This window comes from Chiloscyllium plagiosum, unplaced genomic scaffold (genome assembly GCF_037043375.1).
Source record: "Chiloscyllium plagiosum isolate Xiang-an unplaced genomic scaffold, Cpla_swu_hap1 HiC_scaffold_20, whole genome shotgun sequence".
Taxonomy (NCBI): domain Eukaryota; kingdom Metazoa; phylum Chordata; class Chondrichthyes; order Orectolobiformes; family Hemiscylliidae; genus Chiloscyllium; species Chiloscyllium plagiosum.
In genome coordinates, this window is record NW_028270158.1 from 58,783,978 (window position 1) to 58,928,156 (window position 144,179).

At 41.3% G+C, this 144,179-nt stretch overlaps 3 protein-coding genes across 11 annotated transcripts; 1 reads left to right on the forward strand and 2 right to left on the reverse strand.

Moving 5' to 3' along the window:
- Window positions 1-4,473: 4,473 nt before the first annotated feature.
- On the reverse strand, window positions 4,474-12,068 carry LOC122560500 (cytochrome c oxidase subunit 6B1). Of its 2 annotated transcripts, none has more exons than XM_043711161.2 (4): window positions 11,914-12,068; window positions 7,568-7,678; window positions 5,064-5,164; window positions 4,474-4,627 (listed from the first exon to the last, which is right to left on the reverse strand). In XM_043711161.2, the coding sequence occupies exons 2-4, from the start codon at window positions 7,671-7,673 to the stop codon at window positions 4,574-4,576; spliced, it is 261 nt and encodes an 86-aa protein (XP_043567096.1). In that variant the 5' UTR covers window positions 7,674-7,678; window positions 11,914-12,068; the 3' UTR covers window positions 4,474-4,573. The 2 variants fall into 2 exon arrangements, with proteins under 2 accessions (XP_043567096.1, XP_043567097.1); XM_043711162.2 differs by lacking the exon at window positions 11,914-12,068 and adding an exon at window positions 11,697-11,857.
- Window positions 12,069-27,006: 14,938 nt separating this feature from the next.
- Window positions 27,007-70,270, reverse strand: fam234a (family with sequence similarity 234 member A). Of its 4 annotated transcripts, XM_043711159.2 has the most exons (13): window positions 70,164-70,270; window positions 67,783-68,135; window positions 67,317-67,430; window positions 66,249-66,434; window positions 59,987-60,114; window positions 54,021-54,180; window positions 45,586-45,736; window positions 44,841-44,987; window positions 42,493-42,574; window positions 40,536-40,685; window positions 38,481-38,592; window positions 34,023-34,233; window positions 27,007-27,921 (listed from the first exon to the last, which is right to left on the reverse strand). In XM_043711159.2, the coding sequence occupies exons 2-12, from the start codon at window positions 68,051-68,053 to the stop codon at window positions 34,025-34,027; spliced, it is 1,710 nt and encodes a 569-aa protein (XP_043567094.2). In that variant the 5' UTR covers window positions 68,054-68,135; window positions 70,164-70,270; the 3' UTR covers window positions 27,007-27,921; window positions 34,023-34,024. The 4 variants fall into 4 exon arrangements, with proteins under 4 accessions (XP_043567094.2, XP_087854126.1, XP_087854127.1 ...); XM_087998000.1 differs by having other exon boundaries at window positions 27,007-34,233; XM_087998001.1 differs by having other exon boundaries at window positions 27,007-34,233; window positions 70,240-70,268.
- Window positions 70,271-70,719: 449 nt separating this feature from the next.
- Window positions 70,720-95,015, forward strand: luc7l (LUC7-like (S. cerevisiae)). Of its 5 annotated transcripts, none has more exons than XM_043711156.2 (11): window positions 70,762-70,916; window positions 72,921-73,698; window positions 73,796-73,890; window positions 77,098-77,196; window positions 79,979-80,089; window positions 81,759-81,902; window positions 85,591-85,767; window positions 86,037-86,125; window positions 86,387-86,416; window positions 89,075-89,257; window positions 91,473-95,015. In XM_043711156.2, exons 4-11 carry the CDS (start codon window positions 77,101-77,103, stop codon window positions 91,618-91,620), a joined length of 978 nt encoding a protein of 325 aa, XP_043567091.1. In that variant the 5' UTR covers window positions 70,762-70,916; window positions 72,921-73,698; window positions 73,796-73,890; window positions 77,098-77,100; the 3' UTR covers window positions 91,621-95,015. The 5 variants fall into 5 exon arrangements, with proteins under 5 accessions (XP_043567090.1, XP_043567091.1, XP_043567092.1 ...); XM_043711157.2 differs by having other exon boundaries at window positions 72,921-72,991; window positions 73,562-73,890; XM_087997999.1 differs by having other exon boundaries at window positions 72,921-72,991.
- Window positions 95,016-144,179: the final 49,164 nt, after the last annotated feature.

Genomic DNA, 144,179 nt, shown 5'->3' on the forward strand with positions numbered 1-144,179 from the left:
TTAATGAAATATTTCTATATTTAAAGTATCTCTTAGTCTACTCATTGCCTCTCCTCCTTCTCAATCATGTACTTCGCTGTTTCGGCACACTAGTGCAAAAATAGTCCTTCCAAAAAACCTGCTTGTAATTTTAATAGCTTTTCTTAAAACATAGCTGTACAATAAGGCCCTTGATGATAGCAAAAATATACCATATGCAACATTTATTGTTTCAAATTAAAAAATCTGGTGAATTCAGTTCTCATCCTGACAGGTTGGAGATGTGTGTGGATTTCAGTCGGTGATAACTATGTAAGTATTTCTTACATTACAAAAGGTTTATAATTAGTTTGTCGTAAAAACCTTTTCAGGTGCACTGAGGTCATGAAAGGTACTGGATAAATTCCAATAAAACTGTCAGTGTGATTCTTCCAGAAGTCGGTTTGCTACTGTTTTCTCAACAGCTTTATGTTGTTTTTAGCTTGAGAAGAGCTGAAGTGAATGAAAAGTTTTACAAAGATAATTTAAGGGAGGAAAGTATCACACGTTTTAAACTTTGAGTAGATTGTCTACCCTGGATAGCAGCCGCACATGATATCACCCTCCCTGTGTTATAAGACTGTGTTACGAAACTGTTAAGAAGAAAACAGATATTATGAGTTGTATTGTGTTCCACAAACACTATTCAAACAGTTCCTCTGCAAAACATTCTTTCTGAGTCAGGGAACTGAAGTGAAGTTCTGGAATCACTAGCTCTGATCTGAGCTGGGAGGCGAGTTGGAGGGAGTCTAGTATCACATGAAAAACCTTAAGTCTATTCGGCGTATCTGTAAGTGTTTGTTTTTGTTTTTAACTTTAAGTTCAGGTCAATAACAATGGGTGCAATGCATCTGCACCTCCAGAATAGGATTAGCCAAACTCCAGGATTGACCTGGAATTCCTTGAACACTACGTGTGTGACACTGGAGAAAACCCATTGCAGTGTTTTAGAAGTATATTTTGCCCTAGTGTTTGCACATGTCTGAGAGAACTTCACTGAGAGGCAAAGAATGACAGATGTCCTTCCAGCCAGTTCAAAACACTCAACTGCAGAGGAGATGGTGTTTAAGATCAGTGGAGTTTTGGCTTGAACATGAACTCAGATATTTACAGTATTTTTTCCAAGATTTTGAAATCTTTTACCAGACTCTTCCAACCCAATGAGTAGGGCAAAGTTGAACTATCTCATCCGAAAAACAGCACTTCCAAGAGGACAACATTCTGTCAGGACAGCACTGTAATGTCATGAGAAATATGTGTTAAGTGTCTGCACTCAGGTTTAAGCTCATTCATGACCTTCTATATCACAGACAACAGGTAACAAGAGCCCGTTTGTGAAGGGGATTGACAGGGCAGACACAGAGGAGTTGTTCCACCTGACTGGGAAATCTAGAACATGGGGCACAGTCTCCGATAGGGATACATTTCTTTAGTTAAAGGTTGTGAATCTTTGGAATTCTCTACCTCAGAAAGCTGTGGATGCCCCATCGTGGAATCTATTTAAAGCTGAGAGTTTCTTTTGTCTCAGGGAGTCAAAATATATTAGGGTTTGGCAGAAGAATTGAGTTGAAGCTAATGAACAGCCATTCAATGGAGGACCGTGCATGAGGTGTTCTATAGTCTACTCGTTCCTAATCCATATAAACCCAAGTTATAAGGCTGAGCTTACCTCTGTATTCATGAAATTGATAGCACTCCTATTAAGGTTTGCCATCACTGCCCCCTCTGACCTATCACCTTCTCCCTCACCTTCATCCACCTATCACTTTCCCAGCTACCTTCCCCTAACCCCAACCCCCTCCCATTTATCTCAACCCTAACCCACAAGCCTCATTCCTGATGAAAGGCTTTTGCCCGAAACGTCGATTCTCCTGCTCCTTGGATGCTGCCTGACTTGCTATGCTTTCCCAGCACTACACTCTAGATTTAATATATTCTTTGACAAGATGTGGGTATTGCTGATTGTTCATTTCTAATGCTCCTCGTGAAGGTGGTGGTGAGCTGCCATGAACTGCCACAGTCCATGGGGTATAGGAGCATCCACAATGCTCTTAGGTAAAGAGTTTAGATTAGATTAGATTACTTTCCCGTGTGGAAACAGGCCCTTCGGCCCAACAAGTCCACACCGACCCGCCGAAGCGTAGCCCACCCCTACCCCTCCATTTACCCCTTACCTAACACTACGGACAATTTAGCATGGCCAATTCACCTGACCTGCACATCTTTGGACTGTGGGAGGAAACCGGAGCACCCGGAGGAAACCCACGCAGACACGGGGAGAACGTGCAAACTCCACACAGTCAGTCGCCTGAGGCGGGAATTGAACCCGGGTCTCTGGCGCTGCGAGGCAGCAGTGCTAACCACTGGGCCACCGTGCCGCCCAGTTCTAGGATTCTGATCCAGCCACACTGAAGGAACAGATATATTTCCAAGTCAGGATGGTGAGAGCCTTGACAGGGAACTTGTAGGTCATGGTGTTCCCATGTATTTGCTACCCCTGTCTTTCTAGGTGATACAGGTCATAGGTTTGAAAGGTAGTATTCTTGGTGAGCTGTTGCAATGTTGCTTGTAGATTGCACTGTGTTGCCACCGAGAGTTAGTGATAAAGGGAGTGAATGTTGAAAGTGGTGATTGGAGTGCCAGTCAAGCAGAGAAATTCCCTTGTATCTTGAGCTGTGCCTCTTGGATAATGGACAGACTTTGGGAATCACAATTCCTAGTACGTGACCTGTTTTGTAACCACAGTATTTTATATGGCTGGTCCAATTCAGTTTCTGATCAATGATGACTACCAGGATATTGTTAGTGGGACATGCAGTGATGGTAACGCATTGGAAAAATGTTTACTTTCTCTCATTGAGTTGGTCGTTGCCTGACCCTTGTGTGCAAATATGCATTACCAATTAACATGCCAAAACCTGTATATTGTCCAGATCTTGCTCCATTTGAACTTGGACTGCTTCAGTATTAGAGTCACAGATGGTGCTGAATGTTGTACAATCATCAGCAAATTTCTGACCTTGTGATGGAGGGAAAAGGGATTGAGGAAGCAGTTGAAGATGGTTGGGCCTCGGACACTACCCAGAGAAATTCCTGCAGAGATGATTTATTTCCCAATACCCACTGACAGTATTTTATCAATGGGCCTGAGTAAAATTGCAATGTTCCAACCACTCGATCAGTGAGAGGTTCTCACAACTGCAACCCCACCATTTACTTTCCTTGCTTTCAATGTACTCATTTAGCAAGATCACTATACGGAAACTGCAGATGTGCTATGTATCTCTGTAGGACCATAAGCAAAACTAGTATGGAGTTTAATTCCTCCACGGAAGCATGTGGATCCACAGCTGTTGGTAAGAATGGTTGTAGACAGCCTTATTGGCCTGAAGTCATAGTCCTACAGCATGGAAACAGATTCTTTGGCCCAACCAGAATCCCAAACTAGTCTCACCTGCTGCTCCTGGCCCACATCCCTCCAAACCTCTCCTGTTCACATATCAACCCAAAATGTCTTTTAAACATTGTAAGTGTACCCACGTCCACCACTTTCTCAGGAAGTTCATTCCACGGGCAAACCACACTCTCTGTAAAACAAACACTACTCCTAGTGTCTTTTTTTTAAAAATATAGTCTTTCTCCTCTCAACTTAAAAACATACTCCCCAGTCCTGAAATCCCCCATCCTGGGGGAGGAGACAACCACCATTAAGTCTCTTTATACCTCATTATTTTATAAACTTTTATCAGATTGCCTTTCAACCTTCTACTTTAATGATAACTGTTAAATGGTTACCTTTAAAAGGCTTCATCCCACTTGCTCTGATATCCTACAAGTGACAGGGTACACATATACCATATTTGCATCCCCCACCACCACCACCACCTCAAGAAGCTAAGTGCCTAGAATTGGGGTCAGGAGGTCACCCTCAAGAGAACCTCTTCCCACCAATAAGATATTATGCAAGAGATACCTGCCTCTGCTCTAGCTTCTGCAGCCTCTGCCTTCCCTCAGTCATCCTGCTGGTATGATCAAGCAGCTAATCCTTTGTTTGGCCAGCATTCCTGAATCGATGGGAGCTCTGGTAAGATTCAGCAGAAACGGTGACAATGGGACTGCCCTGGGATTTCTGGCCAGTCAGTGCAGTTAGGAAAGATGATGAAATTTGTCTAGAGGTTTGCAAACTAATACAGAGCAATTCTTTCATGATTATTTCCATTCATGTGAAACCTCCCCCAGCCCCAGAATGTGGAATTATTGCATCCTATGTTATTAGAATCACACAACATAGGATCCCTACAGTGTGGAAACAGGCCTTTTTGACCCAAGTCCACACCAACCCTCCAAAGAGTAACACCATGCCATGCCACAGCTCCCCCCCCCCCACAGACCCTTCCCCTCCCCATTACTCTACATGTACCCCTGACTTACACAAAATAAGAAGGACAAAAAAGGTAAGAAAGTAACCAGTTTAATATTCAGTATTTATTTTGGTGAAGGCTGGAAGCTTTGGAAACATTGTAAGTGTTTCAATCAATCAGGTTGCATTCACACCTTAGATTTTTCCAGGGAACGTGCCTTCAGCCAACTGGTCATTCCATTTGTTTATCTAAAAGATGGAAAATAAATATATAGTTATACGATGATACAATCAGCAGAATTTCAGGTTTTGAACTACCTGAATGATTATTGCAGTTCATTTGCTTATATAACAAAATATAAAATGCAAGAGCTGAAAAACGTGTTGCTGAAGAAGGGCTTATGCCCGAAACGTCGATTCTCCTGCTCCTTGGATGCTGCCTGACCTGCTGCGCTTTTCCAGCAACACATTTTTCAGCTCTGATCTCCAGCATCTGCAGTCCTCACTTTCTCCTAATATAAAATGCAATGCAACATTGTTTTCCTTTTGTTACATTAACTACAATACAAAACCAATGTTAGTTCAGACTTCCAAAATAAATAGCTTAGATGATCAACATTTGACTTTAAGAAGCACGACCTATTGTTAAAAACACTTTAGTATTATACATTGTGCCATTACATACCCAGGAGATTGGGCAGAGTGATTTCGCGACCCTGTTATACCACTCACATAGAGAAGTATCAGCTCCTTTTGCAGTCAGTGCTTTAGTACAACGATGGTAGTCTGTAAGACAATCACAAGGAGGACAGTATTATAATACCATCCACAAATATACTGCACTCAAACAAAAGAGAAAATCACTGCAGTATAAAGCTGATGATTCATTATTAGCACAATTGGGGGTTAACCGATTTCAGGCCCATCTCTAGGATGTACAGGAGTGCAATAGCAATGAACAATTTAGATGATTAAATATTCAGGAGAGTGCTCATTGATTCGAAGCCACACTGTCATATCAATGAATTACTGGCACCTTTACTGGGCTGCAGTTGTTCTACTTGACTCCACCTAAACTAGGCTTAGACCAGTCCTCTGGCAAATTTTATATATTCACTCACTGATGTGGACCTCTGGCTAGGCCAGCATTTATTGCCCAACCCTAATTACCCAGAGAGTCAACCACATTACTGTGGCTCTGGAGTAAGGATGGCAGTTTCTTTCTCTAAAAGACATTAATGAACCAGATGGGTTTTTCCAACAATTGGTAATGGATTTCATTAGACTCCATTCCAGATTTTACTGAATTCAAATCCCACCATCTGCCATGAATTTGAATCCAGATCCCCAGAACATTGAGTTTTTGGACTGATAGTTTAGCAAAAATATCACTAAGCCATTGCTTCTTCCCCGAATAACTAGAACTATTGATGAGGTATTGGTGCAGCTCAGTTCCTTATCAATCTTAGTGCATGCCCCATATTCCACTTTCATAAACTTCAGCTCACCCAAAACCCTGCCTCCCATATCCTGACCTCAACAAAGTCCTATTCACCTATTGCTCCTGTGACCTATTCTGGCTCAGTTAAGCAATGCTCCAAATTGAAAGTTCTGGTCCTTTTCTTAATTCCCATCCCTCCCTATCACTAATCTCCAGCACACAACCCTCAGAAATAATTCCTTCACTTCTAGCCATGTATCGCTCTGTTTTAGTTGCTCACTCCACCAGTGACAACTGTGCTGTGGAATGCCTTCCCTAAATTTCATCACCTCATTTTCTTCAATCTCCACCTCTCTGATCAATCTTTTAATCACCAGCCAAAAGTCCAATAGTGGGACAATTTCAAATTTTGTTTTTTTTTCAAAGTCCTTTGAAGCACCTTGTGATATTTTATGGCATTAATTGCTGTGGGTGCCCTTGCTGAAAAAAGAAAAAGAACTGTAATTCAAGACTGAGATAGACCCGAGCCAGCAGCCAGACCTTCTTGAGGAAACACTTTACAACCAAGGTTTGACATCATAATGGATGCAGCAAACTGAAACGCCTTCTTAAAGTCATTTAGAAAACCTCACTGTTCGGCACTAACTGACCAGGACGGAGGCGCAGTGGTTAGCACTATTGCCTCATAGCACCAGGTACATTGGTTCGATTCTAGCCTCGGGCATCAGTCTTTGTGGAGCTTGTACATTCTCCTCGTGTCTGCGAGACTTAGGTGGGTTGGCCATGCTAGATTGCCCGTAGTGTCCAGGCTAGGTGGATCATTCATGGAATGCAGGGTTATGGAGAATAGAGTGGGTCTGCATTGGATGCTCTTCAGAGGGTCACTGTGGACTCTATGGGCCTAATGCCCTGCTTCCATGGTGGAGGGATTCAATGATTTATGAACTTGCATTTTATTCCAAGTCAGCGCTGACTCCAGAAATTGATTTACATCCAGGCCATTACAAATGCACCACAAGGGCGGTCATTTCTGATACAGGAGAAAATAGTTCCATTCTCCAACACCAGTCAAATGAAACCAAAACCTACTGATCACAGTTAAACAAAAATTAGCTCGATATTCTGTTACAATGCTTGGTATAAATTACTGTTGAGTGTGTGGTGCTGGGAAAGCATAGGTGGTCATGCAGCATCCGAGGAGCAGGAGAATCAACGTTTTGGGCATTCCTGATGAAGGGCTCCTACCCAAAACGTCGATTCTCCTGCTCCTCAGATGCTGCCTGACTTGCTGTGCTTTTCCAGCACCACACACTCTCGACTCTGATCTCCACCATCTGCAGTCCTCACTTTTTCCATGGTATAAATTACTGTCAATTCTGCCTGAAAAAAAGAGTGTTGGAAGCTGCTTGTTTAATCATCATAAAAGCCAAGTAGGATTACCACTTTCGCAACTGCATTTTAATTAGATTCTGTACATTTCAGTATCTTGTCGGCATTGGAATTAAGCTTCATTTATCTGTTTGAAACCTTCTGTGAACAGGTTAAATCCCATTTACTTCCAGCAAAAAGTGGCAAATTTGAGAAAACTAAAATAATCACAGAAATGTTGCCATTCCTTGAAAGGAAAATACCAATTTTTAAAGTATTGTAGGGGGTTTAACACTGTACAAACCAATTCCAGGCTAAATTACGAGCCATGTTTTCTGCTTCTGGCCAAAAGGAGAATTCTTCTCACAATAATTCCTCACCTAGGTAATTTTGAAAGCAGTTCCTGGTTTGATTTTGGTTGGGAAACCTGGCATCAAAAGGTGCCGTCTTGTAATTCTTCAACTTGGTCTGGATATCCTCTGCCATCGTGTCTGAGGAACAAGCACAAATATAAAAACAATGTCTTTTAGAGAATGAGACACAAATTGAACTTCCAGGGCTTTTTCTAACAGTGTGCAACAGCTTGGATCATGAAACCCCTGGCATCCTGCTCTTCAGCCACTTGCTCAGCCAAAAGTCCGTTTGTTTGGAAAATGCTTTTCAAAATGCTTTTGGAAAAGGCTTTGTTACTGGGTTTCGTTATGCTCAAGATTTTAACCGTAACCATCACAGCATCGGTTGTTACCCCAGGCATCCATCCATCAAGGTGGAAAATCGCCCATGATTACTCCTACCCATTAAAAAAATCTAAATAAATCCACTGTGTAGTGCTCAGTCAACTGGTCAATCATCAGTAAAACAATGGAATTAATTGAGTGCTATCAGGCAACACTTACTCAGCAATAACCTGCTCGGTTCATGTTCCACTCAGCTCCTGACCTTAATACAGCTTTGGTCCAAACATGAACAAAAGAACTGAATTCCAGAGATGAGACAAGAGAGACTGGAATTCAGGTCAACACTGGACTGACTGGAGCAACAAGGAACCCTAGCAAAGCTGGAGCTCAGGCGAAATGCCTCTACCATTTGAATGCATACCTGACAAAGGTTAGGGTCACTTTGGGGTCAGTCATCTCAGTCTAAGGACAATACTACAAGATCTCCTCAGGACATTATCCAAGGTACAAAATCATCACCTAAACCATCAATGACTGCCCTCCGTCATAAGATCTGCACTGGGGACATTCACCAATGATTGAACAACATTCAGCAGCATTGGTGGCTCTTCAGATATTGCAGTAGTCCATGCCGCTATGCAGCCAGTGCTGCACAATCCCCAGGTATCGGCTGACCAACTAACATTCCTGCCATACAGATGCCAACAATGACCATCTCCAACAGAATCTCACCACAACTTTCAATAATCATCACTGAATCCCACACTATCAACATCCTATGTGTTTCCACTGACCGGAAACTGATGTGGACTCACTATGTACAATACCGAGGCAACAACAGCATGGAATTCTGCTACAAGGCAAAAATCAGGAATAAGATGGAATACTCTTCACCTGCCTGGGTGGGTGCAGCTCCAAATATGGGCAAGAAGCTTGACACCAACCAGGATAGTGCAGCCCGCTTGACTGGCACCGCATTCACCCTTCACCGATGACATAGCAGTAGCTGTGTATACCATCTACAAGATGTACCTGCAGTAACTCAGTAGCCCCTTCTAAACCCACAATATATTCAGCTAGAAGAACAAAGACAGCAGGCAAAGGGAACAGTTTCTCCTCCAAGTTACACAGTATTCTCTCTTGGAACTATATCACTGTCCCTTCAGTGTTACTGATACAAATTCCTGGAACATCCTTCCTAACAATAGTGTAACTATAGTCCAAGGTCTGCAATGATTCGAGAAGGTGGTTCATTACCACCTTTTCCAGTGCAATTAGAGATACAAAATAAATGCTGACCTAGCCAGCAATGTCCACTTCCCACAAATAAATAAAAAAGCACATACAGATTCTTTTTTTTATTTTAAACTTAATTTCACTGTCACTGGTATAATATCTGAACCCTGCAATTAAAAAAGGGTATTAAACACACTTTGAATCTAATTACACTTAAACTCCTGCTTTTGAGTAACATTGCATTGTAGTAACACAAAAGGAAAATATTGCAGATGCTGGAAATCTGAAATATAAAATGCAGTGCTGGAGAAATTCAGCAGGTCTGGCAGCATCTGTGGAGAGAGAAACAGAGTTAATGTTTCAAATCTGTCTCATTCCTTTTGAACTCAAAGAGAGACAAAAAAAGGTGATGGATTTTATCTTAGGAGAAGAAGTTTGAGAGCAAGTGGACGAAACAGGTAAGTCATGAGAGGGGGAAAGGGGAAGGTTAGAGGACAAGGGAGATTAGAGTTCACAGGTGTCATAGAACAAAAGGCAATTGATATGGTATTGGTTGTAGAGAAGAGAGTGAGGTGCTGGGTGAGTGTTAATGGTAGAATATAGCCCAGTTTTGCCAAAAACAGAAAACCAGTTGTTTGGGAGGTGGGAGCGATCAAAATGGAGGGGGGAAACATGTTCAGCATGTGAAGTTGTTATACTCAACGGTGAATCCAGAGGCTATAAAATAGCCAAAAGGGAAAAGGAGGTGCTGTTCCTCCAGCTTGTTTCATGTTTCACTGGAACTGCAGCACAACTAAATAGAAAGCAGGAGAGTGAAGAGCTGTATTAAAATGAGCAGTGGCCAGAGGTTCATGCCATGCTTATTAACTGAACAGTCACCCAGTCTGCATTGGGTATCACTGTCCCAGTAACATCAAAACTTGAGAAAGTTCAACCCTATTTAAATGTGGATACTATTAAACACTTTATTTGATTTAACTGATTAAAATTGTGGCTCAATGTGATCAGGCTCAACACTGTATGCTGAGGAACCCCAACAGCTCAGACTTAAACACTAAATGGAAGTCCAGGCCTACATCCACCTCCAAATCTTTCACTCAGTATTCCTGCTACAAGTACATGGATACCTTATTTACAAGCTTTCATTATTTTTAAATAGAATAATTTAAATTAAAAAATGCTGCTCTGCACTTAAAGATGATAAGTCACCAGGACCAGATGAGATGCACTGAAGAGGGAGGTAATATTGCAGCTATACAGGACATTGATTAGGCCACTTTTGGAATACTGTATGCAATTCTGGTCTCCCTCCTGAAGGGAGGATGTTATGAAACTTGAAAGGGTTCAAACGACATTTACAAGGATGTTGCCAGGGTTGGTAGGAGAGGCCGAATAGGCTGGAGCTGATTTCCTTGGAGCGTCAGAGGCTGAAGGGTGACCTTATAGAGGTTTATAAAATCATGAGGGACATGGATAGGGTGAATAGACAAGGTCTTTCCCAGGGGTGGGGAGTCCAGAACTAAAGGTTTAGGTGTGGAGGTGCCAGTGTTGGACTGGGGTAGACGAAGTTAAAACTCAACACCAGAGTATGACCTAATGTTGTGTGATTTTTAAACTTAGAGGTTTAGGGTGAGAGGGGAAAGATTTAAAGGGGACCTACAGAGCAACTTTTTCAGAGAGTGGTGAGTGTATAGAATAAGCTGCCAGAGGAAGTGGAGGAGGCTAGTACAATTTCAACATTTAAAAGGCATCTGGATGGGTATATGAATAGGAAATGTTTAGAGGGATATGGGCCAAATGCTGGCAAATGAGATTAGATTAATCTAGGATATCTGATTGGTATGGAAGAGTTGGACCGAGGGGCTCCAGAGATGGGAAAGATCTCTGGGCAGGCTAGCTGAAAATAAGCACAGGAGCCAAGGCCTAACCAGACAGATATCCTAATCCATTCTGATCCAGCAAAGGGCAAGTTCCCTCTGCACACAGCTGGTTAAGCAAGGCCATTCAGCACTGTTTTAGTTAAAAACAATTAAAAAAACACTCAACAGGAACTGTGCTGTGAAGAAATAGCAGAAATGAAGCAGGGTAGATGCTCATATTTAAATTCCCATTCTGGTTTACACTGGATTGGAGTCACAGTCTCTGTTTCAATCTTAACTCCCCATCCCTCAGTGCCTACAGCTCCCCTAGTTCACCTCGGACACCATCCTCTCCCCTCACAAGGTCAATCCTACCCAGGCCTGCAGTGACATTGAGAAGGGCAAGCCTGGGTCCACACTAAAGTGATGCAAATTCCTTCTATAATTTACTAACGAGTCTCGAATGAGCTCCAGGCGCTGAGCTGTAATGGTGGTTCTGTCTGAAATTTCACTGCGAGCGAGTTCGGAGTCTGAAACAACATAAACCCCGCTCAATGCAGGGAACCGCCTCGCCTCGGCGCTAATTAAAACCTCAAACCGAAAGCAGTCTCCCTCGACCACTCAGAAACAATGCAACCTCGAAAGACAAGGAGCCTTTCCAAATTGGCTGCCAATGTCTCACATCGCCGCTTCGCTGAGACTGACTGCTCCATTATAGCGGAGAAGCCATATCTTACCTACAGTCCAAAGCGATAGTGAAATGTACAAGAAAACAGCTCAGCTCCGCTCCACTCCACTTCCGTGTCAGTTACACTGTGACTAAGACACTATAAGGTCCGTGTCTACTCACGAATGGCGCATTACAGCAGAAATTCAACACCCCCTCCCTCCACCACCAGTCCCACTCCTACATAACTCAATGATTAATAAGCCGTTTCTGATCGGGACGCTTACCGACGTGATAGCAGGCTGAAACAAACCTACAGCTGTACGTTTTAAACACGTTTAATTTAACGTTAAGGAAGTGCGTTTACCCGGAACAGGAACTTAGAGAGAGGAGGGGAAGCAGCAAGTTAATTAATGTAAGGGAACTTTGCAAGCAAGATTGCAACATACAGGAGAATGTAAAGCAGATTTGTGAACGCAGGATTTCAACTATTCACTGAAGAGTGTGAGCGCTAGTTCAAGAAAAAGATTAATGATTAACCACATTTAATTGTTTATATAATTCTTGGCACTTGCCTGGTTAGAGATGACCTTATGCATGCAGATTGACACCATATTAATACAAAATTAACAAGCTTCAAACGAGAGATCATTTTGTCAATTCAGAGACCCACTGTTCAAACTAAAGAAAACCCGAAAGATGCTGTAACATAGAAACCTTGATGATAGGAGCAGGAGGAGGCCATTCATCACCATCATGGCTGATCATCCAACTCAGTAGTCTAATTCTGCTTTCCCCCCAGTGCTATATCTAGCCGTCCCTTCAATACATTAGATGTTTTGGCATCAGCTACCTCCTGTGGTAATGAGTTCCACAGGTCCATCCCTCTTTGGGTGAAGAAATGTCTCCTCATCTCCATCCTAAATGCTCCATCCCGAATCATCAGACAGTGATCCCTGGTTCCCACCACCGGGAACATCCTCCTTGCATCTACCCTGTGTCATCCAGTTAGAATTTTTAAAGTCTCTATGAGATCCTCCCTCATTCCTCTGAACTCCAGCGAAAACAATCCTGACCCAGTCAGTCAATCTCTCCTCCTCCGTCAGTCCCACCATCCCTGGAATCCTTCACTGCACTCCCTCGAGAGCAAGAGTATCCTTCCTCAGGAAAAGGAGATTTAAACTGCGCACAATATTCGAGGTGTGGCCTCACCAGGGGTCTGTATAATGTAATAACACATCCCTACTCATGTACTCGAAACCTCTCGCAATGAAGGTCCCATACCAGTTCCACCACAGAACATACCAGATGGCCTCCTTCTTTAAAGACTGCAATTTCCCTTCCCAAGTGGTTGATGATGCCTTTGAACACTTCCCGTATCTCCACCCTCGAATCCCACCCCTTCAACCGCAACAAGGACAGTACCCACTCCCCCCACCCCCAGTCCTCACCTTCCACCCCACCAACCTCCGTATATATCACATCATCCTCCACCATTTCCACCACCTACAAACTGACTCCTCCACCAGAGATATATATTTCCCTCCCCACATCTACCTGCTTTCTGTAAAGACTATTCTCTCCACGACTTCCATATCAGGTCCACACACATCCCCCCTCCCCCCCCCACCAACCCATCCTCCCATCCTGGCACCTTCCCCTGCCATTGCAGGAAGTGCAAAACATGCGCCCACACCTCCATCCAAGGTCCCAAAGGAGCCTTCCACATCCATCAAAGTTTCACCTGCACTTCCACACATGTCATTTACTGTATCTGTTGCTCCTGATACGGTGTCCTCTACATTGGGGAGATAGGACGCCTATTCACAGAGCGCTTCAGACAACATCTCCAGGACACCTGCACCAACCAACCCCACCACCCCGTGGCTGAACAATTAACTCCCCCTCCCACTCTGCTGAGGACATGCAGGTCCTGGGCCTCCTCCATCGTCACTCCTTTACCACCCAAACCTGGAGGAAGAACGTCTCATCTTCCACCTCAGGACCCTCCAAACTCATAGCAACAATGTGGATTTCACCAGTTTCCTCATTTCCCCTCCTCCCACCTTATCCCAGTTCCAACCTTCCAGCTCAACACTGCCCTCTTGACCTATCTTATCTGTCTATCTTCCTTCCCACCTATCTGCTCCACCGTCCCTTCCGACCTATCACCTTTAGCCCCACCTCCATCCACCAATTGCACTCTCATCTACCCTCCCCCACAGCCCCACCCCTCTCCCATTTATCTCTCCAGCCTCTAGGCTCCCAACCTCCTTCCTGATGAAGGGTTTTTGTCAGAAATGTCAATTCTCCTGCTCATTGGATGCTGCCTGACCGGCTGTGCTTTTCTAGCACCACACTGTCAATTCTAATTTCCTGCTGCATCTGCAGTCCTCACTTCCTCCTATACCATTTGCCTTCCTTACCACCTGCTGCACCTGGATACCAACCTTCAGCGAGTGGTGCGCAAGGACACCAGGTCCCATTGCACACTCCCCTCTCCCATTTTACAGCCAATCTGCCTTCTTGTTTTTGCTTCCAAAGTGAATAACCTCACATTTATCCAAATCAGAACTAAAAACAGAAGTTGCTGGAAAAGCTCAGCAGGTCTGGCAGCATCTGTGGAGAGAAAGCAGAGTTAACGTTTCAGGTTCCTGTTTTGAGGAACAGTCACTGGACCTGAAACGTTAACTCTGATTTCTCTCCACTGGTGCATCCTGACCTGCTGAGCTTTTCCAGCAACTTCTGTTTTTGGTTCAAACGAAGGAAATAGTTTGCATTTTTTTCTTCAATTCCCCAGGAGTTTGAGGAATCTGTAGTTTCACCTTAGTTTCCATCTTGGCATCACCTCAACTAATGAGGGTTGACTTTCCAAACTTGAAATGTTAACTCTGCTTTCTCTCCACAGACGCTGCCAGGCCTGCTGAGTTACCCCAGCAAGTTCTGTTCTTGTTTCTGATTTCCAGCATCCACAATTCTTTGTTTTCTTTTTGTCCACTTTTCTTTCCACAGTCTAAATTATTGTGATTGTTTGAAATGTGGTATTCTTGTGTTTTGTCCTGATGATGAGGAAAAGCTTCAACATGTCTCTTTTTGAACAATAATAAAGATTTTCCTGTGTCATCTGTGGTTCTTTTGCCAATCAGCTTAAATCAGTGTCTTCTGCTTCTCACCTCTTCTGGAATCACAGAATCCCTACGTTGTGGAAAAAGGCCACTTGGTCCATCGAGTCCACACTAACCCTTCAAAAAATATTCCACTCAGATCCAGCCCCACCCTCTCTCTCTATAAACCTACATTAATCATGGTCAATCTACATAACCTACACATCCCTGGACACTACAGGGCAATTTTGCATGGCCAGTCCACCTAACCTGCACATCTCTGGACACTATAGGGCAATTGAGCACAGCTAATCCATCTAACCTGTGCATCCTCTGCCAATGGAAACAGTTTCTGCTTACCTGTCTAGACCCCTCATGGTTTTGAACATAACCATTAAATCTCCCCTCAATATTCTCTTCTCAAATGAAAACAGCCCCAACTTTGTAATGCTTTGCAAAGTATTTCTTCCCAAAAACCATTCTCATAAATCCTTTTTCTGCACCTCTCCAGCAATGACTTCACATCCTTCCTAAAGGAGATGACACAATAACTTGTTCAAGGCCAAAACTGTATTTTGTTAAGATTCATCATAGTTTCCATCCTTTTATAATCTACACCCCCAGTTATAAAACCCAGGATCCTGCATGTCTTCATTAACCAGTTTCTCAAGATACTTTGCTGCCTTTAAATGTCTGTACACATGTACATCTAGGCTCCTTTGTCCCCACCCCCTTTGGTATTATATTTAAGACTGCCTTTTCTTGTTCCTCTTACCATAATGATGAGTTGAGTCCTCTCTGCGTTAAATTTCATTGGCTACATACCCATTACCTTTGCCGACATCTTATGGAAGGTTATGGCTATTCTTTTCACATATCGTAATACTTCCAAATTTTATTTCATCTGGGTTATAGAAATTATACCTTGCACCTCACAAATCTAAGCTGTAAAATAGATCAGGAAAAGCAGTGGACCCGATACAGACCATAGGGAACCTTACTAGTCATTCCCACCCCATTCAGAAGAACAAACATTCACAACCATTCCCTGAGATGGCCACGCTGTCACTGTCCTTTTTATTTCATAAGCTTTTGCTTTTATGGGAGAAGCCTGTTAAGTGGCACTTTATTAAATGGCTTTAGATCCCACATACACCACTTGCATCACATGGTAGAGCCATAGAGGTCTACAGAACAGAAAAAATAGGCCCCTCAGCCCATTGATTCCCCAGTGGTCAAAAGGAACTACCTAACTATTTTAATTCCATTTTCCAGCACTTGGCCCATAGTCTCGGCATCCCAAGTGCACATCTAAATACGCCTTAAATGTTATGAGGGTTTCAGCTTTTACCACACTTACAGGCAGTAAGTTCCACATTCCCACTACCCTACAGGTGAAAGCGTTTTTGCTCACGTCTCTGCTAAACGTTTCACTTCTTATCTTAAGTTTATGCCTTGGTCATTGTTCCCTCCATTAAGGGGAAACAGTTTTCTTACCTACTCTCAGTATGCCTCCCAAAATTTTAAACATCTCAATCATGTCTCCTCTCAATCTCCTCAGCTACAAGGTTGACAGCCCCAATCTGTCCTTCATCAACCATCTGTTACTTTATTGAAAACTCAAATTAGTTAAACATGATATGTCCTTAACAAGACTATACTAGCTTTCTTGAACTTGGTTATGTCCTGTCAATTTTCTCTAAGATGATCATTTTTGAAAGCTTTCCCATCACCAAAGTCCATCATGTTGTTGCTGGGTGTATTTTTGAGTATTTTAGTTTGAACAAGTGTGTAATTTTTGCCATTCTCCAGTGATCTACATCACCCCCTGGAATGCAGGAGGAGTGCAGCCCAGTACTTTACTAATTTGCATCACCCAGTCTCTTCAGTGCATCTCATCTGGTCCTGGTGACTTATCATCTTTAAGGTGCAGAGCAGCATGTTTTTATTTAAATTATTCTATTTAAAAATAATGAAAGCTTGGAAGTAAAGTTAAATTACCCGTTTTAATGCTGTTTATTGTAGGACAAATAGTGGACAAAGAGACTGGACAAAAGAAAGAACATGGAGATTTCAATATCAAGGGTTACATATTTTTGGTAAAGAAGAAAACAATCACAGAGTGTTTGATTTTTTTTTCTCTGGCTGTGGGTGTAATTAAAAAATCACATTTGTTCACCAAAACATGTTAGCTCCTTGAGCCTTTCCTCTGACTTTAGTCTCCAAGACATGAAATGGTCACCATCCTTTCTCATCATTTGCATCTTTTTTTTGAGATTGACCATGCTATATTCTAAAAGTGCTATTCCAATGTATGCAGAACTCAGTATGACTGGGTGCCCACCTACCAGATTCTACTAGAGTGTATTAATAATAATTGCTAAATTGTTTTCATTTATTAACCAGTCAGCTCATTGCTTCCTGGGTGACTCAGTAGAATAGCTCTCCAGTTCAAATCTTAACATATTCATGATTCATTTATTTAATAAAACCCTTCCCTGCTTATTGTCACTCTTTTGTTTAGATGTTTCACTTTGTGCTTCAGCATCTGTGAATTATTTCAGTCTTTCTTTACCTTCCAATCCTAGAGTTCCATGCCATCAAAAGTTTAATGACATTAGTGTACATCTCTTGTTCCATCTGATCTGATCACTCAACTTTATTAATCTCACTTCAGAACCTTTATCAAACACTTTGTAAGTCCATATGAAATGCAACTTAATTACCTTTGCAGAGAATTACAAACTGTCAATAAACTAGATGTTCTTCCCCCTAATCAACCTGGGAAATATAATTACACACCTCTAGAGGAGGTGGGACTTGAACACAGGTCAGCTGCCTCAAAGGTCAGGACACTGCCAGAGCACCAAAGAAGCCCCTGGGGTTATAAGACATGTTTGTGGGGTGTTAGTTTCTGCTGTTGGAATCATAGAATCTCTACAGTGTAGAAGCACGCCATTCAGTCCATCAAGTTCATACCGAACCTCTGAAGGGCGTCCCGCCCAGACCCACCCCACCTCTACCCTATCTCTGTAACCCTACATTTCCCATGGCTAATTCACCCAGCCTGCACATCACTATGGGTAATTTAGCATGACCAAGCCACCTAACTTGCACATCTTTGGTCTGTGGGGGAAAATCAGAGCAGCTAGGGGAAACACTCGCAAATACAGGGAGAATGTGCAAACTCCACCCAGACGGTCACCCGAGGCTGGATTCAAACACAGGTCCCTGGCGCTGTGAGGCAGCAGTGCTAACCACTGAGAGGAATTTGCAGATCCAATGTGAAATTCTAAGCATTGACAATTAAAACTAAAACCATGTATATTTATATTTCACGCAATCTTTCAGGGTTCAATTTGGTTGAATTGTCTCTCATGCATTAATTTGGTGGCAGCCTCAGGAGAAAATTGTGATATTCTGCCAACTACACTGCTTTGAGATATGATTTTTAATAGTTTTTAGATACATAGAAACTCACAGGCAGGTTCTAATAGTGTGTTCAAATCTAAAAAGATTGAATTTATGAAGTATCTGACCAGTTAACACCACTGGAATTAAATATCCAGAGCAGTGTCTAAGTGGCTGGTCTCAGGCTTATTTTACATCAGTGCTTGAGATGAACTTCTACCCTAATGGTTACAATTATTCATCATGACGACAATAATTAAATGTGCACTTAAAATTTGGCGGCACTGCAACCTGACCAATGCTAATTTGAGCACTATTTTCTGCTTATGTTTAAAGTGGACCCTGTAAAGCTGGCTAGTGCACTTGTTTAAATGATCAAAATGTGATGTGGAATGATACCGATGAGGAGGGTTCAATCCTCAAACTTGATATGGTAGTTGAGGGAGACCTGCCTAGCCCACAATTGGTGCAAAATGCTAAATCATTACTTGCCCATCCTAATAGAGGGACAACTTTGATCCATTATGGTTATAACAGTGGCTAGTTATCACCATTCCTAGAACTAATGGTTCTAAAACCTTCTTCTGTCAAACAACTTGGCTCAATATGAATGTTATTCAACAGGATATATGTAAATGTTATTGCCAGTGTGTTAAATAACCAGCTCTCAATTCCTTTTCTCTCCATTCTGGAACAGTACAACTATCGTCCAGTCCTCAAGTATTATACTGCATGCGTCCTTAATTCGGAAACCTTGTGAATACTTAGTTCCCCAACACTTAAAGGAAAACAAGATATTTTGCAATCTTTTATTTGTATTATAAGCCCTCCTCGCCCACAGAACAGGAATTTATGTATTTATTTTTTTAAAACAATTTCCATAAAGTTATGTAGAGAACTGTGGGGAAAAAAAAACATATAGTACACAGGAAGGTCATTGCGTCTGTGCAAATTCTTTGAAACAATTATCAAACACCCTCAGTCCCCTGTTCTTTCCTTGTAGCTTTACATATATTGTATTTTCTAAATCAATCAAGGATCATGGCGTGAGAAACAAAAGCTCACTCACTTTAATAATTTCAGTCCGAGACCAAATATCTGAATCAGAGTCGTTTATTTGTACACTTGCAAGTGGGTGCCTTGTCTAATTGCCAGGTAAGGCAATGACAAATGCACAGTAAACCCCAACAAACTCTCGCAATTTATACAGTTTTTTCCCATATGTTTTCCTTATTCCATTGTTTGTTCCCTGCTTCGCTTACGTCATTCATTTCCTTAAGACTGATCCCACAACTTCTGTTTATCCGGCCTTGTCAGTGACAAATATCTATCTCTGCTCCCATAAGGGTGTTTGACGTCATCCCATCCTTTGCTTACCATTATCTGCTCCCTCCATCTGCGCTGCCCCTCACAGCATCTTATCACTAAGCCCTTTTAATTGGGGTTTGTTCCTGTGTCTCTGTACAAGTGGGGAAACAGATGTTTTTCCTGTTTGCCCATACATCCACCATTGTTCTGTAATCACGTCTCATGCTAACATACCATTTTCTTTAACGGATTATATGTTTCCTCATTTTTGCTAAGTCAGCTCTCGTCCGAAACAATCCCAAACTAATGTGAATTCATTTCCTCTGTATCAGAACTTATAATTGCAGAAATAACATTAATTCACCTATATCCCACAATTTCCCCTTTTTCTTTTGATTACCAGTTGTTATCTTCTGCATTTTTGTCTCTTTTTTTTAAACATCGTTCCTAAAATTCGCAAGCATCATTTCAGAGATTTCATCTATCTTGGTTTCACTCATCTCCTCATTATTTAGCCGATAAAGTTCCTCTGTCTGATTCCCTCTTAGGGGCATCTGTTTCATCAAGGCTGTTTCAATCAGTCTTCGGTTGAGCCCTCATATACAGGGTATGACACAACAGCCAATGGCCACCAATACCCCGACTACTACTATCAGGGAAGTAAGGATAGAAACCACCACCCCCTTTTTCTGCTAAAATCATATCAAGGGCTATTCTGTTTTCCCATGCCATCCTACTTGTCGCATCAAGCTGTTCTGATATTCCTTTAACCACATCTCTTGTATAATTTATAAATCACTGTTGATTATAGAAAATGTAATTTGTCCAATCTACATTTTTATTAATTGTTGCCCACCAAAAGAGAGCTGACTCAAAGCCTGCTGCAATCTGGTTATGAGCTTTGAATTCAGGTATTCCCCTAGGGACTCCTACCGAATCAAGATAAATCCTGTCATCAAAAGAAGTATCTAACAGTAATCTCTTACCCCTTCCCTTTTTCCCTACTATCTTTTCTTTCTCAAATGCCAGGGTAAATGGAATTGCCAATTGTACAATTGCACATATCCCTCTCCAATCCGGAGGTAGGGGAGGTCTCAATATTTTTCCTCCACAGGACCACCACAGATCTGCTCGGGGAACCTTTAGTGCTGAGTAGTTCCCTCCCTTCTCCGTTTCGGTAACATTCTTAATCTCTGTACATAATTTCAGCTCCCCCAAATCTCTCGACCGACTTGTACCTCGCCTGTGCACACACGACGTGTGATTTCCAACTGCGGCGGAAAATGTGGGGACAACTTTTACATCTTTCTTCTCCAAGGGAGGGAACATCAGAGATAGGGAGGTACAATTCCTATCATTCCATACAGTCTCATCCTGGTACAGGGCTATCATACATTTCATGCCCTTCCTGTCTCGCTTCCACCCGAGCAGAAAGGGAACCACCTGGGCCACTGGCCTACTGGATGCACATGCATAGCAATGCTTTTGTTCAGACTTTTTACAGTATACTTTACCCATTCAACCCAGGCATTTGCATCCCCGTACCCAGTCTCTATCTCGATGGTCTGTTGCAAATCCTTTACCTCTATAATTTTTACTACTTTAGGATCATCAGGAGGGGTGAAAGGTTGTATCTCATTACCCAGTAATTCTACCCGTTTTCCCTGTCCTACACTAATTCGAAAACAACTCCTTCCCATTTGTTTTCATTTCAATCCCAAATGTTTCATTTAATTGTATCTCATAAGTGCCCCCCCCCCAAAACTGCTTCGTGCCATGTGGTTTTCCTTATCGTTAGGTATATGGGGTTACACTTCTTATCGAGACAATCGCGAGCTGGTCGGAAGGGGGCCCGGTGTACTGTGACGAGACCATAATACCAAGTACCATCCCCGAGGCCAACCCCTTAGGACTTAAGATGTATCTCTGAGCTGCGGTACTGTCTCTGATTAGCTACATTCCCACAATTTACTAAGCTGCATGCATCAGTGTCTATTACTTGTGGATTATCAGACTCAGGAACCATCAATAATACATATGAAAATGATATTTGACAAAATCCTAATACTAAGAGGGCTAGCATCATAACTCTGAACATTCCCAGCATTCTAATCATTATGCTAAAACACAAAAAGACTTAACATACAATCTTACAGAAATAATCCCGCGCTCGCGTCGCCACTGTATAGTCAGTTACTCAAAGTCTCTTTAGTCTGAGTTTCAGCGGGTCTTGCGTTGATTTGGCTGTCCAGACTTCTTCCTCAACTGGAGGGTCCACAGGCCCTTTGATCCGAGTGTAATGAGTCCAGCCTTTTCCCTCCGTCCTTATTGCCGTTTCGGTAGTCAAAAGAGCCTGGTACGGCCCTTCCCAGTCCGGCTGCAATTTAGTCTCTGTCCATGATTTTACTAAGACCCAATCTCCTGGCCGGATGGGGTGAACAGCAAATTCAAGGGGCGGAGTCTGTGCCAATAGGCCCTGTTCCCTGAGGAAAGACAAAGAGGAGGAGAAGCCCAGTATATACTTCTTTAAAAACAAATCTTTAGTCTCGGGAATTGGCAATTCTCCATTCGTTCCCAGATAAGGTAATCCAAATAAAATTTCATAGGAGGATAGTCCCAAATCTTTCCTCCGCCAAGGGACAAGCCCAAAAGGCATCCTTTAAATCTATCACACTAAACCATTTGTGATCATGAGGGATCTTACTTAATAACGTGTAGGGGTTTGGCACCACTGGGTGCCTGATCTGTACTATTCGATTTAATGTTCTCAAATCCTGCACTAATCGATAAGTTCTATCAGATTTCCGCACTGGTAGAATTGGGGTATTATAAGGAGACATTCATGGCTCCAACAGTCCATCTCTAATCAGTCCTGTAATTACTGGCTGCAGTCCTCGTTTACCTTCTATGGAAATAGGATATTGTCGTTCACAGACAACGTCCCCTTTCCGTTTTAAATTTATTAAAAGGGGAGGGATCTGTAGTTTTCCACAATTCCCTTCTCTAGCCCATACAATAGGTTCTATCTTTCTCTCTGCATCCTCTGTCAACATCGCCAGTTGTACAACTAATTCTTTTTCCTGAATTTCAATCTCCAGTCCTAAAAGGATAATTAAGTCTCTCCCTAGTAGGTTACTGCCTATATCAGGGATATACAGTAGTTCCCCTGTGACCCTATCCTTAGGACCTTCTATCATCATAGGTTTAAATACTGGAACAGTAAATCCTTCCCCTTTTACCCCTGAAACAGTAATTGACCTTGTCGACATTTCTACCTTCTTTGTTTTAAAATTCAGCGATGACTGTGCTGTCCCCGTATCTACTAGGAAAACTGCCTCTTCCCTACAGGGTCCCACCTTCAAGTTTATCAAGGGTTCCTGGTGGGCCCCCGATGGCAGGAACCCCTGACATCCCTATTCTTCATCAAAATTCATAAGCGGAATTGCCCTTTCTTCCCTTTGTAGATCAGGACACTCCCGCTTAAAATGCCCTATCTTTCCACAATAATAGCATCCTGCCTGTGGAGACTTCCATCTCTGCCCCTGTCACCCAAACCCTCTATCAAATGCTCCCCCTTGTCCTCTCCCTCTCCCTCTCTGTCCTACATGCTGCCACCCGCCACTCCAGTTGCTCACTATTGGTTCCATTCTCCCCTTAATTACCTCATCCACTGTAGCTACCATCATTTTCGCCTTCTGTTTTCGTCTCTCATCCTCCCTCTTTACAAACACTTTCTGTGCCTCTCTCAACAATTCATCTAATGGTTTTTCGCTCCCTCCTTCTATCTTCTGTATCTTTCTCTGTATGTCTGGCCATGCTCTTGTCACAAAATGTACTTTCAACAGACCCTGTGCCACTGGGTCCTCAGGGTTCATTCCAGAATATTTCCGCATTGAGTCCCTTAATCTTTGCAAGAAAGCTGAGGGAGTCTCATCTTTCTCCTGTCTAACTTCAAAGGCTTTAGTCAAATTCTGTGACTTCGGAACTGCCTCTCTTATTCCTTTTAGAATCAGGTCTTTCAATTCCCTCATTTCTTCTCTATGCTTCAGATTTTGGTTTTCCCACAGGGGTCTTTGAGGGGAAACTTCACCTCTCCCTGTCCAGCATCCCCATCTCCAATCGGGTGTTCCCTGTCCCATATTTTAATAGCAGCTCCCCGTATAAGTCCCCTTTACTCCCCAGTAAATAGTATATTCAAAATAGACATTAACTCAGCCCAGGTGTACAGACTGGGCCCCAGAAATTGATCAATGTGTTCAGACAACCCCACCGGATCCTCAACCAGGACCTTCATTTCCTTTTTAAATGTTCTGAACTCCCCACTAGTGAGGGGGGCACTTACAAACCCAATCTCTTTGTCCCCTATGGGTACCTCCCGAAGGGGATAAGTCGTTATGTTCTTCCCCTTTTTCTTTTTTTTTAAAGAAATATTGCAATATTTCTAGCTCCCCATAACTTCAAACCCCTATTCATGCTTGACTAACCTTTAAAGCCTGTTCCTAACTTATAAATATATTTATATATTTATGTTCATTTCTTCAGTATTTAATAGTTAAAATGCAAAATGCATACAGTTCCCAATTTTGCAATTCACTGTAATTACCCAGTTTTAGTCCTTTAATTTAGATCCAAAATTAGTTTTCTTAAATAGTCCTGACCGATCATTGCTCAATTACAATACTATAGGTCGTAAAATAATCAGAGCTGCCTTAAAAGAATTTATCTACTCAAGTTTAAAAAAAAAACTTCTAATGCATGAACAATGGCTGAATCCAAGGTCACAGATATTAACCATAGAATTTTGCTTTTACTACAATCTAATGTTGAACTGAAACTTCAACTGTCCTCCATAAATCGCTTTTATGTAAAGATAAAAGAGATTAGTTAGAAACTGATAGTAAGGCAGTCATGATCTGTAAAAAGAACAGGAGTTATCATTCTTTTTTTTTCATAATCTCGATAGAATCCCTAACCTTAAAAGAAATCATGTTAAGTTTCCATAATAAAAATCAGATTCAAAACAGTCCTGGAACTCAAGCTCCAGGGAATAAAACACAAACATTCAATCACCAACAAACAAATGTTCACTCAAACCAAATCACAAAGGGTTAAACTTCCTACCAGCTGTACAGCTCTTTACATTCTCTCTCTCTCTCTCTCTCTCTCTCTCGCACATGGACATATAAACTCAGATATTCACAAACCCAGTCTTCGTCCGATCTGTACTTTGGCCAGAAGACAGCGGGACGAAGAATGGATTCCTTAGTCCATACAAAGCAACAATATTTAATCATCTTTCTCCCTTGTACAAGTATTATTTTGCCAATTTCCACAACATCCTGCCCAAAGGACTTTCCGGAGGAATGTTGTAAGGGACCCCGCCTCCATTTCCATTGCCTTTTCCTTACTTTGTTTCCCCGGAGGCTTTTTCCTTCCCCACAGCGCAATCCATATTGAGTTCCTTCGTTAGTCCCTTATTAACTACTAAAACTCAATCCCGGCCACCAAGGCAATACTTAAAAGTCAATTTTCTTACCTTGGGCTGTGCACAGAGTTGCCTGGCCCCTTTCTGCTGTATTGTCTATCAACCTCCTATCACTGTCTGATTCAGATGTCTCTCTTGTAGGATTCACACCAGTCACCCAAGGGAGCAGACCAAACCGGGACACGAGACCGCTCCTCAATGGGGAACGGGACGCGTCTTCCCAGTGTCCAAGGCCAGCCACTCCCCCGGTGATGGAAGAAAATCCACGACGAGCCCCCAATTGTGAGAAACAAAAGCTCACTCACTTTAATAATTTCAGTCCGAGACCAAATATCTGAATCAGAGTCGTTTATTTGTACACTTGCAAGTGGGTGCCATGTCTAATTGCCAGGTAAGGCAATGACAAATGCACAGTAAACCCCAACAAACTCTCGCAATTTATACAGTTTTTTCCCATCTGTTTTCCTTATTCCATTGTTTGTTCCCTGCTTCGCTTACGTCATTCATTTCCTTAAGACTGATCCCACAACTTCTGTTTATCCGGCCTTGTCAGTGACAAATGTCTATCTCTGCTCCCATAAGGGTGTTTGACGTCATCCCATCCTTTGCTTACTATTATCTGCTCTGCCCCTCACAGCATCTTATCACTAAGCCCTTTTAATTGGGGTTTGTTCCTGTGTCTCTGTACAAGTGAGGAAACAGATGTTGTTCCTGTTTGCCCATACATCCACCATTGTTCTGTAATCACGTCTCATGCTAACATACCATTTTCTTTAACGGATTATATGTTTCCTCATTTTTGCTAAGTCAGCTCTCGTCCGAAACAATCCCAAACTAATGGGAATTCATTTACTCTGTATCAGAACTTATAATTGCAGAAATAACATTAATTCACCTATATCCCACAATGGCATCACTGGCTTGGCCAAAACGTATTGCAAGGTGGCAGTGTGCTGCCTTCTCAAACCATTACTGTCATTGGCGTGGAGTTCCAAGATTTTGACCATTGTAAGCGAAAGGACTGTGATACCGCATATACTCAAGTAATAGTCTAATTTTTTTGACTAATTTTTAAGGTTAAATTTATGGGATTGACTACAACATGAATGCTACCTTTGAATGGCTGAAAGTCATGCCCGTCAAAGTTCATACCATATCATTAACAGAAGCCCAACTGATGTCTAAATGAATAAAGGAAAAGAAAATTATGGTAATTCTGGAAACCCGGAGCGGAACACAACAGCCAGTGGACTGGAAGACAGGAATGGAACAACTGTCAGACTGGAGAGGAACATGACAGCTGGCACACTGATTCAAATGTTAATCTGTGAAGAACTAGGGTCGACTTTTACACGAGATATATGGAAAATTCCAGATTATTTGGCCAAAAATAACTGTTACTCGAGTATATTAGGTATATACTGGCGGCGTGGTGGCACAGTCGTTAGCACTGCTGCCTCACAGTGCCAGAGAACCAGGTTCAATTTCCGCTTCAGGCAACTGTCTGTGTGGAGTTTGCACATTCTCCCCGTGTCTGTGTGGGTTTCCTCCGGGTGCTCCAGTTTCCTCCCACAGTCCAAAGGTGTGCAGGTCAGGTGAATTGGCCATGCTAAATTTGCCCATAGTGTTAGGTGTAGGGGAATGGGTCTGGGTGGATTGCGTTTCAGAAGGTCGGCATGGACCTGTTGGGCGGAAGGGCCTGTTTCCACACCAAGTAATCTAAAAAAAATGTCAAGGTCAAGATGCTATGTGGTCTGGTGGGAAACCTGCAGTCATGTCATTCCAGGCATCAGCTGCCCTAGTCTTTCTAGGTGGTAGAGGTCATGCAGTTGGAAGGTATTGTCAAAGTACCAAAGCTATTCTACTTCATATTTCCACAGCTTCCTGCTTTTGTCATTACTCTGTAATTAAACTTTGGATAATAAAACATAAATATGCATGCTTTCATTAACCTGTGTTTGCTTACATGGTATACATGTGTAGTCACAATTGATGATCGGTTTCTCTGTACTCGAACCATACAAGTCTACTTATTTACATACAGGTTGAACTCAAACACAAAATCCACACAATCACAACACAAAGCAAGTTTAATCTCTTCATGGTTACATCAGCAAACAACAGATTATTGCACGATGGAACAGAAGTATTTGTTATAAGTCATATGACAACCACATGCAAAGCACTTCCTACTGCATTCAACTTTTGAACAAAGCTTCTTTGGAAATGTTGGAAAAACAATGTACAGTATAAGAAAAAGGACAAACTACTTATACAAATAAACACATGATCTTATAAATGCAAGGCACCCTAAAGAGTCAGCACATCATTAAACTATTAAATTGATTGTGAAATGTACTGACAACAAATGGAATATTTCACTTTAGAATCAGGCCGATATTTTCACATATATACATTGAAGCAAACATGAAACCAAGAATTTAATATAGTTACACAGCGAAAACAATTGATACTGTGTTTACATATAAAATCCCCTACAAAGAATACAATAGGAAATTATTTTTGGCAGTTCATTAATGTTAATTATATTACAATTTCAAATTGGTTTGCTATTTTTATATATTAATATTCCTCTGCTCCACAATAAGGTTTAATTCAGTTATTCACTTGATTTTTGGCAAGCTTTATTTAGTGAGGCAAATAGAAAGCTGAAGTCTTGAGAATTCCTAAATTTAGCAATTTCTATCAATCTTGTAAAGATAAATACTGTTTATCAAAATGTAATTTTTAATAAGTTGTGTAAAGCTCAGTATCCAACTACATTAAGAGAAGTTTAAGAAATATATGAACACTCTTGTCCTTGGTTTCTGTTTGAAGACAAATAAAATTCTAAGTTTAGATAAAATAAAATTTATTGACATGAAATCATTGCCATAAAGTTCAAGCAGTCAGAAACAATTCACTCTTCAGTGACCTCAAAAGCAATCTTTCCATTCTTCCCACATAAATTTCAATTCCGTTCCCTCCTAAAAAAAACAAGAAATACTTACATTTCTTTAGCACCTTTTGTGATTTCAGAACAGCCTAAAGTGCTTTATAGCCAATAAGTACTTTAGAAATGTGATTACTGCTGTAGTCAAGGACGTACAAAAGTTACATTTTCATGCAGCAACTTCCCTCAAACGGCTCACAAACAGATCACCATGGGATCTTAAGCCATCCCAACAAAAACACTGCAAAAGCCAGAGATCCGAAATAAAAACAGAACACCAAAATGCTCACTACCTCTGGCATCTGTGGAAAATGAAAGAGAGTTAATATTTTAGGTCAATGAACTTTCACCAGAATCAGAATCTGAAGAAAGGTTATCGACCTAAAACATTAACTTAGTTTCCCTTTGTATAGTTGCTGCCTGGCTTGCTGAGTATGCATAGCATTTTCAACTTCTGTTGGTTGAAAGATTAATATTAATTAGTCTACTGGGAAGAGCTACTCAGCTCTTCTTTGAGGAGTGCTATAGAATTTTGAAATATTGCATGAGAGAACAGATAGGGTTTTGGTTTAACTTGTCATCCAAAAGCTAGTTTAGTCATGCAAGATTCCTGTGACACTGCACCGAATGAATGAAATTGCTCCCATCTCTGCAATAGGATTTGAACCTACTATGTGCAGACTCAGAGGCAAAAGCATAACCGAGTCTAAGCTGACAACTTACTGCACACTGCTTCTGAAAGTTTAGTTAGTTCTGTTCACTATAAATAAGTTACTTTAATTAAAATTAATTAATTTAATTAAGCTAATCAGTAATTTATTAAGTTAGTTAAGTAGTTTCTTATTTAATCCAGTTTGCCCAATATACAGTGCAGTTATGTACTATAGGTTACCATTCTATTATCTTAGAACGGTTTGAAACCAGTGACCAAATTTCTGAAGGTTGTTCAGCACATTTTTTGGTAAGAGAACCTCAACTGTTGAGCTGAGGCTGCCATAATCAAAAAAGGTAGAAAAACCTCAGGAATCTGAACTCCTTCTGAGCTACTTTAGTCTTCCCTTCTGTATAACAGTGCAAGCCTTAGTTTCATCTACCCATTATTATCTACTTTAGTTCACCATCTCTTGAACACTTTGCAGACTTGGTAATGCACTTAATTCTTCAGCCATTTCTCCTAAGAAATTTAACAGCAATACAGTACTGAATTATTGCATTTTATGTTGTAGGAAGTTTAATTTTAATCAGTGCACTAAATACATTATTAGATTCAGAATAAGGTGCACATTCCCCATCAACAGTAATCACAATGTTTTGAATAAAGTTAATTGAGTGAATACTTGAGAAGATTAACTCTTACTATAAACAAACATTAATTATTTTGAGAGAAAACTCACTATTGAAAAAATGCAAAAACAATAAAGAATGTTGAAAGTATTTACATTAACTTGCATTTCAATTATTTTTCAAGTTTGGGATGATCAAATTTAATTGTTTTAAGAAATCAGGGTCAATTACATTGTAAAGTTTTGGTTAATTCAAACTGACCATAAATATTTATCATACAAGTACAAGATAAATTGCAACATTTTATCTAACAGCACGTTTTCCTGAACTATTGAGTAGAATTCTGGTTAACGGATCAAAATTGGCACATGGCAAATATTCTGGCACAGCTTCATAAAACAAGGCCTTTAGTTAAAGTATTCGTGCAATGTGAGCTCTCTCCAGTGCAGCGTACACACACAAAAAAAAGATATTGTAGTTTCATTTATTTTACATTCATTCTTATATACTGCAAAACCACATTGTAATGTGGTAACAAACATTTAAAGACACTCTAATTAGCACAAAATCTTTATGTTTCAATTCCAACAGCCAAAGGGAAAAAGTATAGTTTTTTTAAAAAATGCCTTTATATACCAGCTAACATCTTGACTGAGGGCAATATTAAAAATGAGAAGTTGCAAGATGTGATTTCAACCTGCTGCTTCTACAACTGTCAGTTCTGAGCAGTTTTAGAGAGTTGAGAACTCTAATACTTACATCAGGGTTGCACTACAAATTTGGATTAATTTAGTAAAGGCTTTGCTGATCAAGGTTCCTGGAGTTAAAAAAAAAACCCACAGCTAACTGAAGATCAAAATAGCTGGTGCTACAGTTCAGTGTTTTGTTGAACACTGCTTATGAGTCAAGAGAGATCCACCTTTCAATTAGTTTTTCCTTGCTGCTGTGATGTGTTGGACTCCACTGACCTGTAACCCATTGGCCTCAATTTAAGGGCCCCTCTCCTGCATTGTTAGATCCATAATCCCTTCTTCTCTCCATCCAGACTGTTGGTCTAATTCTCACCTCCCTTTCCAACTCTCAATCTTTTCTTACTGTCACGCGGCTCCAGTGGTCCACAGCTGAATTCTGCCACTTGTCACGCAAGAAATAGAATTAAGCTAAACTCAATGGCACTTCCACTTCCCTGGAATTTTGGCTTCCCCCTCCAGCCTGCTAATTTACACTCAATCAATTCATTTTTTGAACAGTCTAGCAGTGGGAATACATGGAAGCAATGAAGAAAATAAGCCTACCCTAATCCGTCTTTGTAATAGCCATCACTAAATTATGCCAGCATATTTGTTTAATCAGTTATGCCTGGTATAATTCACATATGGAGATTAAATGATATATGCTTTCCCACCAGCATAGCAGCAGAAACTGCAGTATTGAAGGGAGGACCAATTTAAACCATTTGTACGACAGCTATGGAAGACTTAAATACAGTAGAGCCTCGACATACGAACGACCCCGTTCACGAACAAATCTGTTTACATACAGGATTGTACATAAACTTTTGCTTCAACATACGTATGAAATTCAAGGTACGAACGCAAAAAGCCTGTGTGCGACCATGTGGTTTCATTGTTCTGCTTTGCTACGCGCGCTTTGAACGCAAAAGCTCTCGGGCTCCGCGTGATCTCATTCAGTTCGTCTTTGGTGCGCGCACTGTGAACATCGTTCGTTGCTACGTCCAAGCATTCTTATGTTTTTTTGTTTTTTTGCATTAAATTAGCCCTCATTTATGGCTCCCAGAAAGTGAAAAGTGGTAGTGATAGTGATGTTAAGAAGCCTAAACGTATTACAGTGGAAACGAAGAAGGAAATAATAGCTAAACACGAGAATGGTGCTCGCGTTTCTGATCCCGCTCAGCAGTACGACATGGCGAAACGGATCAATTGGAATTACATTAATTCAAATGGGAAAAATTGATTTGGTTCGCGAACCGGGTCCTGGAACGGATTAAGTTCGTAAGTCGAGGCGCTACTGTAGTTGCTGCAACAGACTTCACAATTTCTACCAATGCCCATTCTGGATTTCCCAAAGAAACATACAAGGTATTCCCATGTTAACAAAAAGCTACATTTGTAAACTTTGCAACTCTTTCGGAATAAATTTTTGGCTCCCAGCATTTGGCAGTCAGGATTGTGAAAGACAAACAATTGATCGAATTCCCATCAAGCAAAAAACCAAAGAAACGCTGAAAATCTGAAATAGAGATCAGTAAATGCTAGAAATACTTGGTAGGTCCAGAAGCATTTGTGGACACAGAAACAGAGTTAATGTTTTGAGGTGAATAGGAGCGTCCTTTCGAACTGACAGCAAGTAGAAGTGTGATGGGATTTATGCCGTTGAAAGGAGCGAAGGTGGTGGAAGATCAAAAGGGAAGGACTAGCATAGAGTCAAGGCTGGGAAAGATTAAATACCAAAGATGCGGTGGAGCAAAAGGCATAGGAAATGACATGAAGGCAACAAAAAACTGTTGTCCAAAGTGAATTTAAATGCCAGAATAATGGATAGTTCTGTTTGTAAACAATAACATGAAAAGATTCACACTGACAAGGATGTTGCCACGGTTGGAGGGTTTGAGCTATAGGGAGAGGCTGTATATAGGCTGGTGCTGTTTTCCCTGGAGCATTGGAAGCTGAGGGGTGACCTTATAGAGGTTTATAAAATCATGAGCGGTATGGATAGGGTAAATAGTTAAGGTCTTTTCCCTGGGGTGGGGAAGTCCAGAACTAGAGGACATAGGTTTAGGGTGAGAAGGGAAAGATATTAAAAGGACCTAAGGGGCAACTTTTCACATAGAAGGTGGTGCGTGTATGGAACGAGCTGCCAGAGGAAGTGGTGGAGGCTGGGACAATACAACAGTTAAAAGGCATCTGGATGGGTATATGGATAGGAAGGGTTTACAGGGATTTGGGCCAAGTGCTGGCTAATGGAACTAGATTAGAGGATATCTGGTCGGCATGGAGGAGTTGGACTGAACGGTCTATTTCAGTGCTGTGCATCTCTTTGGCTCTATGACACGTAGCAGAAGAATAGAATCAAAGATAACAGTCTGAAATCACAGAACTCAATGTTGTGTGCAGAAGTTCCTAAGTGGAGAATGAGGTGCTATCCCTCAAGGTTCTACCAAGTTTCACTGCATCACTGAAGCAGGCCAAGGACAAATTTGTGTGGAGCGAGTGGTGAAATAAATAGTCAGCATCCATCATGGAAGTTCAGAATCACGTTTAAGGAACAAGTGCTCTGCAATATGATCAGTCCAGTTGGAGATTACTCCTGCCATTGTGAACTGCACTGTGAGAAGCAAATGCAGTTGTCCGAACTGAGTGAAGCTGTTGCTTCCCCTGGAAGGAGGGCTTGGGGCGTTAGACAGAGTAAGAGAAGATGTGAACAAAAGGCTTCGTACTGCCTGTGACTACATGACCAAATGCCATGATTGTGGATCATTGTGCTGGAGATAGCAGAAACAACAGAGGCTGGGATTTTTTTTGATGCAAAAGCTGATATAATTGAAAATGAGGACAAGAGGAATGCTGTCTTTGTTGGAAGGAGAGGAAGAGCTGCGAACAGAAAGGCAAGAAATGGGAAACGGACACAATTGAGGAACTTGCCAAAAGCCTGCTGAGCACAGTGATGATGCATGTACTGGAATGGATGCATGTAATTTGGCAGCCCATTAATATGTAACTTATTCATTCTTAGGAGAGGAGTAATCAGGCTTTCTTCAATGTGTCGTTCCTGTGACAAAAACATTTTAGACTGATTTTAAGGTACCATTCATGGATCCCACTATAGACAAAGAATGCCCAGACTCTTGCTGATGCACTAATTAAAGTATTGCACTCAGGTTCCAATATCATAATTAGTACCTGCATTTTTAAATAGACCTGAGAATATACAAAAAAAAACAGTAGTCAGCCTTTTAAAGTTGCACTATTGTAGGATGTGGTCATTTTTTTCCCTATATTTATGCAAATCAGTACACTAACATTTTTAGCAATAATTGATTCTCAGAAAAAAACCTCTCTATTCATCCAAGGGACATGGGGGTCATGGGCTAAGCCTAGGTTTACTGCCCATCCCTAACTGTTCATAGGGAATTTAAGAGTCAACCATATTGCTATGGGTCTGGAGTCAGACGTATGCAAGCGCAGCAGATGTCCACCCCTAAAGGGCAATATCATATGACATGGATTTTAATAACAATTGACAGTGGTTACATGGCCACTATTAGGCTAGCTTTTTATTCCAGATTTTTATTGAATTGAAATTTCATTTTCTGGAGGGATTTGGACCCATGTCATCAGAACATTAATCTGAAGTGACTGCTCCAGTAACATTACTGCCATACCACTGCATCTGCCTAATGGCCTTTCTTTTGGTGACATCAGACCGACCGCAATGTAGCTGGCACTTTCCTGCCCTTTTATATGGCCTAGCAAGCCATTCAGTTAGAGGATACTTAAGGAAGGCCTTGTCGTAACATGCACATCCCCCCAAAGAATTTTCTTTAAAAAGTAAGCTGATGAAACACATCACTGAGTACCGGCATTACAGTTACCCTAATTGCTTATGAATATCAACCTTGTTTTAGGATTTAATTTTGACTTTCACCTTTTGAAAGCGAAATATCAGATGAAACTCTGAAACCAGAAGGCTTCATTATGAATGGATCTTAAAAGTACATAATATTTTGCAGGCAAATTTTTATTTGCCAGCAAGAAGAACAAAACAAAGTACATAAATATATCTAGCAACGAGACAGCAGGGCATTTCTTCATTGATTTGTTTTTCATTTACCATTAGTTCCTGTATCTTATTCTATAGTAGTATTCCTTGATTTCAGCATCACTGAAGACATCGTGCCCCTTGTTTAGGCGTCTGACCGTGCTGAAAGAGATGCTTTCTTTGAGTTTTTGTTTGATGATCGTCAATGGTCCTTGTTTGCTTCCTACAGGCTGCCCTAACAGCAGGACATTGCAAGCATGTCTACTTGATTCAAATAAGGCCGCTGAAATAAAACAGATCATATGGCTTTATTTTTATATCAGGAACATTAATAATAATTCGGTGCCATCAAAATAACACTGAAGTAACAGTTGTCAACGGCAGACATGTGATAATTACATTTACTTCAAATTCACACATTTCTCCACCCTTTTGTCCCATTTTAGAATGCTGAGATTCACTCAATTTATCATTCTATTTTTAAAGACTTTTCTCTGATCTATTATCAGCAGAATGCAGCTGACAGAAGGCTTGAGGGTTATTTTAATCTCACCTGGCTTCAGAAGAAGTGCAGATTTCCGTTTTACAATACTTCCCTCTAGGTGTTTCAAGGTTGGAACTACCCTCTACATTTCTGCAGACCAGGAGTAACCCTCGCTCTTCGTAATGGTTATTTTAACAGTCTTAAGGGTTTGGGCTGTGTAACAATGACACCTCACAACTGAGAGAGGAGTGGTGAGAGAAATGAAGTTGGGGAAGGATGGTAAAATAAAGGAGGATTGTTTCGGGGGAAGGGGTGTTGGCTGAGGGAGGCAGACTGAAAAGGTGTGTACAAGACTGTTCCACTTTCTGACTTGTATCATTGTAACTAGACATTTGATATACATCATATTTGGAACTTTATCAAGAAGGAATGGAAGACTTTGTTTCTATTGTGACTATTAGAGCAAAATGCACTCTTAAATGTCCTTCTTCAATTTAAACTTTTAAATATCCTAAAGGGCAGTTCAAGAATTCCCATAAACTCACATTCAAGGACATTGGATGGCAGACAATTCACAGCCCTACTGGACATACATGTCACATCCACTAACAAGGGAAGAACTGAACAATATTCATGGGTTAATAATCAAATTTATTGTTGGCCCAGCCCTCACAATGGCAAATCTCATGAATGATAGGTGAATGCAATATAATCAATGTTAGTCAGAAAATTCAATCGGGGCCTTCTATTATACGAGAAGGTTTCTACACTGTTCCTATACATGTTGTCAATTTCGTCAGTAAGGAGAGTTTCACAATTGGCAGATGCAAGTCAATAATCAAATATCAAGTCTCACAGTAAAAAGAAAACACATCAAACAGGTTTCAATTGAGCTAACATTAGATCAACTGCAATGGAAACAGTAAGATGGCTGAGCTCTGCAACAGCTGGTGAAGATACAATTCATGGAGGATGTCGAAAAAACTGAATTGTCAAAAAGCAAGAAGTGATTTGTTGAAACATGTATGATTAACAAGGAAAACAGGTTCTTGGGTTGCACTGATCATTAAATAAACACAAAAGGTGATATTGAACCTGAACAGAGCAACAATTATTTGTAGACTTGTTTGCATTCATGGACAGTATAGTAAGAAGGGTATTAAAACAGATACAGAAATTGGCAAACTGACATTCACTGCCACACATCTGGCCGACAAAAAGATAGGTAGAAGCAGGTTGTTCATAACTGTGAAGAGAATTCTGACAAGCAAACTCACTGATGTATAAAAGTTATTTTAAGTCAATTTATAAATTGAACAAGACAAACTGTTGTCATGATAGGGTATCAGGATGTTGAAATATTTGCAGACATATTGCACTTGCATATTAAAAGAAAAATGACTCTTACAACCAAATGACGACTTTGGATATAAATTCAGTGACCATCTGACAGAGTCCTGAGTGGACCCATGGATTGTCATGCCCACCGTTCCCGCTAATTTTTTTTTTGCTTCTGAATCGACCTCCATTCAGCAACAACTTCCGGAATCGGAAGTCACAGTTGCATTATGCAGAACTTCAGAGCGGTTACACCCACACACACACACGACTTAGAGTGAATGTTGTCACACTTGTATAGAGTTAGGAAACTCCAAACAGAAAAACCCAAAAAAGGAAGTATAAATGAGGGGCTAACCACCTATTCCCCATCTTAGCAGGAAGCCATTTCATGTAGGCAGGTTTGTTTCTATCCTTCCAGGGATTTATAAAACATGGGTTTAAAAATTTGACTGAAATCCAGGTCCATGTGTGTTAATGGCCTGACTAATGTGCTGTCAAGGTCACAGTTTGAGAGCAGCCATTTAACACCGGTACATTGCAGGAAAGAAAATGGAAAAGTGACTATCTCATGCCATCAGCCAGCCACTGTCAAAATAACTTTCAATCAACCTACAAAACCAAGAACCTTGGAATGGACTGCTCAACAACTAATGTCCTCACAACCATAACCAAGCCAATGGCCACAATATTGTACTGTTAAGACTGTCCAGGACTGAAGCAGCATAAAATGGCTGAAAGTAGTTCTCAGTTGACTTAAGATGACTGAGGAAGATTTTTAGCTTGCACAGTCTGCTATTTCAACTATAAGCTAGAGCTAGATGCCTTCATTAAGGAAGTAAATCCAAGGTACCGAGACAAAGACAACACACAATGGACTGTTACCCAATAACAGATTTAGATTCTTGTTTCGAGAACCATAGTGGAGCCACCATATTGTGAGACATTTCCATAAAATACAATACATGGCTAAGTAATATTTTAAAAGTGCAGCTACCTACCAAACATCAAAATACCGTTTTAAATACACAGCCATATAGGATACAACTGTATTCCTGTGAAAGTTCAGACTAAGGTGGATTGAAGAGACTCCCTCTTAACAGCTAGCGAGCTATAGCCTGCAATGTGGTTGAATGTTTTTTTATTTCTTCCTGTATTTAGTAACTAAAAACTCACTCAATTGTTACCTCAAGAAAACCTGGTAAAAACAATTCAGAGTGATATCGCATAGAAACAGATCCTTTGGTCCAACCAGTTCATGTCGAACATAATCCCAAACTAAACTGGTCCTACCTGCCTGCACCGGGCCCATATTCCTCCAAACCTTTCCTGGTCATGTCTTTATTTAAATGCCTTTTAAACATTGGAATAGTACCCACATCCATTACTTCCTCAGGAAGTTCATCCCACACACTAACCACCCTGTGTGTGAAAAATTTGTCCCTCATGAATTTTTAAATCTCCCTCCTCTCATCTTAAAATGTGTCCCCTAGTCTTGAAATCCCCTAACCTCGAAAAAAGACAACTACCATTAACCGTGTCTATACACCTCATTATTTTATAAACTTCTATAAGGTTACCTCTCAGAAAGGTATGGAGAAGGGATGGGTCCCTTTATAAATCAACCCTGTTGTAACCAACTGAGGGGGCAAATGAACGAAGAAGAGTATCAGTTCCTGCCTCCTCGCTCAGGAGCTTAACAATCTGCTGTGTGCAGTCTGAAATCAAAACAAATTAGAAAACCTTGCCTGGAACTGAGTGTAACTATGTTCACCATTCACCCAGAAATGAGAATGCAGAAATCAAATCCCATAAGGGGAAAGGTAAATGGGTGACAAAACAAAGAACTGCAGATGCTGGAAATCTGAAACAAAAAACAGAAATTGCTAGAGAAACTCAGCATCAACATTTCTTCAGAACTCCAGTTAACTGCATTAGTTAACTTTGGTTTCTAACCCCAGATGCTGCCAGACCTGCTGAATTGCTCCAGCAATTTCCATTTCTGTTTAAAGTAAATTAATAGATCTGGAATCAATCTGTCAGACAGGACAGTGCCTGTTAGTGCCAGAACATGGAACAGAGTTGGTCAAATATAGACAAATGTCAAAGAGGTCGTATGGGGAAACAAAAAGGTCTTGAGGAATGGATGGAGTTATAACTTCTTCCACTTGACCAACGTGATTCTATAGGGTAAGGGGAACATTTAAATTAACTGGATTTCATATGCTGACTTGTATCAGTACTACATATTGCTCCCAACTATCCTATATTTTATTTATATAAGCACCTTGAAACATTCTCCAGAGAATATTAAAGATGCTGTGATACGACAGTAATATGGATCTTCACTGTAAATATTAATGGAATGCAATCAGGAACAGGAACTAGATTTATTCCTGTCTAGTTTGAAGTACTGCAGGCAATAGTAAGGTTCTTGCTGCTTTTATGGCTGAATCTGTTCAATTATTTTGATAACTAGTCAGACACTTTCAGTTTGTTATACCTCAGCTATGCCTTTACCGATGTAGTTCCTGTGGGAACTGTCAAGTTGGAGGACATACATTAACATATGGATAAAGCAATTTTCACTAGGACCACATCCTATTTATTCTTGGTCTTTATAAGTTATCAAACAAAACGCATAGTATATCAAATAACTAACTCATTCTTGTAAGCAATTTTATTCAATATATGGTGTAAGAACTTACTAGTAAAGGAAAGCACATTTTCAGTGGTGTTTTTTAGCTCCAGCATTACATATGGATGTGATGGATGAGCCATGTAGAGATAATGTCTATTCTCAGTTAAATCTTCTGGCACCTGAGTAATACAAAAATGATTAAAACATACAGCATCCATAAAGTATTTTGAGAGAGATATTAATATGGAAAAGGAGAGGTCAGACCAGGTGGCCCATTTGAAGAAAAGCATCAGCACAAATCTGGTGAAATTTTCCCACTCTAGTAGGGGTGAATCCTAAGCCAGGCCATTGACTACAGCCAGGTTCCCAGCAGAAGCTGGTATGCTGAGGTCTTCCAGAGCACTTGCTGCACACTGTTTTATTTAGGAGCTCTCCTCCACAATGACAGTCTTACAGATGTGATCTCATTTATATTACGGTGCAGGCCTGTCGATTCCCCACTCCACCTAGAATCCCTAATTAGCTTCACGTTTTGGCTGTTGTTCCAGAACAAAGAGTGGTGGCGAGCTGTCTTCATGAACTGCTGCTGTCTACTTGGTAAGGGTAGACCTACAATGCTGTTAAGGAGGGAGTTTCAGGATTTGGACCCAGTGACAATGAAGGAATGGTGATACATTTTCATGTTTGGCAGGTCAGTAGCTTAGAAGGTAAGTTGCAGATTGTGGTTTTTCCATGTGTCTACTGCATCTGTCCTTCTAGATGGTAGTGATTGTGGCTTTGAAAAACCGTGTCTAAGGACACTTGGTGAATGTTTGCAGCTACTGAGTATTGATGACAAAGGAAGCGAATATTTGTGGGTATGATGCCAGTCAAGTGAGCTGTTATGTCCTGGGTGGTGTCAAGCTTCTTGTATATTGTTGGAGCTGCACTCATCTACACAATGGGGTTTCTGTGTCAGTACTAGATATAAAGCATCAGTAGATGAAAAAATATGCCTCTAAAAAGTCTAAACTAAAGTTAAACAAGGGCAAGATAACCTAAAGAATTGCTCTCAAAGTGAAAACAGCTCATGAAGACATTAGATGCTTATCTGATCATGGGTGCTCAGCTGCTTCATTAGTAACCTTCCCGCCACTATAAGGTCAGAATTGGTTTAGCACTGAAGCAGCTGATGCCCATATGCAACAAGACCTGGTCAATATTCAAGCTTGGACTGCTAAGTTACAAATAACATTGACACTAGATAATCACCAGATGATAGCTATTCATACCAATAGAGAACCTAAGTATCTCTTTTCTATATACAATAGCATTAGAGCTACTGACTCATCCCCACACGATTGTCAACAGCCTGCAGCATCACCACTGACCAGAAATGGAACTGGACTGGCCATATAAATACTGTGGCACCGCGAGCAAGTCAGACACTGAGAATTCCTCACAGCACTGTAGATGTACTAACACCTCAATGGTTCAAGGAGTTAGCTCTCCTTCTACAAGGTAGTTAAAGATGGGTAATAAAATGGCCTGGTTGGAGACACCCACATCCCACATTAAAATAAATAAAGATTCCTCTTTCATTCTCTTTTGTTCCTTTACTTATATATTGCTCATTTCACATAGAATACTATACTATTCACCATATTAGCTTCTGGTACTATTGCTGATTCTATATGTAATGTGCCCAATAAAATAAAGTATTACCAATGATAAACACAAAGTACAAGAAATAAATTCTGATCTTAATAGTTATTCTACAATGAGAAATTTCTAGCTGACTTGTTATTTCAGTCTCCATTTTCTAAGACTGCGCTAAATGAGAAACACATTTTGCTAAAGGGTCAGACAGAAGACTGCACTCTGATGCAACACTTGATGCAGTAATGTTCTATCAACAATTCCAATATAAAAACATACACTTGCCAACTAGTTTAAACATTTCACCAGCAGATTTGTATCTAAAAATTTGACTAAAAGCATCATGAGTAACAACGCCGTGTTAATTTGTACCGTTCACAACATTGGCACTCATTAAAAAGTCTTTGAATTTATTCTTTGCTTTAGCAATAAATCCAAACTTCACATAAATACTCCTTTTACTACTATGGAATAACAGACTTACAGAGCCATTGGTATGTGTTGGAAGTTCACCCCAGAAAAGGAAAGCTGTTCGGGATACAGTGTTGATAGTGGATGGTTTGGGACAGTCTTTTCTGCATATTAAATCCTCTTCCCATAGAATCTTGCCAGTTTTACCATCCACAATAGTAATCTACAGAGCAAATCAGTGTCAAAATCGTAAAACAAATCTGAGTTAAAGTGGTCTTACATTGTGATAAAGGTGTACATCATCTGAAATTTGTTTTTTTTAAGTAGTGGCAAAATAAGTTTGTGGCTTCAGTTCTAGGAAGAACATATTTTATTTTAAAGAGGTCAGAAAGTCATTTGAAATAGTGAACTAAATACATAACTTCCAGCAGGGCCTAAGGTCTGTTTCTGTGCTGTATGACTCTACAAGGCACATGACTTGTGCTTAGCTGGCTATCTATTCACTGAGGAAGTCTTCACAAAGTCGAGGATATTCAGCAGAATAGACTAGATTTTTAAAAAAAATTCAGTTCTGAATCAGGTTGCAATTCAAAAGAATAATTTCACCCAGCTGAAAGGCGAGAGATTGTGCAAAGGGTTTTAAACTGTCAGACTGAAATGAGGTTCTGGAGAAAGTGAGGACTGTAGATGCTGGAGGTCAGAGTTGAAAAGTGTGGCGCTGAGAAAGCACAGCCAGTGAGGCAGCATCCGAGGAGCAGGACAATCAACGTTTTGGTACAAGCCCATCCTAATGAAGGGCTTGTGCCTGAAACATCAACTCTCCTGTTCCTCAGATGCTGCCTGACCGGCTGTGCTTCTCCAGCACCACACTTTTCAACTGAAACTTTTCAAGCTATCAGAGTTAAAAGGAATCAATTTCATCAGAACCACAAAGGAGGTTTCTATGCCATCAAAATCGGACAGAGTCAATTAAGAAAGAAACAAAAAAGTAAAGATAGGAGTGCCACTTCACTGGGATTGTGTGTGCGCATAAAGGATATTGCTAAGAAAATGTTTGAAATTATGTTTTGCTGTTTATGTTAAATTCTTCCTAAACTCTTTTCTGACTTTTCCCTTTTTTTGTGATTTGTTTTTAAAGAACTCTGGCAGCCTTTTATGAATACATTCTGTAACTAACCAAGACAGTAATCCAGTGCAAAGATTAAACCTATGATGTGTCAAGCCAGATTTCACTATGGAATTTGAGTTATCTATTATTACCTCCAGATGGGATTGAAACAAGATTAACACTGAATTAATTACTTATACATTTTACTTAGTAGCTGTTTTCCAATAGGGTGCTATAAGTTCCTTTACTTTTCAGAAAACAAATATAATTTTTCTCATCTAAAATTCATAGTACCATCCATTTTTGTTCCTCTAATAAGACAGAAGGTAAACCACCCGCTTTCAAGCCATGGCTACATGACTCAGTCAGGTTGAGTTGTAACTCTGTGGCTCAGTTGACTTTTATTCATATATGTCAAGATAGCGAAAAACCTCCAATCCAGAGAACCCATTGAAGAGTCAATTTATATCAAACTATTTGTGGGCGGCACGGTGGCACAGCGGTTAGCACTGCTGCCTCACAGCGCCAGAGACCCGGGTTCAATTCCCGCCTCAGGCGATTGACTGTGTGTAGTTTGCATGTTCTCCCCGTGTCTGCGTGGGTTTCCTCCGGGTGCTCCGGTTTCCTCCCACAGTCCAAAGATGTGCAGATCAGGTGAATTGGCCATGCTAAATTGTCCGTAGTATTAGGTAAGGGGTAAATGTAGGGGTATGGGTGGTTTTTGCTTCGGCGGGTCGGTGTGGACCTGTTGGGCTGAAGGGCCTGTTTCCACACTGTAAAGCAATCTAATCTAATCTAAATCTATTTGGAGTTCCCAAGACAAAATAAGCTTACTTTACATATGCTGTTGCATTCCAAATTAAGTAGTCTATTCATTCAAATAATTAAATGATATTGTATAGAAGTATTGGTTACACCAAACCTTCTTCCTGTTCTTTTCAATGAAGTCTTCAATTAGGAAATCAAAAACATCATCAGCGTTGAAGTAACCAGACACTGGCGCTCTGAAATTAAAGTTACAGCATATAAATTTTTTTAAAAATTGTAATAAATGCTGCACATTAAAATTATTTTCAGTAAAACCAACCCATTTTCATTACTTGAGTAAATCCAAGAAAGCTCAACAAAAATAAAAAGTAATACGTAATTACAACTGTATCATTTTCCACACAAAAAACATTTGGGGAAAGGTTTTATATTAATAAAAATAGGTGCCATTCAAAGGGTAGCTAAAATACAAATAAAACTAATATTAGATACTTTCTCAAAGACAGTAAAAAAGAATGTTGAAAGCAATCAGTGAACATCTCCCAGCCATCGTGATAGGCTGCTATTCACGGCCATTGCAAAGTGGGTGACTGACGTAAATGGCGATATGAATATAGGAAGAAGAAGAAGAAACGAATTTGTAAACAGAAACCGGAGAAGTCAAACTTTAACCAGTTTGCTAGGTGCTAGTTTACATCAAATATAACAAATATGGATATATAAGTTGCATTGAGTATGTCTCATGATAATGATTGCTCTGTATGTTAACCCATCATGAACTAAAGCAGCTTAGCAATTCGTATGTGTTTACTCATTCCTGTTTCAAAGAAATTACAGGGGCAAGTGGGGGATAGTGCAAAGTGGTGGTATAACGACATGTCACAGGACTAGTAACCCAGAGTTGAAACTAATGCTCTGTGGCCAGGGGTTCAGAATGCACAATGCCAGTTTGTGGAATGTAAATGTGATTAATCAAATCTGGAATTGAAAGTTTGAGCTGAATAATACAAAAGGTTAGGTGACTAGCTCACCACCTTCCCTTGAGCGCATCCCATATTAGAGGGAGGGCAATCACCAAAATCAGCTGCTGACGAAAACAGGTAATTAAGGGTCAAGTGAGCTCATTACTCCGCTTATACCATAAAAGAGTTGGCGCAGGTGAGAATAGGCAGGGTGTGTTTTTTTTAAACAAAATTTTTATTTAAATGGTGTGAAGGAAGTTGGGTAATACCTTTGAACGGTGGGCCCTCTGAAATAGCCGACTAAACCATTCAATTTGCAACAGCAAGCTGTGTTAGGTCACAAATGCTAGCCTTACCGGCAACACTCATATCCCATTGAAGAATTAAATCTGTGACCAGAAGCATGGTAGAAGGTAAATTAGATAATATAGGACCTTTGTCTTGTCTAACAAGCCTATCAGGCTCATATGTGCCCGTGTTATGTCACTGTATACAAGTAGTTTTTCTATAATGTGATGGTTGTATTTTTGTGCGAGCCCACATTGTAGAAAAATCATGCTTCAGAAACAGCACTTCAAGTGTTGGTGATGTAATCATGTTAAAGCCAACACACGTTTTAAAAGCTCGCACTTTAGAAACAGCGTCCCCAGTTCATCAAGTGCATTATAACAAATTTGCATTAGTGAAATGCACACAATAGCAGAACGACCTGTAGGTTCCTATTTGGACCATACAATGAAACGTACAAAACTCTTACAGGGATCAACAGAATAGAGTCAGAAAGAATGGCTGCCCTGGTTACGGGACCTAGAATCTGGGAAAGCAGTCTCAGGCCATGAGGAATTTCTTTACAAAGCGTTCTAAATCTTTGGAATTCTCTATCCTAGAAATTGTGGATTCTCAAACATTGAACCCATTCAACACAGAGATTGATAGATTCCTCAATATTAGTGCAGTAAAATGGGACTGAGGTATAAGGTCAGACAAGAACCAGCCAGGTGAACGGTGGTGCAGGCTCAAGCTGCTGAACCGCATATTCTTCCTATCTCCATTGCGAAACGAAATTACTCTATGCTGAAAGTGTATGCTGCCCACTTAATAGAAGATCACAGAATCACTACAGTGTGCAGGCAGGCCACACCAACCCACCAAGAGCATCCCACCCAGACCCACCCCACTACTCTATCCCTGTAAATCTTCATTTCCCATGGCTAATCCACCTAGCCTGCGCATTCTGAACACTATGGACAATTCAGCATGGCCAATCAACCTAACCTGCACAACTTTGGATTATGGGAGGAGCCCCACACAGGGAGAACATGCAAAGTCCACATAGACAGTCGCCCGAGGATAGAATTGAACCTGGGTCCCTGGCTCGGCAAGGCAGCAGTGCTAACCACGGAGCTCTTAACAATACCAATGATTTTGAGGTGACAAGGCCCTACCTATAATAGTTGAATAGATTACTGACCCTAAGTATCTCGTAATTCTGTAGATAGGAAGTAATATTGCCCCAGCCATAGATTTAATAATGATATACCCTTGAAGGTGAGATATATTATGGAGCCAATATGTCTGCAGGTTTTGACCATCCAAAAGCTCAACCCTGTCCTCCGTGCTGATTAACAGTTTTCCAGCCTTCTCTCCTTGTGCATGGACCACCTGAAGATATTTAGCTGTTCTGGAACTGCATGGGAGAAATAACAAGAGAAAAAATTACAGAAGGTTAACAAATCAGTCTATTTCATGCTCTCTACCCCCTCCCTGGATTTTACTAACCAATATTATCAATTCCTACAATGTGAAAATGCATTAAGCAATATTTTTGAAATTTGTCAAATAAATTTTAATTTCCCCAAGAAATTCCAAGGTAAACAAACTGATGATATTCAAAGTTTGAGAGAAGATTTGTAGCTCGGGTACTCGTTGTTGTGGTTCTGTTCGCCGAGCTGGGAATTTGTGTTGCAGACGTTTCGTCCCCTGTCTCGGTGACATCCTTAGTGCTTGGGAGCCTCCTGTGAAGCGCTTCTGTGATCTTTCCTCCGGCATTTGTAGTGGTTTGTAGTCAAACCACTACAAATGCCAGAGGAAAGATCACAAAAGCGCTTCACAGGAGGCTCCCAAGCACTGAGGATGTCACCTAGACAGGGGCCGAAACGTCTGCAACACAAATTCCCAGCTCGGCGAACAGAACCACAACAAAAACTGATGAAATAAATTCAAGGTTTCATTTTTTTAAAAAGGTATGCAGTCATTTAATGGGAGAAATATACAGGCAAACTTACTTATGGATTTGAATTTTTTTCAACACTGGATCAGTCTTTTTCTCCCACTCAGAATCTGATTTGAGAACATCTGCATTTAGTTTGTCTGCTGTCTGCAACATTCCAGTTGCTTGCAAATAAATATCTTTCAGTGCCACTCCTTGCACGGTTCCTGTGATTTCAGAAAATAATTTGATTTACTATATTTTCCATATTGGACCTTTATCTGCATAGAAACCAAAAGCATGCCAAAGAGTAAGTTGTCCACTTCTTTCAATGAGTCAATTGAGTTTTTTGAAGTAACAAAGAGGATTGATGAGGGCAGAGTAGTGGACATGATCTATATGGAGGTAAAAACAATGACTGCAGATGCTGGAAACCAGATTCTGGATTAGTGGTGCTGGAAGAGCACAGCAGTTCAGGCAGCATCCAAGGAGCAGCAAAATCGACGTTTCGGGCAAAAGCCCTTCATCAGGAATAAAGGCAGTGAGCCTGGAGTGTGGAGAGAAGCTAGAGGAGGGTGGGGGTGGGGAGAACGTAGCATAGAGTACAACGGGTGAATGGGGGAGGGGATGAAGGTGATAGGTCAGGGAGGAGAGGGTGGAGTGGATAGGTGGAAAAGGAGATAGGCAGGTAGGACAAGTCCGGACAAGTCATGGGGACAGTGCTGAGCTGGAAGTTTAGAACTAGGGTGAGATGGGGGAAGGGAAAATGAGGAAACTGTTGAAGTACACATTGATACCCTGGGGTTGAAGTGTTCCGAGGTGGAAGATGAGGCGTTCTTCCTCCAGGCGTCTGGTGGTGAGGGAGCGGCGGTGAAGGAGGCCCAGGTCCTCCATGTCCTCGGCAGAGTGGGAGGAGGGAGTTGAAATGTTGGGCCACGGGGCGGTGTGGTTGATTGGTGCGGGTGTCCCGGAGATGTTCCCTAAACCTCTCTGCTAGGAGTTGCCCAGTCTCCCCACTGTATAGGAGACCGCATCGGGAACAACGGATGGACTTCAGTAAGGCATTCGACAAGGTTCCTCATGGGAGACTGGTTAGCAAGGTTAGAGCACATGGAATACAGGAAGAACTAGCCATTTGGATACAGAACTGGCTGGAAGGTGGAAGGCTGCCTTTCAGACTGGAGGACTGTGACCAGTGGAGTGCCACAAGGATCGATGCTGGGTCCACTACTTTTCGTCATTTACATAAATGGTTTGGATTTGAACATAGGAGGCATCGTTAATAAATTTGCACATGAAACCAAAATTGGGGGAATAGTGGACAGTGAAGAGGATAGCTCACAGTACAACGAGATTTTGATTAGATGGGCCAATGGGCTGAGGAGTGGCAGATGGAGTTTAATTTAGATAAATGTGAGGTACTGCATTTTGGGAAAGCAAATCAGGGCAGGACTTATACACTTAATGGCAAGGTCCTGGGGAGTGTTGCAGAACAAAGAGACCTTGGAGTGCAGTAGCTCCTTCACAGTAGAATCTCAGGTAGATAGGATAATGTAGAAGGTGTTTAGCATGCTTTGCTTTATTGGTCAGAGCATTGTGTATAGGATTTGAGAGATCATGTTGCAGCTATACAGAACATTGGTTAGGCCACTTTTGGAATATAGTGTGCAACTCTGGTCTCCCTCCTCTTGGTAGGACATTATGAAACTTAAAAGAGTTCAGAAAAGATTTACAAGGATGTTGCCAGGGTTGGAGAATTTGAGATATGGGAGAGGCTGAATAGGCTGGAGCATCAGAGGTTGAGGGGTGACCTTACAGAGGTTTATAAAATCATGAGGGGCATGGATAGGATAAATAGACAAGGTCTTTTTGCTGGCTTGGGGGGAGTCCAGAACTAGAGTGCATAGGTTTTGGGTGAGACAGGAAAAATTTAAAAGGAACACAAGGGGCAAAATTTTCATACAAAGGGTGGTGCGTATATGGAATGAGGTGCCAGAGGAAGTGGTGGAGACTGGTACAATTACAATATGTAAAAGGCATCTGGATGGGTATATAAATAGGAAGGGTTCAAGAGGGATATGGGCCAAATGCTAGCAAATAAGACTAGATTAATTTAGGATATCGAGTCGGCATGGACTAGTTGGATCAAAGGGTCTGTTTCTGCGCTGTACATCTCTATGAGCTGAAATAAAAAATACCAATTTCAAATATTGTCATAAATACATTCATCATTAAAAAGCCATTCAGCCAATCACCATGCCCTTTCCAGATATTGCCTTATAATTTACCTTCTCTTTCTTTCAAAGAATGTATGACTCTCTTATTCATGCTCCATGCCAAACACTTCAAACTCTAAATTTTTGCATAAACAATAATGCTGTTGAGGTTGGAGTTCCAGAATGCTGATTCTGTGACTGTGAAGGAATGAAGATACTATTCCAAGTCAGGAGGACATGCAGCACAAGTTGAGGATTTGGAAGGTGCTATCAAAAGAACCTTGAAGTGCTGCTGTGTGTCTTGCAAACAGTACACACTGCTACCGCTGCACAATGATGGTGGAGGAAGTGAATATTTAAGTTGTTGGTGCGGTTCTAATCAAGTGGATGGTGTTGAGCATGTTGAGTGTTGTCACAGCCCCATTCATCCAAACACATGGAGATTATTCCATCACACTCCTGACTTCGACGATGGAGGGGATTTGGGAAATTAGGAGACGAACTGATCAACTCAAACTTCCCAGCATTCTGCTGATAGAGCTGGCTCACTTCAGTTACTAAGCAGTTATTCAGTGATAACAAGCCTAACCCTATATTGCAGGAAGTTGATAGTGGTGGATTTACCACAGATCATGTATTTACTGTCAACAGGAGATGGTCATTGCCTGACACTTATGTCGAAGTAATGTTCTGCAAACAACAGTAACATAAACAGCCATTTAATTCATATTAGTGATGGGAGTTGAAGGAAGGCCATTAGCTATAAATTAAGTTGTGAGAACTGACAAGATTATGTACTTTGGAGTGGGTTTGAACCCACAACTTATTATTACAAATCAAGAGTGAGAGTTAATCTATTTTGTTGAGCTGCAAGCATAAAAACAAACTGTCTGTGCAGACAGTAAATGCATTGGTTCTATTCTTACAAAATTCCCTCAACTCTGGAAAGATCTATCAGCTCGAAAAGCAAATCCTTTATTCCAGAAGGGTGATTGAATGTAGGAAACTACAAACAGTTTACTGATGGATGTACAGTACTTGAATTTCCAGAAGGTGTCACATCAAAAGCTTACTTCAAATAGTTTGAATACATGGTGTTGGGGTTAACATATTAGCATAGATAGAAGCAAATGGAACGATGGCATTTATTACCCAGGGAATGGGTTATAATGATAGGATTCTGGATCAATGGTGCTGGAAGAGCATAGCAATTCAGGCAGCATTGAGGAGCTTCAGCAAAATCGACGTTTCGGGCAAAAGCCCTTCATCAGGAATAAAGGCAGAGAGCCTGAAGCGTGGAGAGATAAGCTAGGGGAGGGTGGGGGTGGGGAGAGAGTAGCATAGAGTACAATGGGTGAGTGGGGGAGGAGATGAAGGTGATAGGTCAGGGAGGAGAGGGTGGAGTGGATAGGTGGAAAAGGAGCTAGGCAGGTCGGACAAGTCAAGGGGACTGGAAGTTTGAAACTAGGATGAGATGGGGGAAGGGGAAATGAGGAAGCTGTTGAAGTCCATATTGATGCCCTGAGGTTGAAGTGTTCCGAGGCGGAAGCTGAGGCGTTCTTCCTCCAGGCGTCTGGTGGTGAGGGAGCGGCGGTGAAGGAGGCCCAGGACCTCCATGTCCTCGGGAGAGTGGGAGGGGGAAGTTGAAATGTTGGGCTACGGGGTGGTGTCGTTGATTGGTGCAGGTGTCCTGGAGATGTTCCCTAAAGCGCTCTGCTAGGAGGCGTCCAGTCTCCCCAATGTAGAGGAGACCGCATCGGGAGCAACGGATACAATAAATGATATTAGTGGATGTGCAGGTAAAATTTTGATGGATATGGAAGGCTCCTTTAGGGCCTTGGATAGAGGTGAGGGAGGTGGTGTGGGCACAGGTTTTAAAGTTCCTGCGGTGGCAGGGGAAAGTGCCAGGATGTGAGGGTGGGTCGGAGGGGGGCGTGGACCTGACCAGGTAGTCACGGAGGGAACGGTCTTTGTGGAAGGCGGAAAGGGGTGGGGAGGGAAATATATCCCTGGTGGTGGGGTCTTTTTGGAGGTGGCGGAAATATCGGCGGATGATTTGGTTTATGCGGAGGTTTGTAGGGTGGAAGGTGAGCACCAGGGGCGTTCTGTCCTTGTTACGGTTGGAGGGGTGGGGTCTGAGGGCGGAGGTGCGGGATGTGGACGAGATGTGTTGGAGGGCACCTTTAACCACGTGGGAAGGGAAATTGCGGTCTCTAAAGAAGGAGGCCATCTGGTGTGTTCTGTGGTGGAACTGGTCCTCCTGGGAGCAGATACGGCAGAGACGGAGGAATTTGGAATACGGGATGGCATTTTTGCAAGAGATAGGGTGGGAAGAGGTGTAATCCAGGTAGCTGTGGGAGTCGCTGGGTTTGTAAAAAATGTCAGTGTCAAGTCGGTCTTCACTAATGGAGATGGGGAGGTCCAGGAAGGGGAGGGAGGTGTCAGAGATGGTCCAGGTAAATTTAAGATCAGGGTGGAATGTGTTGGTGAAGTTGATGAATTGCTCAACCTCCTCGCGGGAGCACGAGGTGGCGCCAATGCAGTCATCAATGTAGCGGAGGAAGAGGTGGGGGGTGGTGCCGGTGTAATTATGGAAGATCAACTGTTCTACGTAGCCAACAAAGAGGAAAAAACGGAGGGCTTGGAGGCCCTGGTCATGGCGGATGGAGGTGTAGAGGGATTGGATATCCATGGTGAAGATGAGGCGTTGGGGGCCGGGGAAACGGAAGTCTTGGAGGAGGTGGAGGGCGTGGGTGGTGTCTCGAACGTATGTGGGGAGTTTTTTCCTCTCCAGATGTCCCCAACAGTACCCTTCCACCGACACTCTCATTCGTTTGGCCGAACTGGTCTTCACCCTTAACAATTTCTCCTTTGAATCCTCCCACTTTCTCCAGACCAAAGGGGTAGCCATGGGCACACGTATGGGCCCCAGCTATGCCTGTCTCTTTGTTGGCTACAGTTGATCTTCCGTACTTTCACCGGCACCACTCCCCACCTCTTCCTCCGCTACATTGATGACTGCATTGGCGCCACCTCGTGCTCCCGCGAGCAGGTTGAGCAATTCATCAACTTCACCAACACATTCCACCCTGACCTTAAATTTACCTGGACCATCTCTGACACCTCCCTCCCCTTCCTGGACCTCCCCATCTCCATTAGTGAAGACCGACTTGACACTGACATTTTTTACAAACCCACCGACTCCCATAGCTACCTGGATTACACCTCTTCCCACCCTATCTCTTGCAAAAATGCCATCCCGTATTCCCAATTCCTCCGCCTCCGCCGTATCTGCTCCCAGGAGGACCAGTTCCACCACAGAACACACCAGATAGCCTCCTTCTTTAGAGACCGCAATTTCCCTTCCCTCGTGGTTAAAGGTGCCCTCCAACGCATCTCGTCCACATCCCGCACCTCCGCCCTCAGACCCCACCCCTCCAACCGTAACAAGGACAGAACGCCCTGGTGCTCACCTTCCACCCTACAAACCTCCGCATAAACCAAATCATCCGCCGATATTTCCGCCACCTCCAAAAAGACCCCACCACCAGGGATATATTTCCCTCCCCACCCCTTTCCGCCTTCTGCAAAGACCGTTCCCTCCGTGACTACCTGGTCAGGTCCACGACCCCCTCCAACCCACCCTCACATCCTGGCACTTTCCCCTGCCACCGCAGGAACTGTAAAACCTGTGCCCACATCTCCTCCCTCACCTCTATCCAAGGCCCGAAAGGAGCTTTCCATATCCATCAAAATTTTACCTGCACATCCACTAATATCATTTATTGTATCCGTTGCTCCTGATGCGGTCTCCTCTACATTGGGGAGACTGGGCGCCTCCTTGCAGAGCGCTTTAGGGAACATCTCCGAGGTACCCGCACCAATCAACCAAACCGCCCCGTGGCCCAACATTTCAACTCCCCCTCCCACTCTGCCGAGGACATGGAGGTCCTGGGCCTCCTTCACCGCCGCTCCCTCACCACCAGACGCCTGGAGGAAGAACGCCTCATCTTCCGCCTCGGAACACTTCAACCCCAGGGCATCAATGTGGACTTCAACAGCTTCCTCATTTCCCCTTCCCCCATCTCATCCTAGTTTCAAATTTCCAGTCCCCTTGACTTGTCCGGACCTGTCCGACCTGCCTAGTTCCCTTTCCACCTATCCACTCCACCCTCTCCTCCCTGACCTATCACCTTCATCTCCTCCCCCACTCACCCATTGTACTCTATGCTACTCTCTCCCCACCCCCACCCTCCCCTAGCTTATCTCTCCACGCTTCAGGCTCTCTGCCTTTATTCCTGATGAAGGGCTTTTGCCCGAAACGTCGATTTTGCTGAAGCTCCTCGATGCTGCCTGAATTGCTGTGCTCTTCCAGCACCATTGATCCAGAATCTGGTTTCCAGCATCTGCAGTCATTGTTTTTACCTATAATGATAGGATGCTTTGCAACAGTTGTAAAGAACACTGTTGAGGGCACATCTGGAGCATTGTGTACTGTTTTGGTCTCCTTTAAGAAAATATGTAAATATGTTAGAAACAGTTTGAGCAAGATCCACTTAAACAGTGTCCTTCCCAAGAAAAGGTCATCTTACGAGAGAAAGTTGACCAGTGTGAACTTGGAAACATTACAGCTTAGAAGAATGAGAAATTCCTATATTTTCAAAAATGCATTCCCTCGTACTAGACTCTTCTACCAGGGCATCATTTCAGCATTCAGTCTGTTAAGTACACTCATGATCTTTTCAATAAGATCAGCAAGGATTTCAGAAGAAACATCTTTATCAAACGGCGGCTAGAATGTGGAACTCACTATCATAAGGAGTGGCTGAAGTGATTAATGAAGATTAATGTAATTCAGAGGGAAGCAAGACAAGGATATAGAGATATGATGATAAACTTCGAGGAGAAGTGATGAGTGGAGTAATGGCATATAAACACTGGCATGGACTGGTTGGGCCAATTGGCCTGTTTCTCGAAATGGAACATTATACAGCTTGCTGAACAGATTATAACAGTGTGCCTGGCTGTGGGCACTTCACATGATGGTGATAGAACAATCTTGGAAAAGGATCTAGAGACCTAGAAGGCTACAAGAGTAATTCCATGCTTAAATAATCACAGTTGTAAGATTAGGCTCAAACACCTTGATCTGCTTACCTTACAGGTGCAAAGATTTTGTAGGGTTGATCCAGTGAAATTTATAAAATTAGATAATCGATGATGTTGTACACTTCCCTATATATATTTTTTTTTAAAGTTTCACAAATTTCACAAACAGAACCTACATTTCATTGTGCTACAGAAACTGGAGGTATTTTGCCTGTTATTGATTATCCCACAGCCTTTTACATGCTCAGTAATTTTATTGATTTTAGGATATTCCCTTACCACTGATATTAACCAAACTGATTTATTTGACATTCTTCTCTCTGTCCAAATAGAGATGTTACATTATTAACCATTCACCCTGCTACATTTTACATATTTATGGATGGATAAAGCATTCATCTCTCACTTAAAACACCAGGATGAAAATCAGCATACAAGACACTAAACTCAACTTTTCATCAGAACAATTCCTTTACCACAGTTACTTAAGAATGTTCTCCACATTCTCACTTGAAATTTCAAAACTGTCATAACAGTTGATAAAGCTTTTTTTCCATCATCCTTTTTAAATCAGATGACCTTACTCCATCCTCTTCTTTGAGAGGCTGTATATTCTACATTAGTTATTTAACTAGTAATATTTCTTATGAAACCTTTCCCTATTTCCTTTTATATTACCTACAGACCTTTTCATACAGGATTATCCCAGTTTAGGTACTAAATACTTGCCAGGAAATTTAAATCAAATTTAGATCAAAGAAGGTTTCCTTCATTAAAATCTGACATCGTGAGCTGACATTCCTAATCCAAGATTTTCAGCCCCAATATGTGATATATAAATGTAACGCTTTATTGGGAATGTGGAAAAGAACCAAAGAGAACACTTTAGTTTTTGCTGCTTTAAAACTGTTACAAAATACAAGATACAGTTTGCATGTTTTTTTGTGAGCTCACTTTCCCCTATACTCACTGTTGTTAATTTGTTTCATCCATTATAATGACTAGGCTGCCTGTGCTTCACAACTGTGGCATTATTGCAAAATAATTCACAAACACCATTCACGTGAAGAATGGCGATTAGGTTAAGGGTATATCCAGTAATGAGGCTTGTAAAGAAAGTAGGTTTGGAAGAGGGGGGATTTAAGAGGGCAAAAAAAACCTAGAGATTAACTTGCTCTTCAGTTACCTTCAATAAAGAGAACGTAGTAGGCACCGGTGTTGGTAATATGAATCAATGGGCTTAAAGGTTCAAAGTTTTCAGTAACGTTGTAGTACACCTCTTGACCAATGGGATCTCCACTCTTTCCAGACAACAGTCGCAAAATCAACTTGCTGACAGAGCTAACCTGATAGAAAATGTACAATATGTTAAAACATACAATGTTTTAGTTTACATAACTAAGTACTACAATCTTCCATAAGACAAAAATATTTTAATTGCTTGGAACAACAGTAATACAGAAGTATCAAGTGCCTTACAATTTTGGGAAAAGGCTATTAGTTCAAGGGATAAAATGGCCTGAATTATTTTGAATAAAAAAACCCACGCTTGAGTCCTGGTTATATGTTAATCTTAGCAAAGATTATGGCAGCTCTATATTTCATCTAACATTCGTTAAGGACTGGATCATGGACAGAGAGAAAGAAATGCCATATTTCCTCTCCTTGTACCTAACTGCTGACCAACACTGAAAGTGTTTACAGTGACTCTGTTGATAACACCAATGACTGGAAGGTACCAAGTCTGTATTCCACTCCAAGACATGAGCACAAACATCCAGGCTGACATTCCCATGCAGTACAGAGGGAATGCTGCACTGTCAGAGGTAACAACTTTAGGATGAAATGTTAAACCACATTCTAACCTGCCTGCTCACATAGATGTAAACGTTTTTTTGAAGAAACAGGTAGGTTATCTCTGGTGTCTTGGCAAACATTAAAAACTCATGCAAGTTGGCTGCCATGATACATACAGACTCTAACCTTTAATGCATTGTCTGAGCTGAGATGTCACTTTTTTTTTTAATTAAACCTTAAGTTATCGCGGGAATGTGACTTAAAAGAAGTTCTGGGATTTACATACTAATGAATTGAAACCTGCAGCCCCTTCTAAAAGATGAACGACTTAACAGCAATGTAGGTTTGTTCGATATATTCCAGTGTATGACACAATGATCTTTTGCTATAAATTCTGTGTCCTCGGATCCTACTCCACTAGCTACCTGATGAAGAAGTTGCGCTCCAAAAGCTTGTACTTCCAAATAAACCTGTTGGACTATAAATTGGTGTCATGTGATTTTTAATGATGCCTCCAGTATAATTGCAGTGACACGATATGAAGGCACCCAATCAGCTGTAAAGCATTTCAGGACAGCCAGTGTTGTGAACAGTGAAATACAAATGCAAATCTTTCTTTTCTTTTCCAGCTCTGATCAAACAAATGAACAAGGCGTAGGCCATTGTCTTAAACAATATATCACCACAGACACAGACACCTCCAAACAAAAAAGAACTTCTTTTAAGCATGACCACAAAGCTTGAGACTGCTCTATTATCTGTGCTTATGTGTTCTGGGTTATGTGGACTTGAACAGATGCTTTCTAAACATAAATTCTGATCAATCATGTGCCGACATTTATAGATCTTATAATTATAAAGTGCTAAAACACCCTTTCCTGTTCCATGTGCTGCTAAATTAGTTGTTTCCCTGTGCTCACAGAAAACTAACATTTAGAAGCAGAAGTTATGTACATAAAAGTAATAGGACCTTTCCAAAGTGGTGCTGTGGTCTAAAAGAATAGTGACAAGTACAGGAGCCAAGAGAAACAAAAACAAAGAATGTTGAGTGCGAGAACAGAGAACACAGGCATCTGCACAGCAACAGCTTGGAGGGAGACACACAGTGAGGGAGAGAGCGCTCACACAGAGTGAGAGAGCTCGCAAAAACAGACACAGAAAGAAAGCTTGCACCAAGAGAAAAAGAAAGGGAGAGAAAGAGAGAGGGAGAGAGCGCGAGCTCGCACAGACTGAGGGAGGGAGTGAGCTTGTACACAGATTGAAGGGAAGAGCATGCACAGGTTGAGGGGGAGAGCGCTTGTGAAGAGAGAGAGAGTGAGCGCGAGAGAGCTTGCATGAAGAGACAGACGGGCACAATGATGTTGCCTTTATTACTTATATTCAAGTGTCAGCTGGGTACATTTGGCCTGCCAAATCCAGGTTTACGTCACGACACTGATCACCCATGGCAACATACCTAATTAGGACATTTTCTGAATGGAAACAAAGGATTTGACTGGGGAAAATTGTAAATGAGAAACTAAGTCTTACAAAAATAGTACCTAAAGAGATAAACCAGAGGAGCCGTCACTTTAATGGGTGTAATCCACAGATTCCTTTCACTTTACTTCCAATAAAAGGCAAAGGTTTGAGTAAAATTAGCAAATTGAGTAAACATAATATTAATGATGGAGTTTAACTACATTCATATTAATCGGACAAATGAGGTTTGTAAAGAGCAAAGGGAATGAAGTCCCTGTAATGTGTATAGGACTCTTTTCTAACTCAATGCTTGTGAAACCCATCAAAGGGAAGATGGAGAATGTAAAATCATGAGGGGCATGGATAGGATAAATAGACAAAGTCGGGAAGTCCAGAACTAGAGGGCATAGGTTTAGGGTGAGATATAAAAGGGACCCAAGGGGCAACTTTTTCACGCAGAGGGTGGTACGTTTATGGAATGAGCTGCCAGAGGAAATGGTAGAAGTTTAAAAATGTGTTGCTGGAAAAGCGCAGCAGGTCAGGCAGCATCAAAGGAACAGGAGAATCGACGTTTCGGGCATAAGCTCTTCTTCAGGAAATGGTAGAGGCTGGTACATTTGCAACATTTAAAAGGCATCTGGATGGGTATATGAATAGGAAGGGTTTAGAGGTTTATGGGCCAAGTGCTGGCAAATAAGACTGGATTAGTTTGGGATATCTGGTCGTCATGGACGAGTTAGACCAAAGGGTCTATTTCTGTGCTGTACATCTCTATAATTATGACTCAGTTCAAATAAGAGAAGTAAACATTAAGATTAAGAAAGAGACAGAGTTTGATCTAAACCACATGAACCGATTAGAGAACAGCTGATTTTGTGAGGACAGAAAATAGTACATAGCAAAATAAAATGGGCAATGATAATGGAAAATTAGAAAGTGGAAATAGAATTGGGTAAAGTGCAGGAAAATATTTTTCATTAAAAAGGCAAAGATTAAACTAAACACCCTATCGCTGAAGACAAAGACACAACTAAGCTGTTCATAAAGTATATACACTGTACTTCGACAGATTAAGACAGAATTCTAAGAGTTTAGGAGAGAGAAGTAAAAATTAGAAAGTCAAAGTAGAGCAAAAAAAATGATCAAGGACTATGAAAAAGCTAAAATATTTTACAGCACATCAATAAATAGAAGACTATAATAGAAATAAGATCACTTGGAGACAGATAAGATAATGAATGGGAACATCAGAAGGATGGCAAATGTGTTAAATAATTATGTTGCTTTGGTACAGGACATAATAGAGGAACAGGTAGACATGACATTGAATGATGAATAATTATATAAATGCAGTCAAAATACAAAAGTGATGCTTTGAAAAAACTAGAAAAAGGATAGAACCTAAATCTAAATGCCTTACCTCTTTGGGAAAGTAATAGCCTGGTGGTATTATCACTTGACTATTAATCCAGAGACCCAGCTAATGTTCTGGGGACCTGGGTTCGAATCCTGCCTCAGCAGATGGTGGAATTTGAATTCAAAAATCTGGAATTAAGAGTCCCATCTGGTTCACTTCAGGGATGGAAACTGCCATCCTTACCTGGTCTGGCCTACATGTGACTCCTGACGCACAGCAACATGGTTGACTCTAAACTGCCCACTGGGCATTTAGGGATGGGCAATAAATGCTGCCTAGCCAATGCCCTCATCCCATGAATGAATAATAAACAAAGGCATTTCAGAAGAGCTAGAGAACTGAGAGCAAAGGCATTCAATTCATATTTATTAATTTATTAGAAAAATGGGTTGTGTCAGAGGACTGGAAGATGGATAATGTATTTTAAATGTTTAGAAATATATTCAGAACAGGTCTAGGCAATTATATATTACCAGCTTAATATCCACAATAGGTATAATAATGGAATCTGAACTAAAGAAGAAAACCGAATATGTAAAATGAGAAACATAATTAAAAATAGTCCACATGCATTTCAAAATGGAAAATCTTGATTCAAAAACAGACAAAATGGAGACGTGCTCAGAGCTCGAGTTCTGAAGTCATTTAACGTAAATATTGAATCCACAAGGCTATAAAATGCATAACCAGATTGATTTTGGCATCAGTGGAACACTGCAGGAGATCAGGGTAAAAATGTGAGTGTCAGAGCACCACCCTATACTAAAACGATGAGGGACAGGAAAGTAGGGGTCATACTTGCTGTATGAGGGGGACGGTTTCACAAAGCAGTCCCTCAGTTTGTGTTTGGTCCCGCCCCCACATAGAGAAGACCATGTTGTGAACTGTGCATACAGTGGGTTAAATTCAAAGACGTTCAAGTCAATTATCGCTTGACCTGGAAATAGTGTTAGGACCTTAGACAGTGAGGAAGGAGGAGACAAATAGCCAAGTGTTACATTTCCTGCAGTTGCGAGGGAAGTTATTAGTTGAGATGAATGAAGTAGGTGTTGGGGGTAACAAAAAATGGATCATGGAATCATTGTAAGACTTGAATGACTATCCATGTGAAGTTTGCATGTTGCCTGCATGGGTTTCTGAAGTGTGCTACAGCCACAGTCGAACGATGTACAGGTTAGTGGATTAGCCATCGTTCTCGGGATAGGATGGGGGCATGGGGAGTGCTGGGTCTCTGGGGGGCTCTTTGGAGGGTCAGTGCAGACTCAATGGGCCAAATGGCTTATTTCCCCACTGTAAGGACTCTATGATTCTATAAAAAAAACTGGAAGAGTGGAATGGAGTCCTTAAAGTGAGCAGGGTATGTCAAAGTGTAGTCACGGCTATGGGAGTTAATGGGTTTATACTGACTATTGGTAGAGAGGTGATCATTAGAATTGAAAACAGAAGTCAAGGAAAGGAAGCAAAGAGTCAGATAATACACATCATTCTGCTAAATTGCGCTTTTTGTTAACACAAATTTGCTGTAATGTGATTGACGAATTGGGGACACTATTTCTAAAGTGCAAACTTTTGAAACATGTGTTGGCAGTAATGCGATTCCTTCGCCAACACTAAGCGCTGTTTCTACAGCATGATTTTTCTATAATGCAGGATTCCTCAAGAATGCAACCATTGCGTTATAGAAGAACTACCTGTACCACTTATACAGTGAATATAACAGAAGGAGAGTTGTGGGAGAGGTCCTGGAGTAGAACTGGAACAAAAAGACAGGAATAACTGGGGCCTATGCAGGTGCCTACATCTGCATTGCTTTGCTTTGTGAAACAAGTTAAAGGAGAAGTTGTTCAATGAGGGATCAAAGTTCTGCCTGAGGGAGCGGTGGTGGAGACTGGTCAGGCCTCTGACTAATCTGATGGAGGAGTACAGGGATTGGATGCCCATCATGAAGCAGTGAAGAAATTGTTGAAGTGTTACTGGGGTCCCAAAAGAATCACAAATGTAAATGTGTAGAGACTAAACAATTATTGTTGCTAATAATGTTGTTTCAACCAAACCTTCCAGCTTAATCTTTCAGAAGCCTTCTTTAATGCTTGGAAACAAACATAAATTGCCAACTGTAATTTTTCATCCTGCTAAGTATGATTAGTTTGTGCTTAAAATCTACTATCTTTCATAATGAGAGGCGCAATTGTGTTGTAAAAGACAATAACTGAGCATAAAATTCAGGCCTCAATATCCTTCCATTTAGGATTTCTGAACAAGAGCAATAACAATATCCAACTACAGGAGTCAAGGAGGCCATTTCATCCACTGTATCGGTGCCAACTCTGAAAGACCTTTCTAATTAGCCTTACTCTGTACTCCTCTGAGGAATATGCATCATAATAGCCAGCCTTAATTACAGGAAAGCAAAAATACTCTCACCTTAAAATCAATAACACAACCAATCAATAGGAGAAAAACTCTCTTTTCCATACCTGATTAGGTGTAAAAAAGATCAAAAGGTCTCCAACACCATCACCATCTAGATCTGGAAGTATCAATGCAGGTCCAATCACAGAAAGATTCACTGCAAAACTAGCATTAAGTATCCACAGCGTATCTCCTGAAAAATAACCAGACATTTTTAGTGCCCACAAAAATCAACAGCGTTACCCAAAGAATATTGACAGAAATCGACACATTTGAACGCTTCAGATTTCTGGGTTATTCATTCTTTTGACATTACCAGTCAAAAGATTTGATTCTGATTTGAAGCAAAAAAAAAAAAGGAAATATAGTAGAAGCAACTTTACAATCCCCAGGAAGACCAGTAACCTTTAAAAAGAATACTGAATGCCCGAGAGCAAGATATCAATTTTTAAGACTTCTCTTAAAATTTGCGAAAACGACAAGCATTATTGACACAACCATATTCTTGTAGGTAACATACTGAAAATTACAGAAAATATTTTCTCTTTAACTTTGAAAACAAAAAAAAATCCTTCATCACAGTTATACGGGGCATTTTCTGTTAAATGGCCATTTTATTCTTCTGGAACTAACATCAACTCCCTAAAAGATACTTACTTTGCTCTTTCACAGCTAAGTACAGGTTGCTCTGCTATAATGCGCGTTTTGTCAGTGCAAATTGGCTATAACGAGAATGAAGAATTGTAGATGTTGTTTGGATAATGCAGCACGATTTTCTATAGCACGAGGTTATAGAGGTACACAACTGTCACCTTATAGCAGAACGACCTATAAAATTACACAGGGAATTCTTTCACTCTAGCTTAAGGCAGGCAAATCATCCAGCCTCCTTTGAATCATCAACTCCGTTTCTTCAATCGGAGGGCGAGGTCCTTCTGCGTTTTGTTCAAGGGTCAGCATTTTCAGTCTGTGAAGTTGTAGTATTTTAGTAAGTTTTAGTAGACTTGTAAAACTTCCTATTGCCTTTCACCTCTCAAAGATCACTTCCATAGCAACCTGAATCACATGGATCATGTAACCAAGTAGAAAGACTAATGAGGCATTTTCTAAACCCCCAACTCCATTTTATCTCGGAATTAATCAACCAGTTTATTTCAGATCTCCAGTAACTGCAGTTCTTTATTTTATTTTACAGTTTAAATTATATCTCTTTATATTACCTGACATCCCTAACATCTCCATTTGGGAAATGGAGACAAACAACCCACTCATAGCCAGCATTACTGTTCCTATAATTACGTGCAGGTGCTGTAAAGATCATTTGTGTACCTTTTTTTGAAAATGTGGATTGAATTAAAAAAGCGCTGTTTTGAAACCCAAATATTTACAAGGATGACTAAATGTTTTGATAGTAAAGAATAAGATTTTTGTTTTTAAAAATCAACTCGATACTCATTTCTGTTTAATGTGGGTTCCAGCAATTTGCAGACAAACTAGAGTCAAAGGGTTGTTTACCAATGAAAATTCTGATTGATAATTGGTCCCTAGTTCACAAACCAAATGACAAAAGGTCCTCTGTCTGCCAACAAATGATTGTTTGCAATCAAAGCAGACAGAAGTTCAGACCAGGACAGGAATCAACATAGTTGCAACAGGCAAAACAAACTCTCAGTTCTCTACACAATCCATTTTAAAGCAGAAGAAAGCCAGCTTATCTTTCCTTCAACAGATGCTGCTAGTTGTGACTTATATTTAATAGGTCACAGACTTCTCTTGAGTGAAACAAACACCCTGTGAAAGCTATCTCAAGGAGGAACAGTGAATTCAGCAAAAAAAATCCCAAAAGGTCTTGGGAACAAAGATTACAGAACTGTTGCCCTTTCACCCTTTTTTTTCTGGTTTCTGTTATCTGCGTGTAAGGAGGAGTTTATACGAGGTTTGAAGTTTTAATTTGCAGACTTCACTTAGTTTAACCTGATTATAAAGAATGATTCTTGGTAAATGCAGGGGCGTTGCTCCTTGCTTTCTATCAACCTGTGTCTAAAAATTAAATCAAGATCATAAGAATCTTGTGTACTTCAATAAAATCACCTCTCCTCCTTTTAAACTCAAAACAATATAAACTCAATGGACTCATTCTCTCACTAAAGGACAACTCCCACATCCCAAGGACCAATTCAGTGAACTCTTGTATGGCCACCAATGAAAATACTGCCTTCCTCAAATAAAGGTAAAGGTAGAGTCACCATAGTCCCAGAGGACCATAGGCCGTTCTCTCATTACAGAGACAAATGGTGTTGCTTTAACCTAAGGGTCGCAAGCCTCAGGTGAAGGGAAAGGTTGAGAAGGTGGGACCTTCATGGTGACCTCAGCCAGTACGGGAAGTGAACCTCCACTATTGTCATTATTGTGTACCACAAACCAGCCAATCAGCCAACTGAGCTAACTGTCTTCCTTTTTACCTTAAATACAGAGATCCAACCTACATACAGCATTGCAAATGTGATCTCATCAAAGCCCTGTGCAATGGGACCAAGACTTGTTTATTGCAAGAAAGGCTAATGTGCATTTGCTTTCCTAACTGTTTGATGTACGTTACATTCCTTGTCTGAACACATCCAATTCTCTCTGAAAATCAAGATTTACAAGTTTCACCTTTAAAAAAATCCTGCTTTTCTATTCTTTCGATCAAAGTGAGTAACTTTGTACTTCGCTACATTATGCTCCCTTTGCCATCATGTTCCATGCGCTGTTCTCACCTCTATGCAGTCTGAGTCCTTCCAACAGCTTACCCTGCCATCGAGCTTTGTATTATCAGCAACCTTCTATCAATTACTGTTTTTCCATCTAAAATCGTCAAGATATATTGCAATCATTTCCTCAGCTATTTACAATCAGTCGTTGATCTTTCCCACCAATTCATTTATTGTTCAAAATTTTTTTTTTGGTTCCCTATATCACTCCAAGCTTTACTTCCCAGGCAAAGAAACATCCACTTGCTTACAGCAGAGTGATCAAGAAACTAACCGATTGTTGGAAAGGCCTACCTAATTTACCTATGGCTTTGACTTAGGCGGCAAGTTTAGCAAGTGGTTAATCCACAATAAACAGGTAGCTTGTTCCTTACTGCAAGCCTCAGTGCCACTGAGTTCTTCCACTTTAACTTTCCAAAAGCTACAGTCAATAGAGGGCTTGACAGATCCAACAGTATCTGTACAGTTGCCTCCTGGTATGGCATGCCTGGCTCAGCAGTTAGAGAGTCATAGAGATGCACAGCACAGAAACATACCCTTCGGTCCAACTTGTCCATGTCGACCAGATATCCCAACCCAATCTAGTCCCACTTGCCAGTACCCGGCCCATATCCCTCCAAACCCTTCCAAATGCCTCTTAAATGTTGCAATTGTACCAGCCTCCACCACTTCCTCTGGCAGCTCATTCCATACACGTACCACCCTCTGCATGAAAAAATTGCCCCTTATGTCTCTTTTATATCTTTCCCCTCTCACCCTAAACCTATGCCGTCTAGTTCTGGGTTCCCCCACCTCAGGGAAAAGACTTTGTCTATTTATCCTATCCATGCCCCTCATAATTTAGTAAACCTCTATGAGGTCACCCCTCAGCCTCCGACACTCCTTTTGCCTTCTACACCCTCATACCCTCTCCTCGCTCTTGCTCATGATTGGGGTCACCTTTCCAATTCCTCGGCCAGGTAAGTGACCTCCGCCAGCCCCACTACCATCAATGCACCTCCAAACGTACTCCTCCCTCCCACCAGAAGCTGAACACTCCCACTGTCTCCTGATCCCAATTCCTTCTCTCGCTCCCCACCCCCACCTCTCGTCTAACAGAAAGATGTGTTCTGCATCTGGGAGTGTGTGTGCGTATCTCTCATTACGTACACAAAAGCTAATCCAGAGTGGCACATCTCCAACCAGAAAAATCCAGGCTCACAATCCAATGCAATACCAAAGGAAGGTCATGCTGTTGGAGGTGCTGTCTTTCAGATGAGATTTTAAATTGAGAGCCTCATTTACCTGTTTTGATGGATGTAAAGGATCCAGGGTATTATACTAACGCGAGGTGCTGCATTTTGGAAAAGTAAATCTTAGCAGGACTTATACACTTAATGGTAAAGTCCTGGGGAGTGTTGCTGAACAAAGAGACCTTGGAGTTCAGGTTTGTAGCTCCTTGAAAGTGGAGTCGCAGGTAGATATGATAGGTGAAGAAGGCGTTTGGTATGCTTTCCTTTATTGGTCAGAGTATTGAGTACAGGAGTTGGGAGGTCACGTTGCAGCTGTACAGGATATTGGTTAGGCCACTGTTGGAGTATTGCGTACAATTCTGGTCTCCTTCCTATCAGAAAGATGCTGTGAAACTTGAAAGGGTTCAGAGAAGATTTACAAGGATGTTGCCAGGGTTGGAGGATCTGAGCTACAGGGAGAGGCTAACAGGCTGGGGCTGTTTTTCCTGGAGCATCGGAGGCTGAGGGGTGACCTTAGAGGCTAACAAAATTATGAGGGGCATGGATAGGATAAATAGACAAAGTCTTTTCCCTGGGGTCGGGGAATCCAGAACTAGAGGGCATAGGTTTAGGGTGAGAGGAGAAAGATATAAAAGAGACCTAAGGGGCAACTTTTTCACGCAGAGGGTGGTATGTGTATGGAATGAGCTGCTAGAGGATGTGGTGGAGGCTGGTACAATTGCAACATTGAAGAGGCATTTGGATGGGTATATGAATAGGAAGGGTTTGGAGGGATATGGGCCAGGTGCTGGCAGGTGGGACTAGATTGGGTTGGGATATCTGGTCGGCATGGACGGGTTGGACCGAAGGGTCTGTTTCCATGCTGTACATCTCTTTGACTCAATGACTAAGAACAAGGGAGTTCCCCTCAATATCCTGGGGAATATTTAATCCTCAAATCGAGATCTCAAAGAAACAAATCTTCTAGTCTTCTCATTACTGTTAGTGGAAGATTACTTTGCACAAATTGGCTACGCTTCATTGGTTGGGAAGCACATTGAGAAGACTGGTTATTGAGAAAAGTATGACAGAATGCAAATATTTTACCCTTTCTCCTCTTCACCACAATTTATATTGCCAACCCCCAGCAGTATTATGTCTTTAGCACAGGACGCACATTCATGGCTTTCTCAAATTACACTCCCACAAGCAGTATGAACATTTGACTCTTAGCAGTGTGCCCAAACTGCCAACTATACCACAGCATAATGTGAAAGTCTAACAATAGGACCCACTTGTTTTCTTAATCCAAAATAGCATGAGCATGTTTCAGGAGCGGTTGAGAAACATTTCAGAGTATCAAGGTAGAATGCAAAACATTATAATGCTGCTTCATAGACAAATGACAGCCAAAGTAAACCACACTTTATCGAGTCACTCTCACTTATTTATAAATGAGGAATTAGTAAACCAGACACACTGTCTCTTTCATAGACTGACTCAAGGATTTCTGGCATGACTTTGTACTTAAACTGCTTCTAACTGCATCTCATGACCTCCTGCATTGTAACTACTAGCTCGACACCCAGACAGACGATTGGCACTAAAACAAGACCCTAAAGGCCCAACAGTCAGATGCAGTGACTGTTGATATCACTCTAGCTGTGGATTTGAGACAATTAAGTCTCGACAACTGCACGTTCAGGTGCAGCGCAGACAAATTTTAATAAGGTACCAGCAGCCTGAAACATTGTGCACTAACTTTGCTCAGCCTAGAACAATGCACAACACAGTAACACTTCACGATGGCATAGATATCTGCTTTCTCTTCCATTCTAACTAAAGGAAGTGGAGAGCAAGGCTCTCAGTTCTTCGCCTCGAATGGAGTTTGGCAATAAGCCTGTGATCAAACTACATATTCGTTGTCCTCAGAGCACCATGTTTTAGCAAATTAGGTTCATATGAGCACCAACTCTCCCAATTTCATAAATGCAAAGGTTCACTTGATTTTCTAGTCTAATTTCAACTGGCAACAAAAAAATCCTAGTCAACTTTTTATTAATTCATGAAATTTTGGCATCACTAACAAGGCCAACATTCATTGTCCATTCTGAATTGCCTCTTGAGGAGGTGGGGGTGACACACATTTTTGAATACAGAGTGGCTTGCTAGGCTACTTTCAGCTGAAAATCGACAACATTGTTGTGGGACCTAATCTTCTTCTCCTTGTCTCTCACTTTGCTCTCTCATTAAATTCATATGCCACCTCAAACACCTAAGCTATGGTGCTGCCTTTCCAAATGACTAAAACCTTTACGAGAATAAAGTTCTTAGGAGAATGCTATTCGAAAGATAATGTATACCTGAAGAACTGATTGCAGTGATGAGATAAGGGGTTCCAATGATGAGGCATCCTGAAGTCTCCATACCACTGAGATGTTCAATTCCACACTGCACATGCTGAACATCCTCTGCTAAAGCTCGCTGCCATAGAAGACTGCCATTTGTTCCTGACAGCACCGTAACATAGGCACAGGGAAATGTAAGGCCTTAAAAAGAAAGGATGCAAAATAAATTAATGAATAAAGACACAATGTTGTTGGACAAGTTAAATGGTTTGGTATGTATGAAAAATTACTTCCTTGCTGCTTGAGTTCAGCACTGTGTGATCGGCATAGAGATGAACAGAGACCACATGCAATGCCTTGTGAAAACAAATCTGAAAAAATGATCAGCAACACTGTTCCTTGCTCAGACATTTCCCTCAGATTACACTTGTACCTCATGTGTAGCTTCATTGTTTCTGTCTTTACATACACGTTTTCGCACTAATATTTTTCTTTGTCTGGATATACTAAGTCATATTGTCTAGTCTGTAATTTAACTTGTACTGACATGATTTTGATCCATCTGTTCCATATACTAAGGTGAGGAGAAATTGTTGGTGCAAAGTTTGCAATAGGAACATGAAAACTTATTTTCTAAAATTGTAAATTACACAGCAATAAGTGGTAGTTTATAATACATAGCATTTTGCAAAAAACAGTGTTAAAGTGTCTCAATGATCTTAAGGGTTATTTTTCCTCTCCTCATCAACATTGGGAAACTACATATTGATGCATCACTAGTAAATTTGCAAACTGTGAATGGAGTTAAACTAAGAATACGAGGCTTTTCAGTGGCAACATTGTCACAGAAAGAGAATAGCGTTGAAGTCAGTACCAATAAAATTGAAGGGACTGTCCATTCAGAGATATATAATTAAGACACCGCCATTCATTGATATAACTCTAAAAGCTTTGTTGAATCACGATCTGAAAAACTGTTATGTTATGAAAGCAATGTAACGGTGAGGTAATGAAATACAAGAGTCTGAACAACACTGGGATAAAAATGAGAAAAGGTCTTTTGTGATTGTGACAGTCACTCACCCTCAGCTGCACATGATCCATTAACTATAGTGTTATTGGAGTACTTCAACGCAAATATCACATCACTAACTTTGTCTCTGTTCATATCCCACAGAGTGAAAAAAGGGTAACTCACTGTAACAAACAAATAACACAATACCAGTAGGTTAACAATGTTTCAAATATAGTTACTTCTGTTTCATTAACTTCATGAGAATTCTTTGTGCCTATTCAATTATCAAACACATTTAGAACTCAAACAAGTCATGGCTTAAGTGTTTTTAGTATAACTTTAAATAGTAAAGTAAGCAATGGCTTTATTCAAGAAGCTAACAATTAAAATTTATGCTGAAATAAATGCAGAACAAAGAGCCCAAATTAAAATGAAAGCCACCAAAATTAAGATTCTTACATTATCATGTTTCCTTTCAGTTATACAAAAGACACCTGCATTACATGGAACATACCTAACTCAATTAAACATTACCTGCATTTTCAAATGTTTTGTTCCAGGCCCTCTGTGATACAGGTCTCACTGGACAGGGAATTATGAAGGAAAATGCAAACACCACAATCAGACATAAAAATAATGCTACAAAGAAAGCAGCAGTTCTCCAATGGGAAAGCTGTCCAAACTTGGTAAATTTCTTGATTTTGGTTCCTTTGTGCCTGTTAGAAATGTCATTCGTGTCTTGGTTTCTGACCTCATCATTTTTCAGAGGATGTATCTCTCCCTCTGAATCTTGGTTTTCTGTCATATTCCCAGTCTACATCACAATGGGGACACAAATTCTTTTACAAACTGTCTTCTCTCTTCTTTCATCAATGCCTTTATCCTTCCTGCAAGGTTAAGGACATAGTTTAAAATCAAAATATACAAAGTTTTTTGCTATTTTGAATGTTTAGTTAAAAACATTTCGAAATTGCTGCAACTGGAATCTGCTATTTTCACTTCCTTGTGTTCACCTTAACAAAGAGCTTCTGTGGGATAGAATTACTCAACCCACAGTAACTACAATTAGTAGGATAGGCAGCAGAAGAAAAATGAAATTACTCTATAGGAAGAAAGCAGTGATCAGCATGTTTGATGTCAACGTCAAAATAGATTAAAGTGAGTCTTGTGACTTTACAAGAATATTATATTACAAAACATAATAGCATAATTGTCACAGCAATAATCTAACATGACTCTATACAGCGTTACTATATATTGGCAAGACTCAGCATGCCTTGGGGAACATTGATAACTGATGGAATGCCTGGTTTCTCCAAGTGGTTTACCCATTCCCCTGCTGCTCATCTTACACTAGTACAACAGAGGGATTTTGTTTTCTTCAGTTGACCCTCCGGAACTGTTCTCTCCTGCCTCCTTTCCTTCATCCAATCATGTCACCTTTCACTTGAGGTAACCTTCTTCACTGCCCACTACACCTCCAAACTTACTAACCATACTATTTTCACATAGAATCAATTATATAAATGACAAACAGCAGTAGACCCAGCACCGATCCTTGCGGCACACCACTGTTAACAGGCCTCCAGTCTGAAAAGCAATGTTACACCACCATCATGTCTTCTAACTTCAAGCCAATTTTATAAAACAAATGGCTAGTTCTTCCTAGATATAACCTTGTTAACCAGTCTACTGTGAGAAACCTTGTCAAACACCTTACTGAAGTCCATATAAACAATATCCACTGCTTTGCTTTCTTCAATCCTCTTTGAGTTTGTTGAAGAAATGACAATCAAGTTAGTGAGATATGATTTCCATGCACAAACCATGCTGACTATCCATAATCAGTCCATGCCTTTCCAAATAGGAGGCACTATAGTTTAATTGAGGAGAAAGTGAGGTCTGCAGATGCTGGAGATCAGAGCTGAAAATGTGTTGCTGGAAAAGCGCAGCAGGTCAGGCAGCATCCAGGGAACAGGAGAATCGACGTTTAGGGCATAAGCCCGAAGAAGGGCTTATGCCCGAAACGTCGATTCTCCTGTTCCCTGGATGCTGCCTGACCTGCTGCGCTTTTCCAGCAACACATTTTCAGCACTATAGTATAATCCCAATAAGGTGAGCATCCCTTTATTTATCAGTTCCACCAAAGTAACTATTTTCCACCAATGCCTCTTATCCATCACATTAAGTAGCATAACCCTCCACCGATCCGAATCTCACCTGCATAAACCGGGAACCTAAAGCTTCTGTTCCCTCTCTCACAGTATAACTTTTGAAACAGCACTTAAATGCTTTCAAGTGAGCATGGTTAACCACTCCAAATAATTATTTTTCCCCAAACCTGTAGTGGCAAATATATCAGACAGGTATCTCTGAGTTGGACACAAAGATTTAGAGACCAGGAAGTTATTATTTCAATATTTCTGAACATGGACACCACAGGAGGCGACTGAAGAAACGTGTAGGCACATTTGGTAGCTTTTGCCATATCCTACAGGCAGTGGCTAATGAGTATATCAAGGTGATCATCGGTGCTGCATTCCAGATAACTTTGTCCGCGACTGAAATAAATTTGGACCGAAATAAACTTTTGAAGAACAGCCCCAGTTTTATTTGACAACTTCTCTCTCAGGTCTATTTCACAATCCTGCACTTACCTCACCTGTGAGAACAAGGAAAGATCAGCAAAGTCAGGACATACCTTTGTGTTTAACCTACGCGGCTGGAAGTATTCACTGCCCGACCATCTGAGGAATAAATCTAATTACAGGGAGGGTCAGCCAAAATAACACAGAACAAGCTTAGCCCCCATGGAAACAGGCTGTAAACAAGAGAGTCCTCGAATAGAAACTACCATTTCACATAACAATCACAAAAACATATGGAAAATAAACGTCCGGAAACGTAATTCTTACAATTGGCAGCTGTTGTAAAACCATCAGAAAGAAAACCACAGAGAGAGAGAGAAAGATAGCCACAAACTCCTCTTACCCTCACACACACACACCGACCCAGCACATCGTCATGGCCGCCTGACTACCGGCGAAAGACGCATTTGTGCGGAGCCCCGCTCTGCTCTCTGGGTACTGTAGTCCGTTCACGCCTTCCAAAGCGAGATGAACATGGGAAACGGACTACACCTCCCGCTATGCGCGAGCGCTAGGCGCGATCCACTCTGGGTATTGTAGTCCTTCATCTCCTTCCGTAGCGGGATAAACTGGAGGTAATGGACTACATCTCCCAGTATGCGCAAGTGCTAGACGCGGTACCCTCTGGGTATTGTACTCTTCTACCGCCTTCCATGGCGGGATAAGCAGGAGACATGGACTATACCTCCCAGTATGCCTCAGAGCCGGGCGCGATGCTCTCTGGGTATTGTAGTCCTCCATTGCCTTCCATAGCGGAATAAACAAGAGGTGTGGACTACAGCTCCCGGCGTGTACCGCGCTGGCGGGTTCTGGGCACCGGAAGTTCCGTGCGTTGCTGAGGGAGAGCGCCGAGTTAGGCCTCAGGGTTTTGCTGGAGTGTTTTCCGTCACTTATCTCTATGACATAGTTTGTTTCAAATTTATCACCAAACGCAAGCTGCGATCTTAAAACAAACCACTATGTCTGCTCAGGCTCAAATGAGAGCGATGTTGGACCAGTTAATGGGCACCTCCAGGGACGGTAAGTGCGTCTTTAATGTTTTCGGTGCCTGTCGCCTCTGTTTTCCAGAGCGAGTTCTCATTTTGAAATCAGTTTTCGTTAACAAAGCCACCCATTCGCCGCTAACCCGAAAGAAAAGAAAATGCAATAGTACCCAAGGTGTGGTTCACTGTGAAAGGGGGAACTAATCCAGTCCAGGCTAGGCCACATGGATCATTGTAGGCCTCAAACACTGCCCAGTATTGGGGCATTCAGCTGGAGTGTCACCATCCCAGCTCACCTACAGACTAAAATTGAAAGTAACACACATCTACAGAGTTGGTTACATAAGGTCCTCAGTAACTTGCTCTAAACGTGGAGGGTTGCTACTGAGTAAAAGTTAAGTGAGGTTTTAGTTTCTGTTTTAGTTGATTTACAAGACCTTTTGTTTCCTCAATAAAGAGTAGCATTACTGTTGGAAAAATTGTAAACAAACATAAATATGGTTGAAGAAAATTAATACCTCTTGCAATCTGTTCCAATGAGGTGAGTCATGCTTATATCTCTTTGAGGAGAAAGCTCATTTATAGTTTGATTTTCTCCCTGCCAAACATTTTAAATAAATTCTAAAAGCACTGCAATACCATTTTTATGGAATTGAATCAATAAGAAGGAGAATGCACTTACACTATGTGATGTCCATGTGTTTGGTAGTTCTTGTATTCAGCAAGACTGGAAAATGTTTCCCTTTATTTCTAACCATTAAACTATATGAAGTGAAGAGATAATGGAGTAATGTAATGGGGCTAGAAAACACAAATTGAGGTGCAAAAGAGATTCTATGAAAGCTGTTTGAGATAGATGTTATTGGCTCAATACCGTGTTGTGCCTATCAATTTCATAGTCCTTTACATGATTACATTGAAATCTTTGTGCTTTTAAGCTTCTGAAAGACTGATTTAATCTTTTGAGTTGTACATTCATGTATTATATCATTAGGTTACGTAGTTTCAATGTTTGCAAAATGTGTTTATTTCTGTAACTTCCTATCCTACTCCCACACTTATACGTATTACACAGGCAGAAAGAGATCCAGTAAAACCCTTTGGAGCTTGAAGCTGTACAACAGATCTATAATGTCTGGTTCTATGCTGCATTTTCCCATGGAAAGGAAGAGTTACTCCAATGGTCCTTGTCAATTATAACATTTTTAAAATAAAAAGTCACCTTTTGAAGTTTGCATGTTTGTTGCATCTTTTGTGAATCCAATATGTGACTGATTCACAATAGTTTCAGCTTCTAGAGGGTTCCATTGATGAATTTTTTTTGACATTAGAAGTGAAGAATTAGCAAGCTGATTTAAGTTGTTAGGAGAAACCCCTTTTCAAACAAATTCACCTTGACTTTTTGTATCTGTTCCCCCATCCCAAAAAAAATGCAGGAGCCCTATTTTAGTACTAATTTTATCTCAGTGATGGTTACACTTGGGTACTGTTGATTTATTTTCACCACATCCATCCATTGTAATCCACTGATCAAATTTTTTTGTCTAATGGAAAATGTTGAGTTTTTCTTTAAACAATCTTAGAATAGCTAACTTATGTGATTAATTTTAAAAACTGAACTTCTCAGAAGAGCAAGATTTATTCAGCAAATTATATTTGGGTGGGCTGGATGGTCCATGGTAGATTTTGAACCTCTGGTAAATGAGATTGCAGCTCCTTTCAAAACATTCTGTTTTCAATAGTTTAAGATACAATGGTGTTTTCTTACTTGGTAGAAGAAACAAAAGCATAATATCAAAGAGCTTGCTTTTGTCCTCTGTTTCCTGTTCTAAATTGAAAAGTCACTAGCTGTTACCTGTATGTTCCTGCTTAGGTTTTTTTTTGATTTTAAACAATTGAGTGCAAATTTGAGGTTTGCACCTAACTTCAGTTTTCTTGCAGGAAACTCAGTTATGTTTGATTTAGTTGCATTTGAAATTTGCTTCCCATATCTCTGTTCATACAAACTGAACAATTGTGGCCCCTTGTTTTATTTATAAAGGTTCAATGTATCTTTGCCTGCCTACATCAATCTGCAAGGGAGTTGCAGAAAAGCCTCATGTTCATCGAGCCGTGAGTCATGAATAATTTTTAAAGCTGTTATGAATATCAAAAAAGTGTTTGCTTTCAGAAGTAATTAATATAAACAACATAGTTGAGACTAAATATAAACTGCATACAATGGGAAACACTACAATGATATTGGAATACTTGCAAGGATAAAGGAATGATATTTGAATATTACACATTTATATACACAATGGCATTAAATTGTCACATAACAGTTAAACTTTACTTTTATTCTTTGTACCATTCCTGTAACTACCTTACTACAGGTGTGGCCCAGAAAACCTTCCCCTTTTAAATTTTTTCCAGCAAGTCAGAATCTCTGCAGATGAGGCACAAAGATTGAAGATGCTGGGTGCTACCTTATGGATGCTCACAGTGTGTATACAAACCCTAACCTGAGTTCTTTTTCTGAAAGTGTTGAGCTTGCAATGTGCTGTCAGTAAAGCAAGCTGCCCATCATTCTCTTACAGTGCTGAAACCTGTTTAGGCATTTTTTTTGCGGTTTTTAGAAGAAACAAATGTATGCCTGTTACGGCATTTTCTGTGTGGTCTGATCAGAGTATAACGTTCCAGAGGTCCAAGATTTAAGAAGAGTACATTCGCAAGGTGATGCTTAATGAATTCTGTGTATGTTCTGTGAAGAATGTTCCTGTTCTGCAGTAAAGATGGAGAGGTAGTCACATGATTGCACACAAGAAGGCATTAGCACAGTAAGTTGGCTGTAAAGCAGCCTGGTGATAAGTCCATTTATTCAAAAACACTTCTGTTCAATCTTGAGCTCATCAACTTTAAACTGCCTTGTTTCAGGAGATGCAACACGACAGCGTGTGAAATTCTCAGATGATAGAGTTTGCAAGAGTCATCTTCTTGGTTGCTGTCCACATGATATTCTTTCTGGAACGGTATGTAGTTTTGCTTATTATTCTTACTGTTTTGGATGAATGCAAAAAAGCGTGGATAATGCAATATTTTGATACACAGTTTCTGTTTAATCTAGTACTTCTGATGTATGGTTTCCTTCTGCTCCCAGCTCTAAGAATGTTAGCTTTCTAACATTAGGAAAATAGAATTTCTCAGTACGGCAATAACTTAATCTTTGTGAGCAGTTTCCTTTAAGGTCAGTGGGGACCGCTGTTATATCACTGCCCCTGACATCCAGTTAACAACTTTTCAATGGTATGTTTTAAGCAAAATTAGTGTGGCATCCCTGTTGAATGTTGCTGTGGTATTAATATCATTGGAGGAAGTATTTGCTAGTTTAATTGAGCTAAAGCACTTACATTAAGTGTCCAATTACTGCTCAATGGTTTTAAGACCATAAGACATAGGAGTGGAAGTAAGGCCATTCGGCACATCGAGTCCACTCCGCCATTCAATCATGGCTGATGCGCATTTCAGCTCCACTTACCAGCGTTCTCCTCGTAGCCCTTAATTCCTCTAGACAACAAGAATCTATCAATCTCGGCCTTGAAGACATTTAGTGTCCCGGCTTCCACTGCACTCCGTGGCAATGAATTCCATCAGATTTATGCCTCGCTATGTGCTAATGTTCTTGTAATTTTTTATCTATAATAAAGTCAGAAGAATTAGAAGCTGGAGTTGACCATTTGGACCTTTTGAGCTTGCACCCCTGTTCAATTCCATCTTCAGTATCCTGTGTCCTTTCATTGCCCTTAGTAACCCAAAATCTCCTGACCTCTGAATTGAATATGCTCAGTGACTGAGACGTTGCAGCTCTTTGGGGTAGATTCCAAAGCTTTACCGTTCTTGGAGGAATTTCTCTTCATCTTTGCGCTAATGGCCAATCCCTCCATGCTGAGACTGAGATGAGGAGACCAGAACTGGGCACAGTACTTATGATGTGGCCTCACCACTGCCCTGTATACACTTGATCTTTGCAATCTGCTGATCTGTGTACTCGCAGATGTGATTCTCTTCCTCCTCCTTTTCTCTGCAATGGACAGGTATCAACAGACTTATGCAGTACTTTTGGGTTCATCGGTGTAGATGAGGGATTCCTATTTTGGGGCAACCCATGGTTTTGCTATCTGTGGGAACCAAGTGCCCCAATCCCCTATTAATAATAAGAATTGGATATAGATGTCGTAAGACTTCTTTACTTTGTTATCAAATCCTTTGTAACAAAAAAGCAACATTTCCATTTGTCCTCCTAACTAAATGCTCTACCTTTGTGTAATTTCCATGATTCATGACACACAGAATTCTTGAGTGTAAACATTTCTCTACCACTGTTCAAAAAACTATTTTTTTTACTTTCCTCAGGAAGTGAATAGCATAATGCTCTGCTACATTAGCTGTCATCTGCTAGTTGTGTGCTCACTCTCCCTAACTGTCTTGTATTCTTCTGGAGTCATTCTCAATCCTTCTCACCACTTACCTTCCCAGTTAAATTTTTATCGTCAGCAAATCTGGATATATTTTACTCAGTCCCCTCAACTAAATCATTATTACAGATTGTGAATCATTTGAGGTCAAATAATAGATCCTTGCAGTATGAAAACAGATCAGAATTGGGAATTCTATTGTGATTAATTGTCCTTCTGACATTCCAAAGTCTGTCCACAAAGCACAGATTATGTCTGTTCCCTTCCAAACCTTGGAAACTGTTCTAAAAAGTAACGTCATTCTGAAAGATCAAAACCATTGGACTCATTGCTTCTGCAGTGACCTTTTTGTTTTAAATCCATTGTACAAGTCATCAAACCTCATAAATTAGTTCCCCATTAGACATTCTCATAAGACCTTTTTTGCTTCATTATTCTGGAATGTGTTTTGTGTCTTCAACTTTGCAGATGGAAATAATAGCTATGTTTTATGTGTGGTGCTTTGTTTTTTAACCCCATTATAATTTCAGTCGCTGAATCTAATATTGCAACATTGCTGTTGTAATACGTATACAGTTATTTAGGATGAAAGCAGTTTGTCTCTAACATCAAAATTGAAATATTGTCAATTAAGAGTAAAATTGTGCTTTTCCTTTGACTCTGAGTTGAGGTTTTAAGCCCTAATCTCCTACAAAATACTTCCACTTCTGTGATATATGTCACTGCCTTGCTTTAGTTACGGCAGATTCAGTGAATTTGTCGGTGTCCTACCTGAGCTTCACTTTTCACCGGTTCGAGCACATCCAAACGCTGTCTATGGCCTTGTTCATATAGGGACTATTTATTATGTCTGTTTGTTGACATGCCTTTGTCTCACAGCACACATGTACCTCTGTTTAAAAATTCTCACACTCGTTCATGATCTTTACCCTTATTATCATCTCCCTCCAAAGCGATTCTGGTTAGCTGAACTAAAAATTGAAATGCTATCATTCATTGAGTTTTGGTTGGGATAGGTATAGAGAGATACAGTTCCAGGTCTGGTAGGTGGAGGTCATCTATTATCCACTCGAATTGTAGTATCGGTTTGAGGGTCTCAATGACTCTTGTTTCCAAATCCGAGCCGCCTCAATTTCCAGAATCCTCTGAGTACTTGGTATTCTACCAACTCTGATTTTTTGAATCACCCATTTCTTTTGTGTCATTTTGGAATTTACACTTATAGCTGCCTTAAACTCTGGAATTCCCCCAACAAACCTCTACATTTTCTACTTGCTCTCATTCTCATCCCTTGTGTTGTGTTTGCATCTTTCGCCAAAAGTTTGATTAGCACTCATAACATATCCCTCCTCTGGCGGTTGTTAATTTTGGTCTGATTTATACTTCTGTCAGGTGTCTATATGAACGCTAATTGTGGACAGGCAATAGGGTGTTCTTAAATGGATTTTCAATAGGTAACATCACAAGTCTACAATAAGAATATTGACTTCTTTTTTACAAACAGCTAGGTTGTTCTTAATTTTTTTTAAAGAATTGTTGAAATTATGCAACCTGTATAATGTTGAACATTTTGTTGTAAATGAGCAAGCTTACAAAATTTTAGCGAAGTCTGTGGAACTGGTGTTTTGATTATTGTATAAATGCTGTAATAGCAAGCGTTATTTTAAGTGTTTACAAAGTACAGTACTTTGTACATTTGCATGTAAACACAAAGGACTGGAATTTTAAATACTGTAGTTAATTTTAGAATTCTCTGTTTCCTAGCGCATGGACCTGGGAGAATGCACAAAGATTCATGACCTCGCACTGAGAGCCGATTATGAAATTGCTGCAAAGGAAAGAGATTTATTCTTTGAGCTGGATGTGAGTTACCAAATATTTGACTATGAATTAATTAAGCTTTTTCTGATGTAATGGCAAGCACTGAATCTGTGTTCTAACAAAGACATGAAAATTGCAGAATATTTTTGCGCAATATAGGAATAATTCTATCCTCACTGGCCCTCTATTTTGACATTTTTATTTTGTAACTAATATCAAGAAGCCAGGTCCTTGGCTCACTGTCTGTTGGTGCTGCGACTTTAACCTTTTTCCACGATACATTTTCTCACTAGTGGTTTGGCATTGCCTTCCCTACTTGGGCAGACGAAGAAGCATTGAGTCTAGAATCCTCCGCCTAGAATGGGAATCACACCCATGCTACTCTAAACCATGTGTCAATTGTGCTGAATGGCCCAAATTCTAACAAGAGATACATTTTTACAAAGTAATATTGCACCTTTCCATCTTTACCAAATATCTCTGAAACAGAACATAACGTTAACAAAATGGTCACCTTAAATTTATAAGCCTGCGCCTTTTCTTCTAACAGGGTAATGTAACGTTTAAATCACTGAACTCTTAATCTAAAGAATTACAAAGGGACTAAAGAAGCAATCTACTAGATTAACAACTTGCAGATATGTGTTCAAATCTCATTTCTGTTGTGAATTTTATTTCAGCTTAATAATTAAATATTGAATATAAAAATTGTATCATTAATGATGCCCTTAAGGCTGTTGAAAGTGTCGCTGGTAAGCAAATGACTTATGAGAGTGAGCCTGCTGCCCTTGCAGCCTGTGTGACTGCAGATCTGCAACATGATTGCTCAGTTGAAGTGATATTCCAAGGTGTTGGGGTAAAAGGCTGCAATACAGTGCTAAGTCATGTTCCTTTGGAGAGCTGGTGCAGATATGATCACTGCATGGCTTGGAAGGAGGCCATAACACTTCTGTGATGTAGCACCCTTTGAAATAGTCACTCCTTAGAACTGAAATGCTATGCGAAAAGCTACAGTAATAAAGCTTTCTATTCTTTTTATTTCCATTAAATACTGCTCAATAAATATAAAATTACAAGTTTCTAGCAGGTGGGAAGGTGCAATTCAGCACCAGCAGAGGTAATGTAGGAAGGATAACGAAGAGCAAATCAAGTTGAATGGTGCAATTTCAAAGGGAGTGAAAGAACAGGAATACCCAGTGGTGTTTCAATATAAACTTTTGAAGGTAGTTGAGCACGTTAATACAAGTTTTCCAATAACTGCAATTCTGGGCATTATGAATAAAGACATAGATTACAAAACTACGAAGTTGTGCTTAAATCATGAGAGCAATAGTTTAGCCCCTGCTGGGGAATTGTTTAATTCTGGGCCCTGTACTCCAGAAAGAATGGAAAAAAGCTTTGGAGTGGGTTGATGATGGATTTGCTCGAATAGTGCTGGGTGATGGAATCATTTCTATCCAGAGAGAATGGAGAAAGCAAGGCCCTAGGAGGATATCTGTTTGAAATTATTAAAATTGTTATGGATTCTGCTAACACAAATAAGAATAAACTGTTTCTACTGACTGAGGGAATAGTAACTCCAAGGTGATTGACAGGAGAATCAGAGCAACATGATAAAAAATCTTTGCTTTGCAATGAGTAGTTAGGATTTGGAATGGCATTGCCTGATTTGGTTCCACCATCTTAACAGTAATATATTTTAAAATGAAATCTGATAAACACTTTTAAAAGAAAACCTTGCAGAGATATAGTGAAAGACTTGGGAATTGAAACTAATTGCATTGTTATTTTGTGTGAGCAGCACCATCTGCAAGTAAGATTTCTCCAACACAATAAAATGCATGAGCTCCATAAATGCAAAGATAGGAATGCATGCAAAAACGAAAATTCACATTGCCCTGTAGAAACAAATCCAACCACAGGACAGCAATTCCATACACACAATGGTAGTCCTTCTACACTCAGATATTTTAATCTGTCTCATTGTCCCTTGAAAATCCAAATCTGTGAAACTTCAGCCTCAGCTCTTTAAAGGACTGATTGGGAAAGGAGAATTGAGTTAAACAAGCAAGTGTTCTGAGATCAGTAAGTAAGCTGGATCAAGTGAACTGAAAGGTTTCCTTCTCTGGATATTTGCAAATCAGTTGGGTGCCCATGCTTCCAGCCCACGAGTTATCAAATTTATTGAATTCAATTTCACAATTTACAATGGTTCAGTTTATTTGTGACCTTCAGATTTAAAGTCCAGTGCCATAACATTAGGCTTTTCTACCACGTAAGGTACTGTGTAAGGAGTGCTAATAATAAGTGGACCATATTTATTTCTCAGCTTGTGAATATAGAGCATTAAATGTTTTTATTTTTGTGTTGGTAGCTTGCTATCCTGATGCTTAAAGTAGGAATGTCCAATTTTCTTTGTTTTTGTCAGCTATTTGAACCTAAAGATGAACTAAAAAGCCATGTCCTCATTTACTTGTATGCACTAATTATTGCTGATATTAATTAATTTTGGTATTTAATTGAGGCAACAAGTCTGACCAGAAATATTTTCAAATATTCGAACTCTCAAAAATCAAAAGGATAGACCAAAATACAATCCCTTGTTTAATTTATTTCTTTTCATAGCTCCTGAAACCCTGGTTCCAGATCCACTTTTGAGATTTTGAGTAATCATTGATAGACTGCTAAATATTTCTTGCTATTATTTGTATTCATTGGGATACACTCTTTCAGTAATAAATGGATTACATGCCAAAACCTAAAAATAAAAATGCTTTTGTACTGACCTCTGCATAGGTTCAAATAATGTTTTTTCAATCCCAAGGCCATGGAACATCTTGAAAGTTTTATCGTTGATTGTGACAGAAGAACAGACATTGCAAAGAAGCGTTTGACAGAAACACAAGAAGAAATAAGTGCTGAAGTAGCTGCTAAGGTATATTCCAATTTGCTTCCACTTGAAAAAGCATTTCCATGCTCACCTGTGCGATTTGATTAGTAAATTAGTATGGGAGACTGGAGTGTGCTATGCACTCTGTTTCAACTCTTTTGTATTTGAACTTTAATCCATCTGACTAATGGGATTAAAATCTCTTACTTTTCTTTGCCACATTTTGAAGTTAACTTTCTATTTTCTTTAGTGTGTCCACACATACATATGAAGAAATTGAGTGTCCTGTAGTACCTGCTGAAATGCTGTGAAGTAAAATGCACTTGTAGTTTTATATGGAATATATTAACTCAGTACTCAATGAACATGGTTTCACAGTGCAAAATTGCTATAATTCGGTGGCTGAAGATAACATACTGGTGCAATTGGTATACTACTTATGTTCAAAACATAATTTTGCAACTACATAGGATTTCCTTAATCTGTTTAAGCTGGGGGTTCTTAATACTGCAAGATGAATTTTTCTCCTACCTACCAATTTCCACAATTAAAAAAAAAATAGAGCAGCCAACAGAATTTTTATTTTGAAGATGTGCTATCTATTTCTCTGCATCGATACGGATGATCCGTACTCTCACCTGAAACAAACAAGAATAATTTTAAAATCAGAGCCCATTTCTAGTTGCTACAAATAAATGCCTGCTGTGCCCAAAAGACCACCTGAAGTTTGTCCTGTCAGAGAAAAATAATCTAGGTATTACTTGTCACTCCATGTCTCTCCTGTGGTACCTTTCAAGTGTTTTTTTTAAAACCTCTGGCTCAGCTCTGCAGAATGTGTGCTTTTCCTCGTAGCCATCAGGTGGGCTGTATGTGCTATAGCCACTCTGTAAGCATTCTATGAGTATCAACCACTATTTTCTGGGCAGGGTTTTATTTCCAAGCATTAAGATTGCTGATGTTAGCAAACATGAAAGCTGAGACTTTGTGGTCACTGGTACTTGCTGCGGCTGCTGTAGAAGAAAGTTCCCTGCAAAGACTTAACCATCTCTGAGACACAATTTCACCTTTCCTAATATTGTTTGAATGTGAAGCTGTGTTAAGAAAATTTCCAGATGTCCAGCAACTGGACATCAAGTAAAGGACGCAGACATTTGTGTTGAAGGTTTCTCAGAGTGTAGCTGAGCAAGTAAAATGCACGGGCTATCCTTAATTTTGCATTCTGTAAAGTGCAATATAAATTAATTATTGGACCAAATATGTTCGTTGAAATGTAAACTCAAAATTATGTTAAAAGAATTTGGCTGTGATACCTTCAAAATGTTTAATGACGAGCACATTTATTCATATTTGGTATAATCTGTTCCAGATATAAAACTTGTATACTTGGTAAAAGTTTATATAAATTGAAACCAATGTGCTTAAGGTTGGCACTGCTCAATTTGTTGCTGCTCTGAAAACCGAAGGAGCTTGCAGTAGAATAAATACATGTTTAATTTTTATTCATCATTAACTTAAGCCACAAGCTACTGCAGTTCATTAAGAGGCAGTGTTCAGCAACTGCCATGAATCTCCTCAAAGTATTCAGCCGCAGATTTCAAATTTCTTCATAAAACTATACTCAAAATGTGGCCTTGAGGTGCTGTTGCAAATGATCTCCTACCTTTTGTCCATAGTGTAAGGCCTGAAGTTCTAGAATTTTGCATTTGTTTTACAGGCAGAAAGAGTGCATGAACTCAATGAAGAAATAGGAAAGCTTTTGGCTAAAGCTGAACAACTTGGAGCTGAAGGAAATGTGGAAGAATCTCAGAAGGTCATGCAAGAAGTAGAAAGAGTACGCACAAAAAAAAGGGAAGCAGAGGTAAGTACTGTTTCGCAATGCTTTTAAAAGATCTGTTAATGGATAGCTGAGAATTAATCTACTGTTTTGCAACTGGTGTTGGGCATGTTTATTCTCTCTTCTGTATTTCTTCCTGATTGTCTGGATTTGTGCATTGAAGAACTGCCGATGTTTATACTCCCATTGTTGTTTTTTGTCTATCAAACTCTTAATTTTTGTGCAAATCTCAATTTACAGATGAGATCAAATTGGGCTGGCATAATCAATAATGAAATTAGTTGATGATCAAAATTGCCACATGAAGTTAAACAGATTAATGAAGTAATATATCTTGGGCTAGAAGAACAGGACAGTCACTTACTGAACACGCACAAGTCTTTAGTTTGGCAAATGAACAAAGGATTTTGCAACACAAATGCATAAATAATGTAAAAGTTGCAGAACAAGTTAGCAAGGTCACTTACAGAAAAAAAAGTAAATCCAGCATGAGAGATTTGAAAAGTAAGGAACTTGTGGAAAACTTGCATTGGTGTTGATTAGAGCTTGGGGCCACCCTACCAGTGTACTAACATCTGTGTAACTATTCATTTCAGTAGTATTTAAGGGGAAACTAGACTGATATATGAATGGCAAGAGAATAGATAGTTACAATGGGAAGGTGAGGATGCTCATGTGGATTCTGTGATAAACAACAGCATCAACAGGACCAAAACAAATTATGGAACTTGAAAATTTGTGATTTTTTTTGTCATTTTTGTGATAAAGTTAATACTGGCAATTTTTTATGTAAACATGAACAAAATAAATTTGCACCTTCAGAATCTTGACTTTTGAGGATTATGAAAGACGTAATTTTGAAGAAAATGACAAATACAAAAGATTTAGTTTTAAAAAGATTTGATTTCTTTTTCTTAGTCTGTTAGTTTGGTTTATATCAAAGTTGATTAATGGTTTGATTTTAAATTAATCAATTGTATATTTATAGTTTTTCTGAATTTAGAGTTATTTTTAAATTAAGCATGTGTCTATTAGAACTCAGGATTCCAAGTAAGCTATACAGTCCTTCAAACCTGTTTGGCCATTCATTGACATGTCATTTGATCCGGAATCGAATAGCCTATCCTTCAATAATTATCAATATATCAATCTCCTGTTTAATATTTTACAACTGTCAAAAAATTAGAAGCTTGTGCTATCTTTTGTGCACAAAGTATTTCCTAACTTTACTTCAGCAAGGTTTGACTTCTGATTTTTTTTGGTTGTGCTTCTAGTCAAGTACACCCAAGTAGCTAGTAGAGAGAAGTTATTTTATCGAGTCACCCTTTAACCTTCTAAATTGCTAGTTTGCTCAACCTCTCCTCATAATGAACCCATACACTCCAGATGTGGTCCTAGTAAACCTTCGATTCACTTCGTTGCAGACCAACTAGTGCATTAAGCTGCAGTGACCAGAAATGCTCCCTCCAGGTGTGCTCTAATCAAAGTTTCGTACATCCATATGTACAGATGCTTTAATTGGAAAGGATAATGTCTGTTAATGTTTTAAATCATTTTCTGATCCTATTCAACAGATTTTAACCCATCTACTCCACCTCCAAGTGTCTCTCGACCTGTATTGTTTCTTGCTTTCCACCATTCCAAAGGTATCCCATTTTATCCTTTTTAGCTCTAAAGTGGAAAGCTAATCATTTGCCTGCATCAAAATCTATTTGTCATGCTCTCATCCATTCACTTAATCTGTAAATTTCTCTTTGTAATTTTGTGCTTTCATTTACAACACTTACAAGGTAATTGTACAGATTACCAGTAGTATGGAAACGCCATCTTAGAACAAAGAAAATTCCAGCACTTGGACAGACCCTTCGGCCCTCCACTGATCGAGGTCCTCTATCTAAACCTGCCACCTATTTTCTAAGGGCCTGTATCCCTTTGCTCCCTGCCCATTCACGTCTTTACCACTTCTACTGGCAACATGTTCCAGGCCCCCACTCACTTTGAACTTGTGACCTCTGGTAGTTGAATTTCACACTCTGGGGGGGAAAAGCTTCTTGCTATCTACTCTGTCTATACTCTTTATGATTTTGTAGACCTCAATCAGGTTCCCCCTTCAACCTCTCTGTTTCTAATGAAAGTAATCCTAATCTATTCAACCTCTCTTCATAGCTAATGTCCTCCATTCAAGGCAACATCCTGGTGAGTCTCCTTTTCACCCTCTCCAAAGCATCCACATCCTTTTGGTAATGTGGCGACCAGAACTGTACGCAGTATTCCAAATACGGCCGAAACAAAGTCCTATACTACTGTTATATGACCTGCCAACTCTTGTACTCCATACCCTGTCTAATAGAGGAAAGCATGCCATATGCCATCTTGACCACTTTATTGACCTGCATTGGCACCTTCAGGGAACAATGGACCTGAACACCCAGATCTCTCTGTACATCAATGTTCCCCAGGACTTTTCCATTTTCTGTATAGTTTGCTCTTGAATTGGATCTTCCAAAATGCATCACATCGCATTTGCTCGGATTGAACTCCATCTGCCACTCCTCTGCCCATCTTTCCAATCTATCTGTGTTTTGCTGTATTCTCTGACAGTCCCCTTCTCTATTTGCTTCTCCACCAATCTTGATGTCATCTGCAAACTTGCTAATCAGGCAACTGATACCTTCCCCCTAATCATTCATATCTATCACAAACAACAGTGGTCCCAGCACGGATCCCTGTGGAACACCACTGGTCACAGGCCTCCATTTTGAGAAACTCCCTTCCACTACTACTCTGTCTCCTGTTGCCCAGCCAGTTTTCTATCCATCTAAGTAGAACACCGGGGATCCCATGCGGCTTCACCTTCTCCATCAGCCTACCAAGAGGAACCTTATTAAAAACCTTACTAAAGTCCATGTATATGTCATCTACAGCCCTTGCCCCATCAATCAACTTTGTCATCTCCTCAAAGAATTCTATTAGGTTTGTAAGACATGACCTTCCCTACACTAAACCATGTTGCCCATTACTGATTAAGCCCATTTTATTCCAAATGGGAATAGATCCTATCCCTCAGTATCTTCTCCAGCAGCTTCCCTATCACTGACATCGAGCTCACCAGTCTATAATTATCTGGAGTATTCCTGTTACCCTCCTTAAGCAAGGGAACAACATTAGCAATTCTCCCGTCAAGGATGCTGCAAAGATATCTGTTAAAGCCCCAGCTATTTCCTCTCCTGCTTCCCTCAGTAACCTGAGGGTTTTTTAAATCTTTTTAAATGACTTTGCATTTACACTTGATTTTAAATTGTAAATCATTAAATTACTTACTTTTATGTAATGCTTTACCATACAAACCACAAATTGCACTTGGAAATAATTCAATGTAAAGCCACACATACTTTTTATTAGAAGAAATCTGGAAAATCAGTAATTTGTTGCAAAAAATGACATAGGCATTCATTTTTCCAGAATTAATCTTTTGTGCTATGAATGTTTCACCAATTAAAAGAAGGTGATTTTGTATAATAGGATTTTGATTGGTTGTGCTCCTTCAAAGTTCCTGTAAATGGTTGCTTTTTGGTTTTTCCCCATAAGTTACAGGCTGGTGTTTCTCTCCTCCACAGGCAACACATTTTTAAAAATGCAGAAGAGCAGTGGCACAGGTCGTTTTCAAATGTTTGGACAGATTCAAGTTTTCCTTATTTCTTGTTTTGTGTAGGATGAATATAGGAATTCAATGCCTGCTTCTAGCTTCCAGCAACAGAAATTACGTGTGTGTGAAATTTGTTCTGCATATCTGGGTCTTCATGATAACGATCGTCGGCTTGCTGATCACTTTGGAGGCAAACTGCACTTGGGGTTTATTCAAATCCGAGAGAAATTAGATCATTTGAAGGTAATTTTGAGACCCTTTTTGTGCTGGAAAATGTAGAAATGCATAATTGTATTTTTGGGACGTATGTTAACAAAGCAATTTTCTCTTCAATATCTGTGACTTAATTTTATGTCAAAAAGAAGTAGTGTAGTATTTAATGTAATTATTTACTTCGCTTGAAGAAAGTTTCCATATATCATCATTATATGGGTGCATTTATCTTTAATATAATAATTACAACCAGGAGAATATTTTGGGATTCTCATTGCCTCCTTTGTTTGCAATTGTAGAAAATTGTTGCAGAGAAGCAAGAGAAAAGAAATCAGGAGCGCTTAAGGAGGCGAGAAGAAAGGGAAAAAGAAGAAAGGATGAAAAGGAAGTAGGTTAAATTGCATTTAAATTTGAAATGCAAATCTGACTTGTTTACGATTTGTGATAGGAGCTAAACATGGGAAGCATTTTTGGATGCTCTTCACTTGGTCCACAGCTAAAATGCTTTATGGAAGAAACATTGATTTTACTATGATTAATCTTTATTATCAGTCACTCTGAAATGGTTTTCTAAAGCAATGCAAAATATTAGGCTGTCTACACTGCCCAGTATATTTCTCTAATTGAAGTATTAAACATTGCCTTACAGGTCCAGATCACGTAGCAGGGATCGCAGGAGGTATGTCTATTATATGGTATTGGCATTTATGGAGTGATGTGAAATTTTTGAGAAGGCTGTGTTCAAGTCCCATTGCAAGTCTTAAGCTCAACAATCTATGCTGACGCTCCAGAGGGGTGTTGAGCAAGTGCTGTATTGTCAGGGGTGGGTTTTTTTTAATGGAATGTTAAACCACAGCCCAGCTTTAGTGTCACGTTGACAAAAAGAATCCCATTGATACTCTTGGAAAAGAGCAGAGGAGTTAACTCCAGCATTCTAGCTAATATGTATCCCTTAATTGACACAGTGATACATTATCGTGATTTTCATATCACATTGCTTAGAACATGCTATATGTGAATTGCCTGTCACGTTTCTTATTTTAAAGAAGCAACTACTTTTCAAAGTATGTACTTGTAAAACTCTTTAAGGTATCTCATGTTCGTGATGTGCACTGTATTTTTTAAACAGGCTCTGTGATCTGAAGTGAATGCCAGTATCCCTAAAGATTACATACATTGGAAATTGTATTCTTTGACATTACTCTCTCAAAACTGCCAGCTTTGAATTTGAATCAATGAAGTGGGCTGCTTTGTCCTGGATGGTGCGAAGCTTCCTGTTTGTTTTTGGAGCTGCATACATCCAGACCACTGAGGAGTATTCAGTAATACTCCTGACTTGGCCTTCTGTAGAAGATGGCCAGGACTGGAGGAGTGAGGAAGTGAGTTACTCCAGGGTCTCTAGGCTCGAACTTCCCTTTGTACCCATTGTATTTATATGACAAGTCCAGATGTGTTTCAGGTCCATGCTAAATGCAGTGATGTTAGTGGGAAATTCATTATTGGTAATGCCATTGAATGTCAACAGGTTCTGCTTACATTCTCTTTTTGGAGATTGTCATTGTCTGACACTTGTATGGTATGAATGTTACTTCTCACTTGTCAGCCAAATCTCTCATTGTTCTGGTCCTGCTGCATTTGAACATGGACTGCTTCAGCATTTGAGGAGTCATGATTAGTGGTAAATGTTTTATAGTCATCAGCAAACATCTCTGCTCTGAAATTATGGTGGAGGATTGGTCATTGTTGAAGTAGCTGAGATAATTGGACCTAGATTAATTCCTGCAGAGATGACCGCCTTCAGGCAACTACAACTATCTTCCTTTAGTGCTTGGTATGACTCCCAACTATCACAATGTTTCCCTTGATTCCCCCGACTTTAGTTTTGCTTGAGTTCCTTGAAGCTTTGCTCCATCAAATGTGGCCCTGACGTTACAGACTATCACACTCCACCCCCCCCCCCACCTCAAATTCAGCTGTTTTATTTATACAATCAGGTGATCAAGGTAAACGCCAAACTGAGTGTCAGTTAGCAAATTGTTGATAATAGAGTGTTGCTTGATAGCACTGTTGATGACACTTTCTAACGCTATTCTTAATGATGATCGAGGATTGACTGACGCTGGTAATTGACCGAGTAAAGGTGGCTCTTTTCCATCCCTATAGAACATAATGAATCAGATGGATTTTCACGGGCATCATTAGATGTTTTTAATTCCAGATTTTTTTTTAATTGAAATTTCACAACCCGCTGTGGAGGGGTTCAAACCTGCATCCACAGTACATTAGCCTGTCTTTTTTGGATTCCTAGTCCAGTGACAGTATCACTATGCAACTGCCTACCCCATCACACTGTTTCGCTGAGGATTCAATAATTAAAGCTCCTCTTTCAAAGCAAAAAGCTAGTATCTGATGTTTGTTTGATTAAGACTTCATCAAATTCCTGCATCTGAAAGCACTGTGTAGATCCGGATTCAGTTTTAATACTAGAGTATACACTCAGCACATTGCAATTCAAGTTCAGCTGTCCTACTTAAAGAAATAGGAGCAAACCAAGTGGCCATTCGAATCTGCTCCTCGCTTCAGTCAAATCCTTACTGGCAATTTTATCTTCATTTTCACGTTTAATTCCTATGTCCCTTTACTTCTTTTGAGTCCAGAAATGTATTGATCTCTGTCTTGAATAATTTCCCTGACCACTGTGCTCTGGAGTGGACAATTCCAAAGATACTAAACCAAGTGAAGAAGTTTCTCCGTGGCTTAGCTGGAAACAGCCAATAGCTGAAACTATGTACTCTAATTCTCCATTTACCAAATCCACTCGGTGTCAGAATCTTGTGTGTCTTGTTGGCTTGTCCATCTGAATCCAAGTGAAGAGAGGGAGGGCTATCCTACTCCACCTGTCATTGGATTTTTGTGTCTCCATCCCCTCCACTCCAACTGCCACACGCGCAAAAGCACCCGCATCCCTCGTCCCAGGAATTAATCTAATGAATCTTCATCCCTTTTAGGTATGGAGATCAAAATTACATGCACTTTTCTTTAGATGTGGTTTGATCAAAATCCTGCATTGTAGAAAGATTTCCGCAATTTTGTAGACTAACATTGTTGTAGTAAAGATTAATACACCAGTTGTCTTTCTAATGGTTGTACCTGCATTTTTATTGTTGTTTCATGTACGAGGATACCCAATGCTGTCTCCTGCCGTCACTATTTACTGTTGTGTTTTTCTGTTCTCTACACAAATGAAGATCACTTCTCGTGATGCTGGAAATGTTTTCATATGTCTCCACATTACCAATTAACTATTAGTTAATTTATACTTTCAAAATGCTCACAGATCAAGATCACGTGATCATAGGCGGAAACGTTCAGGTTCCCCCAGTCATGAGCGGCGCAAATCAAGATCCAGATCCAGAGACCGTGATAGGCGCCGAAGACATAGGTCCCGTTCACATAGCCGCAGCAGAGGACACTGTCGCAGCTCAAGAGACAAAAGCAGGGAGAGGAGTTCAAAGCATAAGTAAGACTGGTGAAATTTTTGAATCAAACTAAATTTCTGGAATATTGTTATAAATCATTATAATAGTAATTTAGTAATTCTCCTGTTGAGACTGCAGTGGTTATCACCTTTTTTTTTAAATTGCTATGACCTGTACAGACAGGTACAGGTTCATTTGAATTCATTTCTATTGTTGAGATTGGGAGTCTGTACACAGTGAACCTGAACACTGGTTTTATATGTAAAATGTTGGCAAAATTGTTGTTCTGATCTAAGTAGTTGAAAGACTGATCAGTTCGATCATCTTTAATGTGTGATGCATTGTATTTTCCACTTGGAGATTTGTAATTCTTGCAATGCTTCAGCTGTTCCACTACACTATCTATACTCCTGGAATTGTAAAGCAGTATTTTGAATCAATTTCCTTTCCCCTGAGAGCAAAAATGTTATAGTGGTGGTTTTATTTGTATTGTCATGTGTTTCTGATTGTCTTTTTTTAACCTTGCCTACAAGAAATGTAATTACAGAAATATGGGTAAAGTTTTATCACAAGCACAGGTTGTTTTAAATTAGGCTATTGTGATTGAGAAATATTTTGTATTTAGCTGTACTTGTCTCTAAACATTATTTACAAGAAAAACTTACCTTTTCAAAATGGCAGACTTGATGCTTGTGCTAAAATGCTTGAATACAGTTTGGTGACTGGTAGTTTATTTTCCTAAGAAAAAAAAGGGGTGAAGCCCAGCAATACTTAAAGCAAGCAAATGTTTTTATAAACTGATTAGATTGCGTAGCTCTTTGATCTCAACTTCATTTGTCAAGATTTTCAATGCAAGTTGCCTTTGGTCCATGATACGCTTCAGCGCTTACATTCCATTGAGAAGAATCTTCTTTTATGAGACATAGATTTAAAATTCTTCCCAGGTGTTGCACTGTGTTCCTTAGATGCTCAGGACACAGTAACTTTTGGGTATTGTGTTTTATCAATTTTGGGGTATAACATTGGCCTTGCAAACTGGTAGAAGAGGGCTTTTATTTTCCCCCCCAGATCAAACAATGGGGTATAATGGATGGAGATGGAGGAAAGGTGGCAAAGAATCAAGAGGGTGGTATGGAAGGAGGAGAAAGGAAAAAGTCAGGAGATGGCAAGGAAAATGAGAAGCAGGAGTGGAGTAGTTGGGGAATAGGTGATGTGGGGAGAAACTAGGAATAGAGAGGGGAGGACCCAGAGGGTAGGTAATGTATACAGAAGTCAAAGAATCTAATTGGAGGGCAATACAGAAAAGGTGACCAGGCAAGTAGAGCGAAGTAGTGAGGTGGCAAGGGTTTGGGAGCGAGTTCAAGCTATATTCGCTGCTCTTTGTACAGTTTAACCATTTTCAGAAGCTACCATTCAGTAATCAGACTCAGGTATTCATTACTCTGTAGGTCTTCATCAACAATTGCACTACTCAAAGAGTCACTATTTCACTATCAAAATCAAGGTGTTCAAGCAAGAAATAACGCAGCAAGTTGGGGAGCAATCGCTTATTCGATGCTTTGCAATGTCTCAACGGTTTTTTATAGGGAGGGATTTCTGAATCTTTTCAAAGTGCACTGAAGAGGTTAAAAAAAACTTCCTCTGTGGGCATTCCTTGTTTAGAAACTGTTAACTCGTACAGTTCCTTTTAAATCCAGGACCACTCGCTGTTTTTAGTGTAATAGATAACCATATCAATGTTGAGAGTAGCTTTATTACAATAATATTCTGCATGGAGTTAAAACAAATAAAAACACAATTTTTACTTTAAAACCAGTCTTGAACAGTCCCTCTGTCAACTTTATTTTCCCCTCTCCAAACGTTTTTCTTCTCTTTATTTCAAATTTTAATTTTGTGGCATTTGCCCTAATTATTCCAATCAATACTATTTCTGAGCCTTTCTTTCCTGTGGTGTATTGGCAGATTGTTCAACCATCTGAAGATGAGTGGATAAGGCATGAAAGCCAAGTCAGTCACTTAACCAACATCCACAAGCATTTTTCACCACTTCCTTGATAAACTTACACAGGAGTCACTTTTTAATCATTAATCTGTGGACCCAGAACCACTTAGACTGATGCTGGATTGCATTGGAATTGAATCTGGAGTCGTCTAATGTAGCTCCATACTTCACATGTTGGAGAATTTGCCTTTATGGGTCGTTTTGGAAGCTGAAATGCTGGTGGTTTGTATTAAATAATAGTGTTGTTTTTCAAGGTCTTCAAGGGATCGATCTCCTAGGGGAAAATCAAGAGATAAGGATCGAAAGGAGAAGAGTTCTTCAGAAAGGAAACATGAGAGTACAAATGGGAAGTCAGAATTTAATGCAACAAGTCCAGAAGAAAGGGAAGCTGGTGAAATTTGAATTAATGACTGAACTAAATAGTTAATGTAAAGCTCTAAACCTGAAAATATTCTTACAGTCGTCTTTGAATTTTCCCATGTTATATATGATTTCTGCCATTTAAAAACTTCTCATTGGCAGAGCAAGTATTAGATTTCCATAGCTGCCGATATATATTGTTTTCCTGTAGTGTTACAGCCTTTCACTTGGTTCAGTTTATTTATGAATATTAAAACAAGTGAGTCCAAATGGTTTCTTTTAAATTGAAGTTATCTTTTGAACTAGCATGGAACAAAGCAACTTTAGACTTTCTAAGTAAGTACCTTTTCAGCAGTTTAGCTACCACCCTCTAACAAAACTGGATTTTTTGTCTCTCCAGTGATATATGTGGATTTTGTAACTGGGTACCTGACTACATAAAGGCATTGATTTCAGCACGAATTGTTGCAATTTCAGTGGAAGAATTATTGAAATGGCAAGTGTTATGCTGTCTTTCAGGCTTTCTGCAATTCTTATGCCTAAATTGCAACAGACCAGGAGTGATCAAAAATCCTGTTTATTTTCCTGGTCGTCCTGCTCATTTAAAGAAACTTTTGATAATTTTGGGAAATGAACTTCATAAATCTAAAAGCTAATTGGCATGTCCTGGTTCTGAATATTTTCATCGACAGATAATCTTGCAACAATTGAAGTTTGAAGACAAAAAGACAGCGAACTTGCTTTGAGGTCCAATTTGTTAGGAACAATTCAATTAATTTTGTTTGGGTATGCATAATTCTTGAGGCATAAACATTTCTGCAAATAAAACAATTATCATTTGAACCATTAAAATAAGTTTTTAGTTGAGATCAACATTGGTAACCCCCGGAGTCTGCTTTTACACCATCTTTTTGCATCACTTTGAAGTTGTTTCTCGTGAGTATTGTGACAAGAATGACAACGTAAGTCAGGCTATCAATGCAAGCGAATTGGGAGTCAGGGAGAGGGGAACTATAGCACTTGCATTTCTTGTGATGTGATGTTTAACTTCTGAAGGTTAAAGTACCCCAGGGCACATCAAATTTAATTTACCTTGTTCATATCAAATTTGAAATGCCCTCAGTTTGCTGACATTTCATAAATTCATTTAAAATCCCATTAATTATCAAAAAAGCCAAGCTGTTGCCAACACTCTTCCAATATTAAAATTTAACCAGTTGAGCCTGGCTCAGTGTAACCCACAGCAAAATGCAACTTGCTGTATAACTTGGATCTGCCAGCAGTGCATAATTCCTAGACTAAATGCAATGTTAAATGTAATAGAATGGCAGCAAACATGAATTGTAATCCATTTGAATGTCACTATTTAGTATGACTTTATTTATGAACTGTAAAAATAGAGCATTCCAACCTAGGTAGCATTTTATATGTTATCTAATGCTTATAAGGCTTTTAGTTGTAAAATTATTTTGTTGCATGTTCAAGATCAGCGGCCAGAACCATAGAATTACTATTGCAGATTCTACTGTGCTACTTACAGTAGAAGTAAGTTCAAAAACATTTGGTAATTTTAACAGCATTTTATTGTGGTGCATATCAGTTTTAAGACATTACAGGTCTGGGGTTTTATTTTACAAGGTTTTGTTCATTGACATACTCTAGAAATGTGAGCTTTTTGTGTTTTAGGTTTTACTTTTAACAAGTTACAGGATGGAATTGATTTGATTAGTGAAAGTAATTAAGAGGAAGTAGCTCTTATTGCACTAATCATCAATTAAACGTACATGCAATTTGTTTTTTTTTTTGACACTTTTCCAAAGTTATATAGTGAAATGCATTTTCTTCCAACAATCCATCCTTTGTATACGTCAATAAAAAAATTCCAGTTTCATTTTCCATACTGAGAATGATGAATAAAAATGTCATTTTTCTTTTTTTAAAAAAAAAGCCCTTGGTGAAAGTTATGTTCTCATCAACAATAAAGGGAAATGGTTAATGTCACTCTTGCCTCAATATTATAAAATTATTCAAACAGTTTGAAAATATCTGAAAATGTCAGACTTAAGGCTATTCCAAAGTAGAATAATGCCTGCTATCAATCTAGCACAGTGGAATTGCTTTGTGAATTTGCTTCAGGATACAAAGCAAGGAGTATAATCCTTGTTTTGCGGTGTCTTTAAGACTTTGTTCAGTTGCATTTTTTATTCAGTTTTTCTTAAGAATGAGACCGGCTTGTGACAGAAGATCTGAATCCCCAAGGAGCAAAACTTGATCATCCGTCAAGTTCCGAATTGCTTCAGCGCCAGTTGTCAATACAACCTTTCTTTTGGTTTAGAGGGAGTGTTTAGTGAAGCTAAATCACTTCGCAGTTACCAAAACTATAGAATAAAAGTTTTGGAGTTTGGTTGTGGCTTTGCTTTCAATTCATATCCTTAGAAATTTGTCAAATGACAATTACACTGTTATTTGTCACTATTTCAGATTTGCCAACAGAAGCTTCACACCAGTGCTGCATACGATGTGCTGATGTCAGTGCAGATTTCTGAAACATAGAGGAATATTTAATTTGAGTTTATTTCATTTAACTATATCGGAGTGTGGAATACTCCAATGTTCGTGAGGCAGCGAGCAGTTAAAAATGCTTATTTATGAGTTTGAATCACATCTTTTTCCTCGTTTAAGTTTGTTTAACTTTGTCAATCCTCTTGTTTATGAAAGGGTTCTTCAACTAATTCATTTAATTCCATTCTGCTTGTGTTTTTAGTTTCAACCTTGCACTACTCTGCTATTCCCATGCACTAATGTGACTTGTATCCAATCCTATTTATATTTTGAACATTTTTGTCAGCAGCATATGTACACAACAAGTTTGTTGCATGTTTTTCTGGAAAGATATTGATCTGTTGTTCAATTCTTGTTCTCTTCCCTAGAAACCTGTTCATAAGTGCCCCTGCATAAGGCACACACTTGCTTGTAGTTTCTAAATGATAATAGCAGTGAGAAGCTGGGTGTACAGAACAGTAAAGGTGCCAAGTTCAAATACTAGTCTTGATAAAAGACTAGAAGGAATAATTCTAACTTTACAAAAAAAGGTCTTTTTAAGCATCCAGTGCATAATTGGAGTTCTTATACTTGTCCAGTCTCCTAAATGTGTCTATTCTATTTACAAGTTCAATACTCTTTGGCATTCTGGCCAAAGAAATTCAGTTTCTTGGTGACTTTTTGACATTCGCCTCAAGTTGTGCTGTTCATCACAAGAGGAAACATTCCCTCCATCCACTGTTCTCAAACCTTCCAGGATGTTTTTTTAAAAAGAACCTATTAGCTCCCCCCTTTTTATTTTCCAAGAGGATATACACATAGTTTGTTTATTATTTTCATGATCTGTATACCCATGCCATTTCTGGTACGCTCCAATAAAGTTTTTCTTCACACTGTCCAGTGTCCCTCTACCTTTTTGTTTTTATAATCTGCTGGCCAGAGCTGTACACAATATGTTAAATGTGATTTAACTAAGGTTTGGCACAGGTTTAGTATATAATTACTAATTTCAATTCTGTCCCTGTGTAAATGAAACGCAGCACTTGGTTTTATGGAGATATAGAGGTCTACCGCACAGATACAATGTCCTTTCACCCTTCGAGTCCTAACTGTTCTGATCCTACTTTCCAACACTTGGCCCATTGCTTTGTATGCCTTGAATGCCCCTGGTGCTCACCTTCCACCCTACCAACCTTCGCATAAACCAAATCATTTGCCGACATTTCTGCCACCTCCAAACAGACCCCAGCACCGGGGATATATTTCCCTCCCCATCTCTTTTCGCCTTCCGCAAAGACCGTTCCCTCCGTGACTACCTGGTCAGGTCCACGCCCCCCTACAACCCACCCTCCCATCCTGGCACCTTCCGCAGCCACCGCAGGAATTGCAAAACCTGCGCCCACACCACCTCCCTCACCTCCATCCAAGACCCTAAAGCAGCCTTCCACATCCATCAAAGTTTTACCTGCACATGCACCGATATCATTTATTGTATCTGTCGCTCCCGATGCGGTCTCCTCCAAATTGGGGACACTGGACGCCTCCTAGCAGAGCGCTTTAGGGGACATCTCTGGGATACCCGCACCAATCAACCACACCGCCCTGTGGTCCAACATTTCAACTCCCCCTCCTTCACCGCTGCTCCCTCACCACCAGATGCCTGGAGGAAGAACGCCTCATCTTCCACCTCGGAACACTTCAACACCAGGGCATCAATGTGGACTTCAACAGTTTCCTCATTTCCCCTTCTCCCACCTCACCCCAGTTCCAAACTTCCAGCTCAGCACTGTCCCCATGACTTGTCTTACCTGCCTATCTTCTTTTCCACCTATCTTCTTTTCCACCCTCCCCCCAGACCTATCACCTTCATCCCCTTCCCCACTCACCTATTGTACTCTATGCTACTTTCTCCCCAGCCCCACCCTCCTCTCATTTATCTCTCCACCCTTTCAGGCTCTCTGCCTATATTCCTGATGAAGGCCTTTTGCCCGAAACATCGATTTTGCTGCTCCTTGAATGCTGCCTGAACTGCTGTGCTTTTCCAGCCCCACTCTAATCTAGAATCTAGTTTCCAGCATCTGCAGTCATTGTTTTTACCGAGTTGACATTGCAAATGCACATCTAAATACTATTTAATGTTATGACTGTTGCAGCATATATCCCCTGTAAACTTTGTACTCCTTAAATCTGCCACTTGGCCATTGATCACTCCAATAAGGGGAAAGGTCTTTTCCTGTTTACCCTATTTATGCCTCCCTCCCCCGTTTTATGCATCTCTATCATGTCCCCCCTCAGTGTCAGCTGTTCCAAGGGAAATAACCCGAGTCTGTCCAATCTGTCATAAATGGCCTTGTTAACATGTGGTGCATCATTTAGGGATTGGTCAGTTTGTACCCTGAATCCTTTCTACCACATCTCACAAATTATTTAGTCCATACAACCTGTGACCTCACCTTTTCTAACCAGAGCTTAATGCCTGTCACTTATCAGTATTTAACTTAATTTGCCAATTATTTATCCATTCTCTAAGTTTATTAATGTCCATCACTATCTAGTTGAGCCCTCATTCAGTTTTCCCAAATTGGTGTAATTCAGAATGTTAGAAATGGTGCTTTCGTTTCAGAGTCCAAATGGTTGTGATAGCTTGTGAAAAGCGGTGGTACTAGCACTGATCGTTGTTAGCAAGTTTTGAGAACCCTCAAGATTTGTAGCTCAGGTTAAGGTTCTGGATGTAGGTTTGCTCGCTGAGCTGGAAGGTTCATTTTCAGACGTACCGTCACCATACTAGGTAACTTCATCAGTGAGCCTCCAGATGAAGTACTGGTGGTATAGCCCGCTTTCTATTTGTGTTTAGGTTTCCTTGGGTTGATGGTGTCATTTCCTGTTCTTCTTCTCGGGGGTGGTGAGTGGGATCCAAATCAGTGTGGTTATTGATAGAGTTCAGGATCGAATGCCATTCTTCTGGGAATTCTCGTGAGTGTCTGTGTTTGGGCTTGTCCTAGGATGGACGTATTATCCCAGTCAACGTGGTGTCCTTCCTCATCTGTATGTAAGGATACTAGTAAGAGTGGGTCATGTCTTTTTGCAGCTAGTTGATGTTCATGTATCCTGGTAGCTAGTTTTCTGCCTGGTTGTCCAATGTGTAGTGTTTGTTATAGTTCTTGAAAGGTATTTTGTAAATGACATTAGTTTAGCTTGTTATCTGTATAGGTTCTTTCAAGTTCATTAGTTGCTGTTTTAGTGTATTGATGGGTTTGTAGGCTACCATGATGCCAAGGGGTCTGAGTAGTCTGGCAGTCATTCCGAGATGCCTTTGATGTAGAGGAGAGTGGCCAGGGTTTGTGGACATGTTTTGTCTGCTTGTTTGGATTTGTTGCTGAGAAATCGGCGGACTGTGTTCATTGGGTACCTGTTCTTTTTGAATATACAGAAGAGGTGATTTTCCTCTGCCCTTTGTAGTTCATCTGGGCGACAATGTGTGGTGGCTCATTGAAATAATGTTCTAATGCAGCTTCGTTTTGTGGGTGTTGGGATGATTGCTTCTGTAGTTCAGTATTTGGTCAGTGTGTGTTATTTTCCTGTACATGCTGGTTTGGAGTTCCCCATTGGCTGTTCGCTCTACTGCGACATCTAGGAATGGCAGTTTGTTGTTGTTTTCCTCCTCTCTAGTGAATTTTATGCCAGTTAGGGGTATTATTGATAGTCTTGAAGGTTTCCTCTAATTTGTTTCGTTTAGAATGACAAAGGTGTCATCCACATAGCGGACCCAGAGTTTGGTTTGGATGTTTGGCAGAGCTGTTTGTTAGAGTCTCTGCATTACTGCCTCTGCTAAGAACCCTGATATCAGAGCTCCCAGTGGGGGATTAGGCATAGGTCCACTAGATTGACAATATTGTCCTTGGTGATGAAGTTAGTGGTGTTTGGTGTGTGTGACTTTGGTTCTTTTTAATAGTGCAGTCAAGTGTTTATTAGAAGAACCAAAGACTCATACACCAAACATCACCAAGGACAATATCGTCAATCTAGTGAACAAGCTAAGCAGAAACATACGTGAGAATTCCTAGATGCATGGCGTTCCAACCAGAACTCTATCAACAAACACGTTGACTTGGATCCCATTTACCACCCCCTGAGAAAAGAAAAGGAAATGACGTCACCACAGAAAATTATGTCACCAACCCAAGGAAACCTAAACATATAGAAAGTGGGCCATGCCACCAGCACTTCATCCAGAGGCTCACTGATGAAGTTACCTAGTATGGTGACAAAACGTCTGAAAACAAACTTTCCAGCTCAGCGAGCAAACCTACATCCACTTTAAATATTCTGAACTCCCACCCTTTACATTGCTGGCTGTCATTAAGACATGGCAATCTTGACATTTAATCACTAATTTTCTCTGACCTTAGTCTTTAGGATATTATGGGACATCTTAAAGGTCTTGTGAAAATCTGCATAAATTACATCTACTGCATTTCTGTGTTTACTCTCTCTGTTAACCTGTCAATAAAGGAAGATTTTTCCCCTCTGAACCTCTTACTGCAATAATCCTGATAAGCCATTTTTCAGTTCCCCATCTCAATTAAATTAGAGTGCTGAAGTTATCCCTTACTTATTTTTGATTCCCACTGATGACACTAATAATTAACCAACTCCGATCCCAAAATGAAATCTAGCTTGATAGAACATGTAAAAGCAAAGCACTGCAGATACGTGAAATCTGAAATTTTAAAAAGTGCAAGGGCACATTGGGACATTTGGAGAGAGATACTGTCAAGTCTGTTATGACTTATTCAGAGCTTCGGTTGTGTTCTGCTTAACTGACAATTTATTGCTGGAGAACGTGAATGAGTCTTCCAAATCTGCTGATAACTTTTCACAAATCTGAGATTCTGAATGTTTTCTGTTTCTAACAAAACTCTCTTGGACTAGACATACCACAAAGATTTCTGTTGAGGTAACTTGTTCCATGTATTATCCTAAATCCTATTCCTAGGAGACAAACTAAACCATTTAAACTCAACACTGGTGTCTTCTGAACTAAGCCTACAAAAAATTCTTGTTCAGCTTTAGATTCTGAAAACAAATCAAATGGCCTTGTGCGTTTGAAAAGCTGTTGTAAATCTAAGTGTAAATGTCTTTCTATTAATTGGTTTCTGCAGTTACCTGCTTTCTAATGAAATATTTGATTTCAATCATTGTCCTGGTATTGCTGTCTGACCGGAATTTTAAAAAAAAGTCATAACCCAACATCCACCAGCTTATATTTTGAAATACAAATTCCAAAAGCGATATTAAAACATGTATGGTACATAACTGATACATATACCTCATGCCTTTACTTTCCTCTCTTTCTCTCTTCCTCCTCCCCCCCCCCCCCCCGCCCCCCCCCCCCCCCGCCCAAAAAAAAAATTATATCACAGAATCTTGTCTTAGATGTGGGTTAATTTGCTATTTTGTTTTGCCCTGCAATTAGTCGCTTTCACATTGACAAATTGATTTTAACCAAATTATGACCCTGTTTTAAATAGCCAATCAAAACGTTCAGTGAAGTGTTGCAAACACTTTTCCCAGATTGGCTGAACATGACCATTAGAACATAAGAATGAGGAGTGAGAATTCTGCTGAGCTTTAGCATTTTCTCAATGATAAATGTTAACTGGCTAGAGTCTGTCCCCTTGCTGAACAGAAGTATCATCTTAACAGTTTTCCAAACTGCTGGAACATTCCTGGAATCCATTGAGTTCAGAAATATTTTAAACAGTGACTATTATCTCTGAACCAATTCCTTTAAAACTCATAGATACAGATTATTAGGCCTTGGCAATTTGCCTGTCTTTAGTCTCATTAGTTTATCAAATACATTGTCCCTCGTGATAAAGACTCTTACTAATAGCATCTTGCTTATCTGTTATCTTTAGAATATTTATAATGTCTTCAAATATCAAGATCTGTGATTTCCTGGTTGCATCTTGCACGGTCCCACACTTAGTTTAGTATTCTCTTTATGTACCTGTAGAAACTCTTGTTTCTGTTTTTTGCCAGTTTAATTTCATACTCTACTTTCTGCTCCTTTTGTAACTTTTAGTCATCCACTGCTGATTTCTAAAATGTTCCCAATCCTCTGGCCTACCACTAATTTTCACTGCTTTGTATTACCTTAGCTTTTAATTGGATGCTCTTGACTATTCTTGTTAATCACAGGTAGTTTATCTTCTCCTCGAGTCCTTTTTGACCAGAATAGATTTTTGCTGAGTGTGACAAAATAACCGTATAAATGCTTGTCACTGCTCATCCACAGACTTTCCCCTTAGTCTATTTTCGTAGCCCATCTTAGACTATTCTTTCTCAGATTCAGAGAGTCGGGGCACATTTTTAAGGTGAGGGGGAGAGATTTAAAATGACACCAAAGGCAAGTTTTTTTTTTATATATACAGAGGGTGGTTCAAATGTGGAATGAGCTTCCTGAGGAACTGGTGGATGTCGGTACAATTACAACGTTTAATACGTTTGGATGGATACATGAATAGGTGAGGTTTGGAGGGAAATGAACCAAGAGTAGGTAGTTGGGACTAGTTTAGTTTGGGATTATGTTCAGCGTGGACTTGTTTGACCAAGCGGTCTGTTTCGATTTTAAAAACTAACTGCCTTAATTTAAAAGTTGAGGCCGTTGATTTTTCTCACCAACTGAATTTGAAATTCTACCTTATGATCACTTACCCGGGATGATCCTTAACTGTGAGTTCTTTTATGAATCCTATATCATTTAAACATTACTAGATCTAAACTCGCCAGAAATGCATAGATTCTGTAACAAATTGCTTCTAAAAAACAATCCATAGTGGACTGTACATGTTCATCTTCCATGTTGCCCTTGACAATCTGATTTGTCCAGTCAATGTGAAGATGAAAATAGCCCATGAGAATTACAGTGCCCTTTTCATACACCTCCATTATTTCCCAATTATACTTTGTGAGGCAACTCTTTGGCCTAAAGGTGACTACCACCCCTGTGACTCGTTTACTTTGCTCTTCCTTATTTCCACCCAAAGTATAAGACCATAAGAGGTAGGAACAGAAGTAGGGGCTATTCAGCTCATTGAATCTTCTCCATTCACTGAGATCATGCCTGGTCCGTTAATCCTTTATTCTACTTTCTTGCTTTTTCCCCATCAATACTATCCCTTTCCCTGTTCTGATTTCACGTCACAATCTCCTACACCTATATCACTACTCACTGCTGTACCAATAGCACCCTTTATTAACTAAACCACCCTGACTCCTTTATCTTTTTGTCTATTCCTCCAGTGCATCAATGATCTTTGAATATTGAATTCCCAGACTTGGTAACCCTTAACTTGATAGCAATTACATACAAGTGGTTTATGTTAATTTATTTCTATTTGTACCATCTATCTTGGAAGAATGTTGCTGCTTACTTTGGCTGAAACATCTGCATTCCCCTGTGCTGTAACTTTAGCTCCTTTTCCTGTCTAATTCTATGGAACACAGTCAATAAATAATCCAAATGTTCCAGAATGTGACATCGGTTTCTTTCACCTCCACTTATTTTTAACGCCACCTACTGAAGCTGAGTTCTGAACCAGCAAGACCAATTCCACAAATAAACTCAATTCCTTTTATAAAGGTTTGTTTAACTATTCCTGTTACAACTCTGTTTACTACGTCACTCTTTAGTCCAACTCTGTACAATGGGATTGATTTGTTTCTAACTTTTTTGCTTTATTCATTTATGTACATCTCTTTATTTCCTAAAATTAGCACCTGTTCCACCTGCAGGTTTTCTATTTGTTCAATCCCCCTGTGGATATCCAAGTGGTTATCTGTCTGCCTGTTACTGTCAGGGTTGAATTTCAAAGGTTTCTGTCACAACTGCATCTTAGATAATGCTCAACTAAATAAGGTTTGTAGGGCTATTTCGAATAGTTCAGAAATATGCTATTTCTGAATTATTCGATAGTCATGGTAAGTGATTGCCTCGACTGGAATGGTTTAAGAGTTGAAAAAGTTTAGCAAAAAAGGCAGTTGAGGAACACATGACAAATTTTAAAGCAAAAAGTTAATTGTTCACAGCACGATATATCCAGTGAGAAAGAAAGATTCTAAGGAGAGAAGCCAAACCAAGGAAAATGCAATCAGTTGAAAGAACAAGCATATAATGTGACAATGATTAGGAGTAATACAGCGGATTGGGAAAGTTTTAAAAGCAACAAAGATGCCCCCCTAAAAAAAAACTTTGAGGGTAAATGAAGAAGTAATGTGAAAATGAACACCAAGAGCTCCTATGTAGACCGTGGGGTGGGGTGGGGGGGCGAGGCGAGAAGAGAGGCTTAAGTGAACAGAGGCCCCTTGGAGAATGAGGTGCAAAACCTGAAGATGGCAGAGGAGTTGAATAAGTACTTTCCATCAATCTTCACAGTAGAAGAACACTACTGACATTCCAAAAATACTTAATCAAGGGTCAAAAGTGGGAGGGGCAATAAATGCAATATCCATTTATCCTGCTAAACTGTATGGCAATGTGGAGGTCCTGTGCATGTCAAGACATTGGCACCCAGTTGCAGAAGTTATTGCTGCACATGGATGTCCACACAGTGGGAACAAAGATTACAGTGAACGTAGATGAATATCATGAAAGAAGATGTATTGTGGAAACTAAAGGGGCTAAAGGCAGATAAGCCCTCTGGATCCGTTGAGTTGAATCCGAGGACATTAATGAAATACACACCAAAATAGTGGATCCATTTTCTGGGGAAATCCCTGAAGATTTGAAAATGTTAATGTAATGCTTCTATTAAAAAAAAAGGAGCAAGACGAAAACAACAGATAATTATTGGCCAGTTTGATTAACACCTATCCTGGAAAATATTTGTATATATTATAAAGGATCTAAGAGCACAGCATTTATAAATACATAAAATAATCAAGTAGAGTTAGCATAGCTACATGAAGGGGGAAATCATGCCTGACAAATTCATTAGAATTATTTGAGGTGGTAAGAAATAGGATAGATAATGGGAAACCAATGGATGCAATATATTTGGATTTCCAAATGTTGCTTGATAAGATATTGCATTTTAAACTCTGACCTTATGGTGTTGGGACTATTATATAAGCATGGATATAGGATCGCCTAACAAATAGAAGCCAAGATTTAGGAGAAGTTGGAGAATTATCAGGATGGCAATCTATAATTAGTGGAGTGGCACAGGGCCATATTTATTTGCTTTCTATTTACATTAGTGACTTGGATAAGGGAAATTAATGCACCAAGTTTGCAGATGATATAACAATAGGTGAGAAGACAGATGATAAGGCTAACACACAGATTCAATGGAGGGATATAGATGGGTTAGTGAATGGGCAAGAACTTGGCAGATAGCATATAATATGGGAAAATGTGAGGTTAAGCACTTTGGCAGGAATGAAATATTATTTAAATGGAGCAAGACTGCAGAAAGCTATAGCATGTCAGGATTTAGAAGTCCTTCATCAGGGCTCCTGCCCGGAACATTGATTTTCCTGCTCCTCGGATGCTGCCTGACCTGCTGTGCTTTTCCAGCACCACTCTAATCTTGACTGCAACAGGATATTGACAGGATGCAGGAGTTAGGCTGAGATGTCACGGATGGAGTTCAACCTGGAAAAGTGTGAAGTGATTCACTTTGGAAGGTCAAATTTGAATGCAGAATACAGGGTTAAAGGCAGGATTCTTGGCAGCGTGGAGAAACAGAGGCATCCTGGAGTCCACGTCCATAGATCCCTCAAAGTTACCACCCAAGTTGATAGGGTTGCAATGAAGGAGTATGGTGTGTTGGCTTTCCATTAGCAGGGGAATTGAGTTTAAGAGCTGTGAGGTTATGCTACAGCTCTATAGATCCCTAGTTAGACCACACTTGGAATATTGTGTTTGGTTCTGGTCGCTTCATTGTAGGAAGGATGTGGAAGCTTTAGAGAGGGTGCAGAGAAGATTTACCAGGACTGGAGAGCATGTCTTATGAAGAAAGGTTGAGGGAGCTAGGGCTTTTCTCAATGAAGTGAAGAAGGATGAGCGGTAACTTGATAGAGATGTACACAATGTTGAGCGACATCGAGTGGATAACCAGAGACTTTTTTCCCAGGATGGAAATGGCAATCACAAGGGGGCATAATTTTAAGGTGATTGGAGGAAGGTTTAAGGAAGATGTCAGAGGTAGGGTTTTTACACAGAGAGTGGTGGGTGTGTGGAATGCACTGGCAGCAGTGAGAGTAGAGTCAGAAACATTAGGGACATTTAAGCCACTCTTGCATAGGCACATGGATAATAGCAAAAGGAAGGGTATGTAGGTTAGTTTGATCTTCGAGTAGGATAAAAAGTCAGCACAACATTGAGGGCCAAAGGGCCTGTACTGTGCTGTACTGTTCTATGTTCTAAAAGATATACTGGCACTGCAGGCAATTGAAAGCCTTATGAGGTGTTCCTTTTTTGGGGTCCTTACTTAATGAAAGATATACTAACAGTTCAGAGAGAGTTAACAAGGCAGATTCCAGGTATGAAGGTACTGTCTTAGAAAGGGAGGTTATAAAGTCAAAGAGATCTACAGCACAGAAAAAGGCCCATTGCATCCACACTGTCAAAACAACCCCCTAACTATTCTAATTTCATAGTTCAACACTTGGCCCATAGCCTTGTATGCCCTGGCATCCCAAGTGTACATCCAAATACTTCTTAAATGTCATGAAGGTTTCTACCTCTCCCACCCTTACAGGCAGTGAGTTCCAAATTCCCGCCACCCTCTTGGGTGAAAAAGTTTGTTGTTACCTCTTCACTTAAACTTCTGCCCCTTACTTTAAATCTATGCCCCTGTTCATTGATCCCTCCATCAAGGGGAGAGAAGTTTACTCCTGTCTACCCTATCTATGCCCCATATAATTGTATGCATCTCAATTGTGTCACCTCTGCTTTCAGAAACTAAGTGTGTCCAATCTCTCTTCATAACTAAAATACTCCAGTCCAAACAACGTTCTGGTAAATCTCCCCTGCACTCTTACCAGTGCAATCACATCCCTCCTATAATGTGGATTCCAAAACTACATGCAGTACTATAGTTAAAGCCTAACCAACGTTTTAGACAGTTACAGCATAACCTCCCTGCTTTTAAACTCTATGCCTCAGCTAATAAAGGTTTATGTACTATATGCCTTCTTAATCACTTTATCCATTAATCCTGATACCTTAATGGGCCAGTCTACATCTACTCCAAGGTTCCTATGATCATCAGTACTTCCATTCATCTCCTTGCTGTGAGTAGGTTAACAGTTCCAGGTTGAATAAGTTGGCTTGTGCTCATTGAAGTTTAAAAGAATGAGAGGTGACCTTATTGAAACATGTTAAGATTCTTAGTGTGCTTGACAGGGTAAATCCAGAGAGATTATTTCCTCTTGTGGGAGAGTTCTAGAACCAGAGTGTGTAATGCCCATTTACAACAGAGATGGGGAGGAATTTCCTTTTCAGTCACTCATGGGACGGGACCATCGCTGGCAGACCTGCATTTATTGCCCATCCCTCGTTGCCCTTGAGAAGTTGGTAGTGAGCTGCCTTCTTTAACTGCTGCAGTCCACGATGCTGTAGATTGACCCTTCGGGAGGGAAGTCTAGGAGTTTGCCCCAATGACTGTGACGAAACAATGATATATTTTCAAGTCAAGGTGATGAATGACTTGGAGGGGAACTTGATTGTGGTAATGTTCCCACAGATCTGCTGCCTGTGTCCTTCTCGATGGAAGTGGTCATGAGTTTGGAAGGTGCTGTCTAAGTTTCTTTAGTGAATGTTTGTAGTGCAGAAGTGGTAGAAGGGAGTGAATCCGTAAAGTTCTGTACTGCAGAGGGCTGTTGAGTATGGGTTAAGTATATTCAAGGCTGCGATAGATCCTTTTATCAGTAAGGGAATCATAGTTTATGGGGAAAGGCAGAGTTTTGATGGGCCTAATGGCCAAATTCTGCGCCTGCATCTTACGGTATAACTACAATGAATCTTTTCTAAAAGAGAAACTAACCTCACTTATGACCTCCACACTGGTGTCTTCTGGATTCTATTTGTAAACTTGTTTCGTCCTGGATTCAAATATTTACTCTCGCAGTTATAAATCTAACAGTATCTTTCTATTAACACCACTGGCATCTGCAATTACTCACTGAACACACGTCAGATTTCAACCATAATCCGGGAAGGAGTTTCTGACCTAGTTATTTTTAAAGAACACCCTTCACAAAAGTAACTAACACTCATCTATTTTTATTTTAAAATCCATTTCCAAAAATGTTATTATCATATATGTGTATAAATAAATTTGCATTTCCCTTCACCATCCCCAAGAAAATCAGAAGTGTATCCTTAAGAGGCATTCTAATTTCCCATTAAAGAGTTCTTCTTAACACTATTTCTATATTAGATTAACAACAATTATATATTTACTTTAATGCACAATAAGTTTTGTTGTAACTTCATTTTACATAAATCTATTTGATCAATGGTATTCACCTTAATTCACATGTCGTCATGACAAAATATCTGCTACACTTTCATCTTTTCCAGGTAAATGAATATTTTTAAAAATAGTGTGGCTAGAATATTAAACTGCAACAAAACAACTAAGTATTTGCCCTGAACCTTTCTAATAAAGTGAAATTATGTATGAATAGCATCTTCTTCACAGTTGTTGGAGATTTAATTTGCAAAGTAAGTGTATCAACACAAGATTCACTGTCTCTTCCAACTGTTGATAATTTCTGTTGACAGGCATTCAGTTTCTTCACAAAATAACTGACAGTTTGTTTAATCTCCATTTTGTCTCAATGGAAAAAGGCACCCACCACCAGTTTCACTGGCATCAACAGCCTGTCTAAATAATTTGGTGATGGTAAACCCAGTGTGACTCAGCACAGCTTTCAAGTTTGTAGAGGGAATCGGTTGTTCCTATGTCCATTCACATTTTTATTTTGCTATTTTTCAATAAATTTTTAAGAGGAACCACTGCAGTGTTGAAATCCAGAATAAGCTTCTGGTGAAATCGACTCATGTCAATATATCGCAGAAATTTGAATCTTCTCATGTAAGGTAAAATTCAAAGTAGCTCTTCTTCCTACTTCTCCATCTGTTACTTTGCCCTGTCCTACAGTGTGGCCAAACTAAATCACCTTTGCTTTGGCAAAAATCCACATTTAGCCAAACGTATGACCAAATTATCTCCTTGTGGGTGATCGAGGAGTTTGTTCAAGAGATGCAAATATTCTCAGTTTTAGCTCAATACAACTAAATCATCTCTGTAGACAAAGTGATTAATAATTAACAAGTTGCTGGTGAAGATTTCCTGTAGTGCAACTTCAAAGGAGCTGGCAAGATTATTTTTTGCCACGATTTCTGTTCCGCAACTTTACCAACTGGAAACACCGAAACCATTGAGGAACTGATGGAAGATGGTGAAGGGCAAGGCATATCTATCTCTCAAGCTGCAAGTGTTCTTCTGTGGTAGCCTATTGTGAAACACTAGCTGCTGATTTCCTGGTTCCCCTACATAAGCAGTCCCTGGCAATGTTAGCTTCAGAATTCTCTCAACCCGAACTGTATTCGGCAGACAAACAGATGTCCCCTGTTTTTCAAAAGTTCGCATTATGCCATTTCGCTTTTATGAAAGACTTACGTTAGTGTCTGTTTTCACAAATCCGAAGAGGATTTTTGCTTTTATGAAAAACAGCCAAGTTTTTCCCATGTAAATGAATGCTTCTTCACTTTACACCATTTTGGCTTACGGAACATTTCATAAGAATACTTTACTTTCCCATAGCGGGGGAAACCTGTAATCACATATTCCAAGATAGATTGCAGTGATTTGCTGTCATGCATGAGGGGATTCCAGAGAACTCCAGACCTCTAAAGTAAACAACAATTCAACATTAGCCGTGGGGAAGATACTTGAATTTATCATTAAATTACAATAACTAAGCACTCAAACTGTATAAGCTGGTCAAAGAACATTGTGCCATGAACTTGCGAAGAATAGATTATGTTTAGATTAGATTACTTACAGTGTGGAAACAGGCCCTTCGGCCCAACAAGTCCACACCGACCCACCGAAGCGCAACCCACCCAGACCCATTCCCCTACATTTACCCCTTCACCTAACACTACGGGCAATTTAGCATGGCCAATTCACCTAACCTATTGTCTAATTATTGAATTTCTTAAGGTTACTCTCTGTCTCAATAGGAGTATTATTAAAAATTTGTTGATGAGATATGTTGTTGGCTGGACCAGCATTTGTTTTTCATCTAAAATTGCCCTTGAAAAGGTCGTGATGAGCCACTGCCTTGAATCACTGCCGCCCATTTAGTGTAGGTGCTGTTAGAAAGTGTCTCCAAGGAATTTGATCCCAGTGCCAGTGAAACAATGTAGTTCCAAGACAGTATAATGAATGGCTTGGAGGGGGTCTCACCCCCACCCCTCCTCGAGTTGTGAGCCCAACATTCAGCTCTCCTTGTCCTTCTAAGTGGTGGAGGTCATTGCTATATGATTTGATGATTTCCTACATGCATGTTGTATGTAATACACACTGTTGCCACAGTGTGTCACTGGTGGAAAGAGATTTCAATCAATTGAGCAGCTTTGTTTTAGAGCTGTATTGATATTCTTTATAAACTCAGCCTTTCATGAAGGATCCATTTTGTAGCAACTGAGTAAAATCCAAGGCAAAGCAGTTCCTCAACATTTCTAGCATTTCTCTGTCAGTGTCTGTGAGTTTATTTTGCTTCTTTTATAAAGTGCTGAGATTAAAGTGCTTCTTTGTGCTTCTATACAGTCAGAATTAAAAATGTCTTCTTGATAGAAGTGTTATGACTGCGAGGTATAAAATTAGTTTAGAATGTTACTTGATTTATTTATTGTCATGTGTATTATTGTTTCAAAATACAGTGAGAAGTGTTGTATAGGCATAATCTGCAAGGCACAAGTCAGGAATGTGAGGAAGATCTCTCTGGGATTAGTGTGGCTCCAACAACAATGAAGAAGATCAGCACTATTCAGAAAAAGGCAGCCCAGTTGCTCAAAGTGCATCCACCACTTTCAACATTCACTTCCTCCAATGCCCTCTGACAGCTCTTTCCATCTACATGGCACACTTCAGCAACTCATCGAGACGCCTTCAAGAGCCTGTACAACTTAGAAGGACAAGGACAGCAAATACACAGTTGCACCATCACCTGCAAGTTTCCCTCCAAGGTACAGTCATCCTGATTTGAAATTATATCGCTGATCCTTTATTATCGCCGGAGTAAAATCCTGGACCTCCCTCACCAACAGCACTACAGCCCATGTATCGTAGAGAGACAGCTAAAGTGGTTTAAGAAGATAGCTCACCTTCTAGTGGATGGCATGGCGGCTCAGTGGTTAGCACCTCTGCCTCACAATGCCAGGCACCCGGGTTCAATTTCACCCTCGGTTCAATTTCACATTGTCAGTGTGGAGTTTGCACGTTCTCCTTGTGTCTGCATGGGTTTCCTGCAGGTGCTCCGGTTTCCTCACACAGTCCAATGATGTGCAGGTTAGATGAGTTGGCCAGGCTAAATTAACCATAGTATTCAGGGATGTGTAGGTTAGGTGCATCAGCCAGGGAAAATGTAAACAGGGTGTCTTTTTGGGTGGGATACTGTTCGGAGGGTCAGTGTGGACTTGTTGGGCCAAATGGCCTGTTTCCACTCTGTAGGGATTCTATGACCATCACCTTCTGGTTGGCACGGTGGCTCAGTGGTTAGCACTGCTGTCTCACAGCACTAGGGACCCATGTTTGATTCTAGCCTCGAGCGACTGTCTATGTGGAATTTATACATTCTCCTGGTGTCTGCGTGGGTTTCCTCCCACAGTCCAAAAATGTGCACCTTAGATAAATTGGCCAAGCTAAATTGTCCGTAGTATCCAGGGATATGCAGTCTAGGTGGATTAGCCAAAGGGACTGCAGGATTACAGGGATAAGATGGGGAATGAGTCGGGGGAGGGGGGAATGGGAAATGCTCTTCAGAGGATCAGTATGGACTCGGGCTGAATGGCCTGCTTCCACACTGTGGTGATTCTGTGATTCTCTAGAGCAACAAGGGTTGGGCAAAAAAAAATTGGGCTAGCCAGTAATGCCTGTATTCCATGAATAAATTTTAAAAATACAAGATAACTCTACAGATGTAATTGCAAGCAAACAGCAAATATAGAAGAAAATGTATTTCAAAAATTGTAAATTTGTAATCCTGTTGTTTTACTTTAACAAGCTCATTAAATTGTGATTCCTTGCCATTTATTTTGAGTGCACTCTGATTGGATTCTGGTCCTTTAAAATATTTCTAACTTTTCTCGTTGTCTACAATGGTTTGCATTTCAGTTTGAAGTTTGTGACAGCTCAAATGCCAAGAAATATGATGTGGGTCAAAATTGAACCTTTACCTCTAAACATATGGCTTAATTCCTCAAAAACACATATTTGCATCACATGCACAGAACTGAACTGCATTTGTGACTGTGACACAGTCTATATATTATGTGAGTGTGTGTATGTGTGTGTGTATTTATATAGAAAATTTTAAAAATGCAAGAAAGGGAAACAAAGTTAAGAAGCTGAACATTACAGTCCTCCTTGCTAAAAGGTGGAAAAGAGGCGACGTTAACTGTTTAACACCACAGTTCATAAGCACCCGGCCATACTGGGCTCACAGTCCTCACAAGGGCTTGACCTCCCCTGTTCCGGACCTGACCTCGCCCCAGCCGTCAGGGAACCAACTAACTCAGCTACTTCTGTTAATCTCAGTCTCAGAAGGGGGGGTAAGACCTGCATTGTACAGATTTCAAACACAGATATTCTCATTTTATTATAGAATCCATTGTGTAGTTGCAGTACAGAAGAAAGAGGTTAGTTGACCTACCAAGTGATATTTGCTCCCTGTTTGAGCAATTTAGCTGCTCTCTCTCTCTCTCTCTGTCTTGAACTTGTTCTGGAAAGCTATGATTCAATCTGCCTCTGATGCACTTTCAAGTAGTGCTATCCAGATTGTCATCATTCGCTCTGTAAAATATTCTTCCTTTGGCTGTTCTGCCATTCAGTGTAACTTGTGTCCTCTGGTTCTCTGACAATGAGAATTCTCTCAATTCTGTCAATTAGAATTCTCTCTTTCCATTAGCTCTGGCTGTGATTTTTGAAACATCAAACTTTTCTTTCAAAGTTTTCCCCCATCCTTCTCTAAGGAGAACAGCATCAACCGCTCCAATCTATTCAAGTAACTTAAGTACTGATCCCTAGTACCATGTGTGGTGGACAGAGTTAGACACGATACTTCAGGAAGGGCCGAATTGGGTTTTATAATTTCCATGTTCATGTACTCCTTATTAACCTCAGGACCACATTTACCTTCTGAACCACTTTCTGACCTTGCCTGCCACCTTCACCTACAGACAGTGGTGAATTCGGCCCGAACAATCACAAAGGCCAACCTCCCATCTATAGAATCCATCTACCAGGCCCGCTGTCAAGGAAAGGCCGCCAGCATTCTCAAAGATCCATCCCACCCTGGCAATGTTTTTCTACAACCTCTACCATCGGGGAGAAGGTACAGAAACCTGAACACACGCACCAGCCAGTTTCAAAACAGTTACTACTCTACTGTTGTTAGAGTACTGAATGGACTCACAAACTCTTAACTCTGTACCTGTGTTTTTGTTTTTGCCCCTGTTTACCTATTACTTACTTATCTATGCTATTTAATTATGTGATCTACCTGTATTGCTCGCAAGACAAAGTTTTTCACAGTGCCTCAGTACACGTGACAATTAATTCAGTTCAGTGATTCATGCATCCCTCTCGAATTCTGTCCGTTATTTTGTATTGTTACTTCTCATTCTTCCTCCCCACTTTCCATTAATAAAATGCCCGTTTTATGCACCTTCCTGTTCCTACAATTCTGCTTGAAGTCTGTTCACTAACCAACTCATACATCATCTGAGCAAAAGGTGTGAATACTTGCAATTCTTCAATCTTCTGGAACCTTCCTATTAATTAAGAAGTTTGGGAAATTGCAGCCCATACATCTGTAACTTTCAGCTGTTCTTCCATCAGCATTCTTGGGCACATCCTATTTTTTTTTTTAAAAACTTTGTTTAACCTATTTTTTTCCCCAGCGACATGTTCAGAGATGTCATTACACATGGCAGGAGCAGGTGGTATTTGAACCCAAGTCTCTTGGTGCAGTGGTGGGGGCCCTACCACTGCATTGGAAAAACATACTCTTTAAATGCATTTGCTGTCAGAACCCAGAATTGAGCCAGGAAACTTTAGACCCATCAGTCTAACACACTCCCAACTGAATAAAGACCGGTGTTGTGAATCAGAAATAAAAACAGAAATTGCTGGAAAAGCTCAATTGAGTAAAAGGTCACTAGACCCAAAATGTTAACCCTGATTTCTCTTCACAGATGCTGCCAGACTGTTGAGCTTTTCCAGCAATTCCTGTTTTTATGCAATGTCAACGGAGTTATTTTGGCACGACCTATACCGTTCCAGAGATTTAGCAACTTCAAAAGCACCCTTGGCCTTCCTCTTTGTTACTATTTAGCCCAACCACCACTCTTTTTCACTGTGACTTTGGCAACATTGTTTTCTTTGGTGAAGGCAGCTACAAAATATTCAGTTAGACTTTCCATTCTTCCTTCTGCTTCCATGAGTGGGTCTGGACTCTAATTCACAGCTCGCCTTCTGCTAGCCTGATGCAAGTTAGAAGGATAATATAAAACATTGACTGAATAACTATTTACAGTGCTAATACAGGTACATTGCTGCTAGTTACACAGGAAATGTTAAATGAGAATGTTGAACCAAATTAGCGTCAAGATAGGTTCATGATGATTTGATTTATTGATTATCACGTATATTTTCTTACAAAATATAAGTGCAAAGTTTTGTATAGTGCCACTATTCTCAGGCACCTTCTTAAAATGGATAAATAAACCAAAACATTGATTATAAATGCAGAAAAAGTGTTCAGTTTTACAGTCCTTCTTGTTAAATGCTCCGCCATGGGCCTGGTGGCCAGGCACGAGTCCGTTGCCATGCCATCGCTGCTGGAATGAAAGTCGCCCACTCTTCAGCGCCATCTCACCTCCATTGATACCCTCACCAATGCAGGCACTACCGACGCTGCCAGATACCACACTGGCCCAAACTCAGCTCTCCTGTCGCCATAAATCCACTTCGGGCCCACCTTGCCAATACAGCTTCTCTTGATGTTGCTGGGTCTCATACTGGGCCCAAATTTGCCTCCGCTGCTGTCTCCATGAAGCTGTGCCAGACACAGTTGCCGCCAGGAATCCAAACCCGCCACCGACGCCGCTGCCACTGGTTCGACGATGCTGCTGAGCCCACTCGGGTCCTTTGAGGTCATCGCCATGACCAAGTTCTTCAACAGGTAAGTAAGTAAAATAAAAGAGAAAAAGAGAGAAACAAGAAAAGAGAAAAGTGGACGGAGCAGATGAACCTTGGGATAAGAAACCCTGCTCTGCCGCTCTCTTACTGGAAGAATTTATATTAATTTGTTGACTGTGCTCTCCCCTTGGTTTCATTGTGCAGCTCTGTCGTGAGCTGTACTAGTTGGCATTTTGTTTAAGAAATATCGGTTGCTCGGCCTTGCTTTCCACTGACTGGGTCGGGGAGGTTAGTAGGCCCCAACTTGTCTAACCTCAACCAAGATGGAATCTAACCCGTTGTTGACATTACTCTGACCCACATGCTTATCAGGACAAAGAGCTTATGCTCGAAACGTCGACTCTCCTGCTCCTTGTTTGTTGTCTGATCGGCTGTGCTTTTTCACCCCTTTTGGTCCACATGCTTATCACCGAATCTAGTTAAAATATAACCTAGATTTATTTCACAAGCATTTTTACAGTGTACATTGACAATTTGCCGGCTGAAAATTCAATCTTAGGGTATGGGCTATGGCAGTGTGTGCTTAAGAATCAATCAGCATGTTTTTCTATATCGTGTTCATCCTTCCTCAGTTGTTTGAAAAGATGAAGATGTAAGAAGGAGCAATGGTTGTTTATGTGTGCAATGAATTAATAGCTAAATGCATTTGAAAATTTTAAAAATCCTTTAAAATAATACACTCTAAAATATACTTGTTTGATTCGTTTAAGATCTTAATGTTTCCATAACAGACTCAGAATTCTGGAGAAACTCAGCAAGTCTGGCGGAATCTGTGGAGAGAGAAAGAGAGTTAAGGTTTCAAGACTGGTTTGACTCTCAGAGTCACGTAGAAAAGTTAAATCTATTTCTGTCTCCATAGATGCAGAGTTTCTCCAGCATTTGATTGTTTCAGACTTGCAGCATCTGCGCTATTTTGCCTTAATTTTCCCATACTCTGCTCCAAGCTGCGACAATTAAGAAAAAAAAGTTGCAGGTAAAAAGACAAGCAAATGTGACTTTCCAAACATCAATACAAAATTAGGTGGCCTATTCCCTAGTTGCACATTCTACCCAAATTTGGGCACCTTGAGTCTTGGATATTGGAATGTGACTACTTACTGATGTTTTGTCTGTCACAAATAGTAGTCAGCTAAAGCAGGAGCTATTGTAGGGGAAAATAAATAATCAGAATTGCATTTTAACAGCACTCTTAGTTTGTTATGATTTTAAAAACGTTAAACTCAATTTTTCCTATTTTATTTTGGCCATGTGATTTTTTTGAGGGAGATTCATGGGCCCTAGTCCACAGTAACCCATAATGACTTTTCTCACACAATCTTCATCACTCCATGTCCTTAATTATGCAAATATTCTCTTTGATGCCCTTATTATCATATAGAAACAAAGAATACGATCAGGAGTGGGCCATTCAACTCTGAGCCTGCTCCACTACTCAATATGTCCTGTACACAAGACAAATCCAATACAGCCAATTCCCACATCATCAATTTGATCATCAGGAAAATGATGGGAGGTGTCATCAACGGTGCTCCCAAGCAGCACCTGCTCAGCAATAACCTGCTCAGTGATGCCCAGTTTGGCTTCCACTAAGGCCATTCAGCTCCTGATCTCATTACAGCCTTGGTTCAAACATGGACAAATTCCAGAGGTGAGGTAGGAGTAATAGCCCTTGATATCAAAGCCAATTCAGCTGAGTGTGGCATCAAGGAGCCCAAGAAATACTGGAATCAATGAGTATCAAGGACAAATTCTCCAAGGTTGGAGTCATACTTGGTACATAGGAAGATGGTTGTGGTTGTTGGAGGTCAGTCATCTCAGCTCCAGGACATCTCTGCAAGAGTTCATCTGGTTAATGTCTGAGGTCTAACTGTCTTCAGCTGCTTCATCAATAACCATCCCTCCATCATCAGGTTAGAAGTGGGGATATTCACTGATGATTGAACAATGTTCAGCACTATTCATAACTCCACAGACACTGAAACAGTCCATGTTCAAATGCAACAAGATCTGGGCAATATCTAGACTTGGGCTGACAATTGGCAAACTATTTCACACCACACAAACACCAGTTTATGACCATCTCCAGTAAGAGATGAACTAACCTCCATTCCTTTACATTCAATGGTATAACCATCACTGAATCCCTGACTATCAACTCCCTGGAGATTACTATTGACCAGAAATTCATTCGGGTTTACCACATAAACACAGTGCCTACAAGAGCAGGTCAGAAGCTAGGAGAAGAAACTCATCTCTTGACTCACCAAAGCCTGTCCACCATCTGCAAGGCATGACTCAGGAATGTGTTGGAATACTTCCCAATTGACTGAATGAGTGCAACTCCAACAACACAAGAAACTTGACACCATTCAGGATAACACAGCCGGCTTGATTGGCACCACATCTACATTCAAACCCTCCACCACTGGCACTCAGTACCTTCCAAACCCATGAGTACTACCATTTAGAAGGACAAGGGTAGCAGATACATGGGAACATGCAAGTTCCCCTCCAAACCACTCACCATGCTGGCTTGGGAATATATCGCCATTCTTTCACTGAGTCAAAATCCAGGAATTCACACCCTAAGGATATTGTGGGTCTACCTACAGCACTTGGGTTGCAGTGATTCAAGAAGGAAGCTCACTACCACCTTCCGAAGGGAAACTAGAGATGGGCAATAAATGTTGGCCCAGCCAGGCAATGCCCACATCCCAGAAGTGAATATTGGCATTTCTTGGGGAAGGGGAGGAGAATTGGGAGTTGTATTGAAATGAGTCGAGATTAGCTAATATAATATACAAATGCACAGAAAGTAGTAAGGTATTTACCACTCACTAACGAGATTCATGTTTAACGTGTTTAAACCCACGGGGATAATTGGAATATTTCTATCATCGAGAAACTGATTTATCTATTTTAATGGATTTGCCTGATTTTCCTCGCCTTTGCTTTGTTGTTCAGAGGATTGAAAAATTCTCCTCGTTCCCCTTCACTAGTAATGTCCGAAGGACAAAGATTATTGTACAAGCAGTTGAATTATTATGGTGTGCTGAGTTATTTCAGATTTCTGTAAAATGAAAGAGGAGAAAACTTGCGTAACCTGCCTTTATACTGATTAATGTTTGCAATAGGGTGAACATGGGCTGCACTAATTTAAGCTGAAAATGTGTTGCTGGAAAAGCGCAGCAGGTCAGGCAGCATCCAAGGAGCAGGAGAATCGACGTTTCGGGCATGAGCCCTTCTTCAGGAATGAGGAAAGTGTGTCCAGCAGGCTAAGATAAAAGGTAGGGAGGAGGGACTTGGGGGAGGGGCTTTGGAAATGCGATAGGTGGAAGGAGGTCAAGGTGAGGGTGATAGGCCGGAGTGGGGGTGGGGGCGGAGAGGTCAGGAAGAAGATTGCAGGTTAGGAAGGCGGTGCTGAGTTCGAGGGATTTGACTGAGACAAGGTGGGGGGAGGGGAAATGAGGAAACTGGAGAAATCTGAGTTCATCCCTTGTGGTTGGAGGGTTCCTAGGTGGAAGATGGGGTGCCGTGTTGCTATGGTCTGGCGATGGAGGAGTCCAAGGACCTGCATGTCCTTGGTGGAGTGGGAGGGGGAGTTGAAGTGTTGAGCCACGGCGTGGTTGGGTTTGTTGGTCCAGGTGTCCCAGAAGTGTTCTCTGAAACGTTCTGCAAGTAGACGGCCTGTCTCCCCAATATAGAGGAGGCCACATCGGGTGCAGCGGATGCAATAAATGATGTGTGTGGAGGTGCAGGTGAATTTGTGGCGGATATGGAAGGATCCCTTGGGGCCTTGGAGGGAAGTAAGGCGGGAGGTGTGGGTGCAAGTTTTGCATTTCTTGCGGTTGCAAGGGAAGGTGCCGGGAGTGGAGGTTGGGTTGGTGGGGGGTGTGGACCTGACAAGGGAGTCACGGAGGGAGTGGTCTTTTTGGAACGTTGATAGGGGAGGGGAGGGAAATATATCCCTGGTGGTGGGGTCCGTTTGGAGGTGGCGGAAATGACGACGGACCCTTCCACTGACACCCTCCTTCGACTGACTGAACTGATCCTCACCCTGAACAACTTCTCTTTCCAATCCTCCCACTTCCTCCAAACCAAAGGAGTAGCCATGGGCACCCGCATGGGCCCCAGCTATGCCTGCCTCTTCGTAGGATATGTGGAACAGTCCATCTTCGCAGCTACACTGGCACCACTCCCCACCTTTTCCTCCACTACATCGATGACTGTATCGGCGCCGCCTCGTGCTCCCACGAGGAGGTTGAACAGTTCATCCACTTTACCAAAACCTTCCACCCCGACCTCAAATTCACCAGGACCGTCTCAGACTCCTCCCTCCCCTTCCTAGACCTTTCCATTTCTATCTCGGGCGACCGAATCAACACGGACATTTACTATAAACCAACCGACTCCCACAGCTACTTAGACTACACCTCCTCCCACCCTGCCCCCTGTAAAAACGCCATTCCATATTTCCAATTCCTTCGTCTCCGCCGCATCTGCTCCCAGGAGGACCAGTTCCAATACCGTACAACCCAGATGGCCTCCTTCTTCAAAGACCGCAATTTCCCCCCAGACGTGATTGACGATGCCCTCCACCGCATCTCCTCCATTTCCTGCTCCTCCGCCCTTGAGCCCTGCCCCTCCAAGACAGAACCCCACTGGTCCTCACCTACCACCCCACCAACCTCCATATACATCGTATCATCCGTCGTCATTTCCGCCACCTCCAAACGGACCCCACCACCAGGGATATATTTCCCTCCCCTCTCCTATCAGCGTTCCGAAAAGACCACTCCCTCCGTAACTCCCTTGTCAGGATCCCCCAACAACCCAACCTCCATTCCCGGCACCTTCCCCTGCAACCGCAAGAAATGCAAAACTTGCGCCCACACCTCCCCCCTTACTTCCCTCCAAGGCCCCAAGGGATCCTTCCATATCCGCCACAAATTCACCTGCACCTCCACACACATCATTTATTGCATCCGCTGCACCCGATGTGGCCTCCTCTATGTTGGGGAGACAGGCCGTCTACTTGCAGAACGTTTCAGAGAACACCTCTGGGACACCCAGACCAACCAACCCAACCAGCCGTGGCTCAACACTTCAACTCCCCCTCCCACTCCACCAAGGACATGCAGGTCCTTGGACTCCTCCATCGCCAGACCATAGCAACATGGCGGTTGGAGGAAGAGCGCCTCATCTTCTGCCTAGGAACCTTCCAACCACAAGGGATGAACTCAGATTTCTCCAGTTTCCTCATTTCCCTTCCCCCCACCTTGTCTCAGTCAAATCCCTCGAACTCAGCACCGCCTTCCTAACCTGCAATCTTCTTCCTGACCTCTCCGCCCCCAGCCCCACTCCGGCCTATCACCCTCACCTTGACCTCCTTCCACCTATCGCATTTCCAAAGCCCCTCCCCCAAGTCCCTCCTCCCTACCTTTTATCTTAGCCTGCTGGACACACTTTCCTCATTCCTGAGAAAGGGCTCATGTCCGAAACGTCGATTCTCCTGTTCCCTGGATGCTGCCTGACCTGCAGCGCTTTTCCAGCAACACATTTTCAGCTCTGATCTCCAGCATCTGCAGTCCTCACTTCTTCCTGCACTAATTTAAGTCAATGACAAAAAAGTGAAGTTGGAGAGTGCTGCTTGCTAGTTTGAACACCAACAAGGCAAGTTATGTCAGTCACTTCTCCTGATTATTCATGTGTGGCTCAATATTTTACAAAAGTATGTTGAATCATGGAATAGATCATCGCAGAGTCCCTATAGTGTGGAAACAGGCCCTTCAACCCAACAAGTCCACATTAAACCTCTGAAGGTTAACCCACCTAGACCTATTCCCCTACATTTACTCCTGACTAATACGCCAACCCTGAACATTGTTGAACACGATGGGCAATTTAGAATGGCCAATCCACCTAACCTACTCATCATTGATCTGTGGGACGAAACCAGAGGAAACCCATGCAGACACAGGAAGAATGTACAAACTCTACATGAACAGTCACCAAAGAGTGAAATAGAACCTTGGTACTGTGAGGTGGTAGTGCTAACCACTGAGCCACTGTGTACTTAAATATGGCAGAATATGTATATGGGTTGAAATACAGAAGCCTTGGTCATCTTACCACCAGCATATAATTATCTGCCTTTGAGGACAGATTTGGTGTAATGAAAAATGCTGCACTGATTTCAAAAATGTGCCATAGAAACACCATTAGGAGGTGCTCTTGAGGTGCAATGGTAGTGTCCCGATATCTGAGATAAAAGATTTAGGTTCAAATCCTACCTGTGCCAGTGTGTGCAATAACATCTCTGAACAGGTTAAAAAGGGGTGGGGAAACCTGTCTTGAAATACCATAAGACTGTGATGATTCAGAGGTTTCTCACTGCCACCCCTCCAGCCACTGTGCTTCATGGCAACCTTCTGACTGATAAAGACAATGGTTTGTCCTGTGCTGGTCAACTGTGTGTTAATCGGTGCCTGAGGTGGCGTGACTTGGCGGTCTCTGCTGCATTTGCTGCAACAGACAAAGACTGTGTCTGAAAATGTGTTCTCTCTGGTCAGCCAGCTGAGCTTTCTGTTTCACCCCCTTCTAATGAAGAGTCTCCAGAGGTCACAATCCATCTGCAACAGTGGCCCAGCTGCCAGTGTTGATAATACCTGCTACCTCCATGTCAGAGGTGTGAACAGCCCAGGAGGTTGTGACCCAATGGTCAGTTCACTGCACTGAAGATCTTTAGACATACAGCAGTCACTCACTTGATCGATGTGTCCATGCCACTAGAAACATCATTCGCTTCCTAATGTGTACCATATATACTCACGTGAAAGTCACAGTCAATCTCATGCAAAAGTTGATCCCTTATTTTTGGCCAAAAAATCTTGTATTTTCCATATATCTTGTGTAAAGGTTGACCCTATGATATAGCGTTATAAATCTCTTGTAAAGAAACTGCATGTTCCCATTAACCTACATTAAGAAAATCGCATTTATTCATTCGTACCGGTAACTCTACTCATCACTCTTTGCTTACCTATATTCATTCATTCGTTACTCTACTTAGCCGATCTGGTTTACTACAACACGTTTTGATTCATTCATTCATCCAGACCAGTACCAAGTCATTTGGCACTTATCACACTTTGTTCATTATACATCCAAAAGTTAATATCTTTTAAAAGTTAATCATTTTAATTGTACCATTATATCTGAATTTTAAAAAAAGAGAGATTGTGGGCCAAACTGGCCATAAACAGGTCCAGACTGTAGGTTGTGGAGGGGGTCGTTATAGTCTGCTCCTCTTCCATGGCTACGTCCGAGCCCGGGTGTCTCTGGAGAAGGAGCATGTGGTCTCTACCAACACCCTTGAGGTTTTCAGGGAGAGGTGGGCACCACAGGGAGTGAAGTGTTTTATTTCCCCCTTTGACTCGATTTTGATTTAATCCTTGCCTTCCCTTCACATTGAGATTGGCATTTATTGTCACTGGTCACTCTTGTGTTTCCTTTCTTCCTGGTGGTGGAAACTGAATAAAGATTTATGCACTCGTTGTTCATTTACTGTGTCCCACACCTGCACACAGAGCATGGGTGCTGGGGAAAAATAAACACTACTGCTGTTAGGTGGTAGTACAGGCGTTAAGAAAGAATAAAGACACAGAAAAGAAAAACAAATAAAAGTGAGATAGATTAACCTCATATCTTTCATTTTTCGACCAATTTGTTGTTGAAGTTCATATCATACAAGAGTAAATGGGAGGGAAACGAAAGAATTTGGCAGGAAAAAGTTCAAGACACTTACACATTCAGAATTTAATTAATGTTTCATTTTAAGTGTGCCACTATACCAGGCCATGACGATGTTGAACATGGTGATTTTACAGGATTTCAATGAACTTTTGACGTCAAATTTTCATACCGGTATGTATAAATAAAATTTACTAGCAGTAATTCATTCTTGTTTCTCTGCTTTTATCGTAATTCATTGTGTTTTTCTTCTTTCCCTGGAATTAATTGTGCGATCAAACTGACTTCTCTTAATAATACAGTATTTCGAATTGCAGCATGAATTTCAGCTCCTCAAAACTAGTGCCCATGTCTAAGTTGACCCTATAAATTGCACCTTTAAAAATAGTCCAAAAAGTTTGACTTCTACATAAGTATGTAGGGTATCTGTGAATGACATTAGCACACATTCCAGGATCTCTGAGTTGATGATCTTATCCTGACAAGAGTTGCTGGGGACCTCTGAGGCAGCAAAGATGGAAACCTTTCAGCCATTTCTCTTCTTTAAATACATGTTGTCTCGGTGTCACCACTATGGAGGATTGCATGGAGGACACTGCTTGGTAGACTTGCAGTTTGGGGTTCTCAGGCAAGATGTGTTGTTGTCTTTCATACTTAGCTTGAACATAACAGTTGCACCTCTTGCAGTAATTGTAACCATGATTGGAGACCAGAATGCACCAACAGTGCATTCTGCTCCAGCTGTGGTCTCACCAAGGCCAATTTACCATTTGTATTCCAACCTGTGAAAGTATCTCCATGCTTACGTTCAATGGCCAGGTACACACAGACGTCATAAGATTGCCTACAGTGTGGAAAGGGGCCTTTTGGCCCATCAGGTCTGCACTGAACCTCTAAAGAGTATCCCATCCAGAGCCAGTCTCCTACCCTCTCCCATTGCCCCACATTTTCTACAGCCAATCCACCTAACCTGAGCATCTTTGCATTATGGGAGGAAACAGGAGCACCCGGAGGAAACCCATGCAGACACGGGGAGAATCCGCAAACTCCACAGTCATCAGAGGCTGGAATTGAACCAGAGTCCTTGGTGCTGTCAAGGAGAAATGCTAACCACTAGCCATTGTTACACCTTGTACATGATGTGCATATCCTATTGTACTTCAACATTTCCAAATCGATCACTGTGTAAATAACCTTCCTATCAAAGTGGACAACTTAACATTTATCCGTGCTATACTACATGTGCCATGTATTTACCCACTTAACTTATGAGAGTCACTGTCAACTCTTTACATTCTCCTCAATGTTTACAGTTCATCCTAGTTGTATGTCATCAGCAAACTTGGAAACATTAGACTTGACTCCTCGCCTAAATCACCAATGTATGTTGTGAGTGGCTAGGATCGAAGTACCACTCCACTTACCACTGCCCTCCACTCTGGAAACCTATTTATTCATGCTCTGTTTCCTGGCTGCTGACCAATTCTCTATTCATACCAGATTTTTAAAAAAACTAATAATATGTGCGTTGATTGTGCACGCTGACCTCTTGTGGGGGGGGGAGGAGGGGGGGTGGTGTTTATCAAAAGCCTTCTGAAAATTCAAATTAACTTCACTAACTGTATCACCCTCATCTATTCTACTGGTTTACATCTTCAAAAAGTTCAATAAATTTGTCAAACATGATTTCCCCCTTTAAAAATCCATATTGACTTTGTCATTCCATCGGTACTTCCTCAGCACCCTGTCACCACAATATCTGTTAGTCTCCAACGGTTTCCCCACTACTGATCTCAGGCTAACTGGTTTACAGTTGCTCATTTTCCCCCTCCCTCTGTTTCTGAACAGTGTGGTTACATCTACCACCTTCCAATCTACCTGGACTGCTTCAGAATGTACAAACATTTGGAAGATGGCGACCAACACATGCACTTTTTTCCGTGACCAATTCTTTTAGAACCCAAGCTGGAAATTAAAAACCTCTGAGGATTTATCAGCTTTTCTGTTACGGACCTGACCAGGACACCTCAAAATATTTTAATAAGGTAGCCTAGACCAAGCTTTTACTTATTTTTAAGGCAGATATAAAATGCCTTGTTCTAGAGGCAATGCAACTGTTCCAACTATTCGACATTAAGCATAAACAATTTATTTAAGCACTAATCAATAAAATACAAACAATAGGAAGAACTTAACTCGACTGGAAAACTTGACCAAATAATAGATACAGTAAACATTGCTAATTAACTGTTCCAATGTAGTAACATCCCACAAACACCTCCTTGGCAAAAAAGGCAAATACAGAAAAATACAGATCTGCTTCACAGGTAACCCAGCAGCAGAGAGAAACCCCAGCTTTCAGCTGTAACTGAGAGGAAGGAGGTGGATGGGGAAGATAGCTTCTACTTCTTCAAGCCCACAAAAGTGACTGCTTAACGCTAAACCTAAAAAACTAAAAGACAGACAAGAAAGCCTGGTCTGAGAGAGTTGGCCACACCCAGCCAGGCTGCCTCAATTGTTCCAACCTTAAAAACCTCCAAGACCTCGCGGGCTGTTTACTTTCTCACAGACAACACAACACCTCTCGTTCAACCTTTCTAAAGGAAACCAGGGCAAAATGACCTCTTAAAGCCACAGCATCATCACACTCTCAAAATGGACCTTATCACCCATAAGTGTTGTGTCCCTGAGTAGCTCTGCAGCAAAACTGGAGTGTCTGTCCAGAATAGTATGCTTGGAAATACAGATGGTGACCCTGGGCTGCCCAAACATTAAAGACCTTCTCCCGGCCTCCCCTGATGGGTGCATGTAAGACAAGACATGACATTTGGCACTGGCCTGGGGAGCATGGGTTGCTAGAAAGTTGATGTTTATTCAGACATCACTCCACCCTTCGGGTTTCATTGCAGACTTTGACAGTTTCTTAGACTTCGACAGTTTCTTAGACTTCGACTCTGACGTGACCACAAAGCAGAGGAGTTATTCACCCAGGGCTGAGAGTTTGGCTTGCGAGTGCCAGGCAGTACCCACTGGACTGGCAGTGGGTACGGACTCTGTGGGACAAACGTCCTCTGAGGAATGTCTGATCAGGAGGGCTGTGTGCCGACAGGGAGAGAGAGGTTTACACATTGGGCGGTCTTTCTGTAGGGAGTCCTGAAAGTGAGAAGCAAACTGGAATACAAACACAGAAAGCTGAGCTGTTGAACACACACAGAAGGACAGGCACCTGGGTATAATACATGGAAAATGTGACCAATCATTCAGTTCTCAAATTTCGCAAGTTAAGAATTGGGACATTCATTCACTGACAATCTAGGAGTGCCTCATATTTTCAGTCCAGGTGAAAGTGAGAAACGTTCTAGTTCCCAGCACTGACAAGCTTAATCTTGTTGAGAAGATATTATGGAACACTCTTACAACACCAAAGTGGCAGGTCTGTCTCAGTGTGGCTGAATTGTGGGGATAGGAAGGGAAAGCCTGGTAGGTTACCCAAATGGTTCACTGATTTTATGACTGTTGTTCCAAAGGCTTCTGTAAACATACTGAGATCAATATAATTTTGAACAAAATGAATAACAATCTAACCATTGCCCTTTGATTTTCATAGAATCCCTTCAATGCAGAAAGAGGCCATTCAGCCCATTGAGTCAGCACCAACCCTCCGAAGAGCATCCCACACAGCCCCGCTCCTATCCCTGTAACCCCACAGTTACCTTGGCTAACTCACATAATCTACGCATTCCTGACACCATGGGGCTATTTAATATGGCTAATCCACCTAACCTGCACATTGTTGGACTATGGGAGGAAACTGGAGCACCCAGAGATAACATGGGTGACTGTCTAAGTGGAGTTTGCACACTCTCAAGGGTGAAGTCAAACCCAGTTCCCTGGCACTGTGAGGCAGCTGTACTAACCACTGAGCCACCCCATTCCCAACACAGAATCCTCCAATATCATCATCCTGGAAGTTTCCCTTGTTCCGAAATTGAACTGGACCAGGCATACATAACATGTGGCTACAAGACCAGTTCACAGGCTAAGAATCTTGCAGCAAATAACCTCCTTGCTGACTCCCCACCATCTACAAGGCACAAATCAGGAATATGAAGGAATACTCGCCAGTTCCCTGAATGTGTGCAGCTCCAGCAACACTCAAGGTTTAACCAGCCCTCATCTGTAACAGGCTTGTCCAACAGGCAGTTCGCATTAATGTAACCTATCAGTGGTGAACATGGGAGGGAAACAGCATTAAATACAACTCCATGTCTCCGGTCTGGCCCCTTCCCTGATGATTATGGTTTGGGATCCAGTGTGTTCCCCTTGCTCTGATTCTGATTTGGAAAGAGTGAATTGGTTAACCCTGCTGCTTTGCCTTTTTAATAACTATGTTCATTAATTATTCACTGAAGTCAAAGCAATGCTCTGGAATTGTTTTCCCCTGAGGTACCTGTATTTATGCCAAACTTTTAGGCCTCTCAAAACTGGGTTTAAGCTCAGCAGTGTCTTCACCTCCCACAGAGTGACTCCTAACAAGCAGTGATTGTAGCCCAGAGTCAGTACGACTGCTTCACCCACATTTCAGCACAAAATTTAACAAAAGAAAGCGGTTTCTTCATAAACATCCACAAACCGGAATCAAAATGACACCTCTTTAGCTTTGATTGTAATCCAACAAGGGGGAAAAAAAAAGAGTTGCAAAACAAACAAAACAAAAAGCATGAGGAAAAACATCAGCCATCCTCTCTCATGGGCTTGGAGACTTGGATTAGGGATTGGACCTGTCTCAGAGAACATTATAGAAGGGTCACTTGATACAGTGCATATCCAGCTCATTAGATAAGGCATATTCAAAGCCATTGTCCTTCCACATTACAGTATTAGGATAATGTATTGAACTATCCAATACACATTTTGGCATGGTTTCTAAACACCTCATCCATGTTTTCACTTCAATATAATGGCTTTATTGTGTTCCTCTGTAAGATGTCAGGATGACAATGCACTTTTTCAATTTCCCATTTCCACATATCATTGCAAAATCCATTTCTCTAATGAGGTGTTTTCAGTAGCTGCTGGTTCCTGGAATTGCAGGCAATGCCAAATGTGTTCCCGCCAGAAAAAAGGAATCAATAGTATTAGAATTACACAGTAAATGTTCATTTGGCATTAATATTGCAGACAGATTCTTGGCACCAGTACTGCGATTATTTTGTATCCTTGTTGGGTCAAATGGCTTCTGTGTATTATAACAAATTCTAATGACTTTTAAGGTTAATTTTCACTTTCACTGCAAGCATATCCCTTCATTAACTGCTCATTTTGAACAATATGATCATAGAATATAATCATAGAATCCCTACAGTGTTGAAACAGGCCCTTTGGCCCAACAAGTCCACACTGACCCTCTGAAGAGTAACCCACCCAGACCTATTCCCCTACATTAACCCCTGACTAATGCACTCAACCTATGCATCCCTGGATACTTGAGGACAATTTAGCATGGACAATTCACCTAACCTGCACATCTTTTTTGATTGTGAGAGGAAACCGGAGCACCCGGAGGAAACCCACGCAGACATGGGGAGAATGTACAAATTCCACACAGACAGAGGGTGGAATCAAACCTGGGTCCCTGGCACTATGAGGCAGCAGTGCTAACCACTGAGCCACCATGCCACCCATGCACATACAAATTGACTGAGTGACTGAAATGATTGCACAGAGACCAGTATCCCATTACCCTTTATTTATTTGTGCACCGTACACTGGCTGTGACCAGCCAGTTCAGAGTCAGTCACTGGACTGAGGTGATTCGCAATTTGTACAAAATACAAAACACACAGTCAATAGTGAACAACAAGCAGCAGTTTACAGGGGAAGGGGACAGCATGGCCAAACCCCAACATATAACCAATTCACAGGGAAATGCAGACAAACCACAAATCCCACTAAAGAAACCAAAAAATAAAGTCAGCAAACACATACTAAATAGTCCAACCAACTGAACAGTAAAACAGTGCATATTACACACACACACAAACCCCTGGTAAGCCACCAAATAGCCTACCCCTGCCAACCTCAGAGGCAGCCCGCCCCTACACCACAACCACATCCGGCTCTCGATCCACCTCCCCCCCCCCCCCCCCCCACTTCGGGCTCTCGGTCCATCCTGACACACCTTCCGGCCATCACTAGGACAGCCCACCCCTTTACCACCCAGGACAGTGGTGCTCAGGGCAGCATACCCACCCTCCAGCTCTCAGGGTGACAGCTTTCAGGATGGCCTACAAACTTCCGGCTTGCAGTGAGGCCCGCCTGACCCCGGGACACACAAGACACAATACAGATGATTAAAAATTCAACCATCAAAAGAAAAAAAACCTGTGTCCATTACCAAAACAAAGTGCACACTCAAAGGCAGAGTCCACATACACGCACAGGCGTTCAGTCTCTATTCAGAGGCCTGGTCTATCTGCAGAGACCCAGACCCATTCACACAGGTACAGTTCATTTGTAAAAGTGCAGTTGACTCACAGGGGCACAGTCCAAACATAAAAAGGCAAAAACACACACAAAAAGGAAAGTGCAAACACCAAAAGCCAGACTGCAAGGGCCAAACTTTGCCACAAAATCAGCATTGTCCTTGCCCAAAAAACAAAAAGAATAACACAAAAATGAAGTGAAAAATGAACAGTCTCCCTAATTGAGAACTAAAATGGAACAATGTACACTGACCATGTAGCCAACCAAGTAATCAGTTTAAAAAAAAAATAACACTAACACACTGACTGTGACCAGCCAGCTCAGAGTCAGTCCCCTGAACTGAGGGCATTCGAAATCCCAATTTATATAGTTTTTGAAAGTCCTTAATATCAATCCAGCTCCCTCAGAGCCAGCTCTGAATAGAACCTCTAACATGCCTGTTTATATTTTATTTTAGTTTCTCTTCTCTAAGCACCCATGTTGTGTGTGCAGGAATAAGAGAGAGTGAATGAACAACCAGTGCATAAAACTTTATTCATGTTCCACCACCATCAAGTGGCCAGTGACAAGCAATGCCCTTCTCACCAAAGGGCAATGCTGCGTGATCAAAACAGTGAAGGGGAGGGCAGGGATTAAATCAAAATGGAGTCAGTGGGGGGAAAATAAAGCACTCCATACCCCACGGTGCCCCCCTCCCTGAAAACCTCAAGGGTATTCCCTGTTTATTTTTTTCTCTCTTCTTTCATTGTTCACTGTCCAACAAGAACTTTCCCCACAGACCACAGGCTGTGGCCAGCCAGCTCAGAGTCAGTCCCCTAATTTCCCTGTTTATATGTAAATTTTCTTTTTACCATCTCACAACGGTAGTGCAGATTTTCCCCCAGCATGCATATTGTGTGAGCAGGTGTAGGACACAGTAAATGAATGAGTGCATAAATCTTTCTTCATTTTCCACCACCAGGAAGAAAGAAAACACCAGAGTGACCAGTGACAAGCAGTCCCCTCCTCAAACGGCAATGCTGCGTGATCTGAAAGCGAAGGGCAGAGACTAAATCAAAATAGAGTTGGAGGGGGAAACAAATCACTCTTACACCTTGCAGTGCCCACCTCTCCCTGACAACCTTGAGGGTGTTGGTATCCCCAGTTTATTTTATTTTACTGAACAATACAGTTTACAATTAAATAATTAGCATTAACAGCCATATCCAGAGAAACAGCAATTTACAGAGTGGAGGGGCAGCAGTGCAGGCCCCAAACCCCACCGTTCAACCAGTTTTCAGGGAAATGAGGACAAACCACAAATCCCACTTTCATTCGTCACAAAATTGACACTAACAAATACATAACAGACAGTTCAATTAGATAAGAAACAGTATATAGAATACAGAATCCCCCACCCCCACCCCCACCCCATCCCTCCCACCTTTCAGCTACTCAAAGGCAGCCCGCCCCATGCCCTTTCCAGCTCTTGGTCCACCCTGACACACCACCTGGCCACCTCTAGGACAGCCTATCCTGTTTCCTCAACACCCCCGCAGGATGACAGCAATCAGGGCGGTCTATCCACCTTCCGGCTTCCCTAACCGCCCTTTGCACCTTCCGGCCACCTCTAGCACAGCCCACCTCGGTACCTGCCCGGGGTGACAGCGCTGAGGATGGCCTACCCGCCTTCTGGCTCTGTCTCACCCACCCTGATGCCCCTTTCAGCCTGTGGACTGCCCTGACACACCTTCCAGCCACCTCTAGAGCAGCCAGTCCCATTCCCTGGGATGACAGCGCACAGAGCAGCCTTCTGGATCTCGGCCTGCCCCAACACACCTTCTGGATCTCGGCCTGCCCCAACACACCTTCTGGCTCTCGGCCACTCTGACACACCTTCTGACCACCTCTAGGGCAACCCATCCTGATTACCCCTTCTCGGGATGACAGTGCTCAGAACCCGCCTACCCACCTTCTGACTCTCGGGGCCATTGGCATCAGAGTGGCTCACCCACCTTCTGGCTTTCAGAGCAGCCTACCCACCTTCCAGTTCACAGGATGGCCTACCCACCTTCCAGCTCTCAAGGAGACAGTTTTTGCGATGACCTGTGCACGTTCCAGCTCATAGGGAGGCCTGGCAGACCCAGGGAAACACAAGACAACCAGTGATAAACCCAAAAACCAACAAGACAGTGTCCGTTCTGGTACACGGAGTCCATTATCATAAACAATTCTCTTCAGGATGCAAAATCCATTCCCAGGAACAGAGTCCACTACAGTACACAAAGTGCATTGTCAGAAAGAGAGTCCACTCCAGTATGCAGAGTCCATTGCCAAAAACAGAGTCCATAACCGAAGGCAGAGTCCACTCTTGAAGACAGCGAATGGATAGCCCACAGAACACACAGGTGCTCAGTCTCCATAGAGGCCTGGTGGTCCGTCCAGAGAGAACCAGGCCCACTCACAGGAACACAATACATTGTAAAAGTGCAGTTAACTCACAGGGGTTTGGTTCATTTCAGGAAGCAGCTATTGTTCTCCTCCCAGCACGCATTCACACACACACACAGATGTTCAGTCTTGATAGAGGCCTAGTCTACCCATAAAGGACCAGGCCTACCCACGCAGGAATAGTTCATTATCACACAGGGGCTCAGTCCAAATCACCAAAAACAGTGAAAACACATGCAAAAAGAGAAAGAAAACCAAAATGCAAGGGCTAAGCCCTGCCACAAAAATCAGAGTAGTCCTTTACTCGAGGTAAAGGAAAAGAATAAGGCACAGGCTGTAACCAGCCAGTGAAACAACAGTTCTGGATCAGTGGTGCTGGAAGAGCACAGCAATTCAGGCAGCATCCGAGGACAGGCAAAATCGACGTTTCGGGCAAAAGCCCTTCATCAGGAATAAAGGCAGAGAGCCTGAAGCGTGGAGAGATAAGCTAGAGGAGGGTGGCGGTGCCTGAATTGCTGTGCTCTTCCAGCACCACTGATCCAGAATCTGGTTTCCAGCATCTGCAGTCATTGGTTTTACCTCGTTGATTTTAACCCTACTGCGAATCCTCTTGCAAGGATGCCTGCCTTGAAGAAGTTTTCCTCCTCTCTCTACAAGAATACCTATTGTACTCTATGCCACTCTCTCCCCACCCCCACCCTCCTCTAGCTTATCTCTCCACGCTTCAGGCTCTCTGCCTTTATTCCTGATGAAGGGCTTTTGCCCGAAATGTCGATTTTGCCTGTCCTCGGATGCTGCCTGAATTGCTGTGCTCTTCCAGCACCACTGATCCAGAATCTGGTTTCCAGCATCTGCAGTCATTGTTTTTACCTCAGTGAAACAACAGTTCCCTAATGAGGGGCAAATTACATCTGAAACACACTCAATCAGGCAGTTTAGAAATCAGTCCTCAATAAAAAAGAAGAGAAACCTAATTAAAGAAAAAAAAACAGATTTAGAATCTCCTTAGTTTAGCAAACTGACTGTGCTGGCTGAGTCACAGAAAGTGTGTTACTGCTGTTTTTGGTTTCTGCTTTTTTTTTAAAAAAAGAAATACCAGTTAACAAAGCTGGCTTTGTAAACCAGCTAGTTTAGGAATCAGGTTCTCCCAAAAAACCCAGCAGAAACCAACAGCAGCAGGAATACACTAACTGTGGCCCTGCCAGCACAGAGTCAGTTCCCTAAACTGAGAAGATTCTAAACTCCTGTTAATATATTTTTTCACCATTTTTTTCAAGCAGTAGAGTTTATAGTTTCCCCAGCACCCATGTTGTGTGTGTGCAGGTGTGAGACACAGTGAAAAACAACAAGTGTACAAATCTTTACTCATTTTCTACCACCAGGAAGAAAGGAAACACCTGAGTGGCCAGTGACAAGCAGTGCCCTTCACATCAAAGGGTAATGCTGTGTGATCAAACAGTGAAGGGGAGGGTAGGGACTAAATCAAAATAGAGTTGGGGGGTGTGAGAAACAAAAGCTCACTCACTTTAATAATTTCAGTCCGAGACCAAATATCTGAATCAGACGTTTATTTGTACACTTGCAAGTCGGTGCCCTGTCCAATTGCCAGGTACGGCAATTAGAAATGCACACCGAATCCAACAAACTCTCAAAATTTATACAGTTTCTTCCCATATGTTTTCCTTATTCCATTGTTTGTTCCCTGCTTCGCTTACGTCACTCATTTCCTTAAGACTGATCCCACAACTTCTGTTTATCCTGTCTTGTCCGTGACAAACTCTTATCTCTGACTCCCATAAGGGTGTTTGACGTCAGTCTACCGTAGGTTATTGATTAGGCATATCTTTTCTTCTATCAGCATCTATTTCTATCCAGAGGCCACTTTGACCTCTTTAATTAGGGTTTGTTCCTGTGTCTCTGTGCAAGCGGAGAAAACATCTGTTTTCCTGTTTGCCCACACATCCACCATTGTTCTGTAATTACGTCTCATGCTAACATATCCTTTCTTTTTGCTGAATATATATTTTCTCATTCCTGTTCTGTATCAGAATTTATAGTTGCAGAAATAACATTAATTCACCTATATCCCACAATTTCTCCTTTTTCTTTTCATTACTATCTGTTATCTTCTGCATTTTTGTCTCCTTGTTTTTTCTTTTAAACATTGTTCCCAAAATTCGCAAGCATCATTTCAGAGATTTCATCCATCTTAGTCTCACTCATCTCCTCATTATTTAGTTGATAAAGTTCCTCTGTCAAATTTCCCCTCAGGGGCATTCATTTCATCAAGGCTGTTTCAATCAGTCTTTGGTTGAGCCCTCATATACAGGGTATGATACAACAGCCAATGGCCACCAATACCCCGACTACTACTATCAGGGAAGTAAGGATAGAAACCACCACCCCCTTTTTCTGCTAAAATCATATCAAGGGCTATTCTGTTTTCCCATGCCATCCTACTTGTCGCATCAAGCTATTCTGATATTCCTTTAACCGCCTCTCTTGTATAATTTATAAATCGCTGTTGATGATAGAAAATGTAATTTATCCAATCTACATTTTTATTAATTGTTACCCACCAAAAGAGAGCTGACTCAAAGCCTGCTGCAATCTGGTTACGAGCCTTGAATTCATCAGGTACTCCCCTAGGGACTCCTACCGAATCAAGATAAATCCTGTCATCAAAAGAAGTATCTAACAGTAATCTCTTACCCCTTCCCTTTTTCCCTACTATCTTTTCCTTCTCAAATGCCAAGGTAAATGGAATTGCCAATTGTACAATTGCACATATCCCTCTCCAATCCGGAGGTAGGGTGGGTCTCAATTTTTTCCTCCACAGTACCACCACAGATCCGCTCGGGGAACCTTTAGTGCTGAGTAGTTCCCTCCCTTCTCCGTTTCGATAATCTCTGTACATAATTTCAGCTCCCCCAAATCTCTCGACCGACTTGTACCTCGCCTGTGCACACACGACGTGTGATTTCCAACTGCGGCGGAAAATGTGGGGGGAACTTTTGCATCTTTCTTCTCCAAGGGAGGGAACATCAGAGATAGGGAGGTACAATTCCTATCATTCCATGCAGTCTCATCCTGGTACAGGGCTATCATACATTTCATGCCCTTCCTGTCTCGCTTCCACCCGAGCGGAAAGGGAACCACCTGGGCCACTGGCCTACCGGAGGCACACGCATAGCAATTGCTTTTGTTCAGACTTTTTACAGTATATTTTACCCATTCAACCCAGGCATTTGCATCCCCATACCCAGTTTCTATCTCAATGGTCTGTTGCAAATCCTTTACCTCTATAATTTTTACTACTTTAGGATCATCGGGAGGGGTGAAAGGTTGTATCTCATTACCCAGTAATTCTACCCGTTTTCCCTGTCCTATGCTAATTCGAAAACAACAGCCCACAAACTCCTTCCCATTTGTTTTCATTTCAATCCCAAATGTTTCATTTAATTGTAACTCATAAGTGCACCCCCCCTCCCCAAAACTGCTTCGTGCCATGTGGTTTTCCTTATCGTTAAATATATGGGGTTACACTTTTTATCGGGACAATCGCGTGCTGGTCGGAAGGGGGCCCGGTGTACTGTGACAAGACCATAATACCAAGTACCATCCCAGAGGCCATCCCCTTAGGACTTAAGATGTATCTCTGAGTTGCGGTATTGTCTCTGATTAGCTACATTCCCACAATTTACTAAGCTACATGCATCAGTGTCTATTACTTGTGGATTATCAGACTCAGGAACCATCAATAATACATATGAAAATGATATTTGACAAAATCCTAATACCAAGAGGGCTAGCATCATAACTCTAAGCATTCCCAGCATTCTAATCATTATGCTAAAACACAAAAAGGCTTAATATACAATCTTACAGAAATAATCCTGCGCTCGCGTTGCCACTGTATAGTCAGTTACTCAAAGTCTCTTTAGCCTGAGTTTCAGCGGGTATTGCGTTGATTCGGCTGTCCAGACTTCTTCCTCAGCTGGAGGGTCCACAGGCCCTTTGATCCGAGTGTAATGAGTCCAGCCTTTTTCCGCTGGCCTTATTGCCGTTTCGGTAGTCAAAAGAGCCTGGTACGGCCCTTCCCAGTCCGGCTGCAATTTAGTCTCTGTCCATGATTTTATTAAGACCCAATATCCTGGCCGGATGGGGTGAACGGTGAATTCAAGGGGTGGAGTCTGTGCCAATAGGCCCTGTTTCCTGAGAAAAGATAAAGAGGAGGACAAGCCCAGTATATACTTCTTTAAAAACAAATCTTTAGTTTCGGGAATTGGCAATTCTCCCTGCGTTCCCAGATAAGGTAATACAAATAAGATTTCATAGGGGGATAGTCCCAAATCTTTCCTCCGCCAAGGGACAAGCCCAAAAGGCATCCTTTAAATCTATCACACTAAACCATCTGTAATCATGAGGGATCTTACTTAATAACGTGTAGGGGTTTGGCACCACTGGGTGCCTGATCTGAACTATTCGATTTAATGTTCTCAAATCCTGCACTAATCGATAAGTTCTATCAGATTTCCACACTGGTAGAATTGGGGTATTATAAGGAGACATACATGGTTCCAACAGTCCATCTCTAATAAGTCCCTCAATTACTGGCTGCAGTCCTCGTTTACCTTCTATGGAAATAGGATATTGTCGTTCACAGACAACATCTCCTTTCCGTTTTAAATTTATTAAAAGGGGAGGGATCTGTAGTTTTCCACAATTCCCTTCTCTAGCCCATACAATAGGTTCTATCTTTCTCTCTGCATCCTCTGTCAACATCGCCAGTTGTACAACTAATTCTTTTTCCTGAATTCCAATCTCCAGTCCTAAAAGGATAATTAAGTCTCTCCCCAGTAAGTTACTTCCTATATCAGGGATATACAGCAGTTGCCCTGTGGCCCTACCCTTAGGACCTTCTATCATCATAGGTTCAAATACTGGAACAGTAAATCCTTCCCCTTTCACCCCTGAAACAGTAATTGACCGTGTCGACATTTCTACTTTTTTTGGTTTAAGATTTAGCAATGACCGTGCTGCCCCCGTATCTACTAGGAAGACTGCCTCTTCCCTACAGGATCCCACCTTCAAGTTTATCAAGGGTTCCTGGTGGGCCCCCGAGGGCAGGAACCCCTGACACCCCTATTCTTCAACAAAATTCATAAGCGGAATTGCCCTTTCTTCCCTTTGTAGATCAGGACACTCCCGCTTAAAATGCCCTTTTTTTCCACAATCATAGCATCCTGCCTGTGGAGACTTCCATCTTTGCCCCTGTCGCCCAAACCCTCTATCAAATGCTCCCCCTTGTCCTCTCCCTCTCTGTCCTACATGCTGCCACCCGCCGCTCCGGTTGCTCACTATTGGTTCCATTCTCCCCTTAATTACCTCATCTACTGTAGCTACCATCATTTTCGCCTTCTGTTTTTGTCTCTCATCCTCCCTCTTTACAAACACTTTCTGTGCCTCTCTCAACAATTCATCTAATGGCTTTTCGCTCCCTCCTTCTATCTTCTGTATCTTTCTCTGTATGTCTGGCCATGCTTTTGTCACAAAATGTACTTTCAACAGACCCTGTGCCACTGGGTCCTCAGGGTTCATTCCAGAATATTTCCGCATTGAGTCCCTTAATCTTTGCAAGAAAGCTGAGGGAGTCTCATCTTTCTCCTGTCTAATTTCAAAGGCTTTAATCAAATTCTATGACTTCGGAACTGCCTCTCTTATTCCTTTTAGAATCAGGTCTTTCAATTCCCTCATTTCTTCTCTATGCTCCAGGTTTTGGTTTTCCCACTGGGGATCTCTGAGGGGAAACTTCACCTCTCCCTGTCCAGCATCCCCATCTCCAATCGGGTTTTCCCTGTCCCATATTTTAATGGCAGCTCCCCGTATAAGTCCCCTTTCCTCCCCAGTAAATAGTATATTCAAAATAGACATTAGTTAAGCCCAGGTGTACAGACTGGGCCCCAAAAATTGATCAATTTGTTCGGACAATCCCATCGGATCCTCAACCAGGACCTTCATTTCCTTTTTAAATGTTCTGACCTCCCCACTGGTGAGGGGGGCACTTACAAACCCAATCTCTTTGTCCCCTATGGGTACCTCCCAAAGGGGATAAGTCGTTACGTTCTTCCCCTTTTTCTTTTTTAAAGAAATATTGCAATATTTCTAGCTCCCCATAACTTCAAACACCAATTCATCAATTCATGCTTGACTAACCTTTAAAGCCTGTCCCTAACTTATAAATATAGTTATATCTATTTACGTTCATTTCTTCAGTACTTAATAGTTAAAATGCAAAATGCATACAGTTCCCAATTTTGCAATTCACTGTAATTACCCAGTTTTAGTCCTTTAATTTAGATCCAAAATTAGTTTTCTTAAATAGTCCTGACCAATCATTGCTCAATTACAATACTATAGGTTGTAAAATAATCAGAGCTTGCCTTAAAAGAATTTGTCTACTCAAGTTTTTTTTTTTAAAAAAACTTCTAATGCATGAACAATGGCTGAATCCAAGGTCACAGATATTAACCATAGAATTTTGCTTTTACTACAATCTAATGTTGAACTAAAACTTCAACTGTCCTCCATAAATCGCTGTTATGTAAAGATAAAAGAGATTAGTTAGAAACTGATAGTAAGGTAGTCATGATCTGTAAAAAGAACAGGAGTTATCATTCCTTTTTTTTTATAATCCCAATAGAATCCTTAACCTTAAAAGAAATCATGTTAAGTTTCCATAACAAAAATCAGATTCAAAACAGTCCTGGAACTCAAGCTCCAGGGAATAAAACACATTCATTCACCAACAAACAAATGTTCACTCAAACCAAATCACAAAGGGTTAAACTTCCTACCAGCTGTACAGCTCTTTACATTCTCTCTCTCTCTCTCTCTCGCACATTGACATATAAACTCAGATATTCACAAACCCAGTCTTCGTCCGATCTGGACTTGGGCCAGAAGACAGCGGGACGAAGAATGGATTCCTTAGTCCATACAAAGCAACAATATTTAATCATCTTTCTCCCTTGTACAAGTATTATTTTGCCAATTTCCACAACATCCTGCCCAAAGGACTTTCCGGAGGAATGTTGTAAGGGACCCCGCCTCCATTTCCATTGCCGTTTCCTTACTTTGTTTCCCCGGAGGCTTTTTCCTTCCCCACAGCGCAATCCATATTGAGTTCCTTCGTTAGTCCCTTATTAACTACAAAAACTCAATCCCGGCCACCAAGGCAATACTTAAAAGTCAATTTTCTTACCTTGGTCTGTGCACAGAGTTACCTGGCTCCTTTTGTCACCGTATCTTCTATCGAGCCCCTATCACTGTCTGATTCAGATGTCTCTCTTATAGGATTCACATCAGTCACCCAAGGGAGCAGACCAAACCGGGATACGAGACTGCTCCTCAATGGGGAACGGGACGCGTCTTCCCAGTGTCCAAGGCCAGTCACTCCCCCCGGTGATGGAAGAAAATCCCGGACGAGCCCCCAGTTGTGAGAAACAAAAGCTCACTCACTTTAATGATTTCAGTCCAAGACCAAATATCTGAATCAGACGTTTATTTGTACACTTGCAAGTCGGTGCCCTGTCCAATTGCCAGGTACGGCAATTAGAAATGCACACCGAATCCAACAAACTCTCGAAATTTATACAGTTTTATCCCATATGTTTTCCTTATTCCATTGTTTGTTCCCTGCTTCGCTTACGTCACTCATTTCCTTAAGACTGATCCCACAACTTCTGTTTATCCTGTCTTGTCCGTGACAAACTCTTATCTCTGACTCCCATAAGGGTGTTTGACGTCAGTCTACCGTAGGTTATTGATTAGGCATATCTTTTCTTCTATCATCATCTATTTCTATCCAGAGGCCACTTTGACCTCTTTAATTAGGGTTTGTTCCTGTGTCTCTGTGCAAGCGGAGAAAACATCTGTTTTCCTGTTTGCCCATACATCCACCATTGTTCTGTAATTACGTCTCATGCTAACATATCCTTTCTTTTTGCTGAATATATATTTTCTCATTCCTGTTCTGTATCAGAATTTATAGTTGCAGAAATAACATTAATTCACCTATATCCCACAGGGGGAAAAAAACACTCCACACCCCGAGCTGCCGCCCCTCTCCCTGAAAACCTCAAGGGTGTTGGTACACCCTGTTTATATTTTATTCAACTGTACAGTTTACAAAATTAACAAGTAACATTAACAGCTGTATACAGAGCAACAGCAATTTACAGGGAAGAGGGGCAGCAGAGCCAGACCCCAAACCCCACCGTTCAACCAGTTTTCAGGAAACTGACAACAAACCACAAATCCCACTTCCAGTCATCATAGAATTAATAGTAACAAATACATACAAGTCAGTCCAATTAGATAAGAAACAGTGCATGGATTACAGACCCCAGCAAGCCACCCATTCCTCTCACCTTCCAGTCACTCAAAGGCAGCCGCTCCTCCTCCCCTTCTGGTTCTCAGTGCATCCCATGCCCCTTCTGGCTCTTTCTCTGCTCAGATACACCTTCTGGTCACCTTTTGGACAGCTTATCCTGTTTCCCCACCGGCCTGCCCCCTCCCACAGGAGAGCAGCGATCACGACGACCTACCCACCTTCTGGTTTCCCTAACTGCTCTTCGCACGTTCCAGCCACCTCTACGACAGCCTGTCCTGGTACCTGCTCGGGGTGACAGCGCTGGGGACGGCCTACCCGCTTTTCGGTCTGCCCCTACGTGCCATCTGGAAATCAGCCACCTCAACGCGCCATCCTACCTGTGGACTGCCCTGACACACCTTCCAGCCACCTCAAGGACAGCCTCCCTGGGTCAATGGCACATGGAGCAGCACACATGCCTTCTGGATCTCAACCTGCCCCTATGCGCCTTCTGGCTCTTGGTTGCTCTGATACACCTTCCAGCCACCTCTAGGACAGCCTAACCCGATTACCCCGGGACAACAGCACTCAGAACGGCCTACCCACCTTCCGAATTCCGGGATGACCCATTGCCTCCCAGCTCACAATGAGGTCTGCCAAACCAAGAGACACAAAACAGTGCAGGTGATAAACCCGACAACCAACAAGACAGGGTCAGAGTCAGAGTCAATTACCAACAGAGTCCCTTCTGGCACACAGAGTCTATTACCATAAACGGTTGTCTTCAATATGTAGAGTCCATTCCCAGGAATAGAGTCCACTCCAGTATACAAAGTGCATTGTCAGAAATAGAGTCCACTCCAATATGCAGAGCCCATTGCCAAGAACAGAGTCCACAATCATAGGCAGAGTCAACTCCTGAAGGCAGTGAATGGACACCCCACAGCGCGCACACACAGGTGTTCTGTCTCCATAAAGGCCTGGTGCATCCATAGAGAACCAGGCACACTCAGGAACACAGTACATTGTAAAGGTACAGTTAACTCACAGTGGATTGGTCCACTCCCGAAGGCAGAATCCACTCTAGGATGCAGCAATTGCTCACCTCCCAGCACACACACAGGTTTTCAGTCTTTACAGTGTCCTCATCCACCCACAAAGGGCTAGTCCTACTCGCACAGGAACAGCACATCTGGAAAGGTGTATTTTCTCACAGAGGCTCAGTCCAAACCCCAACAAAGTGAAAACACATTCAAAATAAAAACCAGAGTGCAAAGGGCTAAGCCCTGCCACAAAATCAGCATTGTCTTTTTCTCAAGGAAAAGGAAAAGAGTAACACACAGGCTATAACCAGCCAGTGAAACAACAGTTCCCTAATGACGGCTGAAATACATTGACTGTGTAAATCAGGTAGTTTAGAAATCAGTCCTCAATAAAAAAAGGGATACCAGTTAACAAAACTGGCTTTGTAAACCAGTCAGTTTAGGAATCAAGTGCTCCCAAAAAAAACAGAAACCAGCAGCAGCAGTACACACTGGCTGTGCAGCCAGTCAGCTCAGAGTCAGTTCCCTAAACTGAGGAGATTCTATATCTACTGTTAATTTTTTTTTCTCTTATTTTTCAGCAGTAGAGATTATTTTTTCCCCAACACCCATGTTGTGTCTGTGCAGGTGTGAGACACAGTGAAAGTTAACAGGTTTATAAATCTTTATTCAGTTTCCATCACCAGGAAGAAAGAAACACTCGGGTGGCCAGTGACAAGCAGTGCCCTTCTCAGAGGGCAATGCTGCGTGATCAAACAGTGAAGGGGAGGGCAGGGATTAACTCAACATAGAGTTGGAGGGGGAGTGCTACTCAAAGGTTGCAGCATAACCAGCGAAAGACTGCGGCCTCTGGGAAATTGCTGTTGATGTTAGAAGATGATGTGGAGTTACTCTGAGTCTAGGAGGTCTGGATTCTCAGAAACAGTAAGGAGAGCAGCATTCTGGGCTGGCTAACTGAGAGGCATCGGAAGGGCACTGGCAAAATGGCGTTACTGTCATTACTGAAGCACAGCATCATGGGAATGTGAGCTGTTTGCTGGAAGACAGATTGTTGGAGTGCTGTGAAATCCTGCAAACCCATTGAGCACTGGTCCCTGCACATAAGAGAGTAGCACTCATACTTAGCATTGATATTGCTTCTGTTAAAACTGAGACATTAACACTCAGACACTACACCGTGGTTCGATCTGCAAGTGTTCTCATCGCGTGAGCCACCATTACCAAGGCTTGGCACTGCACTGGGGCAGCACGGTGACTCAGTGGTTAGCACTGCTGCCTCACGGCACTAGGGACCCAGGTTCGATTCCAGCCTCAGGTGACTGTCTGTGTGCGGTTTGCACATTCTCCCTGTGTCTGTGGGGTTTCCTCTGGGTGCTCCGATTTCCTCGCACAGTCCAAAGATGTGCAGCTCAGGTGAATTGGCCATTCTAAATTGCCCAAAGTGTTATGTGCATTAGTCAGAGGGAAATGGGTCTGGGTGGGTTACTCTTCGGAGGGTCGGTGTGGACTTGTTGGACTGAAGGGCCTGTTTCCACACTGTAATCTAATCTAAAAAACTGCTCTGCCCAGGAACATAAGAAACTACAGAGAGTTGTGAATACAGCCCATTGCATCACGCAAGTCAACGTTGCATCCATCAGCACTGTCTTAGAAAAACAGCCAAAATTATCAAAGACCCCTCTCATCCTGGTTATAATCTCTTTCAACCTCTTTCATCAGGCAGAAGATACAAAAGCTTAAACACATGCACCAACGGTTCAAGAAGAGCTTCTTCCCCACTTGTTATTAGACTTCTGAATGGATGGCTCAAATTTTAAATTGAATGTTGATCTCGTTCTTTGTGCACTTTCTCCGCAGCCATAACCTTGTTTTCCTCACTCTCAGGGTTCTAAAGAAGGGTCACTCGACCCAAAACATTCCAGACCTGCTAAGCTTTTCTAGCAATTTCTGTTTTTGTTTCTGATTTACAGCATCTGCTGTTCTTTCGGCTTTTATTTAGTATTCCTCACTCCGTTCTATTACCCTAACACATTTTGCATGGTATGATTTGCCTTGACTGCATACAAAACAAAACTTTTCATTCGGTACTTGTGACAATAATAAATCAAGTCAAATCAAAATTTCTTCTCTGGAGCAAAAAGAGTGGGTAAAGTTAGTGTTCCTTGACATTAAATGCAAGCTTTCTGACTGGACTGCTATAATAGAAAACAGTTCAGTGTGTATTTCCATTTACTTCTTTTTATACCTTGTCTCCTCAAACTCCTCCTCTGAGATCCTGCCGTGGTGTCCATATGGAGTGTTGTCAGAGTCAAAAAGTGTGGTGGTGGAAAAGCCCATCCAGTCAGACAGCATCCGAGGAGCAGGACAGTCAACGTTTCAAGCATAAGCACTTCATCATCTTGATGAAGACTTTATGCTCAAAACGCTGACTCTCCTGCTTCTCGGATGCTGTCTGATTGGATGGGCTTTCCCACCACCACACTTTTTGTGGAGGAACATTTGACATAGTTTGCCTGGAAGCCATTTTCCTGTTCTGGATGAGAACCCATTTTACAAAGCAATAGTAGTTGGGATGTTAGCTGTGCACCTCTTACTATGAGGCAATGCTAAAAGTAGGCCTTATCTATCCAAGGCCTCAAGCCTGTCGAGTTAGTGTTTTTCCCACTTTGATGGATGGTCAGCGTAGTCAGTCAATCCTGTAGTGGAGAAAGTGAGGTCTGCAGATGCTGGAGATCAGAGCTGAAAATGTGTTGCTGAAAAAGCGCAGCAGGTCAGGCAGCATCCAGGGAACATGAGAATCGACGTTTCGGGCATAAGCCCTTCTTCAGGGCTTCCTGTAGTGTCCTGATGTATTTCGGAATAGCACCGAGCCACAGTTAGGATGGTGAATCCCCCATAATATATTGTGTCATGAACTAACTAGTTCTCAAGGTCTGTGTCTGAAGTTTTCTTCACCAATTGGCGTCTGGTTTATGAGGTTCTTGCTGGACCTGCAATTCTCCTTTACTGAGGGGTCTGTCATTGTCTTTTTCAACAAGACAGGAGCTTTAAACTTGTGTTCCTTTGGCTGTCAAGGTGTGTGGGGCCACTCAAATTTACTTCAGTTGGTAACATGGAGGATTCTGACCTGAGCCTTGCAGGCTGATCTCCTGAGGCAAGACGGAGCAAGGGAGAGATCGCATTAAATTGCTTCGTTTGGCTGAACCTGACCTGAGCTTGGAGCTGATCCCCCGGAGTGAGACGGGCTCTGTTGCTCTAAGGGCCTTGAGGATTGATTTATTTGTCAGTTTGTAGGTGACAGTTCAGGGGGTCCTGGGAACGGATTGTGTCAATGTACGGGTCAGACTGAAGCACCGGTCCCCTGGAAACAGGTCAATCCTGTGCAGGCCGGACCCCATCCTTTTGCCCCCTCAGGGAAGACTGTGAAACGCCATGGTAAATACGTGCGTTGCAAGAATAAGGTAGGGGATGCTTTTGTTCCCCCAGGCTCACTGTCTGGAAGGAGACCGGTGATAGCCGGTACATTATCGCCTCTGGTTTGTATGGATGGCTCTTTTTGGTTCGATAAACTCGATTACTGGCCTGTGGAAATAGAGAGGGTGGGTATGGGGATCCCCCAGGACAGCGAGTGGACTGGCTGAGCTACCAAGGTTCAGCCCATCAGCTCGGCAGCAGGCAGGCTTTGGTGGAGTTGCCCGCTGCCTGCAGAAGGCTGGAGACTCCTTCCCCGGTTTTCTGGTCCGCTTCAAGGAGGTTTGGGAATCCTCTGCAGCCAATGACAAAGTGGCCTCCCAAACTCTCATTCGTTGCACGCAGCCCCGACGTGCCCATATCTTCAAATCCCTTAACCTTCAACTTGGTATCACCTCTCTCGCTAACATGGATCAGCAGGGAATTTCAGAGGCGTTTCTCTGCGAGACACAGATGTCAGGGTCAGGCCAGTGACCCGAGGAAGGGGGATGGCAGGGAAGGAGGTGTGGGAACTTTGGACACTGGGAGCGGGACTGCTGCACTCCACCCCCTCGGCAGGCTCATCAGCAGCAACCCCACTTTCCCACTGCAGCAGCAGCAGCAGCCAATGCCGGCCAGCTCCTCCATCGGCGACCCGTCCCCCTCTGGCCCACAACACGCCTCGGGCTGAGGGAGGTTTTGCAGGCCACTTCAATACGGCTCTACCACTCCCCGTCCGAAAACCTTATGTTGGACGCTGAGATGGTTGGGGGTGGGGGTGTAGTTTCGGTTCTGGTGGACTCTGGAGCCACCCATTCCTCTGCGCCTCTCTCAGCGGCCCTTCCTGTCAGCTCTGATACTGTTCACTCTGTGGGTGTCTTTGGAGTAGCCCTTGTGGGACCTCTATCCTTATTGGTGTTGGTCCGTGTGCAGTGCATGACCAGGCTACAATTCCAGCCCCCCCCCCCCCCTCATCCAGTCGCCTTTTGGGTGGCCAGACACTATGCAAACGCCTCT

Coding starts and splice junctions, on each gene's coding strand:
- LOC122560500 (XM_043711161.2), bottom strand. CDS start 7,673: ATGGCAGAGGATATCCAGACCAAGTTGAAGAATTACAAGACGGCACCT. Junction 5,165..7,567: donor CTGCTTTCAAAATTACCTAG/GTGAGGAATTAT, acceptor ATTGTCTTACAG/ACTACCATCGTTGTACTAAA. Junction 4,628..5,063: donor CACTCTGCCCAATCTCCTGG/GTATGTAATGGC, acceptor TCCATCTTTTAG/ATAAACAAATGGAATGACCA.
- fam234a (XM_043711159.2), bottom strand. CDS start 68,053: ATGACAGAAAACCAAGATTCAGAGGGAGAGATACATCCTCTGAAAAAT. Junction 45,737..54,020: donor CTACGTTCTCTTTATTGAAG/GTAACTGAAGAG, acceptor CTGAAATCACAG/GAACCGTGCAAGGAGTGGCA. Junction 34,234..38,480: donor AAATGTGCTTTCCTTTACTA/GTAAGTTCTTAC, acceptor GTTTTATTTCAG/CGGCCTTATTTGAATCAAGT.
- luc7l (XM_043711155.2), top strand. CDS start 70,856: ATGTCTGCTCAGGCTCAAATGAGAGCGATGTTGGACCAGTTAATGGGC. Junction 70,917..73,795: donor AATGGGCACCTCCAGGGACG/GTAAGTGCGTCT, acceptor GCCTTGTTTCAG/GAGATGCAACACGACAGCGT. Junction 73,891..77,097: donor ATGATATTCTTTCTGGAACG/GTATGTAGTTTT, acceptor TCTGTTTCCTAG/CGCATGGACCTGGGAGAATG.